Below are 135,315 nucleotides of genomic sequence, written 5' to 3' on the forward strand. Positions count from 1 at the left end.
TTTCATAATTAAGGATGCTGTGGCTATTCCTCAATTATTTAAAATTATACGGTTCACCGGACAAAATTTTGGCTTCACTTAATGCTTTATATAATAATTATTTCGCAATCAACACTTTCCAAGAGTGCTCCCAGGAAAGATAGGTAGTGCTAAGGCCCTTTAAATACCCAACTCCTAGACAGAGCAATGTTCATCAGGGAGACCAGTGGCTAGTAAAGGCAGTTTAAACCGGTCTTTGAAGAACTCCCTTAGATCATGTTTTCTTACGTCACCTTATAATTATTATTCAACTTAATTATCCACATTTATGTGAATCTTTATAAGCCAAAATTTTTCATATTAAATAATTTTATATTCACATTTTACTTAATATGAACAATTACATTTCCCATCAGTTTTTGTCTTCAATCAGAGTAGTGATAAAGTGATGATCACATTTACATAAAATGTGGGCTCCTCATCAATTTTTCTCTTTTATCAGAGTAGTGATAAAGTGAGGATTATTTGTTCATTTGTGAATATCTGAAATATTTTATTATATTCACATCTTACTTGATATGTTCATTTCAAATTATAAATAACTTAATAAAATTTGATATGAACACAATGTGAATATTGTTTTTCCAAAATATTTTTCAATACAATTTGCATTTAAAAAACTTAAAAATAAATGCAAACGTAATATTAAATTTGCAGGTCCATATCAAATAAATATCCATAATATTTGACACAATATCTAACATGCAAAAATAATTTCTTAAAATATATTGAAAATTGCATCAAACTTCAAATTATTTTAATGTGTACAAATTATTTAACCAAATGTTATATATATACCGAATTATACATTTAACTTAATAACACATTAATTTTTATTTAGTTTTTATTATTATTATTATAAAAATTATAATAATAAAAACTAAATAATTAGCATGGGTCCCACATATTAACTAAATATTTATATATCTATATATATATATATTTTTTAATTAATAATTCTCGTACAAGAATTTTGAAATTTTGAGCAATTGACTAATTGAACAATTGACTCAGACCCATGTCTCCTTCGATTTTAATGATGTGTCTCTGATTCGATTTTAATGTTTTGTCTGTGAATAATTCGCATTTCACATCATTACATAATGCATTATTACTCCATCTTCCTCATGCAAATTTTGTGACCGAGAATTTGCTCTCATAATTTTCAGAAACTTTTCCTTCCGAGAATTTCAAAAATGCAACGTGAAGAAATTTTGAAGAAATTTTCAGGTACGTAAACTTTCTTAAAATTCATAGCCACACTTCAAGTTTTACGTAAAACTTTCCAAAAAAAAAAAAAATTCTTAAAGTTTTGATATGAAAAACAAATATTTTCAAGGCAGAGGTATCACTGCTTTGATACCAAATGTTAGAATTTTTCTCAAAATCATGTTTTTCACGTATATATAAACATGATATATAATATGCGGAAGCTTAAATCGAGTGTTACCTCCGGCCATTGAAAGTTTTGATTTCTTTGATTTTCTTCTCGGTTGAAGCCTTCTAAGCACTGCACGATCTCTTTAGATGGTGTATATTTCTTATGAGGTGTGTGTGCTTAGGGATCTCAATCGTTGCTATTTATAGGCATTTCATACCATCAACGAGAAAATTGAGAGCATTATTTTCAAAAGAATAATCGTGTACGCATCTCAGTTTCTGAAGTTGAGTCGACGTACACAACTTTTCGTCAAAAGTTGTAGGCTTCTTGGCCGTCGCCAACTCCTACACGGTACGTCTTCCTTTAACATGTGTCAAATTTCTTACATTCCCTTCATGGGCTAGCTGTAGTACAATAATTGTGGAGTAGAATCAGAGAGGATGCATTACAACACCTTGAAGATTTGCCCAATCTGGTATTCCTACAGCTTGCTATGTTTGCATATGAAGGCGAAGAATTAACTTTCAGCTGCAGAAAATTTCAGAATCTTGAAAGATTGTTGATAGGGGAATTAAGAAAATTGAGATCATGTGTGAGAATGGAGAAGGATTCCATGCCTCAGCTGAAACAATTGGAAATAAAGGATTATGAACTAAAGGAGGAGTTGCCGGAGGGCATCGAGCAGTTGAGTAATCAAATCACAACAATGTCGGAAAAATTCAAAGGGAGATTTGTAGAGCAGAAACACAAAGGAAGGAAGCTTGCTGACATTCCCAAAATGGAGATATTTTCTTTTCTGTTTTGAGAATGAATGCTAATATGATATTATGCATGTGTGATGTTGTAATAACTAGTATATTACTACTACTATCGTTTTAATAATTGTGGTAATATTATTTCATATTTTGATGATAATTATATAATTATCATATAATTTTTTAAAGATATTTTAATTATAGTCATTATGAGAATAATAGGAAAAACAAATTAATTATTGTTAATATAATTATAAAGATATTTATGTTAGTCGAAGATAACAGTTTAGAGGGAGTGAATGAACTGTTATAAAATTATGATAGATAATTGAAAACTCAGGTTGTGTTAATTGTAAAAGTTAATATTCTAATCATTCTAATCAGAATGAGTAACTGAAAACTCGGGTTGTTTATAGAAATTTGAAGACTAACCTTCTACGTCTCTCCTTCTTCTGTTTTCAGAAGGATTCGCTAGAAAATTTGATCGGTACAACCCTTTGTACAAATTCACTCTGACTTTGGACTTATGTTTTGCCTAATTGGAACTCTAGCACACTCTTTTCTTAATTTGATATGTTTAGAAACAAGTTTCTGACAGCTACACTGATTCTCACAATATAATACAGCTTGTGTAATCAAAATATGTGAGAATACAACGTGCACAAAATGATCTTTAATCGATCTGATAGAATTTTGTGTGTGTGCAAGAATAACTTAAGAATAAATCTTATAAGAGATGATGTGCGAGTTGAGAATGCTTGAAGATCAATGTAACATTATTCTATTTGTTGTTGATGCATCCTTCTTTTATAGGTGTCGGTCATCAACGTTAATAAATATCTATTGTACTCACAGATGTACTGGATAGCAGACAAATGATCAGCAGAGAATGCCACGTTTTCGTGTCGTATTTCCAAATATAATGTCAATTCAAATTCTTTGGACATTAGTTTAAAGGGGTAACCAACAGATCTTTATTTTGTTACTAGTTTTTCACCCGTGCGATGCACGGTCAATTATTTTATCTGAATTATTATTAAAATTAGTATGTATGATAATTTGTTTACTTTCGTTATAACGTGATTTTTTATCAAAGTGAAATGTTTATTGTTTTCATATACATATAGGTCTTAACAATGAAACACTGAATAAAAGAAACATTTTTATATTTCGGCTGAAAATTAATATCATGCTTGTATTAGACAATGAATGACATAATGTGTTTATGATCAATTATATTGTATTCACATATAAATTTATATACTATGTAGAAAACAATAATTGTAACAAAATAAAATGATAAACATGATACAAACTTTTCATGTAGTTTTAATTTCAATAAATAATTTAAATTAAAACACAAATAAACTAAATGGATTAAAGATCATACAATTAGAAAACAGAAACAAATTACAAATTTTGAAAAACTTCCTTAAATACAAAATTTGTCGTTGAATTTTTCGGGTTGCTATCACTATAACATATCAAAATAATTAGACTCTTAGGATTCGTAACTCTGGATACAACAACGTACAATTAATCATGAATAAAAACATGGTTCTTAGCTTTGTCACGATCAATCTAATGTCATTGCATAATCTAAGAGAATGATCTATGTTGGGGATAAAATATTTTATTTAATTAAAAAAAATCATACCATTTGTAATATCACTTAACGTATATATTGATGTTGGAATCGCCATCTTGACTGAACCATGAAAACTAAATTGTCGCGATAATCTGGCTCTCAAATCCATATTTTCTGTTTAAATATTTACTACAAAATATAATTAAAATAAATGGAACTAATTCTAAAAGAAACATTTATAATGATAAATCAAAAGATAAACATATTCAAGTATAAAAAAAAAATTAGTAATTGGTATTTAATATAAATTTATTTAACATGGATTATTAACAATAGCCTACTATACAACTTCATAATCAATTTTGGCATTGAAGTAATTTAACTAACAAAATTTTCCTGTTGAATATGTCAAATTTCATACATATATTTTAATTATAAATATGTTAATTAACAATTTTTCCTTGTTTATATTATTTTTCATGAATAAAAAAATAACAAAAATAGTATTTTATATTAAATTGACATACGATTATTTTTTAATCATCTATAGTAATTCGAGAATTGTTGGTTTAAGATTAAAGTTAAAATATTGAATAGAAAAATGATTTCATACTATCATTGAAATAAATATATTAGATCTTAAAAATAAAATCAAATTAAAAATTAGTTCATCTAAAATATAGATGATTTTTTTAATTATAATAACCTTACATCTATATATATATATATATATATATATATATATATATATATATATATATATATATATATATATATATATATATATATATATATATATTTATATATATATATATATATATATATATATATATTTATATATATATGTATGTGTGTGTGTGTGTGTTATTAATTTTCAATTAATAAAATGATTTCAATGGAGCACAATTTTTTAAACATGTTACAAATTTTCAGAATTCATATTTAAATTTTGAATAACAATTTGAATTTGGTTATAATTCCCAGAATGGATTTAATTTCTAGATTTGAAATTTGAAATGTAATTTAATTTGGTTTGAAATTCCTAGGAGAGATTCAAATTTCAAGCAGTTACATTAATATACAATTTTAATGATTAATTAAATATATTTAGACATTTATTATAATATATATTACCACATTTTTTGTTTATTTCCATTTTTAGAATGTCATTTAGGCGGGAACTTATTAAATTTAGCAACAACTAAGATATATATATATATATATATATATATATATATATATATATATATATATATATATATATATATATTTAGCACTCAAATAATTTTATTTTTAGAAAAAATAAATAAACTTAATAAATATTGTACTTCTTTTCAGTAAGTAATTTGGGCAGGAAATTATTTAAAATAGCAAAATATATTTTTGAATGATTTACCTCATGAGAGATACTAGATATTGCAATCATTTGTATTTTAAATTTAATTATACAATTTTTAATTAAATTGATTGATATAATCAATGCAAAAAATTTAATATAGTTTACGTTTTAAATAGATTTTTGTTTCAATTTGAGTTAAAAAAAACAAAAAAAAAACATATAATACATAAATTACATTTGAATTAATAAAAAATTAATTAAATTCAAAATTTAATTAAATGAATTGATATAATCAATGCAAACAATAATTGAAGTGATCATTTATTGCAGTAGACATATGTCAATATTAATTAAATGTTTTATTTCCTTTTTAGTAGGTGTTTTTGGCGGGAACTTTCTTATTTTGACAAAAACTCTGCTTTTATATATACACTAGTATTTAACCCGTGCGATGCACGGGAGGATATTATTAAAAATTAATTATTATAAAAAATAGATATTTAAATGGTAAAAAATTAATATAATTATAAAAAATAAAAATAAGAAACTATTTTTTTCGCTAAATTTGAAAAAAATTCTTAAATATGAATGTATGTCGATTAATTGTGTTAACCTAATACAATGACATGGTTCTTGTCGTGTTTAAAATATTAATGTCGATCACCAACCTAAATATATATTTAATTCTTTAATATCTGAAAAACTATATATTACTATTTTTTAACATGTGATAAATAAATATTTTTAAATCAAATTTAATAAAATTAATGATAAATACTTTTTTCAAATCATATCACAAATTAAATTGATTAATATAATCAATGCAAAAGTTTTAATGTAGTTTATGTTTTTAATAGAGTTTAGTTTCATTTTGAATAAAAAATAATAAAAGACATACAATACATAAATTATATTTGAATTAATATAAAAATGAATTGAATTCAAATTTGAACTAAATGAATTGAATGCAAACAATAAATGAACTTATCATTTATTATAGTGCATATATTTCAATATTCATGAAATATCTTTCTTTTTTTTTTTTACAAATGACATTTTCGCGGAAATTACTATTTTTGTCAAAAAAACACTGCTTTTATATAGATATATATATGTTTCATTTTGAATAAAAATAATAAAAAACATATAATACATAAATTATATTTGAATTATTATAAAAATGAATTGAATTCAAATTTGAATTAAATTAATTGATATAATCAATACAAACAATAAATGAAATTATTATTTATTGCAGTACACATATTTCAATATTCATGATATATATTTTTTATTTTAGAAATGACATTTTGGCGGGAAATTACTATTTTTGGCAAAAACTCTACTTTTTTATATATATGGATATGGATATATATAGATTTTTAACACTCAACCAATTTTATTTTTAGAAAATTTAAATAAACTAATTAAATATTGTATTTCTTTTTATTAGTAATTTGGGCAGTAAATTACTTAAAATAACAAAAATTATTTTGGATGATTTACCTAATGAGTGATACTGAACATTGCAATCATTTTTATTTTAAATTTATTTACACAGTTTTTACTTAAAATGATTGATATAATAATGCAAAATTTTTTAATATAGTTTACTTTTTCAATATAGTTTATTTTTAATTTGAGTAAAAAAATTAAAAACATATAATACATAAATTACATTTGAAATAATATAAAAATTAGTTAAATTCGAAATTGAATTAAATGAATTGATATAATCAATGCAGACAATAATTGAAGCGACCATTTATTGCAGTGCACGTATGTCAATATTGATGATAAATCTTTCCTTTTTTAGAAATGATATTTTGGCGGGAAATTACTATTTTTGGCAAAAACTCTGCTTTTATATATATATATATATATATATATATATATATATATATATATATATATATATATATTTAGCACTCAAATAATTTTATTTTTAGAAAAAATAAATAAACTAAATAAATATTGTACTTCTTTTCAGTAAGTAATTTGGGCAGGAAATTATTTAAAATAGCAAAATATATTTTTGAATGATTTACCTCATGATAGATACTGAATATTGCAAACATTTGTATTTTAAATTTAATTATATAATTTTAATTAAATTGATTGATATAATCAATGCAAAAAATTTAATATAGTTTACGTTTTAAGTAGATTCTTGTTTCAATTTGAGTTAAAAAAAACATATAATACATAAATTACATTTGAATTAATAAAAAATTAATTAAATTCAAAATTTAATTAAATGAATTGATATAATCAATGCAAACAATAATTGAAGTGATCATTTATTGCAGTAGACATATGTCAATTATAATGCCCGAATTTTGATATAATATAGCAGTAGTGTGATGGTTCTTGGCTTTACATTATGATATGAATGGTAATGATGTTATAGAATGGAATAGATAATGGATGGGTAGAATCAAAGGTGGAATTTGAGCTAAATAGGTAATGGATGTGCATAAACGATATGAAAAATATGGCACAAGTTGTGGTTTTTAGCATAATATTTTGTATATTGATCCAATTGATGTGAGGCCTTTTCCATTAGAAAAATAAGACATAAGGCTATAACTTTCCAGTTTTGAGTTTTGTTCAAATCATTAGGGAAGACGAGCCAAAAGCGCCCCGAAGTGTGTCGTGCGTATTGTCGTTCCTACAATGACACATGTTGGGAGAATTGGCATAACTTTTTACTCAGACATCCAAATGAGCTGAAATTTTGGGAGATGAAAGCCAAGACATAGAGCTACAACTTTGTAGTTTACCACTTTTCCTAATTCTGACCGGAAGAGCGTTTCTGAAGCGATCTTTGGAGAAGCTCTGCGCAGAGTGGAGAGCGCACCCGCGGTCCTTACTCTGCCGCACCCGCGGTCTTGATTATCAAAATTTTGGATGATTTGACGAAGGCACACCGCACCCGCGGTGCTTAGGCTAGCGCACCCGCGGTCTGTGAATAGTAAAGTCGTGTTTTTGGTGTTTTAAGGTATAAAATAAGTGGAGACTTCATTTTTATCTCATTTCTTTCCCATCCTCTCGGTTTCTTCAGAGCAAGGAAGCTAGGGTTCTTTATTTTTCCTTTCATCTTCTAATTTCTTCTTCAATCCATGGGAGATTTGTTCAAGGAAAATATGAAATGAAGTTAGATTTGTGATCCTCTCATCACGGGCTTCACAAGGATGTAAGTTTTTCCGATTTTTGTTAAAGTTTGGAAATGGGTTGAAGTTTAGAATTGATAATTGAATTGATATTTGAGATATAGAGATGTTGGAGATGTTGTGATTGTGTTGGGTTGAATTTAAAATAGAATTGAAGAGGAGCTAACTCTTTAGCATGCACGCCAAGTGTTTGACAAAATGATCCAATGAATGTTTTTATGGAATATTATGATTAAGAAATCTGTGGATCTTGATTTGAAGCCGTATTGGATTGATTATGAATTTTGAACAGAAATTACTCTATTTTGATAGATGATCAAAGTCCTTGAGTTATAATAGAATTCAAAGGTTCAAGACTTCTCACCACCTCGAGCGGTGTTATTTGAAAGGTATGTTACGGTCGGTAACATATGAGGTAAAAGTATCATTTTTATTTTAATATTGAAAATTCTATGGCTCGATGAATTACTTGTGATTTGATGATGATTGTGGCCTTGAGATGAGTTTATTATGATATCAAGATGATGATATTGATTTGCATCATTACATTGCATATTGAGCCACTTGTCGATTCATATTTGATATGGCGGAGGTCGTCTTGATATATTGATTTATTGGACGTATGGGGCTATAGTTGAGTTGGCATAGTGTATGCGGAGGTCGCTGCTATGGCCTGAACACTCTCTATAGGCGCACCATAGTCTTGGGATTGTAGAACACAACACACCACCTCGAGCGGATGAGTCGGTGGATGTTGTTGGGTGATTCTATTCCCTTGGGTACCCGATGCCCAGATGATTCACTTGATCTTGAGATTTATTGATAGCCCACAACTTCTGATCATGCATTGCATTATATTGCATCTTTATGAATTGTATATGAGATATCTGAAATTTTAATTCTCATATGTTATTGATTGTATCATACTGGGTTTATACTCACCGGCATGTCGGCTACCTCTTGTTTTCATGTGCTTGATGGTAGGTGAGGCGAGGCTTGGGATGCCAGAGTCCAGCTCCAGGCGAGGAGATATGAGTTAGAGTGGGATTCTCGGGTCTTAGGAGCTATGTGATGATGTTTGATTTCTTTGTTTACTACTTTATTTTGGCATGTTGAAAATTTTATTTCAAATAATTGAGACATTTAAATTATTCTGACGATGTTTATGTCAGTTTGTGAACAAGAAATTATGTATTTATTAAATCGTTGGGTTTGATACATTTAAAATTATTAGTATTAGATATCGGACCCGGGGCCCCACATCAATATTCATTAAATGTTTTATTTCCTTTTTTAGTAGGTGTTTTTGGCGGGAACTTTTCTATTTTGGCAAAAACTCTGCTTTTATATATATATAGATTGCTGACAATTCTTAAAAGATACTTGGAAATTAAATAGCATGTTGTCTTCAGATAATGTTGACATATCAATCCACAAACTGATATGATCTACTCACAGAACAAATACTGACAGCTTGATTTCACTCAAGCTATTTCAGAATGCCAATCAAATCGGTTGATTACGACGGCTTTATTTGTCTATAATAGTCTATATGTCTCATATTGTGTCAACACAATTGATTAGCATATAAGATGTTCTTTAATTGATAACCTTGTCAGTTCAGTTCGTTGATTCACGTATTTAATAATTTTAACTTAATTCAATATTAGTTTAATTTGTGATCACCAAAACTTATATTCAAATTTTATCTTAACAATTTATAAGAATTATTATACTTATTATTAAAACATTCAAATAAGATATTTTCAATTCAAATTTTTTTAAAACAATTATTTTAACAACGTCCTTTGAAAACATTCAAATAAGATATTTTCAATTCAACTTTCTTAAAAACAATTATTTTGACAACGTATAAGCTTTATATATATATATATATATATATATATATATATATATATATATATATATATATATATATATATATATATATATATATATATCAAAAAAATTCCTCAGTCTTACAATTTTTCCTCTTTTATTTATGCCATGAAGTTGGCATTTTAACTTAAAAATTGGAAATGATTTTTACTTGGCATTTTCTATTAAGTAAGAATTCATGGGGTATATGAATAGTTCTAGTTAGGGTGATCAAGATGCGGTTTGACGGATCTCATACTAAATTCAAACCGAATTGTTATGTACAGTTCGGTTTCAAAATTATTTTGAATAGCGATTTTTATGTAAAATTAAATGTGTGATATCATACTTTTGGCTGTTTTTTCAATAAACAAAGAATGATCGCTTGGTATAAACAAAATTTGATTTATTAATACAATAGAACCAAAATATTTAAATTGATATAAAAATATTATATGATCTTAGAATGATTTCAAATAAAAAATGTAGTCCAAAATCCAAATCAAACAAAAATGATGTTAGATCATGTCAAATTTTATCAATAAATAAATGGAGCGAAACATTTAATTATAAATAGAAACAAATATTTAATATTACACTATGATATTAGCTTCATTTTCAATCATCATTATTATTAATAGGCATATTTTTCCATAAATCTTGCCATGAAAAATAATCAATTTCACTACCGCAATCTTGAAAATCATCTTAAAATTAAAGTTATCTAAAAGATCAACTAAACAATGAATAAATGTTTTTAGTCTTGAGTAGGTCTTTTTATCTGTGAGACGGACCAACCCTATCGATATTCAGAATAAAAAGTAATACTCTTAGCATAAAAAATAATAATTTTTCATGGATGACTCAAATAAGAGACTCGTCTAACGAAATTGATCCGTGAGACCGTCTCACAAGAATTTTTGTGTTTAGTCTTTGGATGTTCAAAATTTCTATCTTTTAGTTAAATAATAATAATATGAAAGCAAAAACTGGTTACAAATCATAATTTAGCATTATTTTTATTATACGGGATAATGGCAAATTTGAATCAATCTATTGAAATTAAAATAAACTATGTAATGAAAGATCATATACATACATATATATATATATATATATATATATATATATATATATATATATATATTTTATGGATATCATAATTGATTGAATTGAGGCTTGTGATTGATATATATATATATATTTGAAATTTACTTACTTAGATTCGAAAATAAATGTGGAGTTTTCCATTTTGAAATTTTACAAAACTTATATTAGAATTGTATGTTAAATAACTAAAAAATTAATTATTCTAATTACGTCTGTCGGTCGGCGCGATTTTTCATTTAAATTGCCACCAAACCATTTAAGTGGTGCGGTTTGATCAATCACAGTTTTGGTCAAGCAATTAAACATGGCGGTGTGTTGGGGGTTCGATTAGATCAATTTCAGCGGGTTTTTTTTTTTTATAAATTTTGATCAGCCCTATGTTAAGATCGTTGGAAGGTAAGGTCATCTCCAATCCACTTCACTACATTCTGCACTAAATTGATGTTACACTAAAATCATCTCCAACCACATTGCACTACATTTTACACTACAATAAAATATTCCAAGAATATTCTTTTTTTTCCCAATATTAATATTTCTGTTTTATGTTAATTATTTATAATTTGATAATATAATGATAATTAAATATTATAATTTATATATTAAAATATTTTAATTTATATATTAAAATTTGAATTAATTATTTCATATTAACAAAATAATTATTTGATTTACGTACAATTATTTAATACAAACTATATTTTAATCCGTGTTTCGTAATTTTTGTTGTTTTTTGTTCGTAATTTGTACTATTTTAACGCATTATTAATTTAATCTGTGTTTTTTTATTTTTTATTTTTACACTTAATTACTTTCTAATCAGAATATTAAAAATTTTATAATTAAAATTTCAAAAAAAATATTAATTAATTAAATATTAAACACTTATATTAAATTAATCAATTAAAAACTAAAAAAAATTAAAAAAGATTGTGGCGCAGCAAAATGACGCAGCAAAATTGCTGCGCCACATGTGGAGCAGCTTGTAGAGCTGCTCCAATCCAGCGCCAGTTTTGGTGCTGGATTGGAGTGAAAAATCATGGCACCACAATGGTGTGTCACCAATGTGGTGCCATGATTGGAGATGGTTTAAATATTGAGCTATAATAGCTCGATTATTAAAATATTGAACACCGATAAATTTAAAAAAAATTGGTCTAAACCAAGCGGAAGACACTCAAAATAATCAATTTAAACAAATTAAACATTTTGTTAAACATTTAAAAGAATGCAAGTTGAAATATTTTATCAAACAATTTACATGCAATATTTTGGTATTTGAAAGAACACATAAAATGTTTCAACAATGCATCTCAAAACAATAACAATAATTAAATGCAATAAAGTAAGTGAACACAAATTTATTTATGGATATTTAGAGATTAATAACTCATATGTCACGCCTTCTTCAACCAAGTAATGGTATACTAGAAGACTTTGATTTATACAACACCTTATACAAACTCACTTTGCTTAGAACTTATTCATTTTCTAATCGAAACTCTTAACACACTATCAGTTGTAGGCCGCAACCTCACAATCTGCATGATGTTTAACTTTCTTATGCCAAGACTACAAATATAATTTTTTACGTCTTTGTGTAAAGACTGCCACTCAAATATTCATTGAAGTTCAACTATATTTTGTGTGAGGATTTAATAATTTACAATGTATATATCTTATATATATATCTTCACACTTGAGTATGCTCTTATTCTAACTTTTCTTCATACTGTCTACACAAGCTTTGAATCTTCTTCAAAAACTTGTATTTTATTTTCAAAACATTGTATTTATTGGCTTCATGAATGATATATATATGTTAGATACAAAAATATGACTGTCAAGAAATATTCTGGACATTTTGACATTAAAACGGTTATTTCCATTTTGCTAACCACTTTTCTCGATCTCTGCTGAATTTGACCTTTACTGAATTCAGCGCAGCTGATTTGGGTTTGAGATGCGCTGAATTCATCCAATGTGGAACCAAACAATTTCATCATAGTTTATCAACTTCTTAAGCCCCGATTCAGAATCAGTTTCTTGGATCCATTTTGATTGAGAGGATATTTATGGGAATCTAGGTATTGTGTTACAGACTGAGACAAGAGTCTCAAAATGGAAATATCATGTATTCATCAACTAAACAAATGTAATGTAATTAAAGAATATATAGAGCTTGATATATTTATTTTTCTTCTTTGTATCTACAAATTGCGTTTTAAATAGGGTAGTCATTCTTCCGCATATCTCGCTAAGATATTCTCCAACTAGAACAGACTCTTTGGCCTCTTCCAAAGTCATGTCTCAGATGATTTTGGCTGATCACATAAGAATTTTAAAAGTTAAATGAATCATTCTCTGTTGAGATCAAGCATTCATGTTGTGATTCTCTGTGCTATGATATCTTCTTTGTTTTCGAAGTCCAATACATCAATGTTAAGAATAACCCATAAAGATGTATGTGTTCTAAAGCATTTTTCCCATAAGGTGTTTGGTGCTAGGGAATTTGATTCCTCCTCGACCTTATTTCCGTTGGGTGTGTTTCTCTACCATCCTGAAAATCGCTTTGGATTCATCCCGTGTTTGTATCATAGGATCTCACACTTTCCCTCTGCAGTTCTTGAGAAGGTATTTTGTTAATTAGGGATTGGTCACCATCAGTTGTGTTCATATTCAAATCCACGACCTTGAAGTTTGCAAAAGACTCTGCTAGATCTTTGGATCATCTAGACCAATCTTTCTATAGTTTTCATCGCATTATTTTTTTCTAAGACAAATTTTATGAGATTGATCATTTTCTATTCGTTAAAATTTTTTGCATTACTTTGGTCTTTTCTTTTTAATATAGTATGTGTTTGGTACCAAATGATGATGATAATCTTCATCAAACATTTAAGTTATATAGTAATAATAATAAAGCATGTCTGACTGATACAATTTCGAGACTCGGTTTAAAATTTTGTTAACCAAGGTTATTTTGAGAATACAATGAAAATATTTAGGTGTTAAGGATATGATTGGGTAAAATTAAAAATATGAGGGATATATTCGGCACATTAGAATCTTGAAGGATAAAAGCAGAAAAAAAATTAAAAAAATAGGGATATACATGCTGAATTATTCCAAAAATACATGCAAAAAATTAAAAAAAAATTATTGAAAAAAAAACACAAAAACTATTAAATCAAAATAAATCAGGCTAAAATATATAATATTTTTTTACATAAATATTATCTTATATTATATATTAAGTGCGAGACATATAAGTGTCATGATAATTTTTTTAAATATCCAAAATACCCCCTATTTTTTTTTTGTTGGCATGACAAACTAAATATATGTAATTTTTTTAATAAGAAAACTTATTAAAAATCAGAAAATTTTAGATTTTATTTTTAATTTTACAAATTTAATTTCTATTTTTTTTAAAAAAAAAGTACTTATACACACACACACACTAAATACATGCACTCGTGCTCCAGTATTAGAATCAATTATGGGTCTTTTCGAATCATGAATCAAACCTTAACTCTATGTAAAATTTATTTTGGGTTTCAATTCTAAATCTGAACTTTGTGACGGGCAGACCGAACTAAAACCAAGAACTCGGAGTTCGGTTCCTGAGCTATGGGCTGTTCTCAAGTGACTTGAACTAGCATGTAACCAAGACGACAAGAAGATCATGTTTGAAATTGATTCGGAATCAGCTGTGAAGTGGCTTCACACAAAAAAAATGACTTATTCATCTTCACTTAATTTTATTTCTTTCCGCATAAACCTTTTACTTAAAGACCGAGAAGTAAGAGGGAAACATAAATATAGAGAGCAAAACAAAACGATATTTGGCTACTGAAGTATGATCGAGGATACATATCCATCTCGATCCCTCGAGCAGATCCACACATAGACAACTCATAAATTTTAAAGAATAAATTTTAATTATTTCATGAGTTCTACAGTTTGAAAACAAACTGTTAAAATTTAGAAGAATACTAAAACCATCAAAAAACGAAATCAAATCTACACAGTGGCTTTGGTTCCTAATTTTGTTTGAATCAAAATTGTTAGTTTCAGAACGAAAACAATCGATTTTAGAACCAAAGGAAACTAAAATTAAGTTTTAGTTAAACCAAATCTCAAATAAATCTGTAAAACATTATTTAGAAATCTTCTTTACATTAAGACTGCGCGTGAATTTGTTGTTGACAATAAATGACGACAATTACCACGTCATTGCGGCAGACGCATGCCCTCAATTCAATCTTTTTACCTTCTTTGTCATCTGCTTAGCTGTCTCTCTTTCTCTCTCTACCAAGAAACGTCGCAAGCATTTTCTTGAATTCTATAGTACAGTAAATAAATATAAATTTAATAGAGAAAGAACAAAAAATTAATAGAACGTCACTTTAGTGATCTATACAGCTCTTATTTTAACCATTTGGATGATTATATGTATCGTGTTTAAAGTTCCTTTTACCATTATCCTGAGAGAGAAGTCCTACTGCTTTGCGTAGATAGATAAATGTACATATTGCTATTTGTTTTTTTTGTAAAGATTGAAGTTTTATAGCTTTCTTGATGGGAGTGTAAATGGGCTCACTTGAAAGTGGACTGCCATTGAAGAGGGATCAGCATTTCGTGCGCTCTTCATCTGGAAGGGGTAGTAATCATGTTCAGAGCAATGGATTTTTGGGGCACAGACCCAGATCAAGATTTGCAAGACTTGTACTTTTCAAGAAGATGGACTATTTACTGTGGATTTGCACAGTTGCTGTTTTCTTCTTCGTTGTGTTCCTCTTCCAAATGTTCTTCTTGCCTGGCTCTGTGACGGACGTTGAAAAGTCTCATAAAATCCATGGTTTGTTTAGGCAAAATGGGGGTGTGAATTATGGGGACTTTTCGTTTTTGAAAGAGTTGGATTTTGGCGAAGATATAAGATTTGAACCTTCAAGAATCGTCGGTAAGTTTCAGAAGGAAGTCCATGAAGTCAACCGGACTGTTGCTTCAAGAAAGGTTATGAGATTTGGATACAGAAAACCGAAGCTTGCGTTGGTAAGCATTTCGTTATTCTAAATTTTTTGTTTGTTTGAGTCTAATTTCACATCGGATTTGCTGAATAGCTTCATAATTTTGTTTGCTAGCAGTAATATAGATTATGGCGTGCCCTCATTGCTAATTGGGTGTCTTGATTTGTGCTCGCAGGTTTTTGCAGATCTGTCGGTTGATCCTTATCAGATTCTAATGGTCACTGTTGCTGCTGCGTTGCGGGAGATTGGATACGAAATTGAGGTGATTTACTTATGTTTGTTAACATGAAATTGAGGTGATCATTGATTGCAATTCATTTAAGGAGGGGAGACAGGACAGTTCTCGGTTCTGGTTGAGCTTTTCGGAATTTTGTCTTTTAGTTTCTGATTGTCTTGTTTCTTTCTTTTCTTTTGGCTTTCGATGGACTGCATTATTATGCATTTGATTGAGGTTATTATTCAAAATTTAAGTGTTTTATGAGGAATATGGACTGCAGATGACCAACATGTTTGCATGCCAATTGTATGAACGCAGGACAAGTGTACATATGGTGACATGTAACAGTATTCAAAGTTGTGAATTGTCATTTATTCAACTTTTTAGCTAACTTTTACTAAGCTCTCTAGTAGCATTATTCTTGAAGGCTCAAAGAAATTTTTTATCGCAATTTTATACATATTTCTCTAGAATTTTAGCAAGTGATGGTGTTTAGAACTCAAAGTTAATATACTTTGTCTCGGATTTATTTATATTTGGTATTTTCAGGTGTTCTCACTAGAAGATGGTCCTGTACAAGCTATTTGGAGAGACCGAGGACTTCCTCTCAGCGTCATCTCGACGGATGAGAATGTGAAGTTTAGTATAGATTGGCTAAAGTATGCACCGCATTCTTGATTTTAAGATAGATGCATTTCATATCAATTTTGTTTTTCAGTTGTTAAAGATGGCTGAGTATCAAGTATTTATTAGCCAATGGAACTGATATTGGTTCAGGCCTATAGATCTTTAGGGTGATACTCTCAAGAAAGAACAAAACAGTTGTTTCAAGGAACACGTGAAACAGTGAGGTGATATGTATTCTGATTTTTTTTCTCATGATTTGCAGCTACGATGGGATACTTGTGAATTCTCTGAAAGCTGTCTCTGTTTTATCTTGGTGAGCACCATCACTTCATTTAGACAACCCCTCAAATCATCGAATTAGCTACTCGTTACCTTTGTATTTATTTCATTACGAAGCTGAACATTCTCGCCTCTAGTTAAACAGTGTTTTGAGTCACTGAAGATTTTGATCATTTCACCATTCAACTCGAAAGTAATAAGATGATCCATATATGATTTTCGTCATTGCACATGTAATAGATTTCATGACCTTGTTGGTTATAAATGTTCCTGTTAGCATTTTTTTTACTCTAGTTTTTTTTATATACAAAGATAAAATAAGACTGAGAAACAGCAAGAATGAACCAGATCAGCCTGTCTCTCTATTAATCTTCAAGTCTCTCTTTTTCTCCCCCCCCTCCCACGACACACATACAAACATACAATAAAAATCATCAACTAGCTGGTGTATCTCAATGTGTTTTATTTTAATGATGTTGAAGAGAATCTACAGATTAGACTATATCCTATGTTTACAAAATCCAATCTTGTTGACAATCGCTTGTCTTCTGTCCTTTATATTTACCATGTATAATAGCTTGCCTTTAGCTGTTGACAATATTCTTTTCCAATAAAATGAAAGATTTTACTTTTACTTAACAGTCTTATGCAGGAACCTTTTAGAAATGTACCTCTCATATGGACTATCCATGAACAAACACTTGCTGCTCGGTTGAGACAATACTTTGCTAATGGCCAGAGCGAGTTGGTTGATAATTGGAAAAAAGTATTCGGCCGGGCCACCGTTGTTATATTCCCAAATTATGCTTTGCCAGTATGCACTGATTTTCTTCTCAATGCAATGTTATTCATCATAGTTTCGCATGCTTGTATACATATCGTGTATCTGAATTCAATTAGTCAAATAGTAAACACTTCTCTGTTCCTCCTTCCTAGTACGGAAAGATAGTTGAGTTGCGTTTGGAATTACAATGGTTTTAATTTTTGAGAATTTGGAATCTGCCATGTTAACTAGAGCGGAAGTATAAAATATTAAGTGGAAGAGACACGACCAAGGTTTGTCACCGTTTCAGAATTTAGTTCACATTTTTTGAAACAATGTAGTTACCCATTGGTTTGCTTAAAGAAATGAAACCAAACACAGGAAGAAGGAATACAGAAAATCAAAGGATTGAAAGTTGTTTATGTCCCTTTCTCTTCTTTCTCCATACTGTTTTCCCTTTTTCTCTGAAAATCCATGTCATATTTCTTTTTCAAAAAACCACAATAGTTTGAGCATTGCTTGAACTATTATTACGAAATGAATCAGTTTTCCTTTCTAATTTCCATTCTGGATTTCAATACACATTGAATTTCAGAACATGGTTTGCCAAAGCCCAAAATAAATGTATAAAAATATAAATGATAGGTACCTAACATATATAAAGGAAAAATTTCTTTATGTTTAAACCAAAAATGCGAGGCAGTGCACTGGTTGACCATTATGTAAAGATGCACTATTCCTACGTTTGTCCTTGCATTTGATTTTGCATCATTCACCTTGTTAAGGTTATTGGTTTTATTTACTGGTCATCAACCAAGAAAAGGACCTCTTTAAAAGTTACAAGGACCTTAGCACATGTCCCTCCTTAATTTCTGAAGATATTGGAGTATTCTTTTTGTGTTTATCTAAAATATTTAAGCTTTAAAGCTGTCACTTGGATTCTGAGAATAGTTCTGACTTCCATTTTTTTTCTTTTAAAGTTTGTATTCCATCAAAATGTTCAGTAGAGTCATGCTGACTGTTCTTTAACTTACACAATGTAGGTGGCATATTCGGTATGTGATCCTGGAAACTTCTTTGTCATTCCTGGTTCTCCTGCAGAACCATGGAAAGCTGATAAGCCAATGATGTCCTCTAAAGTAAGTCCACGCCTGATGATGGGGTATGGAGCCGTTGATTTGTTGTTGCCGTAGTGGGAACTCAGATACTGTATGGGGGTCTATGGCTGGAACATGCACTTGTTTTACGGGCTTTACTTCCTGTTCTTTCAGAATTCAGCGATTCTGGTTCTCGTATTAAAATCATCATCTTGGCTGGGGATTCCTCCAATAACTTCAGTAGTGTCGTGGAGGTAGAACGTTTTATCCTTAATTTGAAGTGTGCATGATATATACTAGACTAGCACTATTGAGACTGTACAGATTTGACCTGTGCTTCCCTGTTCTCAATGTTGTTTGGCACTGATAAACTTTCTTAGACTGAAATTTTATCAACACTAATGGTTTGATGAAAGAGCATATGAAAATGTGTGCATTATATCATCGGAATATCCTACCATATTTTTCTAAAAGAAATAGATTCTGAATGTTCTATTTGTTATTTATTTTTTATAAGGGCACAGAAGTAACTGTGCAAATAGTATGAAATGCGGGTGCATGTTTTTCTGTTTCTCACCTTCTTCATCAATGTGTTTCCACAGACCATTGCTCTAAGCTTGAGATATCCAAAGGACACAGTGAAGCATGTTTCTATTAATCAAGAAATAGACAACATAATAAGTGATGCTGATCTTGTGATCTATGGATCCTTCCGTGAAGAGCAGTCTTTTCCAGAGATTTTGTTAAAAGCCATGTCTTTTGAGAAGCCCATAATCGCCCCAGATCTATCAATGATCCGTAAATATGTAGGTATTTTGGCATCTTTTTTTGCATGTTGTCCACTTTGGCTGTTCATTAATAGGTCAAGACATTTCTTGATTACGTCTCTTCTATCTCTTGTTGCCATTTGTTCAATTATTACTCTAAAAAGCTTGATGGAATTTTATGAATATTCATATTGCCTCGTCTTATTCTACTTTCGTAGTGACCCACTAATTAAATTGGCTACAACTCTAGGTTTGCAACAGGGTGGAATGGCTATCTTTTTCCAAAGGAGGATATAAAGGTTCTGACGCAGATTATGTTTCAAATGGTTTCAAATGGAAAACTCTCTCTTCTAGCTCGAAGTGCTGCATCAGTCGGTAAACAAACAGCTAAAAACATGATGGTTCCAGAAAGTGTGGAAGGATATGCTTCACTTTTGGAAAATATTCTTGTGCTTCCATCTGAAGTTTCCATATCCCATGCTGCCAGGAGATATTCCGGCTAAATTGAAAGCTGAATGGCAGTGGCATTATTTTGAATCTATTGCAGATACCCATTCTCCAAATGAAACCAGTATAATATATGAAGTTTTAGACAAGATTGAGAAGCAATTCAATCATACCCATAAAGAGAACACGACGGATTCTATTACAACAAACGATACATTTTTGTATAGCATCTGGGAAGAACATAAATATATTGAAATGGCAAACATGAGAAAAAGAAGAGAGGATGAAGAGGTTTGTTAATTTTTGTTTTTGTCTCTATTTATGAGCTTAAAAATAAGAAAACATACGACTTATTATTCTACTTTTATTTCCTGGCAATACGTTTCATTTATTTATATTTATGCAGTTGAAGGATAGAACTGATCAACCTCGTGGAACATGGGATGAAGTATACCGAAGCACCAGAAGGGTCGACCGGACATTGCAGTGAAAGAGATGAAGGTGAACTTGAAAGGACAGGTCAACCATTATGCATTTATGAGCCTTATTTCGGTGAAGGAACCTGGCCATTTTTGCACCGGACTTCCCTGTATAGAGGGCTGGGGCTGGTGAGTTCTGCACCTCTGGGACCAGACCAATTTCTATAAGTTGGTTAATGAAGTGTTTTTCTGTGTAAATTTGATTAATCTGTATTTGTTTGCGTATTGACTCTTTTGTTTTAATGTTACAATTGTCATTTCCCTCCAAGTTATTTCTTCTATTTGTACCACAATCTTCTTTGCTTATTCTGTTGTATGTAATTTGGAACTCAGGCCTTATTTTGCTGTCACATATAGGATTCATTCCACATCAATATTTATTGCTTATGATGCCAATTTGTGGGATGTTTTTATTTCCCCTTTCTCTAACTTTGATATTGTACGGTACTTACCTGACAATAATCCATATATTTGGTTATTGCAGTCTACAAAAGGCCGAAGACACGGAGCGGATGATATAGATGGACCTTCGCGTCTTCCTCTATTAAATAATGCTTATTATCGATCTGTATTGGGGGACTATGGAGCCATTTTTGCGATTGCTAATCGGATTGACAGAATACATAAAAATGCTTGGATAGGATTTCAGTCGTGGAGAGCGACAGCAAAAATGGTGTGGATGAAATTACTTCCTTTACTTCCATCTAGTCATATAATTACTAGTTTTTTCTCAAATCGATCGCCTTTTTATTAACTGATAGAAAAGGACACGCGCGCACACACACACACATATATATATATTCATGATGACCAAATAAAGGAAGAATGCATAAAATCTTGTAATCCTTTCCACTGTGCCGTTTGCTTATGTAATTTATTTGCTTATGATGCATAACAATTTAGAAAACTAAAAGGAACACAAGACTTGTGTAATTTGAACAATGTTGCTCTGTTTCTCACATGGGGAATTTCGCAGAAATCTTTGTCAAAGACAGCTGAAAGATCATTGTTGGATGCAATTGAAGCCCGAAGACATGGAGACACTCTTTACTTCTGGGCCTCTATGGACAGGGACCTTAGGAACCCATTGAAACATGATTTCTGGTCATTTTGTGACGCCATAAATGCTGGGAATTGCCAGTAAGAGTTGAATCCCTTTTACTCGTATTTTGTTAACATTCCCACCCCCAAATGGTATTGGAGAACACGATTGTTTTGCAAGGTCTTGAGTAGATAACCCGTCATTCTGCACTTAAGTATTTTGGGCTAGTTTACTGGTGCACGGATGCTGACGAGGCTAGGAGTCTGAGCAGAAACATGATATCTTGTTTTATATCACTTCCATTCGACGTTGTTAGGCCCTTCATCTCTATTGCCCATGTGGTGGAGCAGTCGAAACAGTATGTTTGGGTTATTGCATGGTTTGATATATTTATGTTGAAGCATTACCACCACCTTTAGTTAACATTCAAATTTACATGCCAAAGTATTTCATATTTTTTTGGGACGGATGATAAAGATCTGATTTATTTTCTTATTGAGCTTTTAGGTTCGCTTTTTCTGAGGCTCTCAAAAAGATGTACGGCGTCAATCACAACTCGAGTTCTCTTCCCCCAATGTCTGCAGAAGATGGGACCTGGTCTGTCACGCATTGCTGGTCTTTACCAACTAAGTCCTTCTTGGAGTTTGTTATGTTTTCAAGGTTTAAACTTTTTCCTCAAGCCTCGTTAATGCTATCCTCTTTCGTTGCAACTAAGGTTCTTAATGTGAAACTTTTGCTACCAGAATGTTTGTTGATTCGCTAGATGCAATATTCTATGATGAGCACCAGAAGACTGGTCATTGTTATCTAAGTTTATCCAAGGTAACTCTTCCATTGCAATGGTTTTTTGGTTTTTTATAAGATTCATAAAAAAGAGTGAGGCATATGGCCGGACCCCTATATGTATATTTTAATTCTCAAAATCACCGGAAAACTCATCCAGGAACGATACTATGAATCACTGAATACGTAATATACCCTGTGGGATGGCCTTGAGTCCATGACCTAATGCTATAAGACAAATAATATATAGGGAAGCGAAGTTTGGAAACCCCGTGGTGTGCTATCGTTCTAAGGTGCCCCTTAAAAAATGACGAAAAGGAATCTTACTTAATCCTAAATGCACAAAATCTGTGAGACCTGATCGTCATTAGATGATTATATCAGCTACTGAGTTTCTAATATGAGATTAGATATGGTGAGCTAAACTCTCGTCTTTTAACTCTGGTTGGTTGGCAGGACAAGAATTGCTACTCTCGCTTGCTTGAGTTACTCATTAATGTATGGGCATACCATAGTGCAAGAAAAATGGTGTACATAAACCCTGAGACGGGTGTTATGCAAGAACAACACGGGCTGAAAAACCGGAGGGGTCGAATGTGGTTCAAATGGTTCAACTTCAATACTCTCAGGAGCATGGATGAGGACTTGGCCGAGGAGTTTGATTCTGACCCTTCCAGAAGACGGTGGCTGTGGCCATCAACCGGTGAAGTTTTCTGGCACGGTATTTATGGAAAGGAGAGAAGCTTAAGAAACAAAGAGAGAGAAAAGAAAAGGCAACAGAGTAAAGATAAAATTCAACGAATACGGAATAGGACTCACCAGAAAGTGATCGGAAAGTACGTGAAGCATTCGATAGAGGATTCGAACACGACGATTCTTGCGGCCGAGCTTTTGAGATAGCACTAACTTTTTTTTTCACAACTTTCATCTGATTTACAACTTCTACAAAAAAATGGATGCTGGAATTATTTGTCTGAAATCCTGTGAATTGTGGAGGTATTTTAGTTGTATACCAATTCTTTTCTTATTTATTTGTTATATGATGTCGAATTGTAAAAGGGTAGATGACTGAAGTGTTTATGTAAATGAGCTAACTCTTGCTTTTAAGATTTGTTGTCTAATCCGTTGTTTGATCGGAAAACTTTGCTTGTTCCATTATATATTATTATTTACTGTGATATATTCATCCATTGAAATCAATTTTCTAATAGCAAATTTGACATTAAGCGACTTTAATTTAATTTTTTTTATTACAATTCTATTTATTTTGTACACAAATCATTCATTCGTTTTTTAAAAAATACTTTGTTACTTTTTAAAATCAATTATTCAACGGAGGACCCATGGTCTTGACTAGTTTGGATATTAGAGTGAGTCTCATGTGAGACCGTCTCACAGATCTTAATCTGTGAGACGGGTCAACCCTACCCATATTCACAATAAAAAATAATACTCTTAGCATAAAAAATAATACTTTTTCGTGGATGATCCAAATAAGAGATCCGTCTCACAAATAAAACTCGTGAGACCGTCTCACACAAGTTTTTGCCTGGATATTAAGATATGATAATTTTTACTGGGGTAAGTTTCTTGTGAGACGATCTCACGAATCTTTATATGTGAGACGAGTCAACTTTACCGAGATTCATAATAAAAAAATAATATTCTTAGCATAAAAAATAATATTTTTTCATGGATGACCCAAATAAGAGATCTGTCTCACAAAATACGATCCGTGAGACCGTCTCACAAATACGATCCGTGAGACTGTCTCACATAAGTTTTTGCTTTTTTACTGAGAGGTTCATTGTTTTTTCTATCATCTTATTTTTCAATTTACCATTGTATTGATTTTTAAAATTTACTTAGAATACACCAAAAATAGCGGTAATGGATTCCAAGGTTTCAATTATTTTTTTAAAAAAGTCTCTTTTGAGAAAGTCTCACGAATTTTTATCTGTGAGATGTGTCAACCATACCGATATTCACAATAAAAAGTAATACTCTTAGCATAAAAAGTAATATTTTTTCATGGATGAACCAAATAAAATATTCGCCTCACAAAATTCGACTCGTGAGACTGTCTCACACAAGTTTTTGTCTTTTAAAAAATCATATAGTTTAGTTTGTTGAAAAATATTCAATTAATCAAACTTTAAAGCTGCGTTTGGTTTGGAGGATAGGATAATGAAATGATTAAGAGAGAAATGATAAAAAGAATGATTGAAGTAGAAATATAATATATAATGATAAAATAATATTAAGTTTGGTATGATGGATAAGAATGTGATAATTAATAATTTTTTGATGAATTGACAAAATTGTCCTTCTATTTGTGTGTCGGCAGGGGCGGAAGCGACGGCGGCGGTAGGCCGGAAGTGACTGCGGCGGTCGGCCGGAGGTGGTGGCGATCGGTAGGAAGTGGCGGTGGCGGTCGGCCGGAGGAGGTGGCGGTCGAACGGAGGCGGCGGCGGCGGTCGGCCGGCGGCAAGGGTTGGCGGTGGGCGGTCGGTGGAAGGAAGTGGTGGTGAGTTTGGATTTAGGATAAAGGTAAAATTGAAAAATAGGATAGATTAAGAGCGTGATAAATAATCCTAAAAGGTGATGATGTATTATTTTAACCTATCTAATATAACCTAATCATTTATATAAGGGATTGAGTTGGTTAAATAAAAATCATACCAAATACTTGATTAAGTCGATTTAATATTATTAAACCCTCCATGAACCAAACATAGCCTGATAGAAATATCGAATGACAACAATTAGTTTTTGTGAAACACAATAATTTATCTGTAATAAACAGAGGCTTATCCAGTCATCGCTCTGCTTCACTACCCACTAATGATTCTTCGAATTTTCCAATTGCAACGAGACAAAGCCCTCTTCACTCTTACGAATATTCGCTTCGCAGAGACCCCGATCCTAATTTTCGTGAAGAATGGCTTTTTTCGAGTAATTTTCAAAGATTTTTTATCCCTTTCTTTGATCCGATATCAACGGATGGCTCTCTTAATCACCTCGCCGGAAATCCTGTCGCTTGCTGGAGTTCGACGAGAAAATCAGTCGATAATGGCTGCTGGAATCAGGAGGAGCGATTTAAGGTTCAGGGTCTCTTCCAAAGTTAAGAATTTGGAAAAGGGTTCCACCGAGATTTTGAATTTGAAGGGTATTTACCTGGAAAATGTGAAGCAGAGCGAAACAGCGCCATTTTCTTTGAGGAAGAGTGAGGGGGGAGAAGAAGAGGAAAGACGGAACTATCATGTCAATACCGGTTACGCGATTCGGACACTCCGGGAGGAGTTTCCCGAGCTTTTCTGCAGAGAACTCAGCTTTGATATCTACAGGTTTTGATTTGTTGTTCTTGATTGAGTCTATGGTTGCTTATTGATCGATATACCTGTGAACTCTCTGTTAATGCATTGAAAATGGAAGAAAGGGATGATCTGTTGTTTACTTTTTGTCGAAATTCAGTGCTTTTGAACTTATATTGGTAGTGTTTTGATCATCTGTCGTGACAAAATCATGTCATGTTGGTTTTGGAAGTCAATTATACTGCTATGAATAAGGAGACGAGGCCATATTGTATTCAAGATCCTTTTCAAAAAACGCACGAAACGTGAAAATATGGGGTTTTGAAATACAATTCCATAAGCCTGAGATTTATTGGGCTGTGTCTTCATTTATCTTTTCTTCCTTACGTAGGGATGATATTGTTTTCAAGGATCCATTCAACACATTTGCTGGTATAGAAAACTACAAATCGATCTTCTGGGCTTTGAGATTTCACGGAAGGATATTCTTTAGGGTCTTGTGGGTTGACATCGTAAGTGTGTGGCAGCCTTCTGAGAACATGATAATGGTACGTTGGATCGTTCAAGGCATCCCGCGCATGCCATGGGAGAGCCGTAGCCGTTTTGATGGTACCTCAGAGTACAAGCTTGACAAGTATGGAAAGATCTATGAGCACAAGGTTCACAACATCGCTCTAAACAGCCCACAAAAGTCTCATGTCCTAGCTTTGGAGCAGTTGATTCAATCCATTGGCTGTCCCCTCGACTCCTAAGCCTACTTATTTCGAGTTTTCATCCAATCGAATGAAAAATGTTGTGCCATGGCAGAAGTTCTTGGTGATCAAGTGTTTCTTTACCTCGGTTCTTACCGGTTCTTTGAGATCCAAGACCGAAAGATAGTGGATGAACATGAAGCTTGTATGTGAGTTTGGTTATGATTATGACAGAATGGAGCTGAGACTTCACATAGGATTTTGAATGTATCAAATATGCATGTAGACATGTAGCCTATACCTGCTCGAGTTCATAAACTCCGAGCTTTACTGCATAATATTATAGAATGTAAATTTTCTGCAAGGCCAAGTATCAATCGCATGACTAAACGATAATTTTATTTGTTAAACAAAAATAATAAATTGAAAACGCAGAGTTTCTATCATAATCAAAGCCTAGTAATTGAACCTAATAAACGATGAAATAACAAGCGGAAAAATTGGGTAAAGATCACATTCTTCATCCATGCGTGTTGACAGCCTCCCAAAGCAGATTTTTTGGAACCGGAGACGAGAAATCCCGAGCCTCAAGAGCAGCAGTCCTTAATGTCTTTAGTGTCCACATGTTGGCCTCGTAGAAGGACAAGCTTGTGTAGGGCAAGTTATGCTTCTTGCATAGATCCTGCACTAGAGGTGAAATACTCCTCAAATGGCACCTAGGCAGCCTAGGGAACAGATGGTGCTCGAGTTGGAATTGTAGCCCACCGAAGAACCAATCCATTTTAGATGAACACGAGATATCGATCGTCCCGTTTGTCTGTTTCTCGAACCAGTCATTCCCCTTGGGGGCTCCAACATATACATTTGCTGCAAAATGGTTCAGACAGAATTGTACATGTTGAATCGAGGTGACACAAAAGCTTGCCATGACAAACAGCACCCTTTCGTTCCAACTAGGCAAACACGAAACCAGAAGAGGGAACCATGTCCAGAAAACAAGGATGCCGATTATGTTAGTCGCCCTGTCAGGCACTTTTCGCTTTGAAAACAAGAGCAAAAAAGTCTGTAGATAAAGATTGACTCTTGCACCGCACATAACCGGATAGAATGTGAAATGCTGGTAGCTTACAAGAAATCTTGACATGGAATCGAATGTTAGTTTTCTCCCGTAGAAACGCGAAGTCAACGATTTAAATAGGGTCGAGGACACTGCAAAGACAGGCAAATGCTGGAGGTCTGGATCATGATCAAGACTGTTGCAAGAGACGTGGTGGGCATTGTGAGTCCATTTCCACCACGCAATGCTGATGCCGGTGAGACAATTCCCGGTGAGGATCTGCGCCATTTTATTAAATCCTTTGCTTGTCATTATGTTATAGTGACCAGAATCATGACCCAAGTAGGCCACCTGAACCCAAGAAAATCCCAACAATGCTCCAGAAAGCATATGAACCCAGAAATTACCGGAGCACAGAACACCATAAACAGAAGCAGAAAGCATCAAGGCAACAAAACAAAGGGAATAAATCACCCCATGCCCTTTCTTCTCGAACATCCCGGATTTCGAGAACCTGGAAACCAGGCTTCTATAATCTCTGGAAACCTCGGAAACCTGGAAATCTTCGAGGTGATACCCTGTAAAGAACCTGTCTAGGTATTTCCATGCTGTACCTGGATGAAATGCGATGAATGCATCAGTCACATCCTGTCCAGCCAGATTCAATAGCGGTACATCTCCGCCAGGATGCTCCTTAGCCCACTCGGTCACGTTGTACACTTTTCCCTGGATTGAAATCCAGAGATCATCAGGCTTGTTGTGCTTCTTCAATTCATCAGATGTTATATATTTCTTCTTGATATCTTCCCCCATTGTTGAAAAATGGACAGAAAAACAAGAAAGAATAGATCAAACGATGCGCGAACCCAAAAAGAAAAGAAATTCAAGATCCAACCCCGAAACCAACCCCTTCCAATGTGTGTTGTGAATCAAGAAAACGGGGCGGCTGGTTAAACCAAAAGAACCCCTTTAAAGAGGGGCTTCGATTTCGTTTACTCCCTCTCTCTCTCTCTCTTCCTTGGATTTGAGAATTGATTTTATTCTGAACAGTTCTTGGTATTTTCAAAACCGAAGTTTATGTTAATAGGATCCTTGTTACGGCGTGTTGTTCGGTGAACTGGTGGGTGTATTTCTAGAATTCTTGTACTCCCCTCGTTGAAAGATGTTTGATAAGGTTCACACACTTTTTAGGCTCACAATTTTTTCTTCATTATTAATAAATACTAAAATAAAGTCATTTACTCTTTCTTAAATTATAAATATAATACCATATTTGACTAATTAATTTTGTCATAAAGGTAAATTGCATTAAATCTCCTAGAATTTTGTCAAGTCTTTAATAGAAATTTTCCATCTTATCTAAATATCGATTTTTAAAATGATTTTTTAGCTTTTCAATAATGATTACACAATCGCAAGGATTATTATCTTAATCCATTGTATATAAAAAGAGTATGTCTTTGATGAAATAATCTCAGATATCTTTATTCGTGAAAGATGTCAATATTTAATAAAAAATATAATTTTTTTAGATAGTCAATAAAATTTCTATGTGATCGTGATAAATGAAAATTGGATACATAAGTAATTTTTGATCAAAATCATTAGATTAGTCTCACATCTAAAATAAAGAGTAGGTCTCATGTGAGACCGTCTCACGAATCATAATATGTGAGACGGGTCAACTCTACGGATATTCACAATAAAAAGTAATACTCTTACAAAAAATAGTACTTTTTCATGGATACCCAAATAAAGATCCGTCTCACAAATCGACCGTGAGACCGTCTCCACAAACAATTTTTTTTTTGTTTTTGGCCCTAAAAAAATATATTTTTATCGTCAAAAATATTGATTTTTACAGAAATATGCGCATAGTTGACTAGTCTTCGAATAAAGATAGTGAGGAACATCTCCAAAAACTACTCATATAGATCATAGACCAATTAGGTACTGTACTTGAAAACCATGGACTGAATTCAACTCACTTTTATAATTAGAAATACAAGCAATGGTCATTAGAAATCAAAATCCTATTATGCAGGTTGCCTAAGGAATTAAGCTCAGACGCGCGACGGCATTTCGAGCACCAACGGAATGTTCGTACGTGGACGTACAGCATCCGAGACTTCCTAAGCATGTGAATCGGAAACGAGCCATGTGCGCACCCTGTCACTGTCATGTGGACCGACTTAATTTATTTTTTCTGAATTATGGCTTAAAAAATTGAGGAGATTTCCATTTTTGGGATGATACGAGTGACATGTTATTTAGCATATAAATTGGGTTTTGAATTATTTAATTATAAAACATTTCTGTAAAAATATTTTTTACAAATAAAAAGATGGTTCTTAACAAATTTCATCCACTAAGAATTAGTTTGGATACAGAAGTTGTAGTTTAAAAAACACTTAAATAATTCTAAATTTTTAAATGATTTTATTTTTTTAAAAAAAAACCCAGAAGCCAATAAATGTTAAAAATATTTTTATTTTTAATTTAAAAAAAAATTGAAGTTAAAGACAAAAATTCATTAAATTTCAATTTCTAAAAAAGACTGTCTTAAGTGCTTTTGTAACATAACACTACCTGTTTTAAGAAAAGAGGCTTTTTTAAATAAAAAAAAAAAATTCAATATAACCGGCTTATATAGTTTATTAATTCGAATTAAATAAATAAATAAATATATTTTAAGAAAAGAGGCTTTTTTAAAATAAAAAAATTCAATATAACGCCTTATATATATATATATATATATTAATTGTTGGTGGATAGGATTTTGGGGACCTATATGTGGACAAAATTCTGAATAGGTACCAACAAAACTCTGCACTGGTAGTCCGATTCAAGAGGGAAACCTGTGATCCATCCACCGCATGCAGGCATCGTGTGTACCTATCTATTTTTTTTGTCGTCTATGCATCTACATGCATGATTAATTATACTAATTAATAAATTTTATATTCCGATTGACCAAATTATATTTAATTCAGACATTTTCTTGTGATAAAACCAAGATACATAGTGCTCGATTCGTGGTAGAAGATAGATCGGGATGGTAAGGGAAGCGGATTAAAAAACATATCAAGTTAAAAAAATATTCTTTTATAGGTCATCTTTGAGTTTGCAAAAAACAAGAGAAGCTGATCATGAACAAGATCGAGCTTTCATCTTAGACCGAACATTATAAAAAGACTTACTGAATCGGATACTCTGTCTGTATCCTCACATCAAAGTTACTGCACAAACACTTCGGAACATGCGTCAATCCTGAGCCCACGGGTATGGAAGGCCTTAATCCGAAATCATTGACATGTTATTCAATGGATGTAGGGATGATATGATAAGACTATGGACAATATGAGTTGGCAGCAATGATAGTGTCGGAAGGGTAGGACATGGACATCCACTTGATCATGAGGAATAGCCAATAACTGATAACAATGTCACCATTATATATTTAACATTTTCTAAAAACACTAATCATATAATCTCTATATTGCACATTTCTTTGTAAACACTTGATTGACTTTAACGTCGGAGTGACCGTGCTGGAAAACCTTTCGGTGCCCCACTAACAATCTTTGCTATTAAAGCGTGTAAGTCCTTCAGCCCCGACCTCCAACATTCTCAAGAAGAAACACCTAGTTGGCCCGATTAAATAGTCCACCCAACTCACCTGATTTACCCTACAATCTTTAATGTAATTATAAGGAATAGTATTTCAAACAAATACGTATATTAGTAAGTCTGAAAAATAAGAGACAAGCGATATACTGAATACTCTTGAACTATAGTTCGAGAGACTTGAACTATAAATTTTAAATGACACTGCGTTTTCTGATTCCGATTTTCTGAAAAAATCCAACAATCTTGATCACATCCACATTTGATAATCCATCAACTTTCGGTTTGTGTAGTAGTTGAGAATGCATGGCCCCGCGATGTGCCAACTTCTGAATCATGACGCAGCATCGCATAATGCACGTTGACTGTGCAAGTCACACAACTTGGCTACTTATTTCTCTGTTCTTGTACGATAATAATGACGATGCAGCTGTGTTTTTGTGGAATAACTCGTCATCAGCAGTATTTTGTCAAGGTTTGGTTTGTGAAATATGAAGAGGCGGGCCCAATAATTTTTCTTTCCCACTCAGTTTTATATGGAACAAAATTTATAATAAAAAATAATATATTATGTTGAATTTTCAATATTGATCATTTATATGTTTCCATCAGTCCTAGCCTTCCTAAAATTCAAAATATAATTGATCCCCCACCCAAGTTCAACCTGAAAATTCGGGATAGCGAGTAGGACTCTAGTCCGACTATTTAAGTAGTGAGTAGCGATGGCCCAGATTAAGCCTAGGTCATCGTTGGACTTGGGCGCAGAGTGATCGGGAACCTAGGGCTACCGAGAGGAAGAACAGTCTAGGTAAAGAGAATGTTCTTATATAAATCATCCCTGTTATGCAACAACTAGGGAAGTTGATTAGACCAGCATATACTCAAACAAACCCGGGCTTCTAGCTTAATTCGGACGGTATAAGAAGACTATGATAATGGATCAAGGACCATGTCTATGTCCTCACATCATGACCTATAGCCGAATAGCTCGGGACATGCCTCGATCCTAGGCCCATAGATATGGATCAGCATGTTTCGAAATCATTAATATGTCAGTCAGAGCATGTAGTGACCCGTTCCAGAATCACCTACTAATCAAAAACTAAGCATGCAATTAACCTAATTAACAATAATCAGAGATAACAGCGGAAATAGTCAACAAAATAATGGTTATACAACCCAATCGAAGTCTAGAATAACTCAAAATAAAATATCCAATACAACCATATCGAATCAAAACAATACCGATAAACTAAACCAACCAGCTCCTCAACGTCCTCCTCCTGCTCCTCCTGAGCTGTCCAACCTGAGGTCTGCCCCGTGGGAATGGGGTGTCCAAGAATAAACAAAACCGAGGACGTGAGCGATAAGAACGCCCAGTACAAAAGTATGAGTATACAGACCTATATGAAATGCACATGCTATGATCATGATACCGGGGTAGTCAAGAAACAGGAGTCACAAAAGGATCTCAACAATGCTCAGTCTAGAGGCGCCAAGTGGATAGTGCCGCGCGGTACACCTCTGGGTCACTGCATCCACTACAAGACAGACGTGGACCTAAAATGTCCCGGACCACCGAAGCCCTCCCGACCCGTCGGCCACTGTGTACTCTCGGTGTCCATGCGTCCACAAGACAGGGCTGAGCGGCCCCAAGATATAGCTTATCTCGAAAGAGATACAGCTCAACAGTAAAGGCTATCTCAAAGGAGAATACGGCTCAACATGAAATGCAACGTGCAGTAATAAACGTGACATAATAGCATGCGTCATATGACATATAACAATGCAGCAAATAATCATGCAACACATATATGAATGTATACTCAACCAGGATATCTCGGATAGTACTTTCGTACCTCTATCACAGCAAGCCTAACCTTACACAACACCGCTAATCAGGTCTAGCACAAGCCTACGCATCAAAAACATACTCAATCAATACTACCATGCTCGACTAGCAAAACCAGTACTCCCTAGTACTACCAAAGGTTTAGGGTTTACCTTCGTCCGTCGACAGCCCTTTGATGTCGATTGCCTTGAAACTCAGGCGCCGCTACGCTACTACTCCTGGCAGCTCTTGGCTATCGCTCGACCAACAACTAACCCTAGAAACCTTCCAAATCCTCTCAACTATGAGGCAAAATCATGAATTGGCAAGTCACAAATGAGAAATCCGAGCACTATTTATAGGCCATGTTCGGATCCTCCGAACAACACTTCGGAACGTCCGAACGCTACGTGTCCATTGGCTCTTGACAGCTCATGATCGGATCCTCCGATCATACACTTCGGACCGTCCGAACATGCATGGAAAAATGACGTGTCGATCAACACTTGACACCTATGATCGGATTCACCGAACTACACTTCGGATCGTCCGAACTCTTCGGTGCTTCCGAACCCTCTTCGGTCCGTCCGATCATGACCACGGTCAAAATTACACATTAAACCTTCTTAATCACCATTAATCCGTTAATTACCCAATTTGGAATTCGGGCTACTACAGAGCACGTAGGGGCGATGTAACAAGACTTAAGACAGTATGAGTTGTCAATATTGACAGTGTTAGGCAGGCATGGCATGAGCAGCCGTTTGATCGAGAGGAATAGCCGGAGATTGAAAACAAGGTTCTCATTACCTTTTCCCATATAAATACTTAGGTTTGCTTGATCATTTAAGACATTCACTTAAAATTTATCATAAGCACTCACTATATACTCTATATATAGTACTCTCATTTCTTTTTTGTGAATACTCAACAGACTTAAACGTTGGAGTGATTACATTGAAAACACTTTCGACACCCTACTAACACTTTTGGCTTTCCAAGTGCACAGATCGCCAGTTCGTGATCTTTTTGCCCCGTTACCAGTATTATCAGGAATGCAACAAAACCCGACCCAATAAATTGTCCACCAACTCACCCAATTTAACTGGGCTTCATTATGGGTTAAAGAGTCAACTTATTTATTTTATTTTCTTAACACAGAGAATTTTTTTTTTTTAAAAAAGTATAAAAATAAAAAAAAATTGATATATAGTTCAAATAGTAAAAAATGAAAGTCAAATCTCGATGTTGAAGTCTTTTTTCAATTAAAAAGCCACTTACCTCCATCCCATCAACCTTCGAGTTGGAGTGGAGTGGACTCCGAGTGGAGTGGGGTTAACACATTTTAACTAAATAAAAAAATATAAATAATAATTTGATAACGACACTATATAAATTTTAAACTACTTTAAGTAAATTCTTTCACAATTATTTTATGTCTATGTTTGGTTACAGCAAAATTTAAAATTATTAATTACATTAACATGATTAATTAAAACATTAATTTTATCAGTTTTTGCAAATTTGATTGCTGAGAAATATGTTAGGAACTGATGAAGTATTGATTTCGGTATTGTATAATTATTGTTTTTGAATTTTATTTATTTTTTATTATAGCAAATTAATATAAATTTTTAAAATCACTTCTTCTTTTTTTTTAAATATATGTACAAACGTAATAATGGCACCTGTTTTGTGCATCTACGTGAATATATACTTTATTTGATAATTGATTATTTTAAAAATCCCCCTCCATTTGTTTTCCTGGCTCCAACTTTGTTGATTTAAATTCAATACAAATTAATTCATATTATAAGAAAGAGTATGTCTCATGTGAGACCGTCTCACGGATCTTAATCTGTGAGACGGGTCAACCCTACCCATATTCACAATAAAAGTAATACTCTTAGCATAAAAAGTAATACTTTTTCATGGATGACCCAAATAAGAGATCCGTCTCACAAATACGACCCGTGAGACCGTCTCACACAAGTTTTTGCCTATAAAAGAAGAGTATGTCTCATGTAAGACCGTCTCACGGATCTTAATCTGTGAGACGGGTCAACCCTACCCATATTCACAATAAAAGTAATACTCTTAACATAAAAAGTAATACTTTTTCATGGATGACCCAAATAAGAGATCCGTCTCACAAATACGACCCGTGAGACCGTCTCACACAAGTTTTTGCCTATAAAAGAAGAGTATGTCTCATGTGAGACCGTCTCACGGATCTTAATCTGTGAGACGGGTCAACCCTACCCATATTCACAATAAAAGTAATACTCTTAGCATAAAAAGTAATACTTTTTCATGGATGACCCAAATAAGAGATCCGTCTCACAAATACGACCCGTGAGACCGTCTCACACAAATTTTTGCCTATAAAAGAAGAGTATGTCTCATGTAAGACCGTCTCACGGATCTTAATCTGTGAGACGGGTCAACCCTACCCACATTCACAATAAAAGTAATACTCTTAACATAAAAAGTAATACTTTTTCATGGATGACCCAAATAAGAGATCCGTCTCACAAATACGACCCGTGAGACCGTCTCACACAAGTTTTTGCCTATAAAAGAAGAGTATGTCTCATGTGAGACCGTCTCACGGATCTTAATCTGTGAGACGGGTCAACCCTACCCATATTCACAATAAAAGTAATACTCTTAGCATAAATGATCAATTTATTTAAGATATCTAATTGTTTTAGAAAAATTACACGTTTTGTTTTTTTCTATTAAATACATTATTATAGATTAATGAGTTTAAATAAATTATAATATGATTTCCTACACAACAAACTACGAAATGACTTAATTTTAAATATTCTCCAACACATTTATATTTTTCATGAGTTTTTTCATAAATATCAAAAGTAGGAAAGCACAAATAAATCAAATACAGAGTGGTATATCAAAGATAAGTTTTAGAGGAGATGAATAAATTCTTTTAAAATTTTCTTTAAAACTTAAGCCGAACTTAAAAGTTTTTAGTTGTTAATGGTTATTTTCAACCAGCTAGACACAACTTATTATTGAAATATTGTTTTTCTAAGTGCGGAAAAGGTAGGCTAGTGCTAGTAAACTAAATAGATGCAGAAGATCGATAATATGAAGCTTAATATAAATAACACAAGAATTTAATGGAATTCCGAAATCAAAATCCTTCTATAAGTCTCCTTTGCTTCCAATCAAGGAAAGAATTCACTAGAAGACTTTAGTTTTACAAAAATTTATAACAACTCACTTTAACTATGATTTATCCACCGTCTATATTAAAACTCCTAATATCATCTTTAACAACAAGAACTAACAACAATTTCCTCTTGAACCCTAAGTTCAGACTTAAGTCATAACAATTTTAACAAACATCTCTAAATGATAACATCTTGACTTGTTGTGTAGCGAAATGATAATTGACAATCGAATATAGATTTACGTGTGTGCTATGTTGAGTAGCTTTATGATCGAAAGATAGGAGTGCTCAAAATATTTTTAAAGACATATTATAAAATAGCTTCAATATATGGTCTCTTCATTCTTGAATCTCGCCTTTAAATAATTGAAAATTTCCAACGTTCAAGTCTCCTTTAACGTTCATCTATACTTTTAGCCGAACAAAAGCAAACTGTCTTGTCTTCTTTCCCTTCACAGTACACCACAATTAATGCTCCTTGTAATCTAATCCAAATATGACGATTAACGGCCCTAAAAAAGTTGATTCACGAGAGAGTAAAGTAGTCTTGATTCTAGGGCATCCAGCTCGAAATCTGTAAAGAGAATGAAACAACTAAATAGTTCTTGTTATCACAAAAAAAGGCTTTCAATATAACATAGAACCTACATTTTTATACATACTAGTGATACAGGTACATAGGGATGTAAATGAACCAAATCGTTTGTGAGCTATTCGAAGCTCGGCTCGATAAAAAGCTCGTTTGAGTTCGTTTGTTAATCATATCAAGCTCGAAAATTTAATCAAACAAAGCTCAAGCCTAAATATATTCGGCTCGTGAGCTTGCAAACATGTTTGATAATAGGCTTGCGAGCTCGAGCTCGGCTTGTTTAGGTGGCTCGTAAGCTCGAAATTGGCTCATTTGTTGAGTTGACAAATAAAAATATTATTATTAATGTCAATGGAAGGAATTGAACAGAAAACATAGTTGAAAAAAAGATAAATTTACACCACATAGTCACAATTACATTTTTTTATCTTACTTGAATATTATTATACTAAAATGTTCTTTAAAACATAATAAATTAACAGAAATACACCAACTTATTATTTTTTTTCCAAAAAATTTACATCACTAAGCCATGTTCACGTCGAATAACTTTAAAAATTATGATACTAAAATATTATATTGAATATAATGAATTTATATTGGTTAAAAAATAAAATTTATTTGGAACACATCGAATGGAGTATTAAAGGAGTGAAGTTATTGCAATGTTATTTATATGGTGATATCAGTGTATGACGAATATTTGTTATTTGGATGTTAGATGTATTATTTTGCGATGTTCAATAATTTAATTAGTTTATATTTTTTTAGTTGTTATTTTTGTCGTTTTGGTTATTTATGAATAAATTTATATTTTTATGTATAATTTAAAATTAGTTCATAGATATATTTAATTTTTAACAAGCCCGAATCAAGCTCAAATTCGAGCTCAATTCTATGTTTTACGAACTCGAAAACGAGCCGAGCTCAAGTCAGGCTTGTTAAACATGATAAACGAGCTATTAACGAATCAAGCTCGAGCCCGGCTTGATTAACATGATAAACGAGCTTTTAACGAGCCGAGCTCGAGCTTTTCATGAGCTTCATAATTTCAATACAAATCGAGCTTGAGCTTAACAATAGAAGCTCGAATCGAGCTCGAAAACAATCTTAAACGAACCAAGCTCAAGCTTGATACTATTTAATTTGGTTTGGATCGTTTACATCCTTAGAGGTACACACAGAGTGTTTAATAGATAAAACCTGTAAGTATCGAGGGCAAGTCAACGATTCTAAAAGACTAAAACCAACGATTTCTATGGGATCGAGGACTTCTAGCTTTAATAAACATAATAGCTTTTGACATATCACATATTTATTGAGGGGCTCTACCGAGCTGTAGCCCAGCCTAATAGACTGTATTTTTTAAAATTACTCAAGTAATAAAGCCTCTCCTATCTCAACTTAGCCCAGTCCAAATAATTGATCTGTTTTGGAAGTCAAGAGTCGGGGCATGTGGGTCATGAGATGATGCGGCTGTGTTTGGTAGGTGAGATTATGTTGTGATAACAATTTAATCCAACGTTTGACTAGTTTTTAAGGATTCAAAGATAACGCGCAACCCGTTAATAAAACACTGTTGAATCTTAAAACTGCTTGAAACTAATAACTTTTGAGCCACAATGTTACGAAACTGAAATGCTACAGTTCTTGTAATTGCAACTTTGTATGACATGTTTGGTACGTGGTATATTTTGTTTGACAATAAAAGAAGTAAGATCATACATGACCTTAAATTTGTGTTTATTTGAATCAAGTGTTATGTGAAATGTTGTACAACAAGCAGCGGAATATATATGTTTGTAATACAAATTAATTTTAAGTAAATACGATGAAACGAAATAAGTTTTGTACAAGTATAAATACTACTTGTGCGATGTCTCAGGACAAAAATAATCACTGGAAAACTAATGAGTTTACACAAAAAGTAACAATAGTAATTTTAATCAAAAACCAATTTTCTCGACAAGTTGAGAAAATCAAATGATTCCTAAAACAAAGAAACACATTAAAACATTGTATAAGGAAGCAAAACACGATGCCAAAACTGGAGCAACAAAAACAAATTTTCATACAACTCCTTCACAGTTGTCGTCTGCAGATGTCTCCAACAATCACGACAACATGTGAATTCAGCACTATTCGATCAGCAACAACCTTGTAGATTATTTTATCTAAAGTTTATGGCGTGCAAAGGTGCAAGAGTATGTATGTGCTTCTGCGTAAATCACCCCCTTTTGCATGAGATAAATCCTCTTATTTATAGCCCTAAAATTTATTAACAAGGAAACCTACACATTATCTAGAAAGGTAAAACCATATTTAAATATTCAAGATCATATTAACAAGATAATCTTGAGAAATAAATTTAATAAAGAAATTTTTCCTTCATGACCCAATCACCCTTTCTCTGAAAAAAGCCATTTACCCATTCTTCACCCATTTTCATAAGCACAAAACGGCTGCAAGTTCAGATGCAGTGGTGTGGGTGCAGATTTGAAGCTCCGAAGTCTTTCGCCTTCTTCAATTTCGTTCGGAAATCTAAATTTTTGCAAGGTAAACCACTGATTACGAGCAAATTTTAGTGAAATTCATAGAATAACTAGTTCTTTTTTGAATTTTTTGTTTGACATATGGTTGGAACTGAGATTCTAAATGGTTGCGAGCTGGAACGTTGTTGAAGCCACAGGTTTGAGAAGATGTTGTGAGACGATTCCATTTTCATGTTGAGAGTACGGACCCTTTGAGCCTTCAGGAACATTAAACGTAGATTGGAGGAGAGTAAGTTATTGTTGTTCTCATATATTTAGATAAAATCCGAAATACGAGGAAACTGGATATGGATTACTCAACTCCACTCAAAGTGACAAACAAATTCAGGTAATATTCTTTCACAATAATCCCAAAATAATTGACTGATCGATTAACCTCATAGACCAAGAAATCAGATAATAGAATAAAAGATTCAATAGAGGCACGAAAGTTACCGAGGGCTGTAGAGGATAAAGGACCCCTGTGGGGAGTAGCTTGACCAGAAACAATCGAGGGGAGATCTAGGCTGGCCATATTAGTCGAGGAACCATAGCTCCCATTGAGGGTAACGGCCATTCCTATTTCAAGAGACGAATGGAAACCCGATTGGATTCCGGTGGAGAATCCAGAAATAACCGCATGTGTTGTGCTACGAGTCTCTGGGTAATACAAGCGCGACGATCTTCAATAATATATTTCAAATCACCGCGAAACTTCCTAAATGAATGTGCAAACGTGCATGGCTTCTAATGCTACACAAAAAAGTAGCAGAAAACTTGCATTTGGTTTGCTACGAATGTCATAATAGCTTGTGGGGATGGAACAACACACACAATTCTAAAGTTATGTTGGAGGAAATTAACCTTTGCATATATTGTACGTAGCTTTCTTTTATGTTTTCTTGCCCAACATGATTGTGGTGTGAATTGGAAAAATTATCCACTTTCAAAAAACAAATGAAGATAAAGGATGTGCTTTCTAGTTCTTTTCTAGCTAGTGCTTTTATTTAAGTTTACCACTTTCAAATTTGTAATTTTCATTGCGTAATCAAATAAGGCAGTGTAATCATGAGCCGTGCATGCATCTAGAACACACATCGACATTAAATTGTATTCCAGAGTCTTAAAATTTTACTTGTTTCCTGCAGACATGGTTAAGTTGTTTATTCATGTAATATTGGGGACACGTCATATTTTTATCTTAAAAATTCTTGTGAAACGGTCTTACGGGTCAATTTTGTGATACAAATATTATATTTAGGTCACTCATGAAATTAAAATTATTATATTTTATGCTAAAATTATTACTTGATATTGTGAATATGGACAGAACTAACTCGTTTCAGGAATAAAAATATGTAAGACATACTTACATATTCTCAACAATAAAAAAATGGAAGTATATTGAATGCGGATAAAAAAAAAAATTATTTGCTCCCCCTCCCAACAGGGCGTTCGAGTTGTCATGAGTTCGATTCCGCTCACATTTTTCGGATGAACTTCTCATACATGGTTTGAATAGTGTAGTATACCTGATTAACATGGTTTGTAGGTTTTTACATTAGTTCGAAGATTTACTCAAACATCATAAAAAAATTTAAATAACCACATGTTAAAACAACATATATATATATATCTTTTTCTCAAGAAAAAATAATATTAATACAAATCTTACCATTATCTCTCTCTACTACGAGCTTGGGCAAAATAATAGGATGACTAACTTGACTGAAACTTTTGATGCGTGATTATTTTATAATTAACAAACGAGAAAAATTAAAAGGATGTGAAAAACATTTCCAAAAAGGAAAAGAAGAAAATTAGCATTCACACTTCTTGATTGTAATGGATACACTTTTGGAATTGAATTTTCGGAGAAGAAAGCGAAATTAGCCTGTAAATTACAAATGTCAAGGTCAATGTTAGAACAGTTTCACACGTGTGTATTTATCCATCAGAATTACTATATAAAACCATTGTCCGAGTCCTCAAACATTTCAAAACACTTGTGTATCTTTATTTCTCACCATGGAAGATTCATCAAAACCTCTGGCCACCGAAAGTTTTTCTTACAGCTGGTTGACGCACCAGAAACCCTCTTCATCCCATAATCTCCTCGACATTCTTACCTCCATTTCGACCGAAAAATTCGAACAGACTTTCGATTTCAATGTTCCTGTCACAGCCTTATCAGCTCTCGTTGATGCTGATGAAATATTCTCTGATGGGCACATCAAACCAGTGTACCTCACAGATCAACGCAAGTTGAGGCCTCAACGACGACAACTACAACTTCCGTTCCCGTATCGCCCGTTTCATCAATAAATGCTCTAGTAAATAAGAACATAGATTTGATCAAAAAATGGAGGAATTCATACACAAGAATCCTTCACAAGTGTTTCGGGTTTCTGAAGCCACTTTATCAGACTTTAGGGTCTTCAAGAAAGAACATTAGGGTCGTTGAGCTGTCTCCACGAACCAGTTCAGATTATCATTATAATTCAGTTAAGGATTTCGATAAATCCACGAAAATGGACGAAAAAATTGAAGTTCTTCGAAACGGGTTGAAAAGGGCCGAAAGTTGGAGAAGTTCACCACAAGTGAGCTCTCCTTCCCAGTCTTGGTGTGATATGGAGAGCTCAATTCATGAAGCAATTCTCTACTGCAAAAGATCAATAGGTAAGGAGAGCTCTCAATTATATATATTACTTTTAAATTAAATGTTCTTCTTTTGTGTTACTTACTTTGCCATTAAATATGTTTGGTTTTTGAACCTTTACCATGTTTCTTGGTTTGTTTAATTTCAGAGAAATGAGAGTGGGAAATTGTATGGTTTTTATGCATGCAAAAAGGGTGAAAGTAGAATTCCAATGCATGGCAAAAGTCGTAGACATCTGATGCAGAACTCATGTAGACGTCAAGGCGCTGATACGTCGAAGAATTCAAGTAATCTCAGATCATAAATTGATGAGGTGCACAAGTCTCTTTGCCGAGTTGGGATCAACGGAAAGCCAAATAAGAAAAGTTGTCAATTTTGCTCGAAGCTTTAGTAATGTCATTGTTGGGTGAAAATTATTATTTTTTAAACGGTCCAACGAATAAGACTCGTCGTTTTCCCACCGCGACCTGCAGCATTTTTTGACTAATTTAGGTCTCTGAAATAACGTTTTTATAATTTTTATTTTGTAATGATTTGGCTTAAGAAATTTGGATTTGATTCTGATCGTATTCTATGATTTCGTGTCTAAAACACGACATGAATATTAATGTTAATACAAAAGATTTCGTTCTTAATAAATATGCATGTTAATACAAAAGATTTCGTGTCTAAAACACGACATGAATATTAATGTTATTTACAAGGATCGAAATGGATGTAATCCATATTTTGCAAGTTAATGTGATTACATATGTAACCAGAACTAGACACTTTAATTTAGCCGTTTCAAAAAAAAAAAAAGAAAAAAAAAGACACTTTTTTTTTTTTGATCAAAGGGGAGGGGGACACCCAAAAGAAAGTGCCTAACTAATTGGCACTCTCCTACCGACACTCACACCGAGCTTGTCTTCTTCTATTATCTCTTTCAATCTTGTCGAAGGGACTTCAATTTCTTTCCAGCCTCTGTCATAATTGTGTGATGTCAAAGCCAAGAAATCTGCTGCTCTGTTTTGTTCTCTGTAGATATGCAATGCTTTGACTTCCCACTCCCTATCTAGTAGATTTTTACATTTGAAGATCAAATTATAAAGTGAAGAGCATGGCATCCCTTCTCCATGTAGCCACTTTACAGCAACCTCTGAGTCTATTCCAAGCTCTACTTTTTTATATCCCAGCTTCCAAGTTAGTTCCAAGCCTTTATATATTGCCCATAATTCTGCTTCCTCAATGGTACAGATGCCTATATTGTAAATGAATCCCGTAATCCATTCCCCGTTTGACTTCCTTAAGATCCCACCTCCACCTGCCTGTTTACCCTGAAATTTGACACTTCCATCAACATTTAAAGCACACCAATCATTTGGTGGAGGTATCCACCTGATTCTTCGATATTCATGTGCAATTTTGTTATGAGGTATAACTCTTTTTGTTAAAAAGGCTGCTTGCACTTCCAGATACTGGTCCTTTATCCACTTTGTCTTCATCTTGACATCCAACTTCTTATTCTTAAACACATAGTCATTCCTCCATTTCCAAATCCACCAAATTGCAATTGCAAACATACTGTTCCAGTGGAAATCAGTATCTTTCTGTGTGGCTTTAGCTAGGTTCGACCACATCCAATCATCAAAAGGGAGTCTTAAATTATCTTTATTCTTGCTTTTGGCAAGTAGCTCTCTCCAAATCCCTTTTGCCTCTTTGCATTTTCTGAAAATGTGGTCTACATCTTCAATTTCTTCTGTACATAAAGGGCAGTGACCCTCTGTAGTAAATCCTCGTTTGACTCGTTCTTCATTGCTCATGATCTTTCTGAGAACAACTAGCCATACAAAAGCTCGAACTCGGTTTGGGACCTGAAGGTTCCATATGGTTTTCCACTTGTTTTCTTGTCTGTTGTCAACGGAATCATTAACCATCTCATAAGCTGACTTTACTGTGAATAAGCCATTGCTAGTTCTTCCCCAGCAGCTAATGTCCTCAGCATTATCATCGTCCAAAAGGATGTAAGCCGCCAATTTGTTTTGGACATCAATTGGCAAGAGTCCTTCTATTGCTTTCCAGTCCCACCCTTCACCACTTATCCAATAAGCATTTATTTTCTTGGTCTGATCCATTTCTGCAATGTTCTTGAGCAATACATTTTGCAAAGGTTCCTGAATTAGCCATCTATCCGTCCAGAAACAAGTAGACTTCCCATTTCTAGCAGCCATTTTTCTACCGTTTTCCAGCACTGTACTAATTTTGGATATCCCTTGCCAGGCATTTGATGCGCCATGTTTTGCTATGATATTGTTCGGATTATTTCCATTGCGCATATATTTACCTTTCAAAACTTTCGTCCAAAGGCTGTCTTTTTCCTCTAAAAGTCTCCAGCCCAGCTTAGTCATGAATGCTAAATTCATGTTGGTTAATTTTCTTATACCCAAACCACCATTACTCTTTGATTTAGTCACTTGATCCCATTTCACCATATGGCATTTCCTTTCTCCAATTTTTCCCCCCCATAGAAAACTTCTGATGATTTTCTCTAATTCCGAACAAATGCCTTTAGGTAACAAGCATGTTTGCATAGTGAAAACTGGAATAGCATTTAGCACTGATTGTATAAGAACTTGTCTCCCTGCTAGGCTTAGGTATTTTGTTTTCCAGCCCTCTAATCTCGCCTTTACTTTTTCCAAAACTTGCTTGAAAAGGCTTCCTTTCACTCTCTCATGAATCGATGGAACACCAAGATACCTGCCCAAGTCATTTGTTAGAGGAATACCAGCAAAGGTTGATATAGAATTTGCCAAGGTGATATCGACATTTCTAGAAACGTAGATTTGTGATTTCTGACGGTTTATTCTTTGTCCTGATCCTGTGCAGAACTTATTCATGCATTCAAGAATAACTTGTATCTGTTCATTTGAAGCCTCCGCAAATAGCACCATATCATCCGCAAAGAAAAGATGCGAAAGAGGCGGCCCGTTTCTTGAAAGTTTGATTGGTTTCCACTTCCCTGAGTTCACTGCTTGACAAATTATATGACTTAGCCTCTCAATACACAAAACAAAAATGTATGGAGACATTGAATCACCTTGTCTAATTCCCCTTGTAGGTCTGAACCAATCAAGTTGCTCCCCGTTCCAATTTATTGAAAATCTGCTCGATTCGATACAGCTCATGATATTTCTTGTCCAATCTTGGTTTAGGCCTACGTCCATGAGTGTTTCTCGGATGAAATCCCAGGAAAGTCTATCATACGCTTTTTCGAGATCTATTTTTATTGCCATATACCCTTTTTTCCCATTCTTCTTCCTCATTGAGTGCAAGATCTCTTGGTATATCAATATATTGTCTGTGATTTGTCTTCCTGGTACAAAGCTGCTCTGAAAGTGGCCAATGATATCAGGCATAATTCCTTTGAGCCTATTCGTCATTGCTTTGGTGAGAATTTTATAGCTAACATTACATAAGCTAATTGGTCGGAATTGTGTTATCATCTCTGGATGCTGGACCTTTGGAATCAACGTTAATATGGTATCATTTATGCCTTGGGGAATACATCCTGTCTCAAAGAACCTGAAAGCCAAATCACATATGGAAGGACCCACCACAGACCACATGTTTTGGTAAAAGCCAGCATGTAGGCCATCCGGGCCCGGTGCTTTAAATGGAGACATATCAAAGAGTGCTTGCTTTATTTCATCAGTAGAGAACTTACCATGGATATAATTCAGCTTTGATTCTTCCACCGTAGGGAAAAGTCCTCTTTGCAAAGAGAAAGGATCTTCGCTCGGACTTGCTTGAAATAGGGATGTAAAGTACGTTTGGGCAAGCATTCTAACATTCGCTTCCTCTGTAATCCATTGACCATTCTCATCCTTAAGTGCGCCAATCTTATTATTACTGCGTCTTACAACGGTGGAGGCATGATAGTATTTAGTGTTTCTATCTCCTGATACAATCCAATCTTCCCTGGATTTTTGGTACCAGAGCAGTTCTTCCTGTTCTAGTACCACGTCAAGCTCTTTTTTAAGTTTATTCTCAAGCTTGAGCAGCCCTCCCCTCGGAGAAATAGCTAAAATTCTCTGGATGCCCATGATCCTTGAAATTAGCTTCCTCTTTTTAATATGAATGTTGCCAAAAGTAGATCTATTCCAGTCTGACATAACCTGTGCCATTTTTACTATATTATCTTCAAGATTTTTCTTGTCGTCCCACTCTTTCGCAATAGTTGTCGAGAAATCCTCATGAGTGAGCCAAGCTGATTGAAATCTGAATAGTCCCCTGTTTTGTGAGCTTTTCTCTGCCTTCTGCTTAATAAGTAAGGGAGCATGATCTGATTGAATAATTGGAAGGTGCTCAATCTTGGCTTCAGGGAACATCTCCTTCCACTCCATATTACAAACACCTCTGTCTAACCTGGCTCCTTTATAATTTGCAGGGGTTAAACCCCGTCTCCAGGTGAATTTCGCTCCCTCAAACCCCATGTCTATCATTGCTTGGTTAAAGATCCAGTTGGAAAAGTCTGTGCTTCTATGGTGTGCTGATCTTTTTCTTGAGGAAACCTCATCATCGGAGATCACTGAGTTGTAGTCTCCTACTGAGCACCAAGGTCCTTCAATGTTCAAATTTTCAGCAGTAAGGTCCTGCCATAATTTCTTTCTAAGGATGGCGTTGGGGCTGCCGTACACGATTGATAGGAGCCACGGATATTGATCGTCAACCATTACCTGGAATAAGATGAATTGAGGGTGGGTGTAAACTATATTCACACATATATTTGCTTCCCAGAACACCCAAATACCACCGCTAAAACCAACAGATTCCACTCTAGCCCAATTCTCGAAACCCATTTTCTTACAAATTTCATCAGCTTGTGAGCCAGAAACACGGGGTTCGAGCAGGCCTAACACACTCGGCTTGAATTTTCTTCTCAAATCCTTAATGACTCTCCTGGTAGGTTTCGAGGCTGCGCCTTGACAATTCCAAACCATAATATTCATAAGGACTATTAAAAGAAAGACACCACAGGTGGTGTAATGATACCTCAATACAAATTTGATCATTGTGACCATCTATGGTCTTGGAGACCATCCAAAGGAGTCTCCATGACCACTTCATCCATACAATTTAAAGACTTTTCTTCCATTCTCGTATCCTTGTCTCCATTGAAATCTGGAGGGTCTTGATGGTGCTCTTTCCCAACTGGTGTCTCAAAAATGCTACAGTTTTCCATAGCATCTGGTGTTTGTGTATTTTTAATCACTCTTCTTTCTATAATTTTCCCACCTTGAGTGCCCCTGATGAGTGTATGTTCCTCTGCTGCCGCCGCTTGTTTCGATTTTGTTCTGTCATGGAGCTTTTCTCTGTCAACGTAGCTTGTATGGCTCTGATTCACCACCTCTTTCGAGTTTGCCATGTCAAATTCCATATTGTCCAGATCTTTATAATTTACTTGCACGTTGGGCCTTCTCCCTTTACCCTCTAATCCTTTATGCTTCGTTGGGCCCATTTTTGTTTGCTCCCCCTCTTCTAAAAGTGGGTCCATTGCTGTGTCATCCCCCACCTCCAAAGGCAAGGAATCAAAACCAGATTTATGCTCTTTTGGTGTAATTTCTCCTTTATTCGCCCATATCTTTCTATTATCGAGATTTCCGAAATTCGTATATTTTTTATCATATTTTTTTCCAAAACTGCGCGTATTTCGCCTGACCACCATCCATGCACCAAATTTCTCCTTAATTTCCGCTGCGTGAGCATTCGTTTCCGTCAGCTTTTCACCGGAGTCTTTCCTCTTCTGTTCCGGCAACTCGCCATGTTCTTCGTCGCCAAATAAATCTGGGCATTTTTCTTTGTGGTGGCCATGGATTCCACAATTAAAGCAAATCAAGTGCAGACCCTCATATTCGATTTTCATGATTCTTCTTCTAATTTTGAATTTAGCCAATAGAGGCTTAGTTATGTCAACTTCAACGCAAATTCTAGCGAACTTACCCCTTGAGATTAGACTAGTGGCCTGGTCTATTTTGATCGGTCTGCCGATTTTGCTTCCCACTTTCATCAGAAATTCTTGATCATAATACTCGATAGGAAGGCATGGAAATCGTACCCATGCAAGTAATTTCTCTGTGTTGTCAGCAAGGGGATTGAAATTGGGAGACCATTCCTTTGTAATCAAGTAGTGATCCATTATCATCCACGGTCCTTCATACTTTGCAAATTCATAATCATCAACCGAGGCAAACCTGACTATGTAGTAGTCATTCTCAATAGCGACCATCTCAATAGCAGCCTTAGGTCTCCATAATGCTTTAATCCTTCGAAACAAATAATTGTATCCGATTGTTCTTCCCAGCACTTTGACTATTAATGTTTTGCGCCATGGCCTACGTAGTCGAGCTTTCTCCTCCCTTGAGACTTTAATCTTTGGGCACCCTTCATCTTCCACTTCCTCTTCACTGTCATCGTCATCTGAGACGACGCCTTCTTCCTCACGATAAATGGCCATGTCCCTGGTTTTATCCTTTCCCAGGAGAGTATCCTTAAATGAGATTCTGGCTCTCGTATCATTGCTAATTGGATTCTCTTGGTTTATCATATGGATATTTGGCTGGACATTTTCCATTATCGCATCTTCGTACGATCTCTGCATTTGGTTCTCCTCCAAAGAATGCTTCGATTTCTTGGTGCTTCGTTCAAGGAGGTCCGCCTCCTCTTGAGAGAGCATTTGGTTCTGATTTCTGGAATATATTGTAAAAAAAAAAAGACACTTTAATTCAGCATATTCTACGTCTAATCCTCTCCTATCTTTTTGTTTCTTTGTGGAAATTATAGCATATATATCCGTTATCGCATGATTTTTTTTATATACGTGAACATACTGAACATCTAAACTGGTTAGTCGGTTGTGGGACTATCTGATTTTATTTAAAAAATTATATAAAAATTATATTTATAGTTTTTGTAATTAAAATATAGTTAAACTAAAAAGATACAAAAAAAATAGTATATTAGCATGATGGACTAAAGTATATAACTAAAATAAGACAAAAGTTAATTTAATTAAATTTATGATATTATTATAAATTAAAATAACAAAAAATTAAACATAATGAATCGGGCATACAAGTTATCAGATCTGATATAAATTTATTGCCTGATACCCAACCCAATATATTTATATTGGGTTCGAGTAGAACCCAAAACTGACAAAATATATGAACTACCCGATTTTTTCTACTCGATTGAATTCGGGTCGAATCAGGATGTGAACTACCCGACCTGAATGCCCACTCATCAATAAACGAGTCAGGATGTGAACTACCCGACCTGAATGCCCACTCATCAATAAACTTAAGCAGATACATAAAGAGTGATAGCATCGGAATATTTGTATACCAAATTTTGATAAATTTAGCATTAAAAAGATTGAGAAGTTCTTTAAAGAGAAAAATTTTAAATGTAAAAAAACTTATTTGATAATATATATATATATATATATATATATATATATATATATATATATATATATATATATATATATATATATATATAGAACATAACGATGAAAAGTGCTTCATATCATATAAATTAAATTTCTATTACATTACGGGACTCTAAAATTAATAACTTGTGATTCAATTTAGGTTCCAGATGATTCCGATTCCAGATTCGGATTCGGATTCGGATTCCGGTTTCTAATTCCTTATTTCTAAAAAAAATGTAACCAAACAACAAGTCCTCAGTTCTGGTTCCGATTTTAAAATCGAAATCCAAAACCATTTAACACGGATTGTAATTGATTTTAGGTAGACATCCTAAATGTAGTGGAGAAACATATATACGATCATTCTGACTCTTGTCTCTAATAAAGAAAAAGAAACTGCGGTAGTTAACAAATTGGACAAGGGGATTGAAACACACATACAAGCAAAAGACAACCATAGTTATTCCATAACAGCAGGAATTTATGTTTAATCTCTCTTGTAATTGTTCATTAGTCCTCTTGGGATCTTACTCACAACTTTTGCATCAAAGGCTGCATACAGCTTCTTGATTGTAACCATTGCTTTCTCTGCCAATACCTCGACTTTGTCCTCGTATGTTTCATATAAAACAGGCACCGTGTGGAGGAAAACAAATACTTCGCAAAAAGAAGAAAGAAAAGTGTCAGCACGAACTATAGCAACAAGAATCATAATCCAATCAGGGGTAACAAGATCAAGGACTCATTACATATATAAACCAGTGTGACGAAGCTGCAGAAGCTGCCCACGATGGAGATAATCCACAAGGCACCAATCACCTGGTAAATCATCGCCCAATGACCCAATGTCAAATATCAAATCGAAAAAGGTATGATGAATCATGGGACAGCATCGTCGGGGGACGTAGGACTTGGTTCGAGTCGCTCCTTGTGCTTATGTTTGTAACAAAAATTATTCAAAATGCAACAAAAATACATGCTCTCTATAACCAAAGGTAATGTGCTAGATCAGTTCTAACATCCAGTTTCTGACCTCAAGGAACTTCTTAAGATCCCTGAAAGAAGCAATTTCTCTAAATGCGGTGAGAACATTGTTGATCCCACTACAAAGAGTCGAAGCAAACTCGATAAATGGTTCCTGAGGAAGTTGGACCTCCGGTATATGTGAAGGTTTCCTGCAAACACAAAAGCGATGATGCCATGGAACAGAACTCTGAAGAGAACCACAAAGAAATGAGGCAAACATAAGAAGTGTGATAAACTCACTTGTTAATGATGATTGTTGCAATTGGACCAAAGAATAAAATCGAGAGGCCAAGGATGAATGTGGCAGACCAGACGAATCAAATAGTAATCAAGCCACTGCAAAAAAGACCCAGATTGCAGTAGCGCCCTCGAGTGGCGGTAGCAGATATGCCTTTGTTCCCTCCACAAGAATAAATCGCAACTACAAGATATCCAAATAAGGCAATTCACATTTTAATCCCACACCACACACACAATCTTTTATGACATTGAAAACCAAACCTTCAAATAAAATAAAAGAATAATTGATAGCTCAAACAAGAAGAAAAACATCCATACGCCAAATAAGCAAACAATAACAAAAAAAATAAATTGCATCTAGACGGCCAAACAATTAAAAATAAACAGAGCCCATCCAGGCTAGTAATTCACGATTTCACAGCCATTATCAAGCATACATAACAACAAATATCTTCGCCATAGAACAAAAGAAAACTTCAAATAATAAAATCCAAGTACAAAACCGATCGTTGCAAAGAGTAAGAAACTCACATTGACCTCCACCGTCTAAGGCCTCATTCTCCGGTTTCTCATGGTATAAGAATGGGTCAGTCTTAGCTTTGATGTGAGGAGGCGATCGCGCTACCTTCTTCTCGAAGGCTGAGTTGGAAGAAGCAGACGACGAGTAATAGTACCCGGCAGGCGATATTGTCGGAGATCTCATGGACCATGGATTCTCTATCTGGGTCGGAAATCTCTTCCTGCTCCGCCATTGATGAGCCCTAGTGAAGAAGAAATTATTTGGAACTGAAGTGAAATCTTGGGAGCTAACAAAGAGAAGAAGAGATGGGTCAACTGCTTCGGTCAACCGTGAAATCGTACCCTCAGGTTTGGAACACGGTTCGGGAGGCTCTTTAAATTTGATTTCTTTTAAAATTTATGAAATGCTTTATATTCGATTTGTCTATTCTCGTCTAGCAATTAACAGTAAGCTTGGGATACTATCCGGTTTAATCGGAATAATCTTTCGAACCAAATTAGTTGGATCGGTTTTATTTTTAAAAACATCGGTCTAATCAATTAATTCTGTTAAAGTGTAATAAGTGTCCCTGTTGAATAGAGAAATCGAACCATAACGTTTGTAATGCAATGCGATTTAAAAGTAATCTTTCGAATGCAAAAATATTGATTCGTGGGTTTTATAATCTGTGAAAAATTCCCTTTTGATTTCTGATGAGCTTAATACTTCAAACGTGTTCACATCGAAATTTTTACTTTGATATGCACGGACTAACAAATGTTACACAATGCCAGAAATATTTCGAAAATAGCCGATATTTAAGTCAGTAAGTAACAAGACAAACCTTAATTTTGCTATGTAGTAGTGCTAGTTGTGAAGACCCACAAGAACCACAACAACCATACACTACCACAGTTTAGCATTAAGGCCAGTTTAATTTTTGGAGGACATTGAAAAATTTTCAGCCATATAATCAAACAATGCAATGTGTTAATAATGTAAAGATCATGTGATAAAATGAATTAAATGGACAAGACTTTTAATTGACAAGACAATGTTATCATATATAATATTGTGTAAATGTTAAAAATCATGATTTAAAAGCTTATTTTGTGGATTCATGTTGGTCATGTCATCGATATATATCTCTTACGTTTTGAAGAAATTTACACCGAAGAAATTATTCCGTACACAGTTCGTGGCCATATTTTTGAAGTTTTGTATTCTCTTTTCAAGCAACAAGGTTATGTCCAAGTGCTATCTATTTTGAACAAACAACATCAAATCTCTCCATGTTTTGAACATTATTCGGTAAGTGGACTTGTGCTTTAAAGTATATGTATATATTTGAAAATACGATCGACATAATATATTAATTCAATTTGATATATGATTTACTTGTTTCGTTTCGCTTCAATATAATCGTTATAATTAAACTCATATTTGAAAATTATTTGAAGGCGCTCTTATGATTTGCATTTGAAATGATAAAGGAATTTCCGATCTTTAATATTGATTTGTTATGAGCCTGATCGGTGAGATATAATAACCTATAACATAGCATCGCACCTTAGAAAATTAAAAATTAGGGACTGATCAGTAAACCATGAAGAATAATATGACTTTTAGTGTCATCATTTTGTTCATTTTTTATTTTGATATGATATTCTTATAAATATATGTATTTTGTTATTTATTGTGATCGATCGACCCATATTTACTGAGTATTTTCAAAAATACGCACCCCTTACTTTCTCCCTCCAAATAATAAGGAAGATAAACTTGACGACCATGAACAAAAGATGGTTTGGACATGTGATGAATATCGAAGTCCTATTCTAATGTACTTATTTGGATTGCAATTCGTTTTCGTTCTTTTGTATTTGCTTCGTATCATTTTAAAAGATAATGTGTATTTTTTTTATGAAAAATATATGTTTGGTTTTACACTCTACTACGAGACTTGTTGTTCTATAATTGTGTGATTGTGAAACAATACCTGATGTCTAATCACTCCGATCTTAGGGCATGACACCAATGATAACAACAATGTTCTAAATATCGACCTAGACGGCTGCCTATGTGCTAGGCGTCGGTCGACCGCACCGAAAAGGTGCTAGTCAACCTGCCTAGGCAACCTTAGGGTGGTAGATCGAGGAAATAGTTTGGGTAAGAGCAATTTTACTTGTTATAACCGTGACAGCAACGATATTCAGGAGTTTCCAAGATTTTAATTTACTGGAAAACATCAAATATTATCGACAATATGAAATTTCACCGAGTGAAAACAATGATTCTTCTCTAGGGTTATAAAATACTAATATACATGGGCCAGTCAAACAAGCCCATTGACTTAAAAATAGGCTTAGTCTATTGACTTAGAAATAAGCCTCTTGACTAAAATGATTCTCTTAATTAAAACAGTCCATCTAATAACTAAAATTTCAAAAATTACTCCTATATTTTAACATACCTAGTTGTGCCTAGGCGAGCATCTAGTCCCTACTTAGGCGGCCTAGACACTTGGCGTTGATTTAAAGTCCGACTACCTGGAGAATTTTAGAACCTTCGATAACAATGATTGATTTCCAAAAGACCAAAACCATACAAGATACCTGATATTTGTAGAGTTGGAAAGAGTCAGATACCTTGTAGCAGCAGAACTCTTAGTAAGACAAGTTTGTGAAATACTAGATTTGTGGATAGATTTGTACTGATCTAGCCTTACATTTGGCAAATTATGAATTTTGAATTCATACTTGTATTGTTGGATTTCTGCTCTTATCATAGAAGATTTGTCATGAGCTCGGCCGCTCGGGAGTTTCATCTTATGGGTCCTTTCCCGAGTACAGAGTATTTTGGACTCCGTGTAAGATCTTGGGGCTCTTATTCTAGATTTTTGTATCAAATATAACCAATCATTTTGGTTAATGGGATTGGGTAATAAATTATTCGGGTCGGGTCTGAAACGGTATGGAATTGGCATGTTAATGGAAGGGAATGGCTCGGTTCTTTCATGATGTGGCTCTTCTATGGTGCGGCTCTTCTCATGATGAGGCTCTTTCATTGCTCAGATCATCCATGGATATGCTCTTCCCATAGTGCAGCTCTCCCATGGTCACTACAGATATGCATAGAAAGAGCAGGGTTTTGCTTGGAGAAATATCAGACCTACTTGTATTTATAGCGGGTATTTTGTTTTTTAACTTTGGTCAACTATTTATTTAAGAAAATGATCTACTCAAGTGTATTCAATAGTTCACCAAAATTATTTTACAAATTTCCCATCTATAGTGGCATCAATTTGGTTTGCTGCTATTTTTTTAATATATACTTAAATATTTGAGAAAGCGACGCAATGTTTTGTTTCGGACCTCTCAACCGTCGTTAAAACCGTCGCTTTCACCATTTAGCGACGGTTTTAAACCGTCGCTAATTTTTTTTTTTTTTTTTGTAGTGAGCTTGTTGCATTTATACTCTTTGAACTTTGAAAAATTATAAGAAACCTTATCTAAAAGGATCGTACGCAAAATTAAATGCTTATCCATATTAATTTTAAAAGTTTTCTTTTCTCATTTTATAAAATCTGTTTTACTAAATTAATCATGTATGCATACTTACATCACGTTCATTTTTCAAAATTCAACAATTATCTACATAACTTGCATCTATATAATATAATTGAATTATTATTTATCTTAGAAAATCACATATTATCCAAAAATATTTACAAACCATAATAAAATAATCGCGATTATTTTCAATATAAGTGTTCATAGTTTTATATAAAAATTAACTACATTTCTAAAATAATTACCCAAAAAAAAATCAATTTTATTTCTTGTAAACTACAAGCTTTTCACTCACATTAATATATCACGATATTGTATCATCAGTAATGAAAAATTAACTCTTATTCTTGAAATTGTCATCGCACTGTTCTAAAAATAAATTGGCATTGTACCAATTCATGTGTTGTTCAAATAATTTAATACTTTTTTTTAATTAGATATAAATGTGCAATTTTTTTGAACTCGAGAGGAGGGTTTATGTCACATCACTTGGATTGTCATTCATATATTTATTTTGAGTTGGAGACAAATTTGTTACAATGATTCAATTTTCTAGGACGATAATGAAAAAATTCGATCACCCTTGCACCCTAGACAGCCACTTCCCACCTTATTGCATGTATGTGTGCACACATATACACCACACTGATCACGTTATCTCACCTTTTCTATATATATTTCGGGTTAGTCAGTAATACATCAAGAGTGTTTTTCTCTTTATTCCAATATTATTAGATCGTATAGGTCTTTCACATTTTTATGAAAGTTGACATATATGTTAGATTTAATGACTAACATTGACGGTTTCATAGAAGAAAAATAATCTAGGTGTAGCTAAGAATAATCTTTGTTAGAAGGTCACAGGCATATGTACACATATTAATGGTACTGTAATTGCATCAGTGATAGGTGATTTGGTGACTCCTTGGTTCCCTAATTTTTTTTTTTGAAAGGTGGTTCCCTAATTTATTACCATACACAGTATCATGGTCAATCCATCATTCGATTTTCGATTCTAAATGTAATAGATTATATGAAACCAGTCTCAGATTCTGGTAAGATATTCCAATCCCATTTTCTGATCTATTCTATACCAGGAAATGTTTGATCTCTTACATTTTTCGAAATTTTGGATGCATGATCTGTCTATTTCATGAATATACCTTCCGCCCTTTTCGGATTTTTCCAGGAATCGGGACGATGGTTTATTTGAATCTACGTATTTTTCAGAAACAGGAATTTTCTAAGGAAAGAAATGTCGATAGGGCAAAGATCACTTCCGCCACTACAAAGGACACCGGGATACAGAGACCCCACAACCCCAGTCAAGCCTCCGCCGTCACGGAAAGCGGCCCTGCCGCCTTCTTTCCAACTACAAGAGAAGAAAAGCACCTGCTGCCGCAACTTCTGCTGCGGAATCTCCATCGTCACCGCCATCTCACTGCTCTTCTTTCTCTCGGCGCTCGGCTTTTTCGTCCTGTGGTTCGAACCCCGCCTCCCCGAAGTCCACCTTAAGGCTTAAATCCATCGATTTCAAGAAATTCAACGTCACCACAACCCCCGATGGCCTCACATTAGAGCACAATCCATGGTAAGCGTGGAAGTCAAGAACCCAAATTCAAACTTGAGAATAGAGTACGACAGGACGAGGATATATGTCAACGAAGTTAACGGGGGCACAAATCTTGGACAGGTCACCGTGCCTGGATTCATGCAGGACAAGAACAACGTGACAACGTTGAAATTAACTGCCAGTTAAGAGAAAGAGATTTTAGATAGCAAAATAGCTGAAGAATTGAGTAATGGATTCAAGAACAAGAAACTGGTAATGAATGTTGAGATCGAGAGTGGCATCGGGATAAAGAGTAGCGGATGGGCAGTTCGAACTGTTGAGGTGAAGGTTCTGTGTGGTGGAGTGACCCTCAGCCAAGTTCGACAAGGCGGAGCCGCTGCTCCGAAATGCCGAATCAAGATACTCGATTGGTACGTACGTGCATAAATACTTGGTGAAAACATGATGATAATGATATATGACGTGCAACGCATAAATTTCTATTCGAGTTTCGTTCAAACTATGTTTCATTGGATATTTCAGGGTTTACCTAAACTGAATGTTTTTCCCAGCTAATTCGATAGAAGATATGGTGTTGCTTCTGATTCTAAAAGCAGTATCTCAAGTGAATAATGGAAGATCTTATGTACTCGAGTTGTACCTAGCTAATTAATTAGTTTATCATTCGAAGTTTGGATCCTTATTTTGGCTATTTTGCACCGTGAGTGCATGGATCAGAGTGTGGCCATCGATCCAATAAGTTCATATTTGAATAGGACTTGAACTGCAGTTTATAGATACAGTGTACTTCGAGTTGAACTCTATCTGATAGATGCATTATGATGACTAATTTCATGGTACGTGATATACGATTGTCTCCGGCATCTCCTTCCTTGCGATTAAGATAATGAGTTCGGGCATGACCAGCTCCCATAGTGTGACGGGTGTCCTTGTTAGGACATCACATTCGGGGCGTCCAAGGGTTTGCATAAATCGAATGTTATTTCGAGTTAGTTCGATTGAAGATATGGTGTTGCTTCTTTTGTAATGCAGGTGGAGAATGGAATTAAGATGCATGCAAAAGGGTTGAACCTGATTGGTTTACATTTGAAATTATTTGAATCCTCATTCTGGCTATATTCTACAATAGAATAGATATAATATAAGTTGGTATTAAATTCTTGGGACATTATAAAAAAAAATTGGAAAAAAAAAAAAAGAAGAAGTTAGGATATGTACATCTATATGGTGAGCAATCGAGAGAGCAACCTTAACCTTTATCATAATAAAGATAAAAGTAATCATTTTTCCTTGCTTGTAAAGGATGTCTTTTTTTATATTTCTTGGAATTGTTGTGAGTGCTTATAAAATTGTTGGAATCAAGAAAATGAAAAATAATTTATTTTTTCCCTAATGGAAAATAAAGTCCTAGCAAAAAATGGAAATCGATCAAGGGCCTAATATATTCGATAATATAATTAAAAAATAACAAAAAAATTTGTGAGACTGTCTCACGGGTCATATTTTGTGAGACGGATCTCTTATTTAGGTCATTCATAAAAAAATATTACTTTTTATGCTAAGATTATTACTTTTTATTGTGAATATCGGTAGGGTTGACCCGTCTCATAGATAAATATTCATGAGACCGTCTCACAAGAGACTTACTCTTAAAAAATATATAAAAATTAAACGTTTTTTAAGGAACACTACCAACATAATTGGGAGTCAGTTTGGGTAAAATAGATATGAAGCATGTTGACACAAGAATAGATATTGGGCAAAAACTTGTATGAGACGGTCTCACAGGTTGTATTTTATGGGACAAATCTTTATTTGGGTAATCCATGAGAAGGTATTTCTTTTTATTCTAAGATTATTATTTTTTATTGTGGATATCAGCAGGGTTGACCCGTCTCACAAGAGACATACACTAGATATTGATGAAATGCTATATCTTAATTTTGGGTTTATCTTGAACGACATTTGTAAATTTTTAAGGTCGTGATTAGTATGCTGGAATCAAATAAAGTAGTCATATATTCGATTTCGGAATGAAACGAGGATGACGAGGAATGATAGATATATTTCATTCTTTGTGATTGATGTTCACTTTAAATAACCAAACCACATTTTAATTAAAAAAAATTAAAATAATAGTAGTTAATTCAAAAGTTTTTTCTCACTATTCATATTATTTTTACTATTATAATAAAATCATTAATACTGTTATTATTTATTATTATGATTATGGTTAATATTAAAATTTGATCATTGTTGTTGATATGTATTAAATGTGGAATCTAAAGTGAGATTTATTATTTTTTGAGCAAATTTTTTTATTTAATATTATGATGTTTCAATATAAAGTTCAGATCATATGCTCTTATATGGATGCTAGCAACGTTTTTTTCACTTGTCGATAGAGTTTTCCAAAATAAATATATCCTTAAATGAAAAAATATTATTATAGAAGCTTGTCGTACACTTAATTTAACATTTTATTCGTCATTTTTCACTTGACACATGAAAATTATATACACGTACCATTATATTATGAATGGATTTTTATTTTAATTGTGTATAGGACCCAAATATTTACTGATATAAATTATTTATAGAAAATATTGGGTTGTGAAAACGTTAATAATCTTGATTTTGATGATAAAAAAATTTGTTATTTTGTTTCGAATATATTTACTGGGAGTACTCGAGTGTGAAGTTACTACCTCGAGTTAGAAACTGGAACTCGAAAAGGGTTAGACTCTAGCTAGTTGAAGTATTTCAATGATATCTCATAGCTCAGTGATCGAAATAACAAGCGGGAAAAATGGTTGAGCAAAAAACTCAATTTTTTACAAGTTATATTTCAGATCGACTCGACTAGTTCGGATATTATCTAGGAAAAATAATGATAACAAGACTTGACCAGTTCTGTGTTTTGTTTATATCTCACAAACCAATTATTAAAATAACCAGCTGGTGAAACGGTTGGAAAACCAACTCAATTATCTACAAGTGATATTCAGACTGGTCAGGTTAGTTCGGATGTTATCTACGCTAAATGGACGTCACAATGTCCAGCTAGAAGTCAATGATATGACAAACGACTAAACTTGATCAGTTCTGGTATTTTAGTTATATCTCTCATATCGATTATTGTAATGGAATTATTCAACATGAGTTAGAAAGCTACAACAATGATATAAAAATCATATTTAGAAGTCAAAGTCTGAATCAGAGCTTAAGGAAATGATAAACTGCAATGGTATTTCTAGTTCTGTAACATAGATACAACTATCGACTAGACATAAGGGTGTCAATTCGAGTGGGTTGGGTTGGGTCGGGTTGAGCAATAATACTATTCAAAAATTACTTAACCCGAACCCAATCCGAACATGAGCCAACCCGAAAACTCTCAACCGGAACCTGAACCCAAATCAACCCGATCAACCCGATTAACCCCATTTGAATTTTTTTATTTTTTTAAAGAAAATTAAATAAAATTCAATAATAATAATAATATTTTAATTTAAAATCATAATAACAAAATCTCTCTCATATATATGATTTAAATTTGAAATTCTAATTGTAGAAAAATAAAAAAATTTACTAAATCAAATAAACAATTGTTTAAAAAATAAAAATATTCAAAATAAATATTAAATTATGAAAATTTATGACATAAATATACAATAAATATTTTTTTAGACATACAATATATAAATGTAGGCAATATTTATTAATTATATTTTAAAAAAATTAAAATTTTCGGGTCAAATTGGGTCAGCCCAACCCAACCCGATCATTTTTTCGGGTCAGGTATCAAGTCCAACCTGATCTGACCAGAACCCGAAAATCTTAAACTCAAACCTGATTTTTTTTGTTGAACCGTGTCGGGTTGGTTAGTTGTGTCTTATTTTGACATCCCTAACCAGACATGAACAGTTATGATATTTCAAGCAACTCTCTCGTACAAACTTGATATTGAGTGATTTCTTGATTCTATAGAAAGTTAAGTGAAATGACTATAATTTTCATGTTCACTACTTTATCCAGAAATTGAAAAATCAAGAATTATAACCAATAGAAAAGACCAGTTAGACTTAGATCAAACTCCAGCCGCTCAAATCTGACCGAACTGCTCTAGAAGTCCAGCCGCTCAAATCTGACCGGACCGCTCCGGAAGTCCAGTCACCAGCCATATATCAAAAAGTTGCTAGAAAGTCAAATATAATTGTTTCAATGTTACAAACCATACAGAACTGTTTCATACGATCATATTCTTATTTCAAATATTCATACAATTCTTGGAGCTTATTAATATATCTTGAAAATAAAATACAAACTTTTGATGAAGATTAAAAGCAAGTGCATCATATATGAAAAAAATTAACTAGAATGAAAGCAAGCTCAAATATGATGATACATATGAAATATATATTGTAAATGATTAAATCAATTACATACATACATAAGGCTATGTTTGGTGTGGATGATAAGTGAAGGATATATTATTAATCCCATGTTTGTCTCATTTTTTATAGGCTCAATTAATCATGAAGCCCATGATAAAAAAAAAAACCTATTTAGTTGAAAATGTATCACATTGTTTTGGAGTGATTAACAATCCAATTCCTAAAATATAACATAAATTATTATTTTAACCACAAAAAATCAACATGAGAGATGCAATTTTAGATATGCTCTCGGTTCAGGTTTTAGGAAATCAAAAATTCTTTGTTTTTGATATCACAATATATTATTAATATTGTAATTTGTAACAAAGACTTCATGTAATTATATATTAATAAGTCGAAAACTAAAAAAAAATCATCTCAAAAATAAAAATAAAAATAAAGACAATAATCACAAAGCACTGGTGTTTGTTAAAAATCGGGTTTGGAAATTCGAATTATACGTACAGACTTATATATATATATATATATATATATATATATATATATATATATATATATATATATATATATATATATATATAATATTTTTATTGTACGACACAACAAAATTTGTCAATTCAAAAAAATATATATAAGTAACTTGGATAAATATAGAAAAAATATTTAATTCATTGGGTAAAATTAATTTTTAGGAAAAATTGTTTTTGTGATCCAATATATTTGTAGATTTTGACCATATATCTTGTCAAATTTAAATTTTAGTCATCCAACTTCGTTTTTTTAAAAAACAAAATAGGTCTTTTTTTTTACTTGACATAGACGTGTCTCATCAATGTAGTGTTGATATAACATTGAATTGTATAGTGGTAAAACTAAATAAAATTTAAAAAATTGAGAAAAAAATAATTAGAAATCAAAATTAAAAATGAGATAAAATGTAAAATCATATTAATTTTTATTAAAAAAATAAATTATCAGACAAATACATAATCTATAATTGAAAATTTTATAAAATATTTATTTATTAACAAAATACATGATTTTGAAAACATTGCTACAACTATCATTTTATATACCAAATTGTCATCAATGCTAGTTTAGGATATTTTTGTCTCAACAACAAAAAATGTAAAATTTATCATACTCATTAAAATCTTACCAAATAAAACATGATTTATCACAACACATTATATATCCTTATCTTGAGTTTTGTCATCAATCCAATCAGTTATCCTATCCTACACACCAAACATAACCTAAGAGTTGAGCGTCAAATTTTATATGAATGAGGCAAAAACTTGTGTGAGACGGTCTCACGGGTCCTATTTGTGAGACGGATCTCTTATTTAGATTATCCATGAAAAAGTATTATTTTTTATGCTAAAAAGGTTGACTCGTCTCACAGATTAAGATTCGTGAGACGGTCTCATATGAGACCCACTCTATGAATGATAGTGTTTACATAAAGATATTAAAGATTGTGTTTGTAGCCTTGGCATAAGTGACGTTAAAAATTATGCAGATTGGTAGGTTACGATCTACAATTGAGAATGTACTAGGAGTTTCGATAAAGCAATGAATAAGTCTTAAGTAGAAATGAGTTTGTACAAAGGGTTGTATAAATCAAAGTCTTCTAGTGAATCATTCTTAAGTAGAAAAATGTGACGTAGAAGTTGTCAATCTCCGAACATCCATAAACAAATTTGTGTATCTTTAATTTATTGACTTCTATTATTGTTGTTGTTTTGAGAATCATTGTTGAAGAATTTTTCGTATCTTTAAAATAGCAAAATATTTCATAAAAGTGTTTCATAAAATGTTCCAACTAAATTATTTTTATTATTTCAACTTGCATATCTTAAAAATATTTTATAAAGTAATTAATCGGTTTTTAGAGAGATTATATTGAATTTTTTTCGTTTTTATTTTAAAAACAAACTCGTAATTTCATTCATTTTTAAACATTTCAAGAATGACCTAATGTAGCTTATGTGAGGACCCGGACGCTAATCAATTCTTAATCGTCATCAGGATCAATTTACTAATCAAGTAATTAGGGTCATAATTTTTTTTTCTTTTTAATGCGGAAAGTAGTGAGATCAAACTAATTTACAACTCAATATAAAATAAAGTACAAGTCATGTACCGTTTACACATCAGTAAATACTAAGGTTCAACATCTAATTATCAAGTGCCAAAACCCTATATACATCCAAGTCCGAAGTCTCCTCTCTATCACGATCTCTCCTCATCTTCTGGACCATGATCATGTCACACCTGTTGTCATGTACATATACAAACAAGACAATAGCTGGATAATTCCGATTAGAATATAATCCCAATATAAATCAACGAAACATGCTATCATATGATAAATATAAAAGCATGGACAGATAACAACAATATATATCAAAAGCTGAAACATAATCAATATCAAACTGTCGACAATGCTCGTGACTCCACGACTCAGACTAGACTCAATCCTAGTCTAGGGATCCCGGTTTCCAGATGTGGGTATTCTTATATCGACCAACAGTAATAGAAAAGACTCCAGTTCTATCCACGTCGATATAACCAAACATCCAGTGTCCTGACCTAACCGTCATAGACTGTAGTCCTATCACCAATACACTATTTTGTGACATCGTGCAATGTGCCCGTGGCTATCCCGCAACTATCAGGTACTTCTGTCACAAGATTACTCGTCTAATGCATGCTCCTATAACTCCATAGAACAGGCATTTAATCAAATCAATAATCACAATAATAAAACATAATAATAAGTATGTGATTTAGGGAAACTCAAGTACATCCTACTTGAGTCGATGTCCCAATACCACATTGACTTATACCTTTCGTTTGTAGTCTCGGTCTGAAGCAATCTCAGTTCTGAATTCAAGACTGTCTCTGTAAATCTGAAATGACATATTGAGAATCATAATATCAATATTCCATTTTCAATTCAACATTGAATCCGATTAATTTGGATTTAATTAAAATCATCGACATAACAGTACAATCCCGATATCCCGGTTAATACAACATCACCAGATAATAATTCCCTCAACCAATAATCAATACTGATAAAATCTGATATCATATCTCAGTCTATTAACTTCAGAAAATCATAACAATTTCATAACCAGTCTGTTTCTTAACCTGACTTCGATTCTATGATGTCTAGCATGTCAAAAACATCATATATGAATTCTATTCAATTCTGACAATATCATAATTTCAAGACGTGTCAAAACGTAGTAAAACTTACGTCCAGTTGTAGCCTACGTCGATAGGAATAGGGGTGGGTACGGTACGGTATACCGTACCGAACTACGGTACCGTATACCGTACCGAAAATATCGGTATGAAATTTTTTCATACCGATACCGAAAATTCGGTATACCGCATGTGCGGTATACCGAATTTTCGGTATGAAAAAAACTCATACCGGTACCGTACCGACACCGAAAATTTTGTCGGTATACCGAAAAAATGTCGGTATACCGAAAATATTTTCGGTATACCGACATTTTTTTGGTATACCGAACTTAAATTTAAAAAATAATAATAATAAAAAATTATTTTCGGTATTTCGGTATATACCGAAATACCGAAAAAAATTTATTTCATACCGATACCGATACCGATACCGAAAATTTCGGTACGGTATGTTACCGTACCGAAAATTTCGGTATACCGATTTTTTCGGTAAGTTCGGTATTTTTTTCGGCACGATTTATTTTTTCCCACCCCTAGATAGGAACACAGTACCGAAGTCGGATTCAAAATCAGACGGACGGATTCTTGCAAAATCCCAATTTAAAATCAAAATATGAAGTTGCTTCGATTTCTCGATTTCCTCTGTTCTTTCCCGTTTCTGAAGCAATGATATATATATATATATATATATATATATATATATATATATATATATATATATATATATATACCTTGCATGCATTAAGCGACGTGGCCCTTTCCTTCGCAAGCGCATATGCGCGACGCCTTCCGCGCATATGCGCGAGGCTCTCTGGAAGTTGGTAACATATGCTCGCGCATATGTGCGCACTCACTTCGCGCATATGCGCGGGGCCTTCTGTCCACCTTGCGCATGGGCGCGCATCCGGTCGCGCATGTGCGCCTACGCTACTGCCCTCGCACACAACTTTTCACATGTAATCTTATTTCGTGTCCCGATAAATCCTCTCATAATCATATCAAATTATAAATCAATAATTACAGATTACTAGGATTAAATTTCCGGGCATTACAGCTTACGTTCTAAGAGATTTTTTAAAAGAGTTTATTCATCATCCTCTAAAATTTAATCTAATATCAAAAAATGTTTATCTCTGTATATCAAAGCAGCACCTGTTTTTTATGGGTCTGAAGCAAAAGTTAAAATAAGTCATTCGCAGATAACAAGTACACTAAAAATACATAAACATACTAGAAAAATATGTTACATCGATAACAAGTCATACACTGTTACGATCATCTTTTTATCATACAATGCTGCGATCAGTTTTGTCTGATGGTGTAAACTGATTCTTGTAAACTTAATGTGGGTAAATTGAAATGAGGAAAACCGATAAACTGATAAGTACTTAATCTTATTTCATAATGAGTGAAGAATTATGTTTTTTTTTTTAAAAATAAAATGACATGAATAAATAATCATAATGCATTTTTTCATGAAAAAACCAATAATGACTGAATTTATGGTCAATGTTCGAAAATATAATTTTTTTGTTTACACAATTTGGAGTATTCAAATAGCGAAATCAAGTATTTGAAACCCAATAATAGATAATAATTTGGTCGATGGGGAAGACACGATTATTTTGGTGGAAAAAATTATATATTTATTTAAATAATAAAAAGAAAAAAATGTATATTTATCGGAGTTAAAACTAAATTTGTAATTGTCATTTATTGACTTGTAAAAAAAGTTATTTAGATACTGAATCTATACTATATTATTAACAGTGAAGATATGATAATAACTACCTAGAGAGGATACTAACTTTTTATTCCAATTTTATCCCTATATGATACTGATATTACATTTTTGTTTTTTTTTTCAATTTCAGCCCACAATCTTCCAATTTTACTCTTATATGATACTAATATTATATTTTTGTTTTGTTTTTTTTTTTTCAATTTCAACACACACTTTTATTTTTATTTATTTTTTATTTCAACAATTCAAATATCAATTTAGTCCCTCCTTAAATTTTTAAACTTTCACTTTAGTTCATCGATAATGATAAAAAATATTGTACACACTTGCCTCGCGTGTGCAGATTAATCAGTTTTAAATTAAAGACGTACACACGTATGTTATTCAAATATACCGTTTTTTTATTCAATAAATTATGTTGTCAATGACTTGCCAGCTGGCTTTGTATAGAAATATACGATTCTCAGAAGTCAGCTCAACGAATCTCAGAAGTCAGACATCAATAAAATATAATACTAAATAATAGATAAAAATAATTAAAATAATGAAATGATTTTATTTAAATAAAAATAAAATATTAATTAAAGTGATAATGAGATTCATAAATATTTGATTGGTATGATATTTGATTGTGAAATATAAAACATTTGAGTAGAAAAATATTTGATTGATAATATAAATTAACGGGATCACAAATATTTGAACGAAATATTCTCTTTTATCGTGGGTGGTCTAATAAAAAAAGAAAAGAAATTAATGTAATATTTCTTATTTTTTTGGTGGACTGGCAGTTGCGTCACCCTCAGACTGTGCGAGCACATCTATTTCTCCGTTCCGATCGTCACCTGCGTGGAAAAGCACGAATTTTCAAATTTTTAAAACAAAATTTCTCCTAAAAAAATTATATTTTCCCCATTTATTTTAATGCCAAGAAATGCATGAATTGTAAGCTTGTGGGCATGTTGAAGACTAGTTGAAAGTTGTGAAAAGAATGTCAGAAACAGCGGAGGTTCGTTTAGTTCGGTGTCCGAAGTGTAAGAATTTGCTTCCAGAGGTCACTGGTTACTCTGTTTACCGGTGTGGTGGTTGTGGAGCTGTTTTAAGAGGTAAGTTTTCCAAATATATTAAGCAAAAGACTTGTGCTTTGTGAACTATTCTGAGATTTAGTTTCTTTCATGGTGTCTTTGGTCCTATGGAAGTTGAGAAATTTTCATTTTCGATTTCAATTTGGTTTTATTTTTATCTGGGAGATATTGGGAATGGTGGGACTTGATTGATGTTAATTTTTTCTTGATGTTTTGTTCTTAGTTTTTTTTTTGTGGGTTCTATTGTATGGTTGACTTTTCAGCAGGGGACAAAGGTTTTAATTTGGACTCGTTCTCGGAAAGGTCTGATGAGGAAAAGGTTGCAATGATGAAAGAGAAGTATCTTGAAAAATATGAGAAAAAGGGTAGTATGTCTGATGGGATGTCGAACATTAGTCCATCTAGCCGAGCTGAGAGGAGCGCTTTGCGGGATTCAGCTGAAAATTACGGTGGTAGCCTGATGGATACGGAGAACTTGTGGGAGCATGGCGGTGGAACAATCCAAGGTAGTGATTTGGATGAGTTGGGACGAGCAGGTGTTGCTCGAGATTTCGAGGATTTGACTTTATGTAATGATGATGAGAATAGGAAGCGAAGATTAGATCAAGTTTCGGAGGACCATGGCTCGTCTAATCTTGTGTCTAGGCGAAGTTATGATTATGAATTTGAGGTGAAGAATAGGATTGGTGTGGATGGATTTAACAAAGATGGTTACGTTGGAGAAGATCGACCTAAGATTTTTAGGGGGTTGGATGGGAGGAATGAACGGTTGAGTCGGTATGGTTGTTTGAATGATAGGGGTAAAGAAAAGACTTTTCTTGACAGGCCGATTGCCAATGAAGATTCCCGTTATAGTTCTGAGGATTGGTATCCCAATAAATCATTGGGAGTGAATAGCTCACCAGGGCAATACCCGTATCTTGGTACACGTTTTAATAGGCCTTCTTATCAGAATCAGTACCCTGAGCCTTCTCGGATGCACAGACTAGAAATGGGTGTTGACGGCTTTAATTCTTCACGATGCGCATTGAATCGTGTTCAACAATATGAGGGTCCGTTGAGATCTGAGATGCTAAGAAGGGGTCCCATTCCCTTTCGAACACCTCCTCGTTATCAACAACCTTCATCTCATCCAAATAGTTCTGGATCATACGCGGGTGATGGCATGGTTTATTTGGACCCATTCAAGCCATATAATCCTAGTGACAATAATCACCATCCATCTTGCTCTTGTTTCCATTGTTTCAACACGAGACAAGGTCCTCCCGTTGCCTTCAGTGATAAGTACTCCGATGTATCAGTTGATACATTGTTTAACTATCAAAAAAATTCCGGCACATTGGGTCCACGAGATTATCATTTCCAAGCTACAGATCATCATCCTTTAAGATCTCATAATCCTCTCTCCCACACGAGATGGTCCAGTGATGTGAATTCTGAAGTGGATTGTTTTATTCGCCGGCATCCTCCGAGGGTGCATTCAGCTTCTGCTGTACTACATTGTCGTCCTATAGGCGGTGGTGCTCCATTCTTCGTATGCTTCAATTGTTTTGAGTTGTTGATATTGCCAAAGAATGTTGCAACTAACAGTGACCCGAAGAAAATTAAATGTGGGGTGTGCTCTATAGTGATTTTTTTTTGCATTTTCCAATAACAAACTAGTGATTTGCGATGATGTAGAAGCAACAACAGATAGTCCTGTTAAGCTTGATGACAACACTATTCTGTCTCCAATACGTGGGGAAATATACATGCATGGGCATCTAAATCAAGTTGGGACCACTTTCTCATCTGGTGATTATGATAATACTGGTTATGATTTCGAGTCTATGGATAGAGAACCAGAACAACCTTCACCTGGCCGGGGAAGAGGCAGCGATTCTTCTGAGACCAAGCATCAATGTTCCAAATCGAAGCATACTATTGAGGTGGAGAAAGTGACTGAAAGTTTGAATGTGCTGAGAGACGACCCTAAATTGGCTTACGAGGAAAGAATGAATAAAGAGGCTTCACCTCCTGTGGGATCATCACTTCAAGAATACTTTGAATATTCAAATAAGTTTCATGTGAAGAATCGTCAAGGTTCCCATGAAAAATATTTGCCAAGCAAGACTACCAGGCATCAATTTTCTATCAATAACTCGTCAGCAGCAACTGAGACGGACGTATCATCCAATGAGTTCTCAAATACTGGCACATCATTTGATTCCAGAGAGGCAAGCAGAAAAGGCAGAAAAGCATCTGATTCATTTTTTGCTGGAATTGTAAAAAAGAGTTTTAAGGAATTTAGTAGATCAAATCAGAAACCTGAGAAAGAAAGGGCTGATGTGACCATTAATGGGCATCATATGCCGAATGAAATGATTAAGAAGGCAGAAGAAGTTGCCGGACCCATCCACCCTGGGCAATACTGGTATTAACGCACCTAAACTAAACATGACATTTTCTTCCCGATCACTTTCTGTCAAGATTGTTTATGAATAGTTGAATTATAGTAAAAAGAAAATGACACAACTCATAGTTCATGCAGTTCGGCTGTGGACTTAGTCCACTACACAATCGAAATGAGACCAAATTTCTAATCTCACGTATTTATATATGTGAGATATATTGGCACATGTGACAAGGAATATCTAGTCCTTATAATATCAAATCTGATTTTAAGATAGACATATGTATGTATATATATGTTTTGTATTTGATCAAAATCTTATATATTATTTCTTGATCAGGTATGACTACCAAGCTGGATTCTGGGGCTTGATGGGAGGCCCTTGTCTAGGAATAATTCCTGTAAGAATTTTCCATCTTTGTTGATGAAACAGTCTCAAATTTGGTGAATATATGATTCTTCCATACGTTTCTTAAAAAATTAGCTCTCTTTTCTTGCAGCCGGGCATCAAGGAATTTAACCATCCCATGCCAGAAAAGTGTGCTGGTGGAAACACCGGCATATATGTAAATGGTAGAGAACTTAACCAGAAAGATTTGAATTTGCTGAAACGTAGAGGGATGCCAACCGATAGAAATCGATCATATGCCATTGAAATATCCGGCGGAATCATAGACAAGGACACCGGTGAGGAGCTAAAGAGCCTGGGAAAACTTGCTCCAACGTATGTCCCTATTCTGGTGTATATCTTTTGTTTCCTTTTCTTGGGAATCATTTTTATGAAAATGTTTCCTTTACTGACTTGAGATTATGAACAGCGTGGAGAGGCTACAGCGTGGTTTTGGCATGCGAGTTCCAAAAGCAGCTCCACGATCATAGTTTCCAAAGATTCGAGGGCTTTCACTGGTACTTCTGATGTGCCACTATTTTTCTTCACCGAGGAAGATGAAAGAAATTTACCTGATGCATCGTTTTATTTTGCCTATATATTTTTTCATGAACTAATACAAAGTTGTGATTCATTTTTACCTGTGACAATAATTTATTGAGCCAGGGATAACAGAGAAAACATACAAGAAAATAAGATGCAGTTTTCGTTTTGTTTTGGGTTTTTTTTATAAAGTTTGTCTGGAATGTAAAGACAGTATGTAACTCTGTAAATTTGAGATTATTTGCAGTTTTATCATTTATCTGTTTGTTTGCAAGCTGTAATGAGACCACTGCCTGCAATTTGGATTATTGCATATGTATGTATCTATATACCTATAAAAGTGTGGATTTTTCACATTGTTTTCCGATTGTGCATTGACAAGAATACCCTTCATGCAAACTTGAATTGACAATAAAAGTGTAAATAAAGGGTCAAAATTTCATAATTGTCATTTACCATCTTCATCTAATAGGACATAAATTACTGACTGTTTCCTAATCATTACTACTATTTACTTGTCATTTAGAGCCCGTTAATTTCAATTTCAAATCGTTGTGTAGCAGGCCTCTTGAGTCTGACTAAAGTTTTACTATGAATACTTTCTTTTAGCAATTCATACATCGAGCATTATTTACTTGCACGTGCAATTCCCTTCCTCATTCAGAACTATGGAGCTTTATTTGATTTCTCGGGAGCAGGAATTACAAATCCAGTTTAGTTGAAAGGTTTAGGCAACGGTTCAATCATTGACCTCTCGTCAGAATATTGGGCATACCAGGTAATTGGTCCGAACTTTGTAACACACCATACATACACTGTGATAGAACTTGTTCCTTGATGAACTCTACAAGTACGGAGAAAAAACATTTGTAGAGAATTTAATAAATTTACAGCTTGTCACCATTATAAAATTTCTCACTATAAATTTTTCCTCACCAGATTGATTTGAAAGGGGAAGAATCAGGGCTATCTACAGCAAGTTCCCGACTTGGTTGTACAAGCCTGCTTCGCCTAAATATACTCCTCCGACTTTACAAGGTAACATCATGCATTCTCATTTGTTGCCATTCAACTTTTTCACGTTAAGAGAATGGAAATCTCCTTGTGGCCTTTTGGTAATTGTTAGATTAATATAATGTCTAAAGCTTGTACAGGGGTCAGTATTTGTTGAATTTCAGACTCAATTTTTTTCTTATATTATCGACAATGCAATGTGAATTAATAGGTCAAGTTGTTAAATATTTAACTATATTCAATCAAGCAAATTTTCATAGTCAATAAATTAAATTATTAAAGTTACAAATTTTTTCGTTTGAAATCCATATATTTGAAACTAAAATCGATTAAAACTAATTATGAGTCACGATCTCGTCCTCATTCTCATACTACGTACCAATTAATGCGTCTGCACAATAATGGATAACATACAAATTAAAGTGAAAGGAAGTAAATTATTAGTTAAAGAATAAGATTTTCATGCAAATGCAGATAAGTTCAGAAAATGGAATGGGGATTTCAGGTCTTGTTCAAGCGAGACGAGGAAAATGGCAAATCAAATAGGAACCAAGGCACATTCAATTACCATTCTACTGAACAATTATGGGAAAAAACTGCATCTTAACATTAGCAAATGAAGAAGTAGAGCCTGTCGTTGTCCATGTCAAATCACGAAAATTCTTTGAAGTCAATTTATATAACATAAATTTTGGGCTATGATCCATCCATAACTGCATAAATACATGTGAAAAAAAATTTAAAATATTGTTTTAGCAAAATATTAATAAAGAGTCCCACAATTTTGGATCTTGAATATGACATATTTTCAATTTTAGGATCATATTTATCAGTTTGTTGATGTAATGGGTAAAAAAAACATCAACATCTTATTCCAAGAGGTATTTCTTATCTCTTGATTGCTTAGTTCACATCCTTTTATGTCATTCTATATGTATTATTCAGTTTAATTCATTTATACTTAATATGATAGAGTATATTATTGAAAGTTCTTACAATGAATCTTCATCCATCTTTTTCCAAAATAGTATGTTGTTTGGCGTGACGGCTGGATTAGAAACACAACAACTTCTTCACCATAAAGTGCGATATGAAGGTGAAACGTCTTTAAAAAGTTTATTTGATTTATCGATACAATCTATTCTTATATCCTATGTTAATTACCTAAACTTCATACAATTTAACGATGAGGTGAAAAAGAATTTCTCAGAGAGCTCACGAAAAAAATATAAGACCTTCTCAGTTCAGGAGCGTCGACAATATATTGATAAAGTTTTGGAAAATCGGAAGAAAAGAAAAGCTGTTGATTTCCATCCTACCACATCTCAAAAAGCGCACAAACAAAATTGTGATGGGTTGCTCAAGGCTTTACGAAATCTAGGTATCTATCAATGTCAAATGTCAAATTGATATCAATAATATCATAAAAATATATTTGTTATTTAACACTTATATTTTATCTTTTTATTTCACCTTCTTCAATATCGTTTCGAGTTATGAATTTCTGCAAGTTAAACCATTGTTTACGAGCAAATTTTAGTGAAATTCATAGAATGGCTGATTCTTTATTGAATCTCTCTTTTTTTTTTTTTTTTTTTTTTGGATACGAGGATGAATTATTACTTATTAGTGTTCTCATGGGTGTGTGATGCAGTTGAAAAGTCAATATGGGTATTTAGGTCATTGAACAAATCATGTAACGACAAAATCATGTAAAACAAAATATAATTTTATCTCAATTACCACACATCTTTATATAAAAATTATTTTATCACTCGAATTTGGGAAATAATACTAATCTCACCTCACCTATCAAACGGGCTCTAAATATACAATACAGAGTATAACAAAAATGGCATGTAACACAATTCCAAGAACGATATGTTCATTAATGTACATGGATTACATAGTAAGGGTAGCTTCAAACTTATGAAATTTTAAAACGAATGGAAATGATTGAAGGATGAGCTAAATACCTGGTGATAATGTCCAACTAAATTGGGTGAGCTAGGTGGACAATTTACTTGGTTGAGTTATGTTTCTTTCTTGTGAATACTGATGACCGGGAAAAAAGGTTTCCGTGCTAGGTAATCTATACATTTGAAGAGAAAAGAACTTTAGTGGACATAACTACTACCCCTCTTAAGTCTGTGAGTATTAATTTTATCAAATAACTCATCTTTATACTACATTTAAATGTTTTATTCTTTTAATTCTCTCTACATATTTTTCCATGATTATATTGTAATTTTGTAATTATATTTTTATTGCAATTTCTAATTAAGTAATAAATTATAGTATCACAAAAATATTTATGAACGTCTATTTCTTTTGTTATATTTCAAATTTTAATGGTTAAAATCATATAGTTTCAAATCTATATTTAATAATTATTATATGAGCTTATTTGATATTTAACATATAATCTTATTTGAATGTCCGTTTTTCTACATATATTGATTTATTTATTATTTTAAAACTTATTTAACAAGAAATTAACAGTCATCAATGTTAGTTTACGAAAGATCGATATATAGAATTTATTATACATGACATATAGAATTGTAAAAATAAAAAGTAAAAAAAAAATTTAAGAGGTTAAATCAAATATTATGAGTTATATTTTACTATCAATATTACTATTTCATTTGTATTAATATTGTTTTTAAGAGTTAGTCGTAGTGATTTTAAATTGATAATTATTTGTCTTTAGTACGCTTCGCTTTTGTAGATTATGATTTATACATTGGTAAAATACATAATTTGGTTGATTTTTAGGTTATTATGATTTATACATTGTGTTTGAATTTTTTTAAAAAAATTTGTTTCATTTCATTTTGTTTTATATATTATGTTCATTACAATTTATTATATAACATAAAATCAACTGCTTGAATTTTAATTTGGGAAACAATTTTGAAAGTAAGTTATATAAGTTTTATAAATCGTCTAATATGATAAGAAATTAAGCTCAGATTAATAACAAAATGATTCAAATTATTTTTTTGGAAATCATATTTTTTAATTTTTATAATATAATTGAAATTACGTGCAACGCACGTGCATCATGCTAGTTAATAAAAAAGGCTGGTACTCGAGAGACATGGTCCAAGGATGGCTGCTTGGTCGGCGGCCTAAGGAAGATACTTTAGCACCTCGAATGTGGCCAGCATGCTGATCTCCCTATCTATGGTTTTGCTCTGGTAAATTGGTTGAAACCTCTTTTTTACTGTTTTTGTAGTGTAACCGTTTGCCGCGGATTTATGTGCTGGGGTTTGCTGCTGGTAGACTCTAGGTTTTAAATGCTTGTTGGTTATTGTTGTGTTTCCATTTCCGTGGCTAAAAGTTGCTTCTGCTGTGTTCGTCTTGTGTGATTTAAATTTTTTCTTTGTGAAAATTTGCTGTTTTTGTTTTTGATTAACTGTTGTGTTTTTTGAAAATGACTATAACTGGATATAACCTCGAACCTTTTATTGGAAAAACAGATTTTTCCACTACATCCAACTCCAAAATTTTTTAAAAAAGGAAATAACATTTGCCTTCATAGATTGCATATGTTTAAGTATGTAATCAAACCAAGTCGAGCTGAGTCAAACTCTTAAATGTTTGAGCTTGACTTGTCATCGAGCCGAAATCGAGCTTTATTTAACGAATATATTAATGGCTCACAAGCTTATTCAAGCTTTTGTCGAGCCTAAACGAACTTAATAAATATAAAAAATTTAAGAGTAGGTCTCATGTGAGACCGTCTCACGGATCATAATCTGTGAGACGGGTCAACCCTACCCATATTCACAATAAAAAATAATACTTTTAGCATAAAAAGTAATACTTTTGCATAGATGACCCAAATAAGAGATCCGTCTCACAGATACGACCCGTGAGACCGTCTCACACAAGTTTTTGCCAAAATTTAAATATTCATTATAAATTCGTTAAAAAATAAATTATATATTTAAAGAAATATATAACATTATTATTAAAATTTGTAAATTTATTCTAATAAATAAATTTAATAGATTTTTATATATATTTCATGAGTAATTTGCAAAATCAAATAATTAAATGTCAAAATTATTATTTTTTCATCTAAGAGATTACTCATGAATTTATCAACGAACACGAATATTGTAAAATTTGAGCATGGTTCGTTTATCTCAAACGATTTTTTATATAATCGAACTTCGAATAACTCACGAACTACTATAAGAGTTATTATTAGACTGGCTGCCCAATTATATTTTAAAATAAAATTTTAAATCTCACGGACCTGATAGCCCAATAGTAGAAGGCCCGGACCATGCTTCAATTGAAGAAATCGGGTCAATAAATACGCGGAGCCCAATCCTTATATTCTATTTATGGCCGGGTTCTGCAAAGGAATTCGCGAGCGAAATCATTTTTCATAGCCAATCATCGATCGGAATCAACACGATGGGGATGATTGAATCAGAAATCCACCAGATGTTTGTGAAATTGCTCGATGGCCGCCACAAAATCTTGAATTTCGACACCCCCTCAATCTCTGTTTTCATCCTCAAACGCCGTATCGAAGCTCTAACCTCTGTCCCCTCCCACCTTCAACTCCTCCGATTTAACAACTCCCGCATCCTCCATGATCCCCAAACTTTGAAACTCGACGAATCCCGACAAGCTACTGAAATCCCAGAAATCCTAGACCTGAATACCGATGGTTTTCGCCGCACGGGTGGTTTGGCCCCTAATCAATTGTTTTGTAGTGGATCGCCCGGCTTTCAATCACGCTCGGATCGAGAGGTGGGGAAGTTTCCAGTGGTGGTCCATCTGTCGCTCAGGCTTAGAGGTGGGAAAGGAGGGTTTGGGTCTTTGCTAAGAGGTGCGGCGACGAAGGCTGGACAGAAGAAAACGAATAATTTTGACGCTTGTAGGGATATGAGTGGGCGGAGGCTCAGACATGTCAACGCGGAGAAGAAGTTGGAGGAATGGAGGGCCGAAGCAGATGAAAGGAAGTTGGAGAGGATGGCCGAGGATTATATTAAAAAGAAGACCAAGGAAATTGCTAAGACTGGGAAGAGCAAGGGGGTTGATAGTGCTGAGAAGTATGTGGCAAAGTATAGGGAAGAATCATCCAAGTGCATGGAGGAGGTGGAGAGGTCGGTCCGGGAATCGATGAATTGGATGAAGAGGAAGGATGGTAAAAATGAGACCGTGAATCATGCCAAGCGGTTGAAGATATGGTATGAAATTTCCTCCTGTATTTTGCTCTGCATTTTATTTTTTTGTATGAGGTTGGATTTGGAGACTTGACTAGAAATATTACTGCCTCAGATAACTTTATAATCAGGGTGCTGGCCGAATTTGCTGAAAATCATGTGACAATTAATTCATAAAAAATGTATCATTGGTTCGTTAGAACTTTTGAAAGTTCGAAATTGTGGCGCGATATTATATTGTATGAGAGCATTGAAAATGGATACAAAGTTTAAATCTGTTTGTAGAACATTATCAAGCCATTCGATCTTTAATTTTGAAATTATGAATCTAAAAGTTTCTGATTTACTCATGGTTTGTGACAGTGAAATATTACTGAGGTATTCATTAGTGTTTACCTCACACATTTAACCTTTTTTCAGGTCGGGGAAGAGAAAAATTGGAGACAGTGATAGTGAGGACATGGATGAGGAAGACATTGATGGAGACAAAAGGGTGGAGGATGCCAAATCTGTTATTACGGACAACGGAAATCTTTCAGATTCGAGCAAAGAAGCTGAGGACACTCCATGTTCAGTTACTTGTGAGAAAGTCATATCTGGATATCTTGATGAAGATTCCCCTGGCTACCAGGAGGAGGATGTTTCTGCTAAAGAGTCTCCAAATTCAGATAATAGCCTTGATGGGTGTGTTGATGATGGTAAAGGCACAAGTAGGAACGAACCTGCAGTTGAGAATCTGGAGGAAATTATGGATCATAATGGAGCCAAAGTGGAGGTGCCTCACAAATTTGACTCAAGCAAATCAAAAGAAATGGTCGGTCAGTTCCCTGGTGTCTCTGTTCCCGAGGAAATAGCTACATCTACGGCAGAAGTGATCAGTGTTACCAATTCTGATCCACTTGAGGAAGTATCAGCGTCTGTGAGCTCAGAAGTTCAAGTTTTGGACAAGCCCTTGAACTTTGATGAATACAATTCAGCAGCAGAATTAGATGTACGCAGTTGATTATTTAAGCTCGTTGTTGTATATATATACACTTATTTTCTTTAAATGTTAACCACGATCAATTTTTTTTAGGTTCTTGGCATGGAAAGATTAAAAGCAGAACTTCAAAGACGGGGATTGAAATGTGGGGGCACTTTGCAAGAACGGGCAGCTAGGCTCTTCCTTCTCAAAACCACGCCACTAGAGATGCTTCCAAAGAAAGTATTAGCCAAGAAATGAAATGTCTGCTATGTAGCTTTTCTTCAAATACCTTTGAACTAATATGTGAACGTGTCTTTCTACATTATCTAGAATGATAAAATTTTAAAAAAAATCGTAGTTGATACATTGTGTCTTCTCTTTGCTTTTTCTTTTCACTCATTTATCTTGTATATTAACAGAAGCGGAAGGTAACGAAGGTGCAGACTTTACAGTATACTCACATATATTCTAATGAGCTAGACATGTGAGGATATATAGCTTGTGCAACTTGAATTGGCCAGAGGTTTTTTACATGAAATTAGCTCCCTTGTATATGATCAAATCTGTGTCAAAACATTACACAAAAAATTGTTATATTCCTAATATTATCAATGATTATTATTTATGAGGATTGCTGCAATTACGAGTACTTTTAGATTGCTTTTCTTTAAGTAAAGGGGCAAAGCGTTCTTTCAAAAGTTTTAATATTTGGCGATACTTGAGGTGATCACAATCTCTGATTATATTCTTCCACATTGAAGTTTCCCCTTCCATTTTATTCACAACTATGTGAAGTTTCTTCAGTTGAATTTTGTCCACATTGTGAGGCTAACTGGCATCTCCTGGGTTTGGTTTTGATTATGGTCAAAAACCTTACGTGTACAACATATGCCAGAATACTTCATTCCACAATAATCAAAGAAAACCCAATAGTATTTGATCAAGAAAGGTGAATGCGTGTAGGTGATAGAGATGGTGGTAATGGAACCCGCTTGCGATATTCTGCAAGAGCCCGTAATGGGTATATGTTCCTGTATGCTGCATAATGCAACATGCACTTTTTCATTTGAATAAAAATGTATATATAATGATTATCATTTATTATTATTAAGTAATTATATGCGATGGAGTGGAATATTGAGTTGTAAATTAATAAATTAAGATAATTTATTTGATGAAAATATTGAAAAAATTGTGATATATTTTAAAAAAACAATATAGTTTTTTCTTGATTCCTAATTATCTTAATTTTTCTTTTTTCCTCTCAATTCTTTTTGAAATATGATTGTATATCAAAGGTCGTGCTTATGAATAATTGAATTATGACGTTGAAGTGAATGTCGTTTTTTAAAAATAAAACTATATAAATATAAAATTTAATTCAGATTTTATATTTGATATAGATAATTGTTCATCTTTCTTATCCTTTATTATTTATATTTAGACATGATAAGATGAACTTTTATCCTCTGATTTTTAATAATTGATTTGTTTGTTTCGTTTATGATAATTTATTATTTATTCATTGAAATTTTTATTATTTTAAGACATAATTATCCAACACTTTTAAAGAAAAAACTTAAATTATCATTATTTGATTTAGAGTGATGCTTATTCTAAAATATAAGACAACATAGACCAACTTTGAGGTTGCAGTATTTGTCATTTGTATTGTGAAAGAATAATAATATGGAAATAATAGATTTTTTGTGTAATATATAAATATCTTGGGACATGAAATAAATTAGAGTTGTGTGAGCGTAATATTAGAATTATATTTTTTATGAGTGTAAATCGTTTGTAGGTATCCAATACAAAGAGCTGAAAACGTATTTAAGTATTAGTTTAATTTATTTACAGGGAAAATATATGTCTAAAATAAAGTTAATCTTAGATAACCAAATAAGAAACATCACAAATTCCATTTCAAATTAGACAAATTAGTATATAAAAACAATGTTGTGTTGTCAATGGTTGTGAAAGATGTAAAGAAACCAAGTGAGACTTCAAAAAAACAAGATGAAATAAAATGAAGTAAGATCCGAAATATGAACAACTCAAACAAACAAAATAAGAAGTTCATAAGAAAAAACAAAACAAATATCAAATATATTAATCTACACTAAATCCAATGATTAAAAAAAAACATGAAAATCAGCTATATTGATGAAATTGTCAAATTTAATCGAACAAAGAAGCGAGAAAAATAAAATTTTAAAATAAGATGAAAAAGATATTGAATTATTCAAAAATCAAACAAAAAAAAAATTGGAGAATTTACCATGACTATATGAAATGATACATAAACTGTGAAATAATACTTATTATTGAATAATTTGTGAAAAATTATGTGTCCAAATTAATTAGCAAATTTACGGTCAATATTCATAATGCACTCAAATTCGTTACTCACGTGTAACACATATGGTTTGCTACTCGTTTAATTAAATGTTCATGTATCAAAAAATCTTTTATCATTTACAGTTTAATTTTTTTATTATTTTACCAATTAAAATTGAATTAATGCACGCCAGTCTTAATGATTAAAGACTAGAAAAAAGAACAAGAATTTTGTAGAGTAAATAAGAAAATAAGAATATAGCAAAGAAAGAGAAAACGAATTTGCATGTATCATATAATTTATTGTTTTTCTTCTCTCCTGTGAGTAGCAGACTTGTAGTATATCCTTCTCTTTACGCCTTCCCAGAACCCGACTCCAAAGATGGCAGGCCGAACGACCCCTACACTTTTCTCCCTGGCCGTCGCGTGGACTTAGTGACGAGGTCACCAAGAATAGAAAGGCGTTCAACCCATTGAGACTTCCGATTTTGCTAGTCGAACGATATGATATTGTTATGCATCTATTTGACATTCGTACGGATTTCCCCAGTCTCCTCGAGTAGTTCTGAACTTGCCCAGATTTGATAAATCACTTGATCTTCCCAAAGTGGGTTCGAAAGTTTCCCCCCAGCTGCTTGGCAGATTGGTCGAATTCGTGTCGTTCCCACATATATCTAGCCCTCGACTTGGAATTCTATGTCCTTGCTTCTCAGAGGGAATAATAATGAAGTATCACTAGACAAAATTGGAAGAAACTTCAGCTATAGCTCGCAAAATACATAGAATGGTCTTTTGTTCTCTTTTAGATGACTTGTAGAAAATTTTCTTTATGATGACCATGCTAGAATTGTAGAAAATTCAATTGTAAATCAAAACCGAGCTTGAACGTTGCATAATTCTCCTAAGGGAATTAGGATTCTGAACTCACCCAAAATAATTTGATTTGAAGCTTTAAGAATTAAGGTGGCATGTAGATTTACATTCCTATTCTAAGGAGAACATTTGTGCTTCTTTCGACTCCGATTATTCCCTACTTAGAACCGCGTGCCCATCATATCATTCCAACAACTAAACATAACTATATGCATCAAATTTGCATGACGAATCTGCATTTCATTCTCTGTAGATGGATAAAAGAGACACAGAAACCACTCATCTCAAAAAATGAGACATTGCTCGAGTGACTTGATAGTGCACCTGCCTCCTGATGCCTGCCAATACTCCGCGTTCGGGAAAAATCAAAAGCATGGCTTGCTCATGGTTTTACTACCTTCTCTTCTTCCTACAATGACAAGGAAATCATCTCAGAACCGGCTACCATTCTAGATAATTTTAACACAATGTCTGATCAAACTCCATTAACACCACAGATGAACTAAATGATCGGACAAAGGGTCAAACAATTGATGAGGTATCATCTTTAAAAAGTAATTTTCAATAAACTATTTCCCGAATAAGTATATCTTAATAACTAATGCATTAGTACATGTACATAACAAAAAACATGGGGTTAAAAGGTTAAGAAAGAAGCAGAACATTTTTAGCTAGCTAGCTCAACTGTATAACACTCGGGTTTTCCCCGCGGGGCCCCAAACCCGTGGGGAAAGTTGCCATCCCTACTCGGGAGTCCTTACTTTTTTCCACGGTCCAGTATGGCAACATGGTATCTGCCCAATACAAGAATTTCAGCTTGCTTGACTGCTGTAACAAAGATAGTAACTTTGTAACAAATTCTTAATTTACCAGCAATATTTTCAAAAGATCCGGAAACAACAAAAATTACAAAGTTCTAAATTCACCAAAAAAATCTCACAAACAAACCTAAGGCAAATAAAATAAGCCGGGAGTAGAACAAAATGATAAAAGAACATTAATAAATAAAGAAGTAAATAGTTTCAAATCCAATCAATATTGGCCTGTATGAAATTTACCAGGGGCCTAATCACACCATGTTTATAACAAAAATTCAGTTCACATTTACATCAAGGGAATAAAGCTGTCTTCATGCAGGTTTAAAAGCTTGGGAATAAAGCCTCATGCAGGTTTCAAAAGCTTATAGAATCGATATCGCTACACATTCAGTGGAAGAAAGATTATAAAACTATAATATTACCTTCTGGATGGTTGGCTAATGCCAAAAGCCCCCTTCATCGGTGCCTTAATATCCACAGAACGGGTCCTTCATGATTTTATCATGATAAATCTTACAGCCTATCTCTATGATCATTTCTTCTACTTCTTCCAATGTTTGATCTATATTCAGCCGCAGCTGACCTTTTCTGACCACGGTTACACCAAAGCCATTCGTTTTGGCTTCACGAAAAGCATCCTGCAAAGCATCAACTAACATCAAAGTTGAATCTATAAATATCCTCACATACGTTTGAAAGGAAATAGGAAAAATCAAGACATCTTTGAATAAAACATTTCATGTTTAAGTGGTAAGCTAGCACAATCAACAGTAAAGAGTATGGAAAAAAATCATTAATTTAAGAATTTATTACCTTCGGTGGCCTGCTAACAACAAACATTCCCATTGCCTAGCATTTCCATGTGTGCTTGTATAATGTAGCAAAGATTCTTGCCATCACCAACATCCTCAAAAGCAATCACATGATATTGCTTTGGATCCAATTCAAGATCAGCCCCCATCTCTAATGAATAGAAACCAACTTTCTGTTCCCCGTCATCCACAGTATACAATTCTATTCACTGAAAAGGCAAGATTTCAAAGGAAAACGGGTAATCAACAATTATTCAAAATAGAGAAAGAAAACCATGATGTAAAAAAGTTGTTTTTTTGCATTCATACAAAATATACAATTTTTCCACATTAAATGTAGATGACAGGGTATTGATGGTGCCACCAAATTGAGTAAGATATATATGTCACTTTCCATGTCAGAATATTTGGATAAATAATAGCGGATAACAGATGCCCACCAGTACAAAGGGAAGTTCTAGCCACCACAAGTAATCCTCTTCTTTTTCCTCTGCATGCATATTCACGATACTTGCTCACAACAGCTTGAGGTCCAAAAAGTTCCATTTCTCTTTTAACCTTCTCGAGCATTTGTTTAATCAGTTTTTGTCCCTTCTCAGGAAGTTTATCCATAAAATCAGCTGTTTCCTTTATTTCTTTCTCAGTGATCCATCTATCCAAATCCTTACCTGTGTCTTTCATATCAGCTTTGACCTCTGGGTCTGTCTCTGCATTATATGACTCCAAGAATCCATGTGACCATTTGTTTGTGTGCTGCCAATACTCTCGTCCAGATTTTTTGCCAGCCCTAACAGAACCGTCACTACCTGCTATAACAGTCTTTGATGATGATGCAATCTCGTTTTGAAATCTTGAACTTTGATTTTTGTCATTGGATAAAGGTTATTTTGGTTTATGAATGATGTATTTTCCAGAGTTCTTTGTGAGAAATGAATTTTTAAGACTTTCAGCGACAAGAACCTTTCTTTGTTCCACAAAATTGTTCAGGAACTCGGGATTCCTTTCAGCAGGGGAGACTCTCCATCGAGGTATGATTTTCTCTGGTGGACCATACAAGCTGATTCCGTCTATGGAATTAATAAAGAGCCCCATTAGTTTAACAGTCTCAATGCATTGCATGCAAGGTTGAAATTTTCTCGTAATAACTAAAAAGAAGTAATAGAAAAAAAGAGGAAAAAAACATGACTAGTCAAAAAGAATTTCTAACTAGCCTCATTAACTGTCTACCAATGAAGCCAAATTATGAAATTAAGCAAAGAAAAAGTATAAGTAACTTTCATTCCAGGGAGGGGTACAATTAAATTCATCTCTCGGCTGACTCAGTAAAAAAATCACAAGGAACTTGATGAAGAAACTAAAACTTTACCTGCCCCATAGTCAAGGTTTTCAATGTTCTCATGGAAATATTCATGCACCTTCATCAGCTTTTCATTTTCAAGTTCAAATTTCTTTTCAAGGCCACTAAAAAATGCATATTTATCTTCATCATCCACAAGATGAATGGATCTCTTCCGGAGAGCTCATTATCTCGAACTTTAAATACAATCTCCCTTGGCCTTTCATCCTTCATCCATTCAAATTCTTGTTCATCACCATTAGTTTCAAGTTGAGCCAAATCAGTACCTGAATTCAACCCATTATTTGAGCTCTCCGTTGCAGCTACATAGTTATCTCTGAAGCCAACTGCGACTTTTAACTAATGGCTCAAGTTTGTGTTAGTTCCGTGGTTTTACCATCTTCTTTGCCCCCAATTGTAGTTCCAGGTATTACCTGAGTGAAATCTTCTTTTGACAACATCGAACCTTTACAACCAACTTCAGCAGTTGTAGAATGTGATGTGCTATTTGTTTGTACACCCTTGTAATCTTCACGATGATGCAAATAATCATGCCCAGTCATTGAGGAGGAACAGTCAAATACTTCACCAGTTGAATTTAATGAAGCCTGAACCGGTTACAAGATGAAATATCTACACCAGGCATGGTTAAATCACTGTCAAACCCACTACTAGCTTCAGGTTCATGGTTTATCTCCAGTTTGTGATGCTTACTTGAAAGGTACTCTCTGGCTTCTCTAAATGATTATGATCCTTAACTTTGTTCTACTTTCATGTGGCTGATCTGATTGATGGTCTGGATCATCAGTCAGCAGGTTCATGTCATTTCCTCTCCCGTTTTTAGTACCACTAGATTCCAGTGTTTCGTAAGATTCATAAACAGCCACAGTGGTTTGTTTTAGGAAGATTCATATTTCCAGTAGGCAATGCATTTACAGCTTGATCATTGTCATCATCACCACTATCAGGTAAAGAGTCTCCTTTCTCAGTTTCTCGTGCATGTCTGGCCATAGCACTGATTTGCTGAATATCATCCTCAAAATCCTTAGACTGGTATCTAGAATACTCTGCTAATGTTGATTCGTGATTCAATCCCTTTGACCTAATAACCCTATTTAGAAGCTCTTCCTTATCAAGCTGAGGCCTATTAAAAGGCATGCTTTTAGGCTCTGTTGGATCCTGAATCACCTCCACGCTACCCTTCATCATCTCCACTTTCTCTTTTCTAGCTTCTCTAGATTCCATCTTTCTTCTCGACATACCCTTTTTCCAACATTGTATGCTTCCCACTATCCTCACCAACACCAAAGAGGCCCTTAATTGCCCAAACCACAAATAAACCACAAATACTCTGAGTCCAGCTCTCGACATCCTCGGTAGCAAACTTGGTTTCAATATCACACCCCTAATCGCCTCCGTAACAACTTATTTGCTGCAGGGCAATACAAACTTGGCCACCGAACTATCTTTCATGATGATGGTATTCCCACGCTCCATCTCTTTAACCAAGTCTTTTGCAAAAGATATCTTCAGTTTCACCAACCTTGCGAAGATAGGGATCAACCCCCACGTCTTCTCATAATTTCATCCTCATTCACTACTACACTTTCAGCCTTACCTTCAGAATCCTGAAAAACAGCAGTGTTCTAAACGGCGGTCGAGGCGGCCGCATCGCCTATACATGAGGCGGGTGTTTTAGGCGGCCCAAGCTATATGGCGTTGGGGAGGCGGGTCGAGACTGCGAGCAGGCGGGCTACACGGGCGAGGCGGCGAGCAGGCGGGCAGTCAAGATTTTGAAGTTGTAGTCAACAATTTTAACAATCTAGTCAAAGTCAACAAATTTTAAATATCAAAACCCTAGCATATATCACTTTCTTTATTTTATTTTTGGTTTTCACTCTCAAGTCTCAACCACCACACACAGTCTGCCTGCCACCCACTGTCTGCCGCCGCCAGCGGTCAGAATATTTAGGTTAGGCATTGTATATTTATTATTTATCATACTTTTTTTATAATATTTCAGATTTTGTGATTTCAAAAATTAATTTTTTTTTCCTATTATTATTTTATTATTGATTTATTGTTGAAGATTAATGGTGGTAAAAGATAAACAACTGGAGTTGAAATTTAAGCTAAAGTCTAGTGATATTGTTTGGGAATTTGGGGTGTTGTATAATAAAGAGAAAAGGTTTTGGATCACGTGCAAGTTGTGTAAGAGGTTTATTAAAAGAGGAGTTTATAGGATGAAGCATCATATTGCGGATATTGTAGGACAAGTTGAAGCATGTCCTAAAGCATCCGATGAGGACAAAAAAGATTGAGGGACCACTTGCTCTAATGATGGATAATCGATTGAAACTTTGAAATTTAAACTTAGTTTTTGGTAAAAATAATTATATTACTTTGTTAGCATTAATATGATATTAATATTTATTAATTACACATTATCTAGATGATATTATATTGTATGAAACTTTTGTGTGCTTAAATATTATTTAATTGCATATTTTACATAAAAAATATTACTATTTGTGATTATATTACATGATTATCTATAAAAAAAAATCACTTAAAAAATTCAACCGCCACCGCCTCCCACCATTCACAACCTTGAAAAACAGTAAATATATGTCCAGTCCCAATGCCCCAAAACTCAGAATCCTTTTTGTACCGCTCAACCCAACCCTCTAGTCCATTCAACAAGATAGGCCCACCAAATTGCTTTTTCATTAATTTGGATTCTGTTTCTTGAACATAACCAGAGGCGCAACAATTCCAGAGGCGCAACAATTATCATCAAGACTGCCTTTTTCCTCAATATTACCGCTTTGTCCAGCAGAACTATCGACATTTTTTAACTTACAGTCATCATTTTCACAGAATTCACGAACTGGAACTTCAAGGGGTCTCACCTGATGAAATTGCCGATGTTGAGTAACCTTTTTCCTCAGATAGTTCCTTCGGTTCATGGGTCTACTACAATGAGCGGAAATTTCGAGTTTATTTGAATATTAGTGGGTCGGGTTTAATAGATTGAAAGAGGACGGTATAGATAGAATTTTCTAGAGCTTGCTGATCGATTTTTTAGAGAGAGAAATGGAGGCCTTAGGGACATGCGAGGAGTGAGCGATGAGACTGTGGAGTTGAGAAACTCAGAGACCATATTCTCTCACCGCCGGTGGGGCATAGGCGGAACCGGCTCTTGCTTGCCATTTGCATTGCATACCGGCTAAATTTGAACTAGAGAAAAGCATGTTTCAAATATTTTTTTAAAAAAAATCTTCAATCAAAACATTATTTAGGTTCATCCCCTATCCACAAAATTATGGTACTATATCATACAAAATGTGGTACACTTCATGTGGAAATATGGTACTAAAAAAATACCCAAGGACTGAACACAAAAAAAAATCGACAGCTGGGGACTGAAGATCAATTTTCCGTATTTCTTTTAAAAAATTCTCATGATAAACTTATTCTAATATAAATTTACAAAAAAAACTACTGTGATACCATAACATGAATTAATTTTGAGAAACGATTCCATTCGATTTATAAAAAAAAAATTATTTTTTATGTTAACAAATATTATTTTTCATTTCAAAATGGATCGGTCGAATCGTCTCATATATATAAATATGTATATCATCTCACATGAGACATACTAATCTAATTTTGCATCTTGGGAAAATAAATTCATTTTCCTTATAATGAACATAATTTAAAGATAGTTTTCTAGTACAAGAAACCTTACTATCAATGATTTAATTGTCTACTCCTGTGTATTGGAAAAGATGAAGAGTCAAATGATTTAGAAATTCTCCGTGAAGGAATGAATTGAGAGAATTTTGAATAAAAGTTCTGGATTTTTGTTCCCTGGTCTATGTCGTAACATTATTTTCGCTTTGAATTGGTATTTTTCTCATCACATTTGACATCTCTTCATTTGCAAATAATTTTCGTTGTGAAAACACAGAGTCAGCGTGCAACCCTCATGTTTATCTGTCATCACTGAGTTTAGAATCCTGAAGAGACTGGGAAGTCCATAATACAATAAAAGAAATTGATCTTATTGAGAAATTGATGTCTTGCTCCAAAACTTCAAAATAACAATAGACTGACAAACAATTCAGTCCGATTTTGGTGCCCTCCATCTCAAAATACAAATCTTTCTTGCAACATTGATCTTAGCATCCAATTCATGTTTTGCCCAAAATTATTTATGTATGTGCAGGGCGGAGCCAACTTGGGTTAGGGTGGACTACAACCCCATCTATTTTAAAAAAAAATATTAGTATTAAATTTTTAATTTTTTTTTTCAATATCATGTTAAAAATTTAAATATAAAACAACATTTGCAAATCATATTTCATTCTCGTCGATTGAATCTCTCAAGTTTTGTAAGGGGGAGTATTATCTCTTTCAAGGGATCCCATTTTTGGAGAGGTAATTAACTTTTCGATTGACCTTTCTACCTTTTGGATTTTGATGAGCTAAATCTTCTTTGATTTTTGTCTTTTCAATTTCAAAGTAATATTTGGCATCAGCAAAATATAATTCATCTTTCGTAAAATGGTCTCTCATCTCCAAGAACCTTCTCCACCATTATGTCTCGACTGTATTTTAAACATTGATGTCATGTAGAAGGAACAACCCCATTTTCATGAAGCCATGGTCGACCGAGCAACAAGTTTTAGGATGTTTTGCCATCTATGACATGAAATAATGCAATGAAGGTTATGTTGTCCATTAGTAATTCTAATCTAATGGCCCAAGAGCCTTTTGCCCTCCTTGATTAAATTCCTGGACCATAAGACAACTATTTTCAAGTTATTCCATGACAATGTTAAATTATTTCAGTGTGCACAAGGGCATAATGTTGACTGCTAAACCTCCATCAACAATATCATATTCACTTTTTGCTCACGATTATAGCTTGTGAAGAATAGTGGCTGAATGTGAAATCCAGAACTGAATGATAAATCTTCGTTAGTATTTATGCCAAGGTTTCCCTACAATCTTTCTCAGTTTCAAGCTGTCAATCTTCGTCGAAGGGACTTCCTTGTAAATTTGTCATGTAGCATGGCACATCATTATGGTTATGCACTTCATCATCATTCCATTGGACTTCGACTTGATTCATGGTTGTATTATCTTCTTCAAGTGTGATTTTCCCTTGGCGAGCCAACTGCATTACTTTATCCTTGAATAAAAATCAATCATTTTGGGTCATCCACTCGTGCAGCTTCTTTGGGTCGCTTCAGTTCTAGTAATTCCATCAAGTTTTCTTTGACCAAATCATCAAATATTCCAAAAACATCGGAGTCAAGAAAAGGGTACTGCTTCGCTTGCACCTCCTTTAAGGTTAGATTCCGTCGCTCTCCTTCTTTTTTTCTTTTTGTTGCTCTTATCACTTGTGTTTCCCTTGAATTCTATGAGATTTGCAATAACTGATATAGGTTCTTTGATTGAGGTTTTGGTGAAAGACTCGCCCCATTTCTTAGAACTTTTTCTTTCTTTTGTTATATGATGTTCTTGAGCTGGAGGTCCTTCTGCTCTACTTGCAGTCAATGCTCAGATCCATATCATGAGCTCATGTAGCTAATTCTTCAAATGTCTTTGGTTGGATTCCTTGGAGGATATATCGAAGCACCCAGTGCATGCCTTGGATGCACGTCTCAATGGTAGAAGATTCCGACAATCAGTCTTTGCAGTTAAGGCTCAAGTTGTTTCAACAATTAATACAATCAATGATAGACTATTCTTTACATTGTCGCAAGTTTGTTAGCTCAACCATACTGACTACTCATCATGTGCTATAGAAACGATTAAAAAATTCTTGTTCTAATTGGTTTTAACAATCAATCGAGTATGCCTCTAGATCAATGTATCGATAAAATGTGTTTCCTTTTAGTGAACGAACAAATTGCTTGACCAGATGGCCTCCATACGTGACAGCATTATTACATGTCTCAATAAAGTGAGCCACATGTTGCTTCGGTTTCCCTTTACCATCAAATTGCTGAAATTTTGGAGGTTGATAGCCCATCTACATTATTAAATTATCAATTCTTTGCGAATATGGCTTGACATAGGCAAGAGAACACTTAGAGCATCCGTCAAATTTATCTTTGATAGTCCCTATAGTGAACTCTTGTAGCCGGTCGATGGGATTGTTCCATCGGATGAGACATGAAATATATTTGTTGTAACCTTTTATCTTTCTTCCGATGATGATTCCGTGTCATAATTAGTTTCATGATGTTTTTCTTTCGTGTGACTTGCACAGCATGATCTATCTTGTCCATCAACATTGTAATTTAAGACTTTTGTTCTTTAACATGTTTCACTAGTCTTTCAATGGCTTTCATCAGATTCGCTACTTGGTCTTCTAAAGTTGTCGCATTCGTCACCATCACGGGTGCTATATTTAATGTGCACGAGTAGCTTGATGGTGGTCAAGGAATGGATGATGAATATTCACTTTCATTTTTTTGGGTGGTCTAATGGAAGTGAGCTACTCCGGAGGATACTTGCATCTTTTTGGACATATTCCTTGTGACGACTCCAAGACCTCCCATTGACTTTGTAAAAAAAAACCTTCGTCTTTGAGATCTTGTCACCAACCGACATGTGATGAAAAATATAGATAGTCCCACTGGGCATGCCAAAAATTTGTAACGCAAATTTCTTCGTTTATAAAATCGCAAAAGAAATATATACAAATTGAATTTTTAAAATTAAATAAAGATTTGTGAATGAAATATTTAAATGATCCCTTGATTATCCTCTTTGTAGTAGCCCGAATTCCAAATTGGGTAATTAACGGATTAATGGTGATTAAGAAGGTTTAATGTGTAATTTTGACCGTGGTCGTGATCGGACGGACCGAAGATGGTTCGGTAGCACCGAAGAGTTCGGACGATCCGAAGTAAGTTCGGTGGATCCGATCATGAGGTGTCAAGAGTCGATCGACACGTCGGTTTACATGCAAGTTCGGATGATCCGAAGTGTAAGTTCGGTGGATCCGATCATGAGGTGTCAAGAGCCGATGGACACGTGGGAGTTCGGACGTTCCGAAGTGGGTTCGGTGGATCCGAACATAGCCTATAAATAGTGCTCGGATTTCCTCATTTTGCATTGCAAATTCTTGAGTTATGTCTCATATTTGAGAAGTTTGGAAGGTTTCTAGGGTTAGTTGTCGGTCGAGCGATAGCCAAGAGCTGCCAGGATTAGTAGCGTAGCGACGCCTGAGTTACGAGGCAATCGACATCAAAGGGCTGTCGACGGACGAAGGTAAACCCTAAACCTTTGGTAGTACTGGAGAGTACTGGTTTTGCTAGTCGAGCATGGTAGTATTGTTCATTGGGTATGCTTTTGATGCGTAGGCTTGTTCTAGACCTGATTAGCGGTGTTGCGTAAGGCTAGGCTTGCTGTGATAGAGGTACGAAAGTACTATCCGAGATATCCTGGTCGAGTATACATTCTTATATGTGTTGCATGATTATGTGGTGCATTGATATATGTCATATGATGCATGCTATTATGTCACGCTTTATGATGCATGCTGCATTTCATATTGAGCCGTATCTCCTTCGAGATAGCCTTTACTGTTGAGCTGTATCTCTTTCGAGATAAGCTATATCTTGTGGGGCCGCTCAGCCCTGTCTTGTCTTGTGGACGCATGGACACCGAGAGTACACAGTGGCCGACGGGTCGGGAGGGCTTCGGTGATCCGGGACATTTTTGGTCCACGTCTGTTCTTGTAGTGGATGCAGTGACCCAGAGGAGTACCGCGCGGCACTATCCACTTGGCGCCTCTAGACTGAGCATTTTGAGATCCTTTGTTACTCCTGTTTCTTGACCTACCCTGGTATCATATCATAGCATGTGCATTTCATATAGGTTTGTATACTCATGCTTTTGTACTGGGCGTTCTTATCGCTCACGTCCTCGGTTTTGTTTATCTTGGACACCCCATTCCCACGGGGCAGGCCTCAGGTTGGATGGCTCAGGAAGAGCAGGAGGAGGACAGTGAGTAGCTGGTTGGTTTAGTTTTCAGTACTATTCTATTCGATATGGTTGTACCGAATATTTTTTTTGAGTTGTTCTGTTTTCGATTGGGTTGTATAACTATTTGTCGTTGGCCATATTTGTCACGCCCCGAGACCGGGGTTAGTCGACACCGGCGTTATCTCGCAATCACATAATTGCAAAACAACAAGCCTCGTAGTAAATCAAAATAACCAGTCTTTTTCATAATCAATAATCGTTTTTACAATGCGATAGAAATAAAATGCGGAAGCGGAATACATGATAATAAAATTAAAGACAGAATAAATTCGACTGGTCTCAAATGGAGTTTCTTCATTACCATCCCCAAAAGTACTCTTGCTCTTCACCCTCGATTTGTTCCTCGTTCTTATCTGGGTGGGAATGTAAGGGGTGAGTATTTTGGGGAAATACTCAGTAAATGGGGGCCGATCTAGCATAACAAATATCGAGGATATACATACGAATAAATTATCGAATTTTCAATATTAAGCATGTTGAATCAAATAATAACAAAAATAAGAATATAGCACTGCAAGTCATTTCATTTTCTATGGTTTTACTGATCAGTCCCCTATATGTTACTCCTCTAAGGGGCGAGGCCAAAGGAACGGTTATTGTAACCCACCGCATCAGGGCCTAAACAAAACATATCGAAGTTCGGAATTTCCTTTACCATTTCTAAATCAAATCATTACAGTGCATTTCAAATAATTCAACATGCTTTCGAATATTATAACTGATATCGAACAACGAATAATTCAAGGGGTTTTATACCAAATGAAAACGAATAAATTATGCCGATCGAATTTTCAAAGTCATATTTAATTTATTTATTCCATATATCATGCGCACAAAATAAAAGAATTAAGTGTGCCCAATTCTATTATATAAAATATATATTCACAAGTCTACTTTGAAAACAATTAAATAATGACTCATGTTGGTTAAAAGAATATCAATATTTTTAGTCACTTAAAATATCAATGTTGGTGCAATTTTATATAATAAAAGAAAGAAACCCACTTACCCTACAGAGAAGAAAAATCGGGAATTGATGAACTTGTGGTAAGGTTTTGGGGCTACGAGTAGCTACTGTTCCAGAGACAACAACTTGCTACTGCACCGTTCCAAGATGATAGAGGGGCTTCGTAAATCTGCTGCCAGAGATATCCTACGGAGGCTTCAAAATAAAATAAAAAAAGAAATGGACAGAGACGAAGGTTGGCTTACTGGAAAGCTTCGGGGTGGTGAAATCTCGACTTCGACTCGCTGCGGCCAAGCTTCGAACTTGGAGATGAATTCTGGCTTTGAGGTTGACAGAAATGCTAACGGAGCAATGGACAATAGCTTGTTCGAACCGCCGCGGAAATCTCGAGATTTTGGGTGAAGCTTTGGTCGCTGGAAAAGAAAAGGACAAGGAGATGCTCGGGAATTGCAGGCTCTAAGTGGTGTGATCTGACTTCTCGTTGGACACCATATAAATAGGGTTGTATCACCCGGCTGAAATGCTCATTCCATAATCTCCCTTCCTTAATTGATGCGCTTCCCTCGAACGTGGACTCCAAGAATCTTGCTGCATGATGAGGGAGTGATTGTTGGCTTCTTAATGCAAATTGGAGAGTGAATTCTTGAGTTTGCAAGGATTTTTCCCAAGACTGGTGCCTCCCAAATTGCACGGTCTTGACATTCTCCCCTCCTTATTTTAAGTTTCGTCCTCGAAACTTGGATTAACTTGTCCTTCAAAAAGGTAAGGATATTGGTCTCTCATTTTCTCTTCGAGTTCCCAAGTGGCCTCTCTTTCGGTATGATTAGACCATTGTACTTTGACATATGGAATCGTTCGTCTTCTTAGTACTTGGTCCATTGTATCCACGATTCGGATCGGGACTTCTTTATACTTAAGTTCTTCATTCAAGTCTCCCTCGATTAAGAGTGGTTCAGCTTCAAGAATGTGGCTTGGATCCGAAACATATTTTCTCAGTTGCGAAACGTGGAAGACATTATGGATTCTAGACATATTTGGTGGGAGTGCCAGTCTGTATGCAAGTGTTCCCACTTTTCCCAGAATTTCAAAAGGTCCAACATATCTAGGGTTCAGTTTCCCGGGTTGGTTGAATCGAACCACACCTTTCATTGGTGATACTTTCAAGTATGCTTTATCTCCCGCTACGAATTCCACTGGTCTTCTTTTCAAATCAGCCCAACTTTTCTGTCGGTCTTGAGCCACTTTGAGTCTCTCCTTGATTATAGCGACTTTACCCACTGTTTCTTGGATCAACTCGGGTCCAGTGATGGCTTTTTCCCCTACTTCATCCCAATATAGTGGTGACCGACATTTTCGCCCATACAGAGCTTCATACGGCGCCATTCCGATGCTGCTGTGAAAACTGTTATTGTAAGCAAACTCAACCAAAGGCAAATGTTCGCTCCAATTACCGCTAAAGTCTAGAGCACATGCTCTCAGCATGTCTTCTAAAGTTTGAATTGTCCTCTCTGTTTGACCATCGGTCTGAGGGTGGTAGGCCGTACTGAGGGTGACCTTAGTTCCCATGGCTTGTTGAAAACTCTTCCAAAAACGAGATACAAACCTCGGGTCTCTGTCTGACAATATGCTGACTGGAACTCCATGTAATCGTACGATATTATTCATGTACATTGTGGCTAGCTTGTCCAAATTATAGTTCATGCGGACTGGTAAGAAGTGCGCAGATTTGGTGAGTCTGTCTACGATTACCCAGATGCCATCATGGCTTTGTCTAGACTTTGGTAGCCAACCACAAAGTCTATGGAGATGTGTTCCCATTTCCATTCTGGAATTTCTAGAGGTTGAAGAAGTCCTCCAGGCCTTTGGTGCTCTGCTTTGACCTGTTTGCACACAAGACATTTGGAAACAAATATCGCAACATCCTTTTTCATTCCACTCCACCAGAAATTCTTCTTTAAGTCTCTATACATCTTGGTACTGCCAGGATGAACTAAAAATTTCGACTTATGTGCTTCTGACATTACTTCTTTTCGAAGGTTATCTACGTCTGGTACGCACAATCGTCCTTTCATCCAAAGGACTCCTTTGTCGTCGATCTGAGTATCTTGAGACTTTGCTTCCTTAGCTTGTTCCTTAAGTTTTGCTAGAACTGGGTCTCGATCCTGGTTCAACTTGACGATTTCTCGCAGACATGGTTGCGCGGAGAGTGCAGCTAAGGTAACCTTACTCATATTCCTCCGACTCAAAGCATCAGCTACTTTGTTTGCCTTGCCTGGATGGTAGCTTATAGTCAAGTCATAATCCTTCAACAGCTCAATCCATCGCCTTTGTCTCATATTTAATTCTTTTTGGGTGAACAAGTATTTGAGGCTCTGGTGGTCCGTGAAGATTTCGCACTTGGAGCCATAGAGATAATGTCTCCATATCTTCAAAGCAAAGACGACTGCTGCCAGTTCGAGGTCATGAGTGGGATAATTTCGTTCATGCGGCTTCAACTGCCTTGATGCATAGGCAATCACTCTTCCTTCTTGCATGAGTACACATCCCAACCCTTCCTTCGATGCGTCACTGTAGATGGTGAAATCCTTATCTTCCGTGGGCAAGACTAACACTGGTGTAGACGCGAGCTTTTCTTTCAATGTCTGAAAACTTTTCTCGCAGTTGTCATCCCAAATGAATTTAGAATTCTTTTGAGTAAGCCTTGTTAATGGTATGGCTATGGAAGAGAATCCTTCAACGAATTTCCTGTAATAGCCTGCCAATCCAAGAAAACTCCTAATGTCTGTGGCGTTTCTCGGTTTCGGCCAATCTAGAATTGACTCCACTTTCTTTGGATCTACTGATACTCCTGCTTCCGATATCACATGCCCTAAAAAGGACACACTGCTTAGCCAGAATTCGCATTTCTTGAACTTGGCATAGAGTTCTTTCTCCCTTAAAGTTTGTAGGGTGAGGCGGAGATGCTCTTCGTGATCTTCTTTGCTAGGAGAGTAGACAAGGATGTCATCGATGAATACCACTATGAACCGGTCCAGGAACGGCTTGAATACTCTGTTCATTAGGTCCATAAAGGCTGCTGGTGCGTTCGTCAGACCAAAAGGCATCACTGTGAATTCGTAGTGTCCATACCTTGTCCGAAAGGCCGTCTTTGGGATGTCTTCAGCCCTGACCTTCAATTGGTGGTAGCCCGTTCTCAAATCCAATTTGGAAAACACTGTGGCTCCCTTAAGCTGATCAAACAGGTCATCTATCCTTGGAAGAGGGTACCTGTTCTTGATAGTGATCTTATTCAATTCCCTATAGTCAATGCACAGTCTCATGCTCCCATCTTTCTTCTTGACGAAAAGTACTGGAGCTCCCCATGGAGAAGCACTTGGTCGAATCTGCTTTTTGTCTAGCAATTCTTGAAGTTGCTCCTTTAGCTCTTTAAGTTCAGCTGGTGCCATTCTGTACGGTGCCTTGGAGATGGGTGCTGCTTCGGGCACTAAGTTGATTTCGAACTCAATTTCACGATCCGGGATTGTCCCTGGTAGTTCTTCCGGAAAGACGTCTGGAAATTCTCGTACGATAGGGATATCCCCTGGTTTAAGTTCAATCTCTTCCTTCACCAAGTGAATCATTGCTAGATAGATATATGCTCCGGATTTCACGGCTTTCCATGCTTGGGATGCGGAAAGAAGTGACTTCCGTTCCTTGGATTTGCCATGATACACGACCTCTCTTTGGTCCGGGGTTCGGAGTCTGACACTCTTTCCCTTGCAATCGACCATCGCGTTATTTCTTGCTAACCAATCCATTCCTAAGATGACGTCAAACTCCACCATGTTCAGTTGTATTAATTCTGCTTGGAATAGGTGCTCATGGATGCAGATCTTACACTGTCGGTGTACTCTATGTGTTTCGATTGTCTTACTAGTAGGAGTTGCTACTCTAAGTGGTTCGACTAGTAATTCAGGTGTAAGCCCTAGTTTTTTCGTGAATCTTCTAGATATAAATGAATGAGTAGCACCACTGTCAAACAACACATAAGCCGGTATTTCATTGATAAAAATGGTACCTGCCACGACATCGTTTGCATTATCTGCTTCTTCTTGAGTTATTGCAAACACACGAGCGTTGGGCTTATTCTCCTTTGGCTTGCTGGGGTTAGCATCAACATTTGGCTTGGTCCCTCTCTTTAATGGCTCAGGACAATTAGCAATTCGATGCCCTAGTTTACCACAATTGAAACATGCCCCAGTCTGTCTGTGGCATTCCCCAGAATGACGATTATTACATTTGGGACACATCTTTAGTTCTTGGTAGGTTGAGTGGGACGAAGCGCCTTTGAACGACCCATTGGACTGATTGGGTCTCTTGAATGGTGGCTTCCCTTGAGATGGCTGTCCAGTAAGAGGCCGTTTATTCCTGTTCTCGTCCTCCCGACGCTTGATGTCTGTCTCAGCTCTTATTGCTGCTCCCATCAAATCCGCAAAGCTCGTAGGTTGGTAAACTGCTAAGGATGACTGAATACGGCTGCTCAATCCCTTTTTGTATCTGTGCATTTTCAGAACCCCATCTGCCATGATTGTCGGGGCATAAGTTCCAAGGTCATTGAATCGGGAGGTGTAATCTACCACTGACATGTCTGGAGTTTGCGAGAAGTTCTCAAACTCACTCAATTTCTGTAGTCTGACTTCTGCTGGGAAATATTGTTTGAGAAAGACATCTCTGAATTGTCGCCAAGTGATTGCTCCGGCGGCTGTCAGGGTAGGTGAGACTGTTTCCCACCACTTGCTCGCCTTATCTTCCAGGAATGGTGTTATTACATCTACTTTGAGTGCCTCGGGTATCTCTAATAATCGCAGCTGGGTTTCCACACTTTTCAACCAGTTCTGGCTACTTTCAGGGTCGGCGTCTCCCTTGAACACTGGGCAACGGTTCTTACGAAGGGACTCGTAATGGTACTTGATTCCATTCTGTGCCGGTGGTGGTTGAGGCTGCTGATTACCGTTACCATTGGGGTTTCCCAAGCCCTGGATAGTTGTTGCCACTATGGTGGCTATAGCCATCAAATCTGCTTGGCTTAGGCCCATTCTGGGAGGTGGTGGCGGTGGATTTCCGTCAGGATTCGGATTCTCATTATTGTCATTGTGGTTGTTGGCGTATCGTGGGTTGCGATTGGCTCGTGGAGGTCTTCCGGCCATTTCCTACAAGCGTACAAGTTTCTAAGATATTTATTGCACAATTTGATAGAATGCATTGAATAATTTGTGCGAAAATAAATTGATGCCAACAAGTAATCGAAATAACAACTTTTATTGATTTCTCAAATAAACATAAACAACTGAATGGGAATTTATTGGAATGGAAAATGGCGACAACGGAAATAAACTAAAAATGGTTCACTAAAATATTCTAATCTGATATCTCTCCATTCCCCACAGCTACGTCAGGTGGGGCTTCTTCCTCCTCAGAATCCTCCTCCGGCATCTCCGGGTCTAAAAACTCTGCCAGCTGCATCTGCAGACTTTGATTCTCCGATTCTAATTCAGCAATCTGTTCCTTATGAGTCAGAATCTTCCCTATCGCGTTGTCCAACTCATTCTTTGCACGCGCGCAGTTGGCTTGATCCTTCTGGATGAGTGCCTTCTCCCTTGCCTTCCTTTCGTCTATCTCCTTGATAGCCTTTGGTTATTTTCTGACAATTGCATGACCACCTTCCAGGACTCTTCCATTCTCTCCTTATCTCTTACCCGTGCGTGACGAGCTTCAGCCAATTCTACGGTACGTCGGTCCAATTCATCCATAGCTTGTTTGGTTTGGCCCCTCGTCAGTTGTAACGACTCTCGCAGTTCGCCGTATCTTCATTAACAAGTTGGAACATCTCATATACCTGGTCGATCCTCTTTTCTGCTGCCAATAGCTTGGTAGTCAGATCCTCCACTTGCTTCCTCCTCTGCAGATTGCTAGCTCTCAGCCTCCTAACCGTCCTATCGTGGCGTGCTGGAGCCAAAACATCTAAACGTATAAGGGACTGGGCGCGCGGGCGAGGTCGGGGACTGTCTAGTTGGAACGTCTCTCTATGAGTAATCGAAGCTACACTCTTACGGGCAGTCAAACGTGTGCGAGCCATTTCCTGGAAAAAAGAGAAATGCTCAGAATATCAAAAATAGGCCAGAATAAAATGTCAGAGTCATATAGAATAAAGGAAAATAAATGAAACTTTTCGAAAATTTCCAAAAATGGAAAGTTTCGAGATAGACATATGGATTCGAAGCATATGTCGAGAGGATTCCAGAACAGTTGACGGAATCGAATTCGGAGTTTCCTACGAAAAGTTATAGGAGTTACGAAACTTTCCTAAAACGGCAAAATCGAGGTTTCGGAGGCCTAAACGAAGGAATTTCGCGATTTTTCGCTGGGGCTCCCGATAGGTTCGGGAGTCTTGATCGTTTGGCCGTTTCGGAGGGGATAGCATTGGCCGATTGATAAAATTCCACCGAAGAATTTTTTTGAACATTTTCCTTCCCCAACCGGATTATGAACCTGGCTGCTCTGATACCACTTAAATGTCACGCCCCGAGACCGGGGTTAGTCGACACCGGCGTTATCTCGCAATCACATAATTGCAAAACAACAAGCCTCGTAGTAAATCAAAATAACCAGTCTTTTTCATAATCAATAATCGTTTTTACAATGCGATAGAAATAAAATGCGGAAGCGGAATACATGATAATAAAATTAAAGACAGAATAAATTCGACTGGTCTCAAATGGAGTTTCTTCATTACCATCCCCAAAAGTACTCTTGCTCTTCACCCTCGATTTGTTCCTCGTTCTTATCTGGGTGGGAATGTAAGGGGTGAGTATTTTGGGGAAATACTCAGTAAATGGGGGCCGATCTAGCATAACAAATATCGAGGATATACATACGAATAAATTATCGAATTTTCAATATTAAGCATGTTGAATCAAATAATAACAAAAATAAGAATATAGCACTGCAAGTCATTTCATTTTCTATGGTTTTACTGATCAGTCCCCTATATGTTACTCCTCTAAGGGGCGAGGCCAAAGGAACGGTTATTGTAACCCACCGCATCAGGGCCTAAACAAAACATATCGAAGTTCGGAATTTCCTTTACCATTTCTAAATCAAATCATTACAGTGCATTTCAAATAATTCAACATGCTTTCGAATATTATAACTGATATCGAACAACGAATAATTCAAGGGGTTTTATACCAAATGAAAACGAATAAATTATGCCGATCGAATTTTCAAAGTCATATTTAATTTATTTATTCCATATATCATGCGCACAAAATAAAAGAATTAAGTGTGCCCAATTCTATTATATAAAATATATATTCACAAGTCTACTTTGAAAACAATTAAATAATGACTCATGTTGGTTAAAAGAATATCAATATTTTTAGTCACTTAAAATATCAATGTTGGTGCAATTTTATATAATAAAAGAAAGAAACCCACTTACCCTACAGAGAAGAAAAATCGGGAATTGATGAACTTGTGGTAAGGTTTTGGGGCTACGAGTAGCTACTGTTCCAGAGACAACAACTTGCTACTGCACCGTTCCAAGATGATAGAGGGGCTTCGTAAATCTGCTGCCAGAGATATCCTACGGAGGCTTCAAAATAAAATAAAAAAAGAAATGGACAGAGACGAAGGTTGGCTTACTGGAAAGCTTCGGGGTGGTGAAATCTCGACTTCGACTCGCTGCGGCCAAGCTTCGAACTTGGAGATGAATTCTGGCTTTGAGGTTGACAGAAATGCTAACGGAGCAATGGACAATAGCTTGTTCGAACCGCCGCGGAAATCTCGAGATTTTGGGTGAAGCTTTGGTCGCTGGAAAAGAAAAGGACAAGGAGATGCTCGGGAATTGCAGGCTCTAAGTGGTGTGATCTGACTTCTCGTTGGACACCATATAAATAGGGTTGTATCACCCGGCTGAAATGCTCATTCCATAATCTCCCTTCCTTAATTGATGCGCTTCCCTCGAACGTGGACTCCAAGAATCTTGCTGCATGATGAGGGAGTGATTGTTGGCTTCTTAATGCAAATTGGAGAGTGAATTCTTGAGTTTGCAAGGATTTTTCCCAAGACTGGTGCCTCCCAAATTGCACGGTCTTGACATTATTTCCGCTGTTATCTCTGATTATTATTAATTAAGTTAATTGCATGCTTAGTTCTTGATTAGTAGGTGATTCTGGAACGGGTCACTACATTTATGGTATCAGAGCATGCTTACGATTTTGGGATATAGATTTCTGTTTTGGGATTTTCGTTGACCATTTTACCATTTTCCCCATTCTATCTTGTAGCGATGGCTGACCACTTTGGTGATGAGAGTAGTCAGGGAAGTGTAGGTCGTTGGGGTGACCAGGACGATCGTAGGCGTCATCGTGAACATCGTCATCGTCGGGATGGTCCTAGGCGTTTTGATTTGCACCGTTTCATTCAGATGGGGCCTAAGCCTTTAGTCGGCGGTGAGACTCCTGATGATGCTGAGGATTGGTTAGAGCGCATGGAGAGCTGTTTCCGTGCATTCCAGTGCACCGAGGAGCAGAAGATAGAGACCCTTAGTTTTCTTCTCGAGGGCCGTGCGCGTAAGTGGTGGCGATCGACTTCTGCGCCGATAGTTCAGTCCCAGGGTAGGGTGACTTGGGCCGATTTCCGTGCGGCTTTCATGCAGCTATACTTTCCTCCAGCCCTTCGCCAGGCAAAGACGATTGAGCTCCTGAACCTTAAGCAGGGTAGTATGTCTGTTGATGAATATCAGCAGAAGTTCTTCGAGTTGTTACCCTTTGCTCCTCATATCAGTGGCAGTTCTGAGGCCAAGTATGACCATTTCCTTCAGGGTCTTAACCAGGAGATTTTTGATCGAGTCACTGTCTGTGATAATCCTACTTCTTATGATGGGTTAGTGAACCGGTGTCGCCAGGCAGAGATCAGTCTCCAGCGTGGTAGGGCTATTCTTTCTTCTAGACCTCCGAGCACTTTGAGCCCTCGATCTCAGTCTTTCAAGAAGTCAGGTTCTTCTTCTTCTGGATCTGGATCACGGTCTAGCGGTGTTTTTCGCTTTGGTAAGAAGAAGGTTTCTTGTGTGCATTGTGGGAAGAACCATCCATCGGAGCAATGCCGATCAGCCGCGGGAGCTTGTTTTCAGTGCGGAGAGATGGGTCATATCAAGAAGAATTGTTCTCAGTTGCGAGGTGGAGCAGGATCTGGTTCCGGATCTCAGACGACTGTTCAGCAGAGGAGGCAGGGTCAGGCAATGGGTAGTTCAAATCTTCGACCTCGTGCCCAAGGTCAGGTTTTTGCGCTGAACCAGGATCAGGCTGCAGATGAGACAGAGAGAGTCATAGCAGGTACTTTTCGTTTATGCGGTATTCCTGCTTTTGTTCTTATTGATACCGGAGCATCACATTCATTCATTTCTGCACGATTTGTTAAGCGTCATAAGTTACCGTATGTTTCTCTAGACGTCATGCTTTCTGTTTCTACTCCGATGGGTCATTCGGTGTTAGCGAAGCGTCTAGTGATGGGTTGTCCCTTAGATTTTGAGGGTAACGAATTGAGTGCGAATCTTATGATCCTGGAGATGGAAGATTTTGATTGTATTCTAGGTATAGACCTTTTGACTACCTACCGAGCTACCGTGGATTGTTACCAGAAGCTTGTTCAGTTTCGTACGACTGAGAGCTCTAGTTGGTTTTTCTATGGTGAGGGAGCGCGACCTCCGATGCCAGTGGTATCTGCTCTGAAAGCCTGTCGTGCTTTAGAGGCGGGCGGGGAAGGCTACCTCATCTATGCGATTGATTCCTCCACAGGTAGTGTTGGTATAGATGATATTCCAGTGGTTTGTGAATTTCCTGATATTTTTCCAGATGAGATTCCTGGTTTTCCTCCGGTTAGAGAGGTGGAATTTGGCATTGAGTTAATGCCAGGGACTGCACCGATTTCTCGTTCCCCCTATCGTCTTGCTCCGTCAGAGATGAGAGAATTGAAGCAGCAATTGCAGGATCTTCTTGATAAAGGTTATATTCGCCCGAGTGTTTCACCTTGGGGAGCTCCAGTCTTGTTTGTCAAGAAAAAGGATGGATCGATGCGATTGTGTATTGATTATCGCCAGCTGAATCGTGTGACGATCAAAAACAAGTATCCATTACCTCGTATTGATGACTTGTTCGATCAGCTTCAGGGTACCTCTGTTTACTCCAAGATTGACTTGCGATCGGGTTATCATCAGATGAGAGTCAGAGATGATGATATTTCCAAGACTGCATTTCGTACTCGATATGGGCATTACGAGTTTCTAGTTATGCCATTCGGATTGACGAATGCGCCAGCGGTGTTCATGGATCTAATGAACCGAGTCTTTCGTGATTTTCTGGATCAGTTTGTTGTGGTTTTCATCGATGATATCTTGATTTATTCTCACAGTGTGGAAGAGCATATCCAGCACTTGAGGATTGTGTTGCAGATTCTTCGCGAGAAGCAATTGTATGCTAAGCTGAGTAAGTGCGAGTTCTGGATTGATCGTGTAGTATTCCTTGGTCATGTGATTTCCAAGGAAGGAATTTCTGTGGATCCCAGCAAGATTGAGGCAGTGCTGAATTGGTCACGTCCTACGACGGTGGCTGAGATCCGTAGTTTCCTAGGTCTGGCAGGGTATTATCGTCGCTTCATTGTGAATTTCTCTCAGGTAGCTAGACCATTGACGCAACTTACTCGGAAGGATGTTCCATTTGAGTGGTCATCTGAGTGCGAAGATAGTTTTAGAGAGCTTCGTCGACTTCTGACTTCTGCACCTGTTTTGGCGTTACCATCAGGATCTGATGGTTTCAGTGTTTACACCGATGCCTCTTTTCAAGGCTTAGGGTGTGTGTTGACGCAGAATGATCATGTGATCGCTTACGCATCCAGGCAGTTAAAACCTCACGAGGAGAAGTACCCTATTCATGATCTAGAATTAGCTGCTATTGTGTTTGCGCTAAAAATCTGGCGTCATTATTTGTACGGGGTTAAGTTTGAAATTTTTACTGATCATAAGAGTCTGAAGTATCTGTTCACTCAGGCTGAGTTGAACATGAGACAACGTCGTTGGATGGATCTACTTAAAGATTATGACTGCGAGATCAAGTACCATCCAGGTTCTGCGAATCTCACAGCCGATGCTCTTAGTCGCAAGGTGAGAGCCTCTGCACTTCAGACCAGTGCTATGATTAGTACTATCCAGGATTGTTGTTCGTTGGGATTTAATTTCAAACATCGGAAAGGTATGGAGAGCATTCGTGTTGCTACCATTTTATCTGAGCCAGCTTTGTTCGCTCGGATTCGAGATGCACAGATGTCTGATCTCAAGACTCAGAGATTAGCCCGATTGGTTGGTGGAGATAGCAATTTTCATTATCAGTCTAATGGTCTTCTGTGTTTGTCTAATCGAGTTGTAGTACCAGAGGATGATACTTTGAGGGAAGAGATCTTATCTCAGGCCCATCGAAGCAAGTTGAGTGTTCATCCGGGAAGCAATAAGATGTATAAAGATTTGAGGACACGATTTTGGTGGAAAGGGATGAAGCGCAGCGTTTATCAGTTTGTTTCCAAGTGTCTTGTTTGTCAGCAGGTTAAGGCAGAGCACCGTCGACCGGGAGGATTATTGTTGAACTTACCTATTCCCGAATGGAAGTGGGAGCATATCGCGATGGATTTCATTACTCACTTACCATTGTCTTCGAGGAATAGTGATGCTATTTGGGTAGTGGTGGATCGACTCACCAAGTCTGCTCATTTTCTGCCATATAACCGTGATTTCACTTTCAATCGTATGGCTCGATTGTACATTCAAGAGATTGTACGTTTGCATGGGGTGCCAGTTAGTATTGTCAGTGACAGAGATCCTCGTTTTACCTCACGATTTTGGGGTAGTTTCCAGTCAGCATTGGGTACGTCCCTAAGTTTAAGTACAGCTTATCATCCAGAGACCGACGGTCAGACGGAGAGGACTATCCGTACACTTGAGGATATGATGCGAGCTTGTGTGATGGATTTCGGAACCGCTTGGCAGGATCATTTGCCTTTGATTGAGTTCGCGTACAACAACAGCTATCATCGTAGTATTGGTATGGCACCATTTGAGGCGTTGTATGGGCGACGTTGTCGTACTCCATTATTCTGGGACGAAGTTGGGGAACGACTTGTTGAGGGACCGGAGTTAGTCCAGCAGGCTATTGATAAAGTTGCAGTAATCAAGAAACGGATTAAGATCGCTCAGGATCGACAGGCTAGTTATGCGAACACCAAGCGGCGACCTCTTTATTTTCAGCCAGGTGAGAAAGTGTTTCTCCGAGTTTCGTCTTTTCGCAGGATTTTGAGATTTGGTCTCAAGGGTAAGCTGTCTCCGAGATTTATTGGTCCATTTGAAATATTGGAAAGCGTGGGGGATTTGGCTTACAGACTTGCTTTGCCGCCGTACCTATCAAGTATTCATGATGTGTTCCACGTATCTTTGTTGAGACGATACGTAGCAGATGAGTCTCACATTTTGCGTCCCTCTGAAGTTCAACTAAATTCAGAATTGTCTTACGTGGAGCGACCAGTTCAGGTTCTCGATCGCAAAGACAAGGTGTTGCGAAATAAGATAATTCCTCTTGTTTTAGTTCAGTGGCAGCGCAGAGGCACTGAAGAAGCCACTTGGGAGTTAGAGAGTCGTATGCGTTCAGAGCATCCAGAGCTCTTTTGAGTTGTGCTTTGTATATGTTTGTGTTTTCAGTTGTAATCGAAATATCAGTTGTATTCAACAACAATTGAGGTGTAATAACGATGTTGTTATTTCGTTTTATTCATCCTCTAAGCCTGATTTCGAGGACGAAATCTTTTAAGGGGGGGAGAATGTAGTAGCCCGAATTCCAAATTGGGTAATTAACGGATTAATGGTGATTAAGAAGGTTTAATGTGTAATTTTGACCGTGGTCGTGATCGGACGGACCGAAGATGGTTCGGTAGCACCGAAGAGTTCGGACGATCCGAAGTAAGTTCGGTGGATCCGATCATGAGGTGTCAAGAGTCGATCGACACGTCGGTTTACATGCAAGTTCGGATGATCCGAAGTGTAAGTTCGGTGGATCCGATCATGAGGTGTCAAGAGCCGATGGACACGTGGGAGTTCGGACGTTCCGAAGTGGGTTCGGTGGATCCGAACATAGCCTATAAATAGTGCTCGGATTTCCTCATTTTGCAATGCAAATTCTTGAGTTATGTCTCATATTTGAGAAGTTTGGAAGGTTTCTAGGGTTAGTTGTCGGTCGAGCGATAGCCAAGAGCTGCAAGGATTGGTAGCGTAGCGACGCCTGAGTTACGAGGTAATCGACATCAAAGGGCTGTCGACGGACGAAGGTAAACCCTAAACCTTTGGTAGTACTGGAGAGTACTGGTTTTGCTAGTCGAGCATGGTAGTATTGTTCATTGGGTATGCTTTTGATGCGTAGGCTTGTTCTAGACCTGATTAGCGGTGTTGCGTAAGGCTAGGCTTGCTGTGATAGAGGTACGAAAGTACTATCCGAGATATCCTGGTCGAGTATACATTCTTATATGTGTTGCATGATTATGTGGTGCATTGATATATGTCATATGATGCATGCTATTATGTCACGCTTTATGATGCATGCTGCATTTCATGTTGAGCCGTATCTCCTTCGAGATAGCCTTTACTGTTGAGCTGTATCTCTTTCGAGATAAGCTATATCTTGTGGGGCCGCTCAGCCCTGTCTTGTCTTGTGGACGCATGGACACCGAGAGTACACAGTGGCCGACGGGTCGGGAGGGCTTCGGTGATCCGGGACATTTTTGGTCCACGTCTGTTCTTGTAGTGGATGCAGTGACCCAGAGGAGTACCGCGCGGCACTATCCACTTGGCGCCTCTAGACTGAGCATTTTGAGATCCTTTGTTACTCCTGTTTCTTGACCTACCCTGGTATCATATCATAGCATGTGCATTTCATATAGGTTTGTATACTCATGCTTTTGTACTGGGCGTTCTTATCGCTCACGTCCTCGGTTTTGTTTATCTTGGACACCCCATTCCCACGGGGCAGGCCTCAGGTTGGATGGCTCAGGAAGAGCAGGAGGAGGACAGTGAGTAGCTGGTTGGTTTAGTTTTCAGTACTATTCTATTCGATATGGTTGTACCGAATATTTTTTTGAGTTGTTCTGTTTTCGATTGGGTTGTATAACTATTTGTCGTTGGCCATATTTCCGCTGTTATCTCTGATTATTATTAATTAAGTTAATTACATGCTTAGTTCTTGATTAGTAGGTGATTCTGGAACGGGTCACTACACTCTTCAACGACAATATCTTGTGAAGTTTGAATTTCATGAGTATTTGATCTTCGTGGAGAATGATTTGATATTTCAATAGTCTTAATCCAATGGGTCAATGCCTTGATATTGAATTAATCTTCAAATTTTGGGAAGAATGTGATGAACACCTGGATCGCTTCTTGAAATTGGATGATATTGAATTTGATGAATTTTAATTTATGAAGAATATGATAAACTATTTCATTGATCTTCTTGAATTTGAGAAAAAAACTTGATCTTCGTGAATTTGATGAAGGACACGATTTTCTTGAATTTGAATAATTTGAAGAAGATCACATTGAAAGAAGAACTCGAACTTCTTGAATGATGAAAAACTTGATTTTCTTGAATTTGATGAACAACTCGATCTTCTTGAATTCGAATAATTTGAAGAAGAATAAGGTGAACTCCTTGAATCACGCCTTGAACTTCTTTGATCTTCTAAAATTTGAAGATCTTAAGTTGAGATAATTTATGTCTTGAAATCACGCCTCAATCTCATGAATCTCTACTTGAGCATTGGACAGCAATCGTTGTTGCCTCTTCAAAGAAGCAGCTAATTTTTTTTTTCTCTTCTTCAGATCACCAGGTTCTTTAATAACGTGTTCCAACACCTCCTGAGTATGTTGGACTTGACTCACCTTTTGAATTCCTCCAAGTATGTGATAAGCATGAAATAACAAGTGGCAAGATAGATGAAAAAAATATATTACTTGCTTCATCAAATGGTGAGCTCTTTTGCACTAGGAACGACTTCATCATATAGATGCTCGGTGATAGAGAGGCCCGAAAAAGAATGCAAATCCCACAAAGTTGTAGATAATTCACCGAGTGAAAGTCAATGGTGTATTGTTGAGTGGACTCATTGCCTCGCAAAAAGCCTTCATGATGTTGGTATATCGATCATATGTGAACAATGAAGCAAACATAGGTCGCATAGTTGTGCTGCTTGAAGTCTATCATCACACCGACTAAAAAAGTCATCAGTAGACTCCCAATATCCATTGATATAATGAAACTCGTCGGTGAATTGAAATGTATCATCCCATGTTGCCTTTCCTTCAATGATACAAGTGATAGTTTATGATGAGTGGCTCGTAAAACCCTAATCTTGGAATTCTTGTTGAAATGGGCCTCGATTGACCACTCAACTATACAAAGTGGGCTTGTCAACCGTGACCATCTTTGCATAAGGATCAACTTCAGTCTCATCAACAACCAAAACAATGCATTTTTCTTCGGGTTGACTATCGTCCTCAAGTATCACCAAGGATTTGATGCCAGAAGAAGACGATATGTCTTAGAAGAAAATCATTGTGTTGCAAAAGGAAAAGAAAACGTGGAAAACAAAAGGAACGGAAGAAAGAAAGTCAAGCAAGACGAAGTCTCATGCATCCAAATTTACGTCGGAGATAAAAAAAAAAACAATTTCAATAAGGAAATTTTCGTGACTTGTTCACTAAAAAAAATCAATTCATGAATAAGTCCCGAAGAGACATTTGTAAATAATTAAATTTGTTGACCCTAAAATTATAGTAAGTACAAAATAAAATTAAATATCGATGTGAATTTTCTATTTATTTCCTAAAAAATAAATAGTTAATTAATTGATATTTTAATATATTTTGTGATCAAATTGATATTTTAAAGAAGATTGCATCTTGCATTGAAAGGAAGAAAATACTAATATTTTAGTATTTAAAATCAAATCTTGCATTCAATGGAAGAATATACTAATATTTTTAATATTTTAAATCAAATATTATGATTAACGGAAAACAATCACCAAAATAAATCATGAGGATCCAATCAAATTACGGCACCTCATAAAATAAAAATAGTAAGAATTTGCATCATTCGACTATAATAGGGGCAAATGACCAAGAAAGAAGACACAAAAAATAAAATAAAGAAGTAGATGAGAATTCAATGCAAAAATCCTCTCAACTTAAGTTATTCAAATTCAAGAAGATCAGCGAAGTTAAAACGTGATTCAATGCGTTCATCGTCTTCTTCATCAAATTATTCAAATTCAATAAGGTCGAGTTCTTCATCAAATTCAATAAGATAAAAATCTAAGAAGATCGTTTTCTTTATAAATTCAAGAAGATCGAGTATCCACATTTCTTTTGCGATTTTATGAAATAAAGAAATTCGCGTTAGAGTGACCAATATTATAAATTCATTTATACTACTCACTAATATTTTTATTTTACCAAAATAATTTTAAAAAAAAAACATGGAAGTTCTGTCACCAAATTAAATCCATGAAACAAAACGAATGTTTACAAATATTAATTTCCTTCAATAGCACAATGGCCACAAAACATTTGACACCTTAGTAATTATAATATCATATGACAAGATGGTTAACAAATTACACGATCTATTAGGTTTATTAGGTACCATTCAATTCAATTATGATCATGCTTAATTCCATTATGCGTCCCCATGAGATTTGGGGCCATAATAAACGCACACAGCCAACACAGAATTTGATTGTCACTTCATTTTTCATCGAAATAGAGATATATGATATGACATGTAACTGTAAAGTGTGCCCAGTTCTCGAACCATAAAAAATTGACAAAAACTTGTGTGAGACGATCTCACGGGTCATATTTGTGAGACGAATATCTTATTTGGGTCATCCATGAAAAAATATTACTTTTTATGCTAAGAGTATTACTATTTATTGTCAATATGGATAGGGTTGACCCGTCTCACAGATTAAAATCCGTGAGACGGTCTCACATGATACCCACTCTAAAAAAAATCAGTAAATCTATTTTTAACGACACAAAAATTCATATCATACTGTTTCACGATTCAATTTTGTGAGGCGGATTTACACCTTTATCCGATACATGAAAAATATTATTTTTTATGTCAAAATTATTATTTTTCATGGTAACTATTGACTGAGTTAACCTTCCTCACGGATAAAGATCCGAAAAATCGTCTCACATATTCTTTTAATGAGCACTGTCCAACAATTAGTTATTAATTAATCCTCTCGTCTCGGGTCCTAATAATAAACCTAAACAACTTATATAAATAATAAGAAGTTTTGAGTTTTAGTAAATAAATGAAAATATCTTCTCTCACGATCCAAAAATTCTAAAGAGAAAGAGAAGTGTGTTATCTAAATAAGAATATTTTTTTATATTTCATTAAAAATAGTATTAGTATCACTATTTAACAAATATTTCAGCTTAAAAATTTTCAGTTTTTCATTTTTATTTTCAACATTATTTACTTTTGATTTTTCCAACTTCATAATTTATAAATAATTAATCACTCATCTAAGGGTATGTTTGGTGTGGGTGATAAGTAAAGGATAGATTATTAAACTCATGTTTGTCTCATTTTTTATGGGTCCAATTAATCAAGAAGTTCATGCTAAAAAAAACCTACTTGCTTGAAAAGATATCACATTGTTTTGGAGGGATTGACAATCCAATTGTATATCCTTACCTTGAGTTTTGACATCAATCCAACTAATTATCCTATCCTCCACACCAAACATAGCCTAAAAGTATAATTTTTTTGTGAACGCTCTCTTAAACATGTTGATTAATCTGTAATTGCATTAATCATATTTTCAGAACCTTGGATACTGCAAACTTAGGGAAAATTTGAAAAATAGCATTAGTCAAACTAAATTTTTACAAATAATTTCTAATTTTCTTATTATACATAGAAGTTGAGGAGCTAATTGCAGAAATTATAATAAGAAAATCGATGAAAATTTAAATTCTCTGAATTTTTTTTTAAAAAAACATTTAGCATTTTCTAAAACTACAAATAAAAATTTAAAATTATTTTCTTATATTGTATGTTTTTGGTTGTGTATATTTTATAAGTATCATAAATATCAAATAAGATAATTTAATTAATAGCTCGAGCGAGTATTTTGAAAAACTCGATTAGTAAATTTAACAAAAGAAAAATTACTGAAGTATAATTACACTTTATAAAATAAAATATCATGCACAAAGAATACACTTTGATGTAATCCTTCATATATTTACAAACCCGTGTGTTTAGAAATAACAGAGGAATTTCTTTCTGATAACTATTATTTACACAAGTGAGATTTGAATCGAAGATCATACGATTCTTATAACTTCAGCGTTAGGCTTATCACTGAGTCAAGAGATATTTGGTTATAAACATATATAATAAACTACAAAAAAGTTATTGTTTTATCTTCAAAATCTCAATTTCTCGAATAGATCTTGCTGAAATATCAACTATAAAAAATCATAAATTTTACTATTGAAGAAATGATTTGTTAGAATAACTCTCGTTCATGGGTATTTCGAGAGATCTTAGCGTAGGAGAATCTGGTTGGATTGACAGTCTTATCTTTTATTCATTATTTATAGAACTCGGACTCTTGAAAGCACCTCTCGTGCTAACACTTATCTGTTGTAGTAGAAGATGTTTCTAAGAATCGATTAATCCCCAAAGAGGGAGAGCTTAAGCAAAAAGAAAAATGTAGGGCGAGGGAGAAGTCACTAAATTGAATGGATGAAAATATATGTTGGATAGGTGAATTTTATTTTTGAGTTATATTTTCTATAAAATTTTATTTATAAAATATGAATTAAAGATCCGATAAATTAATAAAGATAAAAACTTGTGTGAGACGATTTCACGAGTCGTATTTTGTGAGATGTATCTCTTATTTGAGTCATTCATGAAAAAATATTACTTTTTATACTAACGCCGCGTTTGGTAGCATGGATTAGGTAGGTTTGTATTTTTTGTCCATGTTAATCCATTGTTTGGTACAATTTTAAGTAATCCCACTCAATCTCCTCTGCACTGGATTGTGTTGTACAAGGTTGGTTAAATTAAACCCACGACACATGCCAATATTAACAGTCCTTTCCATTTATCCTACATATATTTTCCTATAATACCCCTTACTACAAAATAAACCCCACAGAAGACTTGACCGCCAAATCAACATTAGCTTCCGAAGGAAGAAAAGGGAATGGGTTATATATTTGCTGTTCACGACGAAATCTTCCGGAATCAGGTAATTATTGTTTAAATTTTATGTTTGACACTACAAATTTCGGAAGTTGTTTTCAAAATTTTGTTTTCAATGGTGAAATTTTCGAATGTCGATTGCGACATTTTGCAGAAATCTGAGGAGTGTATGACTGTGTAGTTGAATGACCTTTCTTTATGTTCATGGTTTCTGCCAAAAATTTGTGCTTTCGGTAGTTTTGGTTGACATATTTCCTTTGTAAAATTACTATTCTACTGAGTTTGTTTTTCGAGTTCTTGTATATTATTTCATTACAGTCGAACACCAAATCTTATTAAGCATCTGTCAATTTATTACTTCAGCCCGTATGATATATGTGCGTGTGACAACCGATTTTTAACTGGAACAGTCGGATTCAACTAGAACACATCACGATACAGAGATGTTCGGAAACAAATCCTACATCTATGCGGAGTTATTTTCGTTCATCGCGGCTAGGGTTTTAATCGAAGAGATTGTGTGGAGAAAATGAGTCCAAGGCAATGGGCGGATAGGTATAAAAAATGTTGTTAAAATATTAATTATAAAAAAGGTGAAAGGGTAGTTTGGGTAATTCGAATTTAATCCATTAGTTAGTCACATCCTTAAAAATCTCACCAAACACAACAAAGATTTGAGCACACCTACAAATCTTTACATAATCATTTATTTTATCATTTATGTATTAATCATCTTTAATCCTATCATTCGAATCAAACATAGCCTAAGAGTATTATTTTTTATTGTAAATATCGGTAGGATTGATCCGTCTCACAGATAAAAATTGATGAGACCTTCTCATAATAAACCTACTCATTAATTAATTAGTCATAAAACCTTTTTTTTTAGCACAGTCGAAATAAAATGTATGTATGTGCTGGCTTAGTGCTAAAATAAAGTGCAAAGGGAGGTGAGGACTCCTGGAGTAGGTTATCCAGCCACCAGTTTTCTGCCACGTGGCGCCGCAGCAACATTTTGGCCTCGATTTTTCTTAATTATTAAAAAATGAAACCCACTTGTGTGGCTCACATTTTTCCTAAACAAATTTCAGAAAATAAATAAGAAATCCTACTCTCTCCTTCAATCCATTGCTGTTTCTACCAGCAATTCTTGCGCGTTTGCTGCTCAGTGGTTACTCGCATTATCGCATATACTCTGGTTTCTCCGGCGGAGTTCTGAGGATTCCGATCCGCCGTTGATGGTTCTCCGGCTAGGTCTTGCACATGCATGGTCGGGTAAGGATCGGAGCTGTGTCGTGCTGTGTTTAGCGTCGCAGGTATAATAGTACCTTCTTGAGTGCTTGTTATTGGTGTATTGCGATCTGAAGATGGCGACTGTTGTGACAGTTGTTACTCACTGATTGAATTGGTCTTTTTTCTTTCCATTTTATGTGTTTGTGCTCTGTCATGGCTTTTTGGATTGGAAGAAAGGGTTAAGGCAGCGCGTGTTTCGTTTTGGTGAGGATTCTGGTTAAGGAATTAAATACAGTTCTACTTTTACTATTTGCTGGTACTTCTTTTGGATTCTAACGTGGGTCTCCTCTGCCTTGTCTTTGTCTGCCGCTTATTTCTGATTCTTACACATGCCGTTTTTTTTTAATTGTTTCCGAAGATAGTAACAGTACTTTTGGTTTCGGAGGATTCATGGGATTTGACCGGATAATGCCTGTCCACCATATTTTTTTGAGTGTGAAATTGAAAGGAGATTTAAGCGAAAAGTCTAATGTCTAACGGTATGCAGCAGAAAAATGTTGGGATTTTGCCCGGGGTTTAATTTATATGAAATAATAGATGCTGTTTACAGTTTTTTCATATTATTGTAATGATTACATTCTCAACTTCTACAGCTGTCAATCTGTGCTCTGATGATCATATATAGATCATAATATACATTGATTTCTTTGTAAGTTTCTCTTTTGCATTACTAGTGTTACTTTGGCAGGTCGATTGCAATAAAACTATCACCACAGCCCTAGCTATTATGAATTATTGTGACCAGTGATGAAGGAAAGCCTCTTTATCTGAACCAGCTCCTTGTCCTTTCAATGGACCCTTATTCTTCTGGAGAAGAACTTCTTGTTAAGGTATCCTTTCTCCGCTGTTTAGTGTCGTTTAAATATGTGCGTTCACATTACAACATTATGTAGCAATGAAATTTGTGTTTATTTATAGACCAGGAAACCTTATACAATAACAAAGCAACGTGAGCGATGGACTGAGGAGGAACATGATAAGTTTTTAGAAGCCCTCAAGCTGTATGGGCGAGCTTGGCAGCGTATAGAAGGTCACTGTTCTAGTATTACTTAATAGATTTATAGATGAGACAATAATTGATTTGAGACTGCCCAATATTCTTATGTTGTTAAGGCCCTTTATTTTCCCTTAATCAAGTCTCTTGATCATGGATTTATAATCTTCAAAAATATTGGTTATTGTTTTGTCAACTCTGTTTAAGAAACGTTGTTTTTAGATGCATTTTCTCTTTATGAAAGACCTCTTGGTGGTGATGCAGAACATATTGGAACCAAGACTGCAGTGCAGATCAGAAGTCATGCACAGAAATTTTTCACAAAGGTTAATCATCAATTATACTTCTATTATGAATTGATGACTTGGGAAAATTTTCAACCTCTAGATTTTATCTCACACAGGTAAAACTATGTTTGTGAGGTTCTCACCTGAAAAATTTTCAAATTTAACTTTATATGTAAACTGTTTTTTCCATAACAAGAAAATACATTTGTAGTCACTTTTCCGGCACAGATCTGTTGCCTGATTCCTCAAAATACATCTTTACCCAGTGCGGTGTTCTCGATTATGAGAGTGCTTGTCGGGAAACACACCTTGTCATTAATGGTTGCACGGAGTATTGGTATATATAATTATATCTGCGTAAGAATAGTAGTTTTCCAAGGTCGCATGCACTTTCTATGTTCGAGAGTGCAAGCGAGCCAATCCAAAGCTGAATGTCCTGCATATATTCCAAACTTTAGCTGGAAAATTAAGCGAAGGACTCAACCTTATCTAGATTGAGCTCAAGTTCAACTCAAGTTTAAATTTCGACTTACGAAAATGTCAATCCATACCTCTCTGAGGAACTATTTTCACTTATCAAACTCATATTAGTTATCTCTAATATCTTGGCTTATTTGATACCAACATGGCATAAGTAAGAGACTGATTTCAGTAATTTATTTGAAATATGATAGATTTCTCTTTACAATTGTCTCTTGGTCGTTCTCATTATTCTTTGTTGTCTTTATAGGTAATTAACTCCTTAACTCAAAAGATGTATATGAAGTGTGAAAAAGAGAAGAAAACCTATATTACCATGAACTCCTTTTGTACTCGTAACAGCCTACTCGCCACAAAGTGTGCTATTATTTATATAGGATAAGGCACTATGCCATGGATTTTGCAAGTTATGGTCAACAATAACCTATATTACCATGAACTCCTTTTGTACCCGTATAAAATGTCTATAATAGGATAATGTATTCTTTTCGTGTTATTGTTGACCATAACTTGCAAAATCCATGACATAGTGCCTTATCCTATATAAATAATAGCACACCTTGTGGCGAGTAGGCTGTTACGAGCTCAAATATGTTGGGCCTAGAAAAATGATTTAATCCTTGGCTGAGTGCTTCACTCAGATTAGGTCTCTCAGTGGAATAGCCTATTTTCAGTTTTTTTTTGTTTGTTAATCATTAAAGTTTTGAGTTGTTTTGGTAATTTGGTTCGTCCCATAGATGATCCATGTAATTGAACCTTTCAGGATCAACAACAATCTTGTACCTTGTTTTGAGTGTCACAAAGTGATCTATTAATATTTTAGTAATCAAAATCTAGTTCCATCAAGGGGACATATGTTTTTGCCTCACAATCATCATGGTTAAAATAAACTGAAGTGTCTCACTCCGGGTCCAAGTAACAACTATGATGTTATAATCATAAAATGGTTAGTCAAATTGTTACAGAAGTACATTGTAGCAAATTATTAACCAATTCAAACTCATTTTTTCATCTATGTGGGATTAGAGCATCATAGTTACCTCTCCTTTAGAATGTGAATTCTTCTTCATGACCCAACCCTTCTAGCCTTGGGAATTTAGAGGTGGCTCCTACAGGTTAAAAAAGATGGCTCTCGTGGGTGTAGGAGTATGTCTCGCTGGTTCAAGCTGTGAATTTCACACACCTATACTTAGTGCAACGTAGCACTTGTTTCCCGATGTTTTTTCTGGTGATTGCCCAAGTCCGCACAAACACATTTCCACAATGGGCTCCCGTAGTAACTACTTCATAATCGTACTCAGTCTACGAAAATGGTTAACTAAAGTTATTGTAGGAGTATATTGTAGCTAATTATTAACCAGTTCAAACATCGTTTTTTAATACATGTGAGATAGGGGAAACATTTGAACAATGTTATGAACTCTTTGTCAGGTTCTAGACCCCAAGTTAGTTGGATGATTGAGTCACATCAAGACCCTTTTACTACAAGATTTAATTTAGCTATGAAACTTTCCCTCGTTATGATTATCCAATAGTTCATTGGGTTCCAGAGCTTGTGAATTGGGGGAATGATTGCTTCGTTAATTATAAATGTACAATATTTGTAGCCCAAAAGTATTACGAGTTTTATGAATAATTATTTGGTGAAAATTACAATGACAACTATTACTTCAAGATGATTGAATCACAAATAGGAAGACAAGGTCTTTATTTGTATTCTTTTGTGTGCTTGCATTCTTTTCCATTGTAGGGTTAACTTTTGGATTTATATTTCTTTGTTTATGAAACTCTCCCTATGATATGATATGATATGATATAGTTTATTTTGTTCCAAAGCTTTTGTTAGGTTAAACATGCACGAGTGAGAATAGTACTGAGATATGTGATCTCCTGGGAAGTTCACGTAACGTCAAGCTGTTGACGCCAACTAGCTTGATCTGATTGGCTATGTAGGCTATAAAAGAGGACGCCATTAACTATCTCTGCGGTGGACCTTACCGGCATTAGGGAAAAGGTAAAACTGATCTATAAATGATATGTGACAACACCAATACACACACCTCTCCAGACTCATGGGCCTAACAGCCCGATCCATTAGCACCCAAGTATGTGCACTCTCCGCTGCTATGTGTATATGGAAATATAGTCGCGCCTTGGCTAACAGCTATAACTTTTGGCCTAGTTATAAGCGCTTGATCCTAACAATTGGTATCAGAGAGAGGTCACGAGTTCAAGTCTCCCAAGAAACATATTTATATACTTCTTGGGAGGATTTTGGGTTAAGCGTACATGAGTGAGAGTAGTACTGAGATGAGTGACCTCCTAGGAAGTTCTCGTGCGTCAAGCTGCTGGCATTACGCTACTTGATCTGGTTAGTTAGGTGGGCCGGAAAAGAGTGACACCAATCTTAACGGGTAATACTATCTCTGCTGGGGACAACATCGACTGTTGGGAAATATAAGACTAATCTCTAAGGATGTGAGACATCACCAGCAAACAGACACACACCTCTCCAGACTCATGGGCCTAGCAACCTGGTCTATTAACACCCAAGTAAGTGTACTATGCGATATCACGAGTATAAGAAAATAAAGTTACGCCTTGGCTAACAGCTGCGCTTGATCGTAACAGCTCGTGAATTGAGGGAACTACTGGTTCACTATTTAGTTAATTAATAATATACAATTTGTAGTCCAAAAGTATCAAGAGTTTATGAATAATTATGTGGTGAAAAATTCTAATGACAGCTGTGAGTGCAAGACGATTGAGTCACTCCTATCTGAGGAAGACGGGATCTTATTTTGTACTCTTCTTTTGTGCGCTTGCATTCTTTTCCATAGACCCCATGTTCACATGATCCAATGTCTTTGTCTGGATATGTACTTGGTTTTATGAAGACATGAGATTACATTAATAATGATAGATAACCACTCCTATCTGAGGAAGACGAGTTCTTATTTTGTGCTCTTCTTTTGTGTGCTTGCATGACCCCTTGTTCGCATTAGGATTTCTATTCTTTAATTGTCGGGTCAATTTTCTGTTATCTATTATTTTTAAAGCAATCTCATGTCTTCATAAGACTGAAACACAAATCCAGACCAAGACATTGGCCACTGAGTATAGTTTATTTCTCTCTGTTCTTCTCTATAGGCGAAAACAAAGTTCAAACTGTCGCTGTCCTTGGGCCTACTTACGTGGCAATTTTTTTTGCTTAATATGCTGTTTTTTAATTGTTGTTGTCGCTGCAACACAAAGTTTGTGGCCCATGGTGGCCCTAGACTTCGAAGGGAAGTGTCTTTTATTGGTGCTTCTTGATTATTGGTTGGTAGACATGTGATAAACATGCAACCCTTTTAGGAATTTAATCAGACAAGTATCTAAGAAAACAAATAAATCTGAAAGTAGCATAATCAGCAGGACCTTAATAGACAGAATTAGAATAATACTAAATTAAAATAATATGTTTTCTGACAAGCTAACTTTTTACATGTGTTACTTGCGGATATCAACAATAGTGTGGTGATAAACGACTACGAACCTTATATTCTTATAACTCCTTAATAGTGGGCATTTCTCTGTGAAATTCTTCAAAGAGATTGCGTTAAATTCTCATTATTTTTTGCACATTGTGAACACCATTTGGTTAATTCTATTAAATTTCCGGATTGGGTAATTAAAACTTCCTTGAATTGTCCAAAGTACTTTAATGATAATGCTCCTTCTAAGTTGATTTTTGTGTTAAAACCCGTAACTTGTATTTGCATTATCCAGTTGGAAAAGGAGTCCTTTGTTAAAGGAGTTCCAATCGGGCATACTCTGAACATTAATATTCCTCCACCACGGCCTAAAAGGAAACCCACTAATCCTTATCCTCGAAAGATGAGCACGGGAGTGAAGGATGGGAAACTATCAGCTCCTCTTTCTTTTTTGTGCCAGGGTCAAACGACTCTGGACTTAGAGCAAGAGCCATTGTCTGAGGTATTGCTTTAATATTTTCATTGGATTTTTTTATCGCAGTGCATACTACATTGTCTTTTATAGGATCATCTCTTTCTTGTGCTTTCCGTGCGTTATTCTTCCTTTCTTTGAAGTATGCAATTTCATATTTGTTTTATTAATTTTTTCATCACTGGAATCGACATGGTTTTTTCGCATCCTTCCAGAAATCTAGTGATGATGGGAATAACAGAAAACATGATGATAGAAACCTTGAAAATGACTCCGCGGTTTTCCTTCACGAGACAGGTGCTTGTGCCAACTCATATTCAGTGAGCAAAAGCTCGTTAGCGTCAGTTGCGCCAACAAATTTATGCACCTTTAGGGAATATGTCCCACTCTCAACTGAAACAAGTAATCAGGATGAAACAACTCAAGCCTCTGTTGCCAAACAACTTCTGACAAATCAGAGTTGTAACAAGCAACTGCTTCAGGATGATGAGTCATTTAACACCTCCAATATTGGAAATTCACATCCGTACCATGAAAAATATTGGCAGGGCAAACAAATAGATGAGTTGAAGCAACCCAAAAATATTGACAACTTGCCAACCACAAACGATGACGCCTCACAAAACTGTCTGCCTCGCATACCTGTTCACATTCTTGAAGGAGGCTTTGGAATGAATACACAAAGTGTTGTCTTAGACACTGCACGCACAGACTCTGGATACCAAAAAATGAGTGTTCATGGACCTCCATGTCTTTTCGTGAATCCGGGTGGGTCTACTACTCCTGAGCATCATAGTAATGCATCAAGTTCATCCATTCATCAATCCTTTCCAGGTTTTCACCCATTATCCGCCGCATTCCAACACCAAGACGATTACCAATCATTTTTGCACATATCATCCACATTTTCAAGTCTTCTTGTATCTGCTTTGTTACAAAATCCAGCAGCCTATGCTGCAGCTAGCTTTGCAGCAACTTTATGGCCATGTGTTACCATGGACGCATCAGGGGAATCCTCTACAGGCACACCCAGAGGACTTCAACCAAAGCAGTTGAATACAGTTCCTAGTATGGCGACAATTGCTGCAGCTACAGTGGCGGCTGCAACTGCTTGGTGGGCTGCACACGGTCTGCTTCCATTATGTCCACCACTTCATCCTGGATTTACCTCTACTGCTCCGTCAACATCTGCAACTCCAATAGATGGCAATATGAGATCAGCAAATGGTGATAAAAAAGAAGACATTCCTGATCTTGTATTAAATGATCAACAACTGGGACCTGAGTGTTTGGAGGAATTGGAAGAACATCATTCAACTTTATTCTCATCATGTTCTGAAGGAGGCGAGGGCGGAAAACCAAATTCTGGATCGGCACCGGCTGAAGCAGCGCCAATGGCAGACACAGTGGAGCCGCTGGACTCGAACAAGTCCAAGGGTAGAAAACAGGTAGACCGTTCTTCATGTGGATCAAATACACCTTCCAGCAGTGAAGTAGAAGCGGATGGAAAAAAGGAAAAGGACTTTGAAGATAAGGAATTGAAAGAAGATGAAGAAAACCATCCATTAACTGACCTCATTAGCCGACGTTGTAGAAGCCTTTGCAGCATAAATGACCCTTGGAAGGAAGTATCCGAAGAGGTGACTAAGAATCATGCCTTGTTTTCTATGAAGACAATTTTGTGCATTGCACTAATTTGTTTTCAATCTGCTTGCAGGGGAGATTGGCCTTTCAGGCGCTTTTCTCTAGAGAAATACTACCTCAGAGTTTTTCTCATGATTTAAATATTAAGCGAAAGAAGAATAGTGACATGGAAAATATAGGACGGCTGCAGTTCAACCTTAATGACCAGAGCCGGTTACCCGATATGGAAGAGGAATCGATGACTAAAGTTTGCCGGACCGGATTCAAACCTTATAAGAGATGCTCAGTGGAGGCAAAAGACACAAGGATGTCAACCAACTGCAAGGATGAAGAGAAATATCCCAAGAGATTTCGGGTGGGAGGGATTGATAAGGATTCCACGTAATTAATGTTGCATTCTCGTCACATGTATTTTGTTTGAAAAACATAAAATATTTTCATTATCGTCGTTTAATTTTAAAATGTTCTTGGTTAGACCTGGATATTCATAATGTTCGTGAAATGCAATGAACTTTGACCTCTTCATCGTCATTCCTATCTTTGACGTAATATTCTTCAATCACACGATATTATTACTTTTGGTTACAAAAAGTTTTGGAGTAAATTTTTTTTCTTTCAAGAAAAACAGTTTTAAATAAAAAAAGGCGCAGAGGTTTTCAATTTTTTTTTTGTTTTTTTTAATTATAAATTTGCTTTTTTTTTTATTACAAATAGTTATATTAAAAACTATAAATATTATTTAAATTTATTAATAATATGATATTGATTATATAATATAAACATAGTTCATGATTAAAAATATATTAAATAAAATATAATAATTAATATATGTAAAATAAAAAGAATATTTCGAGAATATTCTTTTTGGGGTAAGATTTGAATTAAATTGGTTGGAGATGAAGGTTGTATTTACTGCAGAAATAACATTATTTTAGTATAAAACTTGCATTAAAATAGATTTTGTGGTCGGAGATAGCTTTATGAACAAAAAAATAGATAGAAGGAACTTTTAGAAAAGGGTCGTCAAATAGAAAGAACAAATCTTGCCGAGCCTTCTTCTCCTTTTGTTGGGGCCAGTACTTAAACACAGCTCCTCCTGTGACTCGCTCTGCTTCCCGAGAAAGAGGAGTCATCCTGCTAGGTTTCCACCCCACTCTTTTCTCGTTTCATTTTTTAGAAAACTATATTATCTGCTATAGATATCATATGGTAAAAGAACGCGATAATTCAATGACACTTGCTATAAAAAAAAATTCTTTATACACGACATATTTTTTAAAATTTCAAAATATAATTTTTGGTATTAAAAATAGATATAGTAATAAAATATTTTTAAAGGTGTGAAAATTAAAAATCATGATTATGTTGGAGATGTAAATGCATGAAAAAAAATATTTGATAAAAGAAAGTTGTTGAGTATTTGATTTTATTTCTTGAAAATTTAAAGAAAAAGAAAGGTGCCAAGTAATTCAATCCAACCTATGTCTATTGCAAAAATTACAGCTACTACTTTCTTTTGTTAGGAATGACACATCGATCATCAATATATGAAAAAACCATATTTAGGTGATCGGAGTTTCTTGTCAATTGTCAACAAAAAAAGTGAGTCTCATGTGAGACCATCTCACGGATCATAATCTGTGAGACGGGTCAACCATACCCATATTTACAATAAAAATTAATACTCTTAGCATAAAAAGTGATACTTTTTCATTGGTGACCCAAATAAGAGATCCGTTTCACAAATACAACCTGTGAGACCGTCTCACACAAGTTTTTGCCCAACAAAAAATAGTATGCAGTTTATCTATGAATGTTGATCAATAACGCACAGATCCAAAAGTATATTACTTGGGAGTTGAATTTTACATTTTGCTGCATTTGGATACCGTTGTCAGTTACTTTCTAACATGCGAAGCTCTCAGCTCAAGTCTTTATCCAGAGCTCAGCTTACTCACAGATACTCAGTTCATTCTGCCTCATCCTTTATGTTCTTTCTTTTGTTTTTTTACTTTACTTGACTGGTTACTAAGATATGCTGAAGTATAGACTGCCTTCAAATGTAGAAGCCAATAATAACTTGTGCTCATTGCAGGAATTTTCAACAAATTGAACACGAGTATAGCGAGATACATGATCAACAATATTGAAAATGATCTTCAAGCATAAGTAAATACATTAGTACTTTAAATCAAAACTGAAACTTGCTACAAGGGTAAAATCTTCCATGTTCACAAGTGAATTTTACCCGTCCATTGTAGGGATTACAAGATATCAAGAATAGTTGGTTAGCCCACAAGAGCATCTTGCTTGGGAGGTGACTGGCTAATTTAGTTAGCCCACTTGTGAATCTTGCTCGGGAGGTTCAGATTCCTGCAATGAACACAAGTTATTATTGACTCTTTAACATTTGAAGGCAATTTATACCACATTATATCTCAGTAAGCAATCAAGGAAAAAACAAAAGAAGTAACATAAAGGATAGGGCAGAATGAACTCAGCACCTGCTGAGTAAGCTGAGTTCTGGACAAAGACTTGAGCTGGGAGCTTTGCATGTTAGAAAGTAACTTAACAACGGTATCCAGATGAGGCAAACTGTAAAATTCAACTCTCATGTAATATCATTTGCTGATTAGATACTGTAAGACAAATAAAACTTCTGGATTTGTGCATTATTGATCAATGATCATAGATAAACTGCATACTAATTTTTGTTGACAATTGACAAGAAACTTCGATCGCCTAAATAGAGTTTGTCATATACTGATGATTGATATGTCATACGTAACCCAAGTTGAGAGCTCACAATTTACAGTATGACTTCAATCCAATCAATAGACTGCCACAAAAGTTGAAATGTTGTCTTTTAATTATTAATTTTCTACATTTTATTTATAATGTGGTTTCAACAAGAAGCCAATAGTGTCATATACCATCCACCTTTCAACTTAGACGTCAATATTGCTCTCAATTCATACTTGAAGATATTTCTGGTTTTAGGTTCTTCAGTTCCATCGAAAGATATTCGAGATTTTAAAACAAAACAAAAATGAAATAATATCAAGTGATTAGACAAAACCTTTGCAATCCACTTTCCACATGTGCATCCAGAGCTGAAATTACTTGAGGCATCTGCTCCAAAACCTGTGTTAAATCCCATAAATTTGCCATGACCAAGGCAATAACCCCCTTAAAAGTGATCGTAGTTTTAGATCAATACCATGAGAGCATTCACTTACCAGCTCTGTATTCTTTATAGTTGAGATCCTGGACAAAAGGTTTTTTGGGAGCTTGCTAAGCAGCGTCTGCAAAAATTTGACACCAAATCACTTTATGAGTTATACCATTTCCTTAGTGTTACTATGCATATCCAAAATAGATATGCCTAACCATGAAGACATACACAAAATTCAGTCTTAACATATTTTAGTGAAGATTCATTGGGAGGATCAAATTTTGTGGGAAACCTTGTCTATGAGTATATGATGAATTGACACAGATAACGCTATTAAAACCATCTAAACACCATAATCAAATCAAACGGTCATATTTATCATGATAATGCAATCAATCTATATATAATAACTTCTACTGGTTAGTTTTTGTGCCATTAAAAGTACATATCAGATACCATAAATTTTTTGCAAGGCCAATCAATTGGTGAAGGAAACCACCTGGTATTAGATTGCAGGATTTTGTGAATAAATGGGTGGCACTCAGCAAAAAACATAAAGTTATGATCAGTGTTCGCATCCATCTTATTATCCATTAAAACCATAACATCTCACCAAAATCAGCATCAAAATAAGAAATTTTCTTCAACTAACAAAGCACTTGAAAAAAAAAGAAGTTTTACACCATTATACAACCACACTTTCTTCTTCATTGCAGTAAACCAATTCATTAGAACAATAACATATGCAAAAGCAGTGATTTTATAAAACGCAACAATTAGGTATTTCAGTCCTGTGAGATCCTTACTTATTTAAAGAAGCTCTAGAAACCATTAGGTCCAAGACAAATGCTAGTAAATCAAATCAATCTAGTAATTCACAGGTCTAAGAACTCGTGAGAAATATGGAAATTTACATGCGACGGGGAGGACTCGAGCATGAGGTTGAGGAGATTGGAGGTGGACTGCACTGATTGCGATATTTGATCCACCACTGTCGATTTCGACGATCCGCCGCCGCCCGATGCAGCCATCCTTTTTTTGATTTCATTTTAAAAAATAAAAAAATAAAATTGTGATGTATTTTTTTGGAGTATGAAGTCCATTTAAAGTATGACAAACTATGAAAAATTATATTTTTCTATTTCCACGCCAAAGTATGTAAAATTAAATGATCATTTTATTTTTCATAACCGGGCCGATTCATCACTTTTTTAAAAAAATTAATTTTTTTTTAAAATTCAATTTTTCTTTCTATTTATTTTTCATAATCGAACCGGTGATCGAACCATTAAATTCAAATCTCACTATGAGCAAAATGGCCTATTATTATGTACCAATCTCAGAACCATTTAAATTCAAATAAAATTTCAACTTAGCATTTTACTTCCAAAATTCGCATAAACTTCCTAGAAGTATATTCAGCATTCATAATTCACTGCAATGTCCAAATATCTAATTATACAGCTCTACAACTCGTAATCATCAACTACAAACGTGTTGAAATTTCGAAAATCCAATTATACCTAATCTGAAAATTTTTAAATGTGCTAGGAAGTTCCAAAATAATCATTTATTAATTCTAATGCATTTAAACATCCAAAATAGATTTATTAAACATTAAATTCGAAATCCCCAATATTATATAACTGGAAATTCGAAATAATTCCTAAACAAATTTCGAAAATTTGTCAATACCTCCAATCGGCTCAAATATTGTACCTACAATCAATAATACAACACACATAAATTTTTGAATCAAATTCGAGCCAAAATACCCAAAAATTCGAAACCCTAATTTTCGAAAATACCTTCAAAAATCGGAATCTAACTCAAGATTAGGAAATCGAGCTTCAGGCAGCCTAATATCAAAGTTTACTCATGTTTTCCGGGGGAATTGGGCGACGGAGGTGCGACGGGTTCGGTCCAAGTCGCGATAAAACTTCATAAAATTGGTACCAAAATAAAGCTTACGATAGAGAGCATTCCGAAAATGTGTCACTTTTAATTTTTGACAACCGGATGCGACGGCAAGACGCAATCAAAGTAACGGTTTTGTGCTGCAATGAAAAACAGAAACTAGCCGATAGAAAAATTGTTCGAGAAGGCGAGGAACTGGAAGGTGGAATGTGACACGTCTTTTTTTTATTTTTACTTACGAGTGCACCGTCACTCACTTATATAATATTTTTTAATAACTAATTTAATTTATATTTAAATAAAAATCAAAATATAATTATAAAAAATAGTGAAAGACTGCACTACAATTTTAATATATAAATTAAAAATAAAATAGAAAAAAATGAAGAAAAAAAACCAAAGTATGAATTGAACATACAACTTTAAGAAACATAAACTCTATCTGCTAAGCTGCATGTTATTTAAATTAAATTTTAATACTTTATTAATATATATAATTATTATAATAGACGATGACAGCAAAATTTATTTACTCTAACCGTCTCAAATTTAATAAAATAATATAGATATATATAATCTATTATATATTATATACATTAAAATAATTGAGAAAATTAAAAAAAAAACTGTTTAGTTAGAAAAATTGTTTGGAGAAGGACATCAATTTTTTTACTTTTTTTTCAACACCAAAAAATATTTCATTTTTTTAAATCATAATATTATTATATATTTTTTTTTATTGTAATTGAGTTTAGTAGAAAAATAGGTTTTTTAGTCAAACACAACGGTGTACGAACACACTATTGTTAATATTCATATCAAAATACAAATGTCCAATATTCATTCTATAAATTGATTAAACAATATTTCAAATATCTAATATTATATTATACGTAACACGTGTGCCTCAGTCGCTATTTATAATAATTATTATAAGTTTTTGTATTCAAAATTTGACCATCTAGAAATTCGTCTAGAAATTTTGGAGGACATACTACCGATGCTACAACAGGATCAAGCCGATGTATTTTCACATATCATGGAAGTACTGATACATATCCAAATAGATATATCGAGCTTCAATAGATGGTGGGGAGACAGCCTTCGTTCGTAAGTTTTACCAATATTGATATCATTTTTAACTATATGTTTAGCTTAAACCATAAAAAAATTGTATCATGTAGTATTATTGTATATGTATGATTTTTTGTAACAATCTTGTTTGCCCATTGGTGGCGAGACATCAGTGAAAATACCGAAAGAGGAAGCCATCTAGGATAATAGAGGATGTGAATACGACATCGAGACATACAAATGCAGACACAACTAGTATCGATGAGACATTAGTTAGAGTACCGGAAAATGGCAATCTATGATAATAGATGAGATGGATACAACTTTAAGATATACAATTGTCGACACAACTGATATGGCTGAGACATCGATTATAATAATTGAAGAGGGGTTGTTTATGAGAATAGAGTTGCATAAGGATGTTTTGAATGAAATTATCTCATGTACTTTGGAGAGCATGATAAGCAAATTCATTAGTACATCATGACCACGAGTTGAGGCTGAAATTGATCAGGCGACATAAATATAGCAGAAATTTGGGTTTGTCTCGTCTAACTATAAGAGGTACTTTATCTATAATGATGTGTGTTTTGGTTTTTTACAATCGATTAAAAATTAAGTTATTTTATTTTAACATGTTTCAACATATTCAAAATGCTGTCGGGGGTTGGTTGAGTTGCAAAAGCCTTACCCATAGGGCAGACCGAGCAACAGAGAAGGTTTGATGAGTATTGCAAGATCAGAATATTGTGAGTGACCCATAGTTTAATGGGAAAAAACCAATCTGATTTTGATATTTTTTCATACGAACAACCATTTGGTTTTCTTGAAAATTGTGCCTATAATTAAGAAGGTCACTGTGATGGATTCAGATCGTAGCAAGGACAAGACAAGCAAAAAATTGGGTGAGCCATTAAGGCCTATTGCTCTTATGATTTCATATATTATAGTTGTGCTCGTATTAGTAAGGATTTGGCTACAAAGTGAAACATAATTCGGCCAAATGATTCCCTAACGCAAATTATTAGGTATAAATTTCTTATATTTTTTTGTAGTTAGTTTTCAGTAATATTGTTTTACAACGACAATATAAATTTCCTATATTTTTATTGCAGCGACGAGCGGGGGGTTTATACCATCGTAGTTGTAGCTTTGACAACGGTCAGACAAAATGATTATATGTTGAACGATGAGAAGATTGCAGACTTTAGGAAATTTTGTACTTCTTGTATTTGGGACAACACATGGTCATTGAACTGATATTTATTTGGTTTGGAAAACGTACATTGTTTTTTCAAAGTATGATTACTAGTTGTGTTATTTTTATTTACGTAAATTGGGTATTGATTGGCACAACATATTTTTTTCGCAAAGTATATTTGATGTTATTTATATTTTATCCATATTGTGAAGTACTGGGTCGAGTTTTACAGAAACTTGACCAACTTCTTTATAATTGAATATAGTTTCTATAAAAATCGACCAAATACTTCACGATATATTGGGTGGAGTTTTACAGAAATTCGGCTCAACTTTCTTTAAAACTCGACCCAAAATGTAAAACTCCTCCCCAAACTCGACCCAAATCTCTCCAATACTTCAATCATATATTATGATTTAAATTGATTCATATCATATAATTATTTATGATACAAACTCTAACCCTAAACCACAAACCTCAAAACGTTTAACTGCCCAAACTCGATCCATCTATAAAATCGACCCAAACCCTAAACCATGCAATCCAACTCCACCCAAAACTCCCCCAAAAATCGATCCATATCGTAAAAAAATAATATCATGAGCACAATATAAAGAAATCAACATTAGACAAGAAACTTGCTGTAATTGCATGGAAATATGGAATCCTTTCAATATCAAATATTCGGCAGATGCATCTCTTGGACTCCAAATACACAATGGCACTATGTGTAGCACTTATGAATCATACTCAAGGCGGCCCAATTCATAAAATTGGTTTATCCAAGCATTATTAAACCTTTCACGGAGAATTGACCGGTCAGGGTGAAATTTGTTGTAGATGCAACAGATGGATTGCGATACCTCGAAAACCAAGATGTAGTCAATATATGCAAATAATCTAACAATGCAATGATTGAAAGTCTTTCCTAGCGTAGTCTCATTTATAGATTTTACCTCGTTTGTTGTCATATTGTTATTACGAGATCTTGGAATGTTTGTTCGAGTCCATTTATCCAGAGAATCACTTTCATCCAAAAACTTTGCACCATCAGGATATACTCTCTTACAATTTTGGTACTCTGCATCAAAATTAGTTATAAATTTTTGCTAAGCGCATAAATATTTCTGTATAACCCTTCTTTTTTGCAACAATTTTACATATTTTTAGACATGCCATACACAGTGACCATGATGCATATCTTTGTAAATTCCAAAAATTGCAGCAATGATCCCCGAATGTATGTATGAGATTATAATCAACTCTTCCTCGTCAGATTTACTTCCAATAGCTTCATCAAACACCATCTTAATGAAGCAGCATATTCTATATCAACAATGCCCAAGAACAATAGATATTGGTGAAAATATCCATCTTGTGCCGAAGCCACGAGTAAATTGTCATCATGCTTTCCTTTCAACCATGATAGTTATGACTTCTTCTCATGTATCTATATCTCTTCACACAAGCACCATATGCTAAAAACATGTTTTTGAATCTATTAGGCTCATCTACTACTAGTATTGTTATGTTACTTAGATTTATTTCATTAACCATCTTCAGATAAAAAGGCAGAAGAGCAAACCTTTTTCTAGATCACCTCTAAAGATATCACTGGCAAATCATTTGTCTTTCAAGACTTTGTAATGGTAATATTAAGCCTCTTATTCCACATCATTGTCATAGTATAATTCAGTTGAAGTGTCACTTGTTTCCCCCAAAATTTCTCTACCAACATGTCATAAACGACAGATGAGCTTCCTTGTCGGTGTCTTTTACGTGCATTATGTAAGAATCACAAAATGTGTTGAGTTGTTAGGTGTTGAAGTCCAAATTCTCCACGTGCAACTTTTACTTACACAATGAACAACATATATACTCGCTGAAAGTTTGACACTTTCAAACTCAAAAGAGGAGTTCAAAGTAATTTTGGATAACTCATTTTTACGTCAGTATTGCTTGAAAATTCCAATATAGAGGTTAAAACCATCAGTGAATGAATATGTATCATTCTTATCCTACATATGAATGCACTGAAACAATGAGCTCAATATCATTTTGCTGAATGAGGTTATTGCCATCCACATGTGCTGCAATCAAGGGCTCCACTTCATTTTCTCGACTGAACATATGATTTATTTCTATATTTTGAGTTAAACAAACATTAGTTACATATTTGATAAGCTCATTGTTTCTACAAAATTTCTATCAAAGTAGTCATCATACAAATAATTTTCATTATTATCAATGTATTCATTATCCACAATGCCATCACTCACATATAAATCAACGGACAGAATGCAATCGGTTCCAACAATATCAAGAGTTTTATCCTTCTCAACAACATCCAAATTAGCAATAATACTACGTTCAACTTCGACATAAAGCACAATTTTATCTTTTGCACAACCAAAGTAAAAGTATGCATTCAAATCATTTTCATTCTCATTATACATATGACGAATATTGCAATGTTACACATCCATTAGATAACTTAATCTCAATTGTTTTGTGTCACCTAGTTACATAATTATGTATATCCCACTTAGTAGATATCCCATCGAACAAATTTCACAATCTACACGAATCGATGCTCACTTAACACTATACCATGAACACTATATAAATATATTGATATAATATTCATTTCTTTCTCATTCACCATCCTACTCAATGACAATGACCGTTGGGATAACCTACAAAAATATATAACATATGTTTAATACTACGCTCCAATAAAACAAAAAAATTTAATTCAATAAAAATTTGACCCAAATATGATGAACTTAATCCATAGTGATGGAACTCGACCCAAAACCATGGCCCTGGATCATCGTGAAATCCTGAACTCCGTCCCGAAAAACTCGACCATGTATGATGAAACTCAACCCAACATCCTATCATAAATCTAAAGTAAAACTCGACCCAACATGATGAAACTCGACCAAAAACTCTACCCAACATGATGGAAATATGCCCCAAAACTCGACCCAAACCCTTGAATCCAGCCCAACACTACTCTGTAAAAATAAAGAGAATATTTTCATCATAGAAGAACAAAAAAATTCAGATATCTCTTTAAGATTATATATAACTGGGTATAAATAATACATATATTGTAAAATTGTCCTTACTTTCTCTTTCAAATGATCATGACTTCAATTTTTTTTTCAGTTTCTTTTAGAAGAATAGATCAATATTGGAATTTGAGAGAACGAGGATGTTGAAGGTTGGTAACCCAATAAAAAATATTTTAAAAAAAATCGTATTTTTTAGCTATAATGTTTTAATAAGTCAAATCCCTTTCACCAAATAAATAAAATTAAACTCCCATCATTTTAGTTATATTTGAAAGGAATCATATATTTTTTTATCGATCCGATTTGTTTATGTTCCACAACAGATAGTTCGATTGATCACAATTTTTTTAAATAAAATAATAATCGTGTGTGTGTGTGTGTGTATGTTTGAAGTGAAAAATTATTTCTTTGGCGTAAAAATAATAAATTTCATTTGCTAGGCGAGTTGCTTTCGGTTAGGGCTTGGGTTGGATTTTTCGAGTACTATAGTGTGTCCAACCATGCATGGCTTGATTCCAGCCAAGGATCCAACCCTCTTAGGTCGTTACAGGTCTGTGAGAGGGCCATGAACAGCTGGTCGTGGTCTAGGAGTTGATCAAAGGGTTAGGTCGATGTGTGGCTCGATTGGCTTGTGCAACGCGGTTTCGAGGGTATCGCAAGGGGCTGGTGTTTTGGACAGTAGGGTTAGCTAGGGTTGGTCAAGGAGAGCCTCTTGGGTTCAATCATGGTCCCAGTATAGCTGGTTAGGTGCTGTACCGCTTGGTCTTGAGCTTGGATCGAAAATATGGAAAGGTTGGTGCACTATGGTTTCGAGTATGCACGTATAGAAAATTTCAGCAACTTTAGGTTACTGTTTGAGGCTCATAAGTGGTCTGAAATAACTGGTTTAAAGGCTGGTCATGTAGGTTCGAGCCATGGTTTGAGTTGGGGAAAATTTTGGTTAAGTTTCGGGTTGATTTGGGTTAAAATGGGGACCCCGGTTCAAGTTTTAAAACGAATCGTATAAGTTTTGAAACGGACTTGAGTTTACGTATAGAAAATGCTTATTATTATGTTTTGAGGTGTTTTAAGAATTTTGGTAGGTTTGGGGTCGAATTTTGAGGTCCAGGGGCAAAATGATCAACTAGGGTTTCAAGGGGCAAAATGGTCATTTTGCGCTCGAGTCGAGTTTTTAGTCCTGGCAGCTCCCTAAACACGATTTCTTTAAATGTATACAATATCATGTATATGAATTTTTATGTAATATGAAAGTACGTTGAATGCTTGATTTTAAGGAAAATTTCGTAAATGCATGATTTTCATAACTGATGGAAATGATGATGTTTTTGATTGATGAGACTTGGTTGTGATTGAAGATATATGTATACGATGAGCTGTAAGGCTAAGGCCAAGGATAATGGATGAGTAATACTGTTGCAGATGTCCCCGCCGACGGGTACCACAATTATATGTAGATGGATCCATCGAATAGAGCTGATACGAAAGTCACAACGTACGAACTGAATTCGATTAAAGAAAATGAACAAGTATATGATGATATGATGAGATGTTTTGACACGCTATGCTATGACACGATGTGTTTACGTTTTAAGATCATGAAACATATTTTTATTACGATACTTTCCATTGTTACTTGCTATGTATATGTATTCGTTATAACGTTATAGGTGTATCGTACTAGGCATGAATAATGCATGTGAGCATGTTGATGAGGAGGCTGGAGGTGTCGAAGTCTGAGTAGGCGAGGCTAGATGTGCGCACATGAACCCGAGGACCATATATTTTCCGCACATCATGATTTGTTATAGGAGTGGACATGACTATTTTATACGTTTTTGTTTTGACATATTAATGATCGTGAGGATTTTACTTGCTTCCTGTCATTTTATTTTTAACGTAAGTATAGTGTTGTCGACTCGGTGAATATTTTTTGAAACTGTAGTACTTTTATCGGTCATTGGATAACATCTATTTTTGAATGAGAAATCTTCAGCAGTATTGCATGCATGCATAAGTTATGAATTTTCGAAATTTATCTTACAAAAAAAAAATTTCTTGTGGCATTTTTAGTAGTAGATGTTTCATTAAGTATGTTCAAACGATATGAAAATATGCAGACTGTAGAATTTGTTAATTCAGTGACGAAAACATTTGATTGTTCAGAATTTCCTGTGTTCTTCAGTTTGAATGTTCTGCATATTTATAGTTAAAAGTCCCAAAGGTCAGATTTTATTTTTAACGATCATATGTACTATTTCTCGGATATATGGGCAAGTTCTTTTCAACCATCATATGTATTATTAAATTTTCTTTAATGTTCTTCTTGCTTTTGCAACTTTAGGTCCACGTTATTTGAAAAGTTGATAGAACATAGACCAAATAGGTAATTTTCTGCCGCTTCGGAGGTTGGTAGGGTACCATGTGATCTTTCCATTTGCAACATTCATCTGAATGGCTTGACTTGTGGTAACCTCCTACAAATGTTCAAAACTGTCCGCTAGTATTGCGGTCGGAATAAGACGATTTGAATCTTTGCACTACATTTGATTTTTGACCGGTCAGTTTTGTCAGATAATCTTTACCGCTGAAGTTCAATAAATACAACGGTTTTATTTCTTGACATAACAGTTTGGACCTGAAAGGAATATTTTATTCCTTTATTATTTTGTTAAATTGATATTATCAATTTAAGATTTTACCTTTTTAGACTAAAAGATTTTATTTACTTATTTCTAGATTATGAGATCTTTCTTGATTTATTTTTAGATGATAAGAACTTAATTGATTTACATCTAGATATTATATGATTTGTTTTTATCTCTAATATATTTTGTTCTTGTTTAAAAGAGTTTTATATCTAATAAAAATCATGTTTCCATATTTTGTAGGACTCTTCTATGGAATATCTTTTAGGCCAAGCCTTTGATATAAAGGGGGATAGACTCACAACCGTAGAGTGCTTTGTGGAGAAGAGAGAGAAAAAGCTTTTGAGAGACAAGTGGGTTTTTAGAGAGGGTTGAACTATGGTGCTTTTCACATAGAAGAAAATTACAAGTCCAACGAATATTTGCTCCGTAGTTTTTATGTGATCGGTTATCACTTTTGTAGGAGCTTTTCGTGTGAGACTTGTGGTGTGACTATTTCGTGAGGTCGGTAGAGGAGTTCTTTCATAGAAGAAAAATACAAGAGCCGAGCCTATTTTGACGAGATGTTTTGGTGTGATCGGGAGGTCACTTTACAGCGTATGAGAGCTGCTGGATTTTTCTGAACACACACAGAGTTCAGATAATTGAAGATTTTCTTGTTTTAAGATTTTGTGTGATTGATTCACATATACCGTGTTGCCGATTGGTGTTGCCAACACTCGAAGAACAACACTGACGCAGAGTGTTGGACGAAGAGTATTTCGTTTGGTTTTAAGCAACACGCTTTTTGTTTCATGCATCTAGTATTTACTTTGAGTATTTTGATGCATGTTTAGTTTTGTTATTTTCACTAGTATTGTTTTTGGTGTAAACGACTTATATATTTTTCTAGTGAAATTTTTGCCATGAGGCATCGCACAAATATTCGTACTTGTGCATAATTTAAATCTGGTGTTAATTTATTAAAATTATATTTGTGTGTTAAATACTTAATTTTCGCTGCCGTGTTGTGTGCTGTGTTGACAACACCGGGCACAACACTAACTTCTGATACACACATTATAATGTTTTATATTTATTTCCTGTACAACAATTCCTTACAAGTGGTATCAGAGCCAACGCTTGATACACTAAGTGATTGGTTCTGGTTTATTGTTGTTTTTGTTTGCAGGAAATTTTACAGAATCTCAATGGACGTACTCTCTACAAACACTGCTGTTTTGAAGGAAAAATGCTGGCTGCAAGTCAACCCGCACGGTGTTGCAACACCGGGCTGCAACACCACTTCAAAATCCTTGTGTCTCAATGCTAAATCTCACGGTGACTCAGGTAATCATGAAATGCAGGATACTGATTATGATGAACTCACA

At 34.9% G+C, this 135,315-nt stretch overlaps 6 protein-coding genes, 1 long non-coding RNA gene and 5 pseudogenes across 18 annotated transcripts; 8 read left to right on the plus strand and 4 right to left on the minus strand.

The window, feature by feature from the left end:
• Positions 1–15,525: 15,525 nt before the first annotated feature.
• Positions 15,526–23,711, plus strand: LOC140841474 (uncharacterized; annotated as a pseudogene).
• Positions 23,712–25,596: 1,885 nt separating this feature from the next.
• LOC140841476 (uncharacterized) lies at positions 25,597–27,160 on the plus strand (annotated as a pseudogene).
• LOC140841475 (delta(8)-fatty-acid desaturase-like) lies at positions 26,849–28,965 on the minus strand. Its single transcript, XM_073208933.1, has one exon. It carries the CDS (start codon positions 28,671–28,673, stop codon positions 27,324–27,326), a length of 1,350 nt encoding a protein of 449 aa, XP_073065034.1. The 5' UTR covers positions 28,674–28,965; the 3' UTR covers positions 26,849–27,323.
• Positions 28,966–41,647: 12,682 nt separating this feature from the next.
• Positions 41,648–42,867, plus strand: LOC140840495 (probable membrane-associated kinase regulator 6; annotated as a pseudogene).
• A 7,212-nt stretch (positions 42,868–50,079) lies between these two features.
• LOC140840496 (reticulon-like protein B5) lies at positions 50,080–51,928 on the minus strand (annotated as a pseudogene).
• Positions 51,929–56,059: 4,131 nt separating this feature from the next.
• On the plus strand, positions 56,060–57,525 carry LOC140840497 (uncharacterized). The gene is made up of 3 exons (XR_012120008.1): positions 56,060–56,159; positions 56,335–57,087; positions 57,200–57,525. It is a non-coding gene; the product is annotated as an uncharacterized lncRNA (long non-coding RNA).
• A 9,287-nt stretch (positions 57,526–66,812) lies between these two features.
• On the plus strand, positions 66,813–68,779 carry LOC140841477 (protein ENHANCED DISEASE RESISTANCE 4-like). 2 transcript variants are annotated; one of them, XM_073208934.1, is made up of 2 exons: positions 66,813–67,146; positions 67,389–68,779. In XM_073208934.1, exons 1-2 carry the CDS (start codon positions 67,032–67,034, stop codon positions 68,777–68,779), a joined length of 1,506 nt encoding a protein of 501 aa, XP_073065035.1. In that variant the 5' UTR covers positions 66,813–67,031. The 2 variants fall into 2 exon arrangements, with proteins under 2 accessions (XP_073065035.1, XP_073065036.1); XM_073208935.1 differs by having other exon boundaries at positions 66,814–67,146; positions 67,392–68,779.
• A 97-nt stretch (positions 68,780–68,876) lies between these two features.
• LOC140841478 (uncharacterized) lies at positions 68,877–70,707 on the plus strand. The gene is made up of 4 exons (XM_073208936.1): positions 68,877–69,538; positions 69,858–69,918; positions 70,018–70,241; positions 70,336–70,707. The coding sequence occupies exons 1-4, from the start codon at positions 68,877–68,879 to the stop codon at positions 70,394–70,396; spliced, it is 1,008 nt and encodes a 335-aa protein (XP_073065037.1). The 3' UTR covers positions 70,397–70,707.
• A 5,110-nt stretch (positions 70,708–75,817) lies between these two features.
• LOC140841479 (uncharacterized) lies at positions 75,818–77,982 on the plus strand. The gene is made up of 3 exons (XM_073208937.1): positions 75,818–76,678; positions 77,075–77,645; positions 77,730–77,982. Exons 1-3 carry the CDS (start codon positions 75,897–75,899, stop codon positions 77,874–77,876), a joined length of 1,500 nt encoding a protein of 499 aa, XP_073065038.1. The 5' UTR covers positions 75,818–75,896; the 3' UTR covers positions 77,877–77,982.
• A 3,606-nt stretch (positions 77,983–81,588) lies between these two features.
• LOC140840865 (uncharacterized) lies at positions 81,589–85,327 on the minus strand (annotated as a pseudogene).
• A 27,953-nt stretch (positions 85,328–113,280) lies between these two features.
• On the plus strand, positions 113,281–121,384 carry LOC140841480 (protein LATE ELONGATED HYPOCOTYL-like). 8 transcript variants are annotated; one of them, XM_073208942.1, is made up of 8 exons: positions 113,281–113,523; positions 113,674–113,756; positions 114,189–114,330; positions 114,419–114,530; positions 114,759–114,820; positions 119,033–119,239; positions 119,425–120,849; positions 120,927–121,384. In XM_073208942.1, exons 3-8 carry the CDS (start codon positions 114,292–114,294, stop codon positions 121,236–121,238), a joined length of 2,157 nt encoding a protein of 718 aa, XP_073065043.1. In that variant the 5' UTR covers positions 113,281–113,523; positions 113,674–113,756; positions 114,189–114,291; the 3' UTR covers positions 121,239–121,384. The 8 variants fall into 8 exon arrangements, with proteins under 8 accessions (XP_073065043.1, XP_073065042.1, XP_073065041.1 ...); XM_073208941.1 differs by having other exon boundaries at positions 113,674–113,704; positions 114,175–114,330; XM_073208940.1 differs by having other exon boundaries at positions 113,674–113,704.
• Positions 121,385–122,916: 1,532 nt separating this feature from the next.
• LOC140841481 (tobamovirus multiplication protein 2B) lies at positions 122,917–126,165 on the minus strand. 4 transcript variants are annotated; one of them, XM_073208947.1, is made up of 7 exons: positions 125,837–126,165; positions 125,724–125,747; positions 124,943–125,060; positions 124,093–124,158; positions 123,933–123,997; positions 123,358–123,448; positions 122,917–123,226 (listed from the first exon to the last, which is right to left on the minus strand). In XM_073208947.1, exons 3-7 carry the CDS (start codon positions 125,057–125,059, stop codon positions 123,188–123,190), a joined length of 378 nt encoding a protein of 125 aa, XP_073065048.1. In that variant the 5' UTR covers position 125,060; positions 125,724–125,747; positions 125,837–126,165; the 3' UTR covers positions 122,917–123,187. The 4 variants fall into 4 exon arrangements, with proteins under 4 accessions (XP_073065048.1, XP_073065051.1, XP_073065049.1 ...); XM_073208950.1 differs by having other exon boundaries at positions 124,943–125,075; XM_073208948.1 differs by lacking the exon at positions 125,724–125,747.
• Positions 126,166–135,315: the final 9,150 nt, after the last annotated feature.

The sequence above is a fragment of the Primulina eburnea genome, chromosome 9 (genome assembly GCF_022965805.1).
Source record: "Primulina eburnea isolate SZY01 chromosome 9, ASM2296580v1, whole genome shotgun sequence".
NCBI classification, from domain to species: Eukaryota; Viridiplantae; Streptophyta; class Magnoliopsida; order Lamiales; family Gesneriaceae; genus Primulina; species Primulina eburnea.

Bases quoted from the DNA above. Each gene is read 5' to 3' on its own strand.
- LOC140841475 (XM_073208933.1), bottom strand. From the start codon at position 28,673: ATGGGGGAAGATATCAAGAAGAAATATATAACATCTGATGAATTGAAG.
- LOC140841478 (XM_073208936.1), top strand. From the start codon at position 68,877: ATGCATGGGCATCTAAATCAAGTTGGGACCACTTTCTCATCTGGTGAT. The intron at 69,919-70,017 runs GTAAGAATTTTC...CTTTTCTTGCAG, and splicing joins CTTGTCTAGGAATAATTCCT to CCGGGCATCAAGGAATTTAA. The intron at 70,242-70,335 runs GTATGTCCCTAT...GATTATGAACAG, and splicing joins CTGGGAAAACTTGCTCCAAC to CGTGGAGAGGCTACAGCGTG.
- LOC140841477 (XM_073208934.1), top strand. From the start codon at position 67,032: ATGTCAGAAACAGCGGAGGTTCGTTTAGTTCGGTGTCCGAAGTGTAAG. The intron at 67,147-67,388 runs GTAAGTTTTCCA...TTGACTTTTCAG, and splicing joins TTGTGGAGCTGTTTTAAGAG to CAGGGGACAAAGGTTTTAAT.
- LOC140841481 (XM_073208948.1), bottom strand. From the start codon at position 125,059: ATGGCTGCATCGGGCGGCGGCGGATCGTCGAAATCGACAGTGGTGGAT. The intron at 123,998-124,092 runs GTAAGTGAATGC...GATTTAACACAG, and splicing joins CTATAAAGAATACAGAGCTG to GTTTTGGAGCAGATGCCTCA. The intron at 123,227-123,357 runs GTGCTGAGTTCA...TGTTCATTGCAG, and splicing joins GAACTCAGCTTACTCAGCAG to GAATCTGAACCTCCCGAGCA.
- LOC140841480 (XM_073208938.1), top strand. From the start codon at position 114,292: ATGGACCCTTATTCTTCTGGAGAAGAACTTCTTGTTAAG. The intron at 114,821-119,032 runs GTTAATCATCAA...TGCATTATCCAG, and splicing joins CACAGAAATTTTTCACAAAG to TTGGAAAAGGAGTCCTTTGT. The intron at 119,240-119,424 runs GTATTGCTTTAA...GCATCCTTCCAG, and splicing joins AGCAAGAGCCATTGTCTGAG to AAATCTAGTGATGATGGGAA.
- LOC140841479 (XM_073208937.1), top strand. From the start codon at position 75,897: ATGGGGATGATTGAATCAGAAATCCACCAGATGTTTGTGAAATTGCTC. The intron at 76,679-77,074 runs GTATGAAATTTC...ACCTTTTTTCAG, and splicing joins GCCAAGCGGTTGAAGATATG to GTCGGGGAAGAGAAAAATTG. The intron at 77,646-77,729 runs GTACGCAGTTGA...AATTTTTTTTAG, and splicing joins ATTCAGCAGCAGAATTAGAT to GTTCTTGGCATGGAAAGATT.